The sequence below is a fragment of the Eumetopias jubatus genome, unplaced genomic scaffold (genome assembly GCF_037043125.1).
Source record: "Eumetopias jubatus isolate StellerSeaLion01/CBP00866 unplaced genomic scaffold, mEumJub1_p1.0 scaffold_10, whole genome shotgun sequence".
In the NCBI taxonomy this organism is placed as follows: domain Eukaryota; kingdom Metazoa; phylum Chordata; class Mammalia; order Carnivora; family Otariidae; genus Eumetopias; species Eumetopias jubatus.
In genome coordinates this window covers 62375453-62515626 of record NW_028274816.1, presented here as the reverse complement: position 1 = coordinate 62515626, position 140174 = coordinate 62375453, and the positions used below count along the sequence as shown (strand labels likewise).

The window sequence follows — 140174 nt, the reverse complement described above, 5'->3', positions numbered from 1 at the left end:
CACTGAGTAATGTATAGAACTATCAAATCAGTATATTGTGCACCTGAAAGTAATGTAACATTGTATGTTAATTGTACTTCAATTAAAAAAGAAGGCAGTGCCTGGCTAACTGAGTTGGCAGAGCATGTGATTCTTGATCTAGGGATTCTGAGTTCAAGCCCCATGGTGGGTGTATTGATTAAAAAAAAAAAGATTTTTATTTATAAGTAAAGAGAGAACTTCAAAGATAGTTGAGAAAGATCCCTGTTGCTCAGATAGCCAATATGAAGTTTCTAATAGCTGTCTTAGCTTCAAATTTGTTTTCTTGCCAATAACTATCTTTTGCTGACTCAGATCTCAAAAATATGCAGAGGATGAAGCTGTTGATTATGAAGTAGAATTTTTATGAAAAGTCTAAAATTTTTGGCAAGATGGCGGAGGAGTAGGAGACCTGGATTTCGTCTGGTCTCAGGAATTCAGCTGAATAGGGATCAAACCATTCTGAACACCTACGAACTCAACAGGAGATCGAAGAAAAGAATAGCAACAACTCTCTGAACAGAGAAGCGACTACTTACTGGAAGGTAGGACGTGCGGAGAAGTGAATCCGAGGCGATATTCGGGAGGATAGACGGCGGGGGAGGGGGCCTCCGTCGGCCGCTTCTGGCAAGTGCTAGAGCCGCGGAGCACAAAATCGGACCTTTTAAAAGTCGGCTCCGCGGAGGGACATCACTTCAATGGCAAAGCGGGGGGTTGAGCCCTCGTGGGACAGTGTGGTCTCAGGACCCTTGGGGTCACAGAAAGACCGGGGGTGCCTGAGTGCGGCAGAGCTCCCAGGGATCAGAGCGGGGAAGCCGGCTGCAGAGACGGAGCCGAGGCGCGGGCTCTCAGCTCGGGGTGGCCATAAACTGTGATCCGCGGCCCAGTCGGGCCACTGCTCCTCCAGCAGGGACCCAACAAGCAGCAGAGCCGGGGAGACTCCCCTTCCTCCCCAGGGAGGAGCGGCGCGGGAGCGCACCGCAGGGATCTGCTGGGTTTGGAGACTCCACACGGGGTTGGGTGCCAGAGATAGAAACGCTCGGTCACAGGCCAGGTGAGCGCGGAGTGCGGCCGGAGACCGGGGACACGGGAGTGACTGCTTTTCTCTGGGGGCGCACTGAGGAGCAGGGCCCCAAGTTCTCAGCTCCTCTGGACAGAGATTGGGAGGCCGCCATTTTCACCCTGGTCCTCCAAAGCTGTACCGAGAGCTTGCAGGGAACAAAAGCTCCTGAGAGCAAACCCGAGCAGCTTGCTTAACCCGGACTGACAAGGGCGGGGCAATTCCGCCTCCGGCAAAGACATTTGGGAACCACGGCAACAGGCCCCTCCCCCAGAAGATCAGCACGAACAGCCAGCCAAGACCAAGTTTACCGATCAATGAGAACGGGAGAACTCCAGCGCTAGGGGAATACTGCACATAGAATTCATGGCTTTTTTACCATGATTCATTAGTTTTTCAAACTTAATTTTTTAACTTTTTAATTTTTCTTTTCCCTTCTTCAACCAACATCTTATCAATCCCTTTTAAAAAAAAAGATTTTTTGTTTTTCATTTTTAGAGTCATATTTTATCCCTTCATAGTAGTTACCCTTATTTTGGGCACATATATATGTATAAGTTGTTCTCTCTTTAAAATTTTGAGATACAGTTTCTTCTAACAGATCAAAATATACCCTATATCACTAGTGTATGGCTTTGTTCTAGTCTCCTGCCTGATCACATTCTCTCCATTTTTCTTTTTTAAATCTTCTTTTTTCAAACTTATCAATTCCTTTTATAAAATCTTTTATAATTTTCATCTTTACAGTCATCTTCCATCCCTTCATTGTATCAACCCTTATTTTGTACATATATAAGTCTTTCTTCCTTTAAAATTTTAGGAGGCACTTTCTTCTAACAGACCAAAATACACCCAAAATCTAGTGTGTGGCACTGATCTATGCACTAGCCTGATCATATTTGATCATATTGTTTTTTTGTTTTGTTCTGTTTTTGTTTGTTTTTATCTTTTTATTTTTCTTTTTTTTTCTTTCTTTCCCTTTCTTTTCCCCTGGTTTCAGGTCTTTTCTGATTTGTATAGAGTATATTTGCTGGGGACGTTGTTAACCTGTTAGCATTTTGTTCTTTCATTCATCTATTCTCCTCTGGACAAAATGACAAGACGAAAAAAATCACCTCAGCAAAAAGAACAAGAGGTAGTACCGTCAGCCAGGGACATACTCAATACGGACATTAGTACGATATCGGAACTAGAGCTCAGAATCATGACTTTAAAGATACTAGCTGGGCTTGAAAAAAGCGTGGAAGTTATTAGAGAAACCCTTTCTGAAGAAATAAAAGAACTAAAATCTAACCAAGTCAAAATCAAAAAGGCAATTAATGAGGTGCAATAAAAAATGGGGGCACTAACTGCTAGGATAAATGAGGCAGCAGAGAGAATCAGCGATATAGAAGACCAAATGATGGAAAATAAAAAGGCTGAGAAAAAGAGAGAGAAACAACTACAGGATCACGAGGGCAGAATTCGAGAGATAAGCGATACGATAAGATGAAACATTAGAATAATTGGGATTCCAGAAGAAGAAGAAAGAGAGAGAGGGGCAGAAGGTATATTGGAGCAAATAATAGCAGAGAACTTCCCTAATGTGGGGAAGGAAACAGGCATCAAAATCCAGGAGGCACAGAGAACCCCTCTCAAAATCAATAAAAATAGGTCAACACCCAGACATCTAATAGTAAAACTTACGAGTCTCAGAGACAAAGAGAAAATCCTGAAAGGAGCTCAGGAGAAGAGATATGTAACCTACAATGGTAGAAACATTAGATTGGCAACAGATCTATCCACAGAGACCTGGCAGGCCAGAAAGGACTGGTATGGTATATTCAGAGCACTAAACGAGAAAAATATGCAGCCAAGAATACTATATCCAGCTAGGCTGTCATTGAAAATAGAAGGAGAGATAAAAAGCTTCCAGGACAAACAAAAACTAAAGGAATTTGCAAACACGAAACCAGCCCTACAAGAAATATTCAAAGGGGTCCTCTAAGCAAAGAGAGAGCCTAAAAGCAGCATAGATCAGAAAGGAAACATAGACAATATACAGTAACAGTCACCTTACAGGCAATACAATGGCACTAAATTCATACCTTTCAATAGCTACCCTGAATGTAAATGGGCTAAATGCCCCAATCAAAAGACACAGACTATCAGATTGGATTAAAAAACAAGACCCATCGATATGCTGTCTGCAAGAGACTCATTTTGGACCCAAAGACACCCCCAAATTGAAAGTGAGGGGGTGGAAAACCATTTACCATGCTAATGGACACCAAAAGAAAGCTGGGGTGGCAATCCTTATATCAAATTAGATTTTAAAACAAAGACTGTAATAAGAGATGAAGAAGGACACTATATCATACTTAAAGGGTCTATCCAACAAGATCTAACAATTGTAAATATCTATGCCCCTAACATGGGAGCAGCCAATTATATAAGGCAATTAATAACAAAAGCAAAGAAACACATTGAAACAATACAATAATAGTGGGGGACTTTAACACCCCCCCTGACTGAAATGGACAGATCAACTAAGCAAAAGATCAACAAGGAAATAAAGACTTTAAATGAAACACTAGACCAAATGGACTTCACAGACATATTCAGAACATTCCATCCCAAAGAAACGGAATACACATTCTTCTCTAGTGCCCATGGAACATTCTCCAGAAGTGATCATATCCTAGGTCACAAATCAGGTCTCAACCAGTACCAAAAGATTGGGATTATTCCCTGTATATTTTCAGACCACAATGCTTTGAAACTAGAACTCAGTCACAAGAGGAAAGTTGGAAAGAACTCAAATACATGGAGGCTAAAGAGCATCCTACTAAAGAATGAATGGGTCAACCAGGAAATTAAAGAAGAATTAAAAAAATTCATGGAAACCAATGAAAATGAAAACACAACTGTTCAAAATCTTTGGGATACAGCAAAGGCAGTCCTGAGAGGAAAGTCTATAGCAATACAAGCCTTTCTCAAGAAACAAGAAAGGTCTCAAATACACAACCTAACCCTACACCTAAAGGGGCTGGAGAAAAAATAGCAAATAAAGCCTAAACCCAGCAGAAGAAGAGAAATAATAAAGATCAGAGCAGAAATCAATGAAATAGAAACCAAAAGAACAGTAGAACAGATCAACGAAACTAGGAGCTGGTTCTTTGAAAGAATTAACAAGATTGATAAACCCCTGGCCAGACTGATCAAAAAGAAAAATGACCCACATCAACAAAATCATGAATGAAAGAGGAGAGATCACAACCAACACCAAAGAAATACAAACAATTATAAGAACATATTATGAGCAACTCTAGGCCAGCAAATTAGATAACCTGGAAGAAATGGGTGCATTCCTAGAGATGTATCAACTACCAAAATTGAACCAGGAAGAAATAGAAAACCTGAACAGACCTATAACCACTAAGGAAATTGAAGCAGTCATCAAAAATCTCCCAACAAAAGCCCAGGGCCAGATGGCTTCCCAGGGGAATTCTATCAGACATTTAAAGAAGAATTAATACCTATTCTCCTGAAACTGTTCCAAAAAATAGAAATGGAAGGAAAACTTCCGAACTCATTTTATGAGGCCAGGATTACCTTGATCCCAAAACCAGACAAAGACCCCATCAAAAAGGAGAATTACAGACCAATATCCTTGATGAACATGGATGCAAAAATTCTCACCAAAATACTAGCCAATAGGATCCAACAGTACATTAAAAGGATTATTCACCACGACCAAGTGGGATTTATCCCTGGGCTGCAAGGCTGGTTCAACATCCGCAAATCAATCAACGTGATACAATATTTTAACAAAAGAAAGAACAAGAATCATATGATCCTCTCAATAGATGCAGAAAAAGCATTTGACAAAGTACAGCATCCTTTCTTGATCAAAACTCTTCAGAGTATAGGGATAGAGGGTACATACCTCAATATCATAAAAGCCATCCATGAAAAACATACAGCGAATATCATTCTCAATGGGGAAAAGCTGAGAGCTTTTCCCCTAAGGTCAGGAACGCGGCAGGGATGTCCACTCTCACCACTGCTATTCAACATAGTATTAGAAGTCCTAGCCACAGCAATCAGACAACAAAAAGAAATCAAAGGCATCCAAATCAGCAAAGAGGAAGTCAAACTCTCACTCTTTGCAGATGATATGATACTGTATGTGGAAAACCCAAAAGACTCCACCCCAAAACTGCTAGAACTCATACAGGAATTCAGTAAAGTAGCAGGATATAAAATCAATGCACAGAAATCAGTGGCATTCCTATACACCAACAACAAGACAGAAGAGAGACAAATCAAGGAGTCAATCCCATTTACAATTGCACCCAAAACCGTAAGATACCTAGGAATAAATTTAACCAAAGAGGCAAAGGATCTGTACTCAGAAAACTATAAAATACTCAGGAAAGAAATTGGAGAAGACACAAAGAAATGGAAAAACGTTCCATGCTCATGGATTGGAAGAACAAACATCGTGAAGATGTCAATGCTACCTAGAGCAATCTACACATTCAATGCAATCCCCATCAAAATACCATCCACTTTCTTCAAAAAAATGGAACAAATAATCCTAAAATTTGTATGGAACCAAAAGAGACCCTGAATAGCCAGAGGAATATTGAAAAAGAAAAGCAAAGCTGGCGGCATCACAATTCCAGACTTCCAGCTCTATTACAAAGCTGTCATCATCAAGACAGTATGGTACTGGCTCAAAAACAGACACATAGATCAGTGGAACAGAATAGAGAGCCCAGAAATGGACCCTGAACTCTATGGTCAACTAATCTTTGACAAAGCAGGAAAGAATGTCCAATGGAAAAAAAAGACAGTCTCTTCAACACATGGTGTAAATGGTTGAAAGACCTAAACGTGAGATAGGAGTCCATCAAAATCCTAAAGGAGAACACAGGTAGCAACCTCTTCGACCTCAGCCGCAGCAACTTCTTCCTAGAAACATCGCCAAAGGCAAGGGAAGCCAGGGCAAAAATGAACTATTGGGATTTCATCAAGATAAAAAGCTTTTGCACAGCAAAAGAAACAGTCCACAAAACCAAAAGACAACCGACAGAATGGGAGAAAATATTTGTAAATGACATGTCAGTTAAAGGACTAGTATCCAAAATCTATAAAGAACTTATCAAACTCAACACCCAAAGAACAAATGATCCAATCAAGAAATGGGCAGAAGACATGAACAGACATTTTTCCAGAGAAGACATCCAAATGGCCACAGACACATGAAAAACTGCTCCACATCGCTCGGCATCAGGGAAATACAAATCAAAACCTCCATGAGATACCACCTCACACCAGTCAGAATGGCTAAAATTAACAAGTCAGGAAACGACAGATGTTGGCGGGGATGCAGAGAAAGGGGAACCCTCCTACACTGTTGGTGGGAATGCAAGCTGGTGCAACCACTCTGGAAAACAGTATGGAGGTTCCTCAAACAGTTGAAAATAGAGCTACCATATGATCCAGCAATTGCACTACTGGGTATTTACCACAAAGATACAAATGTAGGGATCCGAAGGGGTATGTGCACCCCAATGTTTATAGCAGCAATGTCCACAATAGCCAAACTGTGGAGAGAGCCAAGATGTCCATCGACAGGAATGGATAAAGAAGAGGTGGTATATATACACAATGGAATATTATGCACCCATCAAAAGGAATGAGATCTTGCCATTTGCAATGACGTGGATGGAACTGGAGGGTATTATGCTGAGTGAAATAAGTCAATCAGAGAAAGACATGTATCATATGACCTCACTGATATGAGGAATTCTTAATCTCAAGAAACTAAGGGTTGCTGGAGTGGTGGGGGGTGGGAGGGATGGGGTGGCTGGGTGATAGACATTGGGGAGGGTATGTGCTATGGTGAGCGCTGTGAATTGTGCAAGACTGTTGAATCACAGATCTGTACTTCTGAAACAAATATTGCAATATATGTTAAGAAAAAAAAAAGAAGAAGATAGCAGGAGGAGAAGAATGAAGGGGAGTAAATCGGAGGGGGAGATGAACCATGAGAGACGATGGACTCTGAAAAACAAACTGAGGGTTCTAGAGGGGAGGAGGGTGGGGGGATGGGTTAGCCTGGTGATGGGTATTAAAGAGGGCACATTCTGCATGGGAGCACTGGGTGTTATGCACAAACAATGAATCATGGAACACTACATCAAAAACTAATGATGTAATGTATGGTGATTAACAATAAAAAAATTTTTTAAAAGTATAAAATTTTTATTCAGACTTTCTGATGCTTTTTTCTGAAATAGATGACTTGGGTTATGTTGCTTGGAAAATCAAACACAGAGATAGATATTTGCATGCAGGAAGCTTACTGGGGGGTGTTCTGAGGAACAATACCTATGTAGGAGTGTAAGAAGCAGAGCTGACAGAGAGAAGTTTGGCCAGAAGCCTGGTGTATCAGATAAATCAGCCTATCACATGCATAGCTATATAGTTGAGAAAGCTTTCCAGAATTGTCCCAAAACTGTCTGACCAACTGTCCTTCAGAAATGAAGGAGAGATAAAACTTTCTTGAGCAAACAAAAGCTGAGGGAATTTATTACAACTTGACCTGCTTTACAAGAATGCAAAAGAGCACTGTTGGTAAGAATGCAAGCTGGTACAGCCACTCTGTAAAACAGTATGGAGTTTCCTCAGGAAGTTAAAAATAGAGCTACCCTAAAACCCAGCAATTGCACTACTAGGGATTTACCCCAAAGATACAGATGTAGTGAAGAGAAGGAGCACATGCACCCCAATGTTCATAGCAGCAATGTCCGCAATAGCCAAACTGTGGAAGGAGCTGAGATGCCCTTCAACAGATGAATGGATAAAGAAGATGTGGTCCAGGGAGTGTAAAAAAAAAAAAGATGGCAGAGGATTAGGGGACCCTATTCCAACTGGTCCCTGAATTGAGCTGAATATCTACCAGACCACTCTGAACACCCGAAATCAGCCTGAGATGTAAGAAGATAGATCTGGATCTTTACAATTAGAATATCACAGGCAGTTGGTTTTGAGGTATCAAGTGGGGAGCTGTGATTCCATGGGCAGATATCAGAAGATAAATGGAAGGGGGTGGGAGTGGATGGGATCCTGCACTGCTGGTGTGAGAAAGCCTCCCGCGCTGGGGATGGAGCACAGACTCAGAGACCAGTAGCGGTGGGGAAAGGACTTTAGGATAGCCCCCCAGACTGAAACCTGGAGCTGCTGGGGCAGGCATGTGAACTGGGGCTGGCTGGCTGTTTTAGAAGCACAAAGGGCAGAGACAGCCCCAACCTGGAGGCGAGAACTGGGAGTGCTGCTGAGGGGCACACAACCCAAGATGCTGCAGTTTTTAGCAGCACAGACAGAAATGGAGATAGCGTGGCCTGGAGAGCTCACTGAAGAACAGACTGCGATCTCTCTGTTCTGAGGCAGAGGGTTGGAAACGTTCTCTTCTGCTCTGACTCTTGGAAGAGACATGGAAGGCCGCCAGGAAAAGCCGTCAGAGAAAAAAAGCCCCCCAGAAAACAGTTTTCACTGAGCCTATTCCCCACCCACAGACAGGGCAACTCTGCCCAAACAAGGTTGCCTGAATAACAGTGCGACAGGCACCTCCCCCTGAAGACAGGATTAGGGTTAGAGACAGGCTGGAAGAACAAGAGGCTGACAACTCTAAGGTCCCTATAAAATAGGTGTATCTTGCTTGGGTTGTGGTCAATAATTTGGACTCTGTATACTCCTACAACCACTCAACAGAATGACTAGGAAGAGGAAACCCCAAAATAGGAAAGACTCAAAGACTGTGACCTCTGCCACAGATTTACTAATGGATACAGATATAACCAAGATGTCATAAATGGACTTCAGGGTAACAGTTATGAAGACGATAGTGAGAATGGAGAAATAGATTAATGGCAACATAGAGTCTCTAAGGGCAGAAATGAAAGCTGAACTGGCAGAACTTAAAAATGCTATCAATGATGGGGCGATTGGGTGATAGACATTGGGAAGGGTATGTGCTATGGTGAGTGCTGTGAATTGTGCAAGACGACTGAATCACAGATTTGTACCTCTGAAACAAATAATACATTATATGTTAAAAAAAGAAAAAGAAGAAGAAGAAAGAAGAAAGAAAGAAGAAGATGATGGTGATGATGATAGCAGGAGGGGAAGAAAGAAGGAGGAGAAATTGGAGGGGGAGACGAACCATGAGAGACGATGGACTCTGAAAAACCAACTGAGGGTTCTAGAGGGGAGGGGGTGGGAGGATGGGTTAGCCTGGTGATGGGTATTAAAGAGGGCACATTCTGCATGGAGCACTGGGTGTTATACGCAATTAATGAATCATAGAACACGGCATCAAAAACTAATGATGTAATGTATGGTGATTAACATAATAAAAAAATAAATTAACTAAAAAAAAAATGCTATCGATGAGATCCAATCTAATCTAGATACTCTAACAGCTACAGTAAACGAGGCAGAAGAACGAATTAGTGATCTAGAAGACCAATTGATAGAAAAGGAAAAAGAGGAGGCCTGGGAGAAACAGCTCAAAATCCATGAAAACAGAATTAGAGAAATAAGTGATGCCATGAAACATTCCAGTGTCAGAATTATTGGGATCCCTGAGGGGTGGAGAGAGACAGAGGACTAGAGGATATATATAAGCAAATCATAGCTAAGACCTTCACTAATCTGGGGAATGAAACAAACATTTGTGTCCTAGAGGCAGAGAGGACCCCTCCCAAGATCAAGGAAAACAGGCCAACACCCCGGCATGTAATAGTAAAACTCACAAATCTTAGAACCAAGAAACCATCTTAAGGGTAGTTAGGGAGAAGAGATTCCTTACATACAGAGGGAAGAATATCAGAACATCAGACCTATCCACAGAGACCTGGCAAGCCAGAAAGGCCTGGCAAGACATATCCAGGGTACTAAACGAGAAGAACATACAGCCATGAATACTTTATCCGGCAAGGCTGTCATTTAGAACGGATGGAGAGATGCAGACCTTCCAAGACCAGCAGAAACTGAAAGAATGTGTGACCATTAAGCCAGCCCTGCAAGAAATATTAAGGGGGGTGGTCTATAAAAGGAGAAAGACCCTAAGAGTGATATACAACAGAAATATACAGAGACAATCTATAGAAACAAGGACTTCACAGGCAACATGATGACAATAAATTCATATCTTTCAATAATCACTCTCAAAAAGAATGGCCCAAATGCTCCCATAAAATGGCACAAGGTTGCAGATTGGATAAAAAGACAGGACCCATCCATATGCTGTCTACAAGAGACTCATTTTGAACCTAAAGATATATCCAGACTGAAAGTGAAGGGATGGAGATCCATCTTTCATGCCAACGGACCTCAAAAGAAAGCTGGGGTAGCAATTCTTATATAACACAAATTAGACTTTAAGCTAAAGACTGTAGTTAGAGACACAGAAGGACACTATATCATTCTTAAAGGGTCTATCCAACAAGATGATCTACAATTGTAAATATCTACGCCTCCAACATGGGAGCAGCCAACTACGTAAGACAACTGTTAACCAAAATAAAGAGTTATATTGATAATAATACGCTAATTGTAGGAGACCTCAACACTCCACTCTCAGCAATAGACAGATCATCTAAGCAGAAAATCAACAAAGAAACAAGAGCTTTGAATGACACACTGGACCAGATGGACCTCATAGATATATGCAGACATTCCACCCTAAAACAAGAGAATACTCATTCTTCTCGAGCACACACAGAACTTTCTCCAGAATAGACCACATTCTGGGTTACAAATCAGGTCTCAACCGATACCAAAAGACAGATTATTCCCTGCATATTCTCAGACCATATATGCTTTAAAACTGGAACTCAATCACAAGAAAAAATTTGGAAGGGCTTCAGACACTTGGAAGCTAAAGACCACTCTGCTCAAGCATGTTTGGGTCAACCAGGAAATCAAAAAAGGATTTAAACAATTCATGGAAACCAATGAGAAGGAAAACACATCGGTCCAAAACCTATGGGATACTGCAAAGGCAGTCCTAAGGAGGAAATACATAGCCATCCAAGCCTCACTCAAAAAAATAGAAAAATCCTGAATTCACCAACTTTAGACCTTAAAGAACTTGAGAAAAAGCTACAAAGGATTCCTAAGTCATGCATTAGAAGAGAAATAATTAAGATTAGAGCAGAGATCAATGAATTAGAAACCAGAAACACAGTAGATCAAATCAATGAAAATAGAAGCTGGTTCTTTGAAAGAACTAATAAGATCAATAAACCACTGGCCAGACTTATCCAAAGGAAAAGAAACAGGACCCAAATTCATAAAATTATGAATGAGAGGGGAGAGATCATGACTAACACCAAGGAAATAGAAACGATTATCAGAAATTATTATCAACAACTATATGCCAATAAATTAAGCAACTGAAAGAAATTGATGCCTTCCTGGAAACCTATAAACTACCAAGACTGAAACAGGAAGAAATTGACAACCTGAATAGGCCAATAACCAGTAACGAGATTGAAGCAGTGATCAAAAACCTCCCAAGAAAACAAGAGTCCGGGGCCTGATGGATTCCATGGGGAATTCTACCAAACATTCAAAGAAGAAATAATACTATTCTACTGAAGCTGTTTCAAAAAATAGAAACAGAAGGAAAGCTTCCAGACTCATTCAATGAGGCCAGCATTACCTTGATGCCCAAACCAGGCAAAGACCCCATCAAAAAGGAGAATTTCAGACCAATATCCCTGATGAATATGGATTCCAAAATCCTCAACAAAATCCTAGCTAATAGGATCCAACAATATATTAAAAGGATCATCCACCACAACCAAGTGGAATTTATCCTTGGGATACAAGGGTGGTTCAACATTCACAAATCAATCAATGTGATAGAACACATTAATAAGAGGAGAGAGAAGAGCCATATGGTCCTTTCATTTGATGCAGAAAAAGCATTTGACAAAATACAGCATCCTTTCCTGATTAAAACTCTTCAGAGTATAGGGATAGAGGGAACATTCCTCAAGTTCTTAAACTCCATCTATGAAAAACCCACAGCGAATATCATCCTCAATGGGGAAAAGAAGAGAGCTTTTCCCTTAAGATCAGGAACACGACAAGGATGCCCACTCTCACCACTATTGTTCAACATAGTAGAAGTCCTAGCAACAGCAATCAGACAACAAAAAGAAATAAAAGGTATTCAAATTGGCAAAGAAGTCAAACTCTCTCTTTGCAGATGACATGATACTCTATGTGGAAAACCCCAAAGACTCCACTCCCAAATTACTAGAACTCATACAGCAATTCAGTAATGTGGCAGGATACAAAAATCAATGCACAGAAATCAGTTGCTTTCTTATACACTAACAATGCCACTGTAGAAAGAGAAATTAAAAAATCGACTCCATTTACAATAGCACCAAAAACCATAAGATACCTCGGAATAAACCTAACCAAAGAGGTAAACGGTCTACACTCTAGGAACTACAGAACACTCATGAAAGAAATTGAAGAAGACACAAAAAGATGGAAAAACATTCCATGCTCATGGATCGGAAGAATAAACATTGTTAAAATGTCTATGCTACCCAGAGCAATCTATACCTTCAACGCCATCCTGATCAAAATTTCCAATGGCATTTTTCAAAGTGCTGGAACAAGCAATCCTAAAATTTGTATGGAATCAGAAAAGACCCCAAATCGCCAAGGAAATGTTGGAAAAGAAAAACAAAGCTGGGGGCATCACGTTGCCTGACTTCAAGCTCTATTACAAAGCTCTGATCACCAACACAGCATGGTACTGGCAAAAAACCAACATATAGACCAATGGAACAGAATAGAGCCCAGATATGGACCCTCAACTCTATGGTCAAATAATCTTTGACAAAGCAGGAAAAAATATGTAATGGAAAAAAGACAGTCTCTTCAATAAATGGTGCTGGGAAAATTGGACAGCCACATGCAGAAGAATGAAACTCGACCATTCTCTAACACCATTCACAAAGATAAACTCAAAATAGATGAAAGACCTCAATGTGAGACAGGAATCCATCAAAATTCTAGAGGAGAATGTGGGCAGTAACCTCTTTGACATCGGCCACAGCAACTTCTTTCAAGATACATCTCCAAAGGCAAGCGAAACAAAAGCAAAAATGAACTCTTGGGACTTCATCAAGATAAAAAGCTTCTGCACAGCAAAGGAAACAGTCCACAAAACAAAGAGGCAACCCACAGAATGGGAGAAGATATTTGCAAATGGCACTACAGACAAAGGGCTGATATTCAAGATCTATAAAGAACTTCTCAAACTCAACACCCAAAAAACAATCAAGTCAAAAAATGGGCAGAAGACATGAACGGACACTTCTCTGAAGAAGACATACAAATGGCTAACAGACACATGAAAAAATGTTCATCATCATTAGCCATCAGGGAAATTCAAATCACAACCACACTGAGATACCACCTTACACCAGTTAGAATGGCAAAAATTAACAAGGCAGGAAATAACAAATGTTGGAGAGGATGTGGAAAAAGGGGAACCCTCTCACACTGTTGGTGGGAATGCAAGTTGGAAGAGCCACTTTGGAAAACAGTGTGGAGGTTCCTCAAAAAATTAAAAATAGAGCTACCCTCAACCTCTTCGACCTCAGCCACAGCAACTTCTTCTTAGAAACATCACCAAAGGCAAGGGAAGCAAGGGCAAAAATGAACTATTGGGATTTCACCAAGATAAAAAGCTTTTGCACAGCAAAGGAAACAGTCAATAAAACGAAAAGACAACCGACAGAATGGGAGAAGATATTTGCCAACGACATATCAGATAAAGGGCTAGTATCCAAAATCTATAAAGAACTTATCAAACTCTACACCCAAAGAACAAATAATCCAATCCAGAAATGGGCAGAAGACATGAACAGACATTTCTGCAAAGAAGACATCCAAATGGCCAACAGACACATGAAAAAGTTCTCAACATCACTCGGCATCAGGGAAATCCAAATCGAAACCACAATGAGATACCACCTCACACTGGTCAGAATGGCTAACATTAACAGGTCAGGAAACGACAGATGTTGGTGAGGATGTGGAAAGGGGAACCCTCCTACACTCTGGGTGGAAATGCAAGCTGGTACAGCCACTCTGGGAAACAACACAAATAGTTCCTCAAAAAGTTACAAATAGAGCTGCCCTACAACCCAGCAATTGCACCACTGGGTATTTACCCCAAAGATAAAAATGTAGTGAAACGAAGGTGCACCTGCATCCCAACATTTATAGCAGCAATGTCCACAATAGCCAAACTATGGAAAAAGCCAAGATGTCCATCATCAGATGAGTGGATAAAGAAGTGGTATATATATACAATGGAATATTATGCAGCCATCAAAAAAATGAAATCTTGCCATTTGCAACTACATGGATAGAACTAGAGAGTGTTATGCTGAGCAAACTAAGTCAATCAGAGAAAGACTTGTATCATATGCTCTCACTAATATGAGGAATTCTTAGGCTCAGGAAACAAACTGAGAGTTGCTGGAGTGGTGGGGGGTGGGAGGGATGGGGTGGCTGGGTGATGGACATTGGGGAGGGTATGTGCTATGGTAAGCGCTGTGAATTGTGTAAGACTGATGAATCACAGACCTGTACCTCTGAAACAAATAATACATTATATGTTAAAGAAAAAAAAAAGATAGTAGGAAGGGAAAAATGAAGGGGGGGATCGGGGGCGGAGACAAACCATGAGAGACTATGGACTCTGAGAAACAAACAGGGTTTTAGAGGGGAGGGCGAGAGGGGGGATTGGTTAGCCCAGTGATGGGTATTAAGGAGGGCACGTACTGCATGGAGCACTGGGTGTTATACGGAAACAATGGATCATGGATCACCACATCAAAAACTAATGTTGTATTGTATGGTAACTAACATAATAAAATTTAAAAAAAAGCTAATGATGTAATGTATGCTAACATAATAAAATTAAAAAAAATAGAGCTACCCTATGACCCAGCAATTGCACTTCTAGGTATTTACCCCAAAGACACAGATGTAGTGAAAAGAAGGGCCATATGCACCCCAATGTTCATAGCAGCAATGTCCACAATAGCCAAACTGTGGAAAGAGCCAAGATGCCCTTCAACAGATGAATGGATAAAAAAGATATGGTTCATATATACAATGAAATATTACTCAGCCATCAGAAAGGATGAACACCACAGCAAAAACTAAAGAATGAAGAGGGGGAAATTGGAGGGGGAGACGAACCATGAGAAATTATGGACTCTGAGAAACAAACTGAGGGTTCTAGAGGGAAGGGAGTGGGGGGATGGGTTAGCCCGGTGATGGGTATTAAGGAAGGCACGTATTGTGATGAGCAGTGGGTGTTATATACAACTAATAAATTATTGAACAGGACATCAAAAACTAATGATATACTGTATGGTGGCTAACTGAACATAATAAAAAGAATGTTAAAAAATGGTTCCTCAAAAATTTAAAAATAGAGCTACCCTATGACCCAGCAATTGCCCTCCTGGGTATTTACCCCAAAGACACAGATGTAGTGAAAAGGGCCATATGCACCCCAATGTTCATAGCAGCAATCTCCACAATAGCCAAACTGGAAAGAGCCGAGATGCCCTTCAAAAGATGAATGGATAAAGAAGACATGGTCCACATATACAATGGAATATTACTCAGCCATCAGAAAGGATGAATACCCAACTTTTACATCCACATGGATGGGACTGGAGGAGATGATGCTAAGTGAAATAACTCAAGCAGAGAAAGTCAATTATCATATGGTTTCACTTACTTGTGGAACATAAGGAATAGCAAGGAGGACATTAGGAGAAGGAAGGGAAAAATGAAGCGGGGGGTTAATCGGAGGGAGAGATGAACCATGACAGACTATGGACTCTGAGAAACAAACAGGGTTTTAGAGGGAAGGTGGGAGGGGGAATTGGTTAGCCCCGTGATGGGTATTAAGGAGGGCATGTACTACATGGAGCACTGGATGTTATACGAAAACAATGGGTCGTGGATCACCACATCAAAAACTAATGATGTGTTGTATGGTGACTAACATAAAAAATTTGAAAAAAATGCAAAATAGAGTTCCTTAATTTGAAACAAAAGGACACCAAACAGCAACATAAAACAAAAGTATAAAACTTACTGGCAAAGGTAAATATGTAGACAGAGAATACTTTACCACTCTAATGGAATTGTGTAAATCACTTGTTTTAGTAAAAGCTAAAAGAAAGTATTAAGAATAATTATAACTATCAACTTTTGTTAATGGATACACAATATAAAAGGATATAAACTGTCACATCAGTATCACAGAGTGTGGGAGGGGAGTAAGAGGGCAGGGTGTTGTATGCAATCAAACTTACCAGAATAATATAGACTACTATAACTATAGGACATTTTATGTAAGCCTGAGGGTAACCATGAAGAAAATACCTATGGAAGACACACAAAGGAAAAAGTGAAGGGAATCAAGGAATATCACTACAGTAATCTAAAAATCACAAAGAAAGACAGCAAGAGAGGAAAAGAGACACAAATGCGCTACAGGACAAACAGAAAGCACAATGACAATACGAAGCCCTTTACCTATCAGTAATTACTTTAAACATAAATGGATTATGCTCCCCAAAGGACTGAGTGGCTGAATGGATTTTTAAAAATAAGATCCAACTATGAATATTGCAGAGCTGCAGGTCCTGGCACCCTCCACGGACTGGCTGGAGTTTCCGTCTTTCCTGTTACCACTGGAGTTGGGGGACTCTGAGCCCACGGTGGTGTATGGGACAGATTATTTGCAGCAAGTGTCAGAGCTCCTCAATCTCACAGAGCCAAGCATCCTAACAGTTACCTAATTTGGAACCTGGGACAGAAGACAGCCTGGAGCCTGGACCACTGCTTTGAGTCTACACAAGAGAAGCTGCTCCATGGCACCAAGAAGTCCTTCAAGGAGCACACCTGTGTCTCCAACATGGATGCTGCACTTGGCTTCGCTTCAGGCTCCCTCTTGTGAAAGCCTCATTTGACTGGCAAAGCAAGGAAATTGCTAAAGAGATGATCAGTGAGATCTGGACCACCTTGAGGTGGCCCTGGGGCAGCAGAGCCCCCACCATTCACTGTCACATCCTTCCAGGTCACCCTGCCTGGAGGGGGCTGGGTGGGGGAACCAGCTCCCACAGGAAGGAGTCTGCCTCTTCCAGCCCTAAGATCACTTAATTTGGTGGCTTTGGGGGTTCCTGTCCTGCCCCACTCTGACCACACAGGGCCTGGGTGGTTTCCTCCCCTACTTCTCCCCGAGGCCCACTCAGTGGCCTCAGCTCCTTTCAGCCCCACCTTTAGGAGCTGCCCCCCGACCCCATGCTCCTCACACTGCTGCTCCCAATACTGCAGTCAACCTTCACTGACCAACTGTGCTCAGCTCTTAGTGGAAGCTTGAGGGCCTCTACAAGCCCTCCTGCTGCCTCCTAGTTTCCCTCGACTCATAGGCGAGTGTGTATGGTGTGTATGCATAGGGGATGCTGGTCTTTGTGTCCTGGGGCACAAGTCTTAGGGGCTGACTGAGCCTCCCTGGCCCAAGCAGAAAAGCAGACAGAGCGGGGGGGGGGGGGGGAAAGATGGAGTTTATTTGTACAGGGAAGAGGGTGGAGAGGGAGAGGGAGGGTTCTGTAGGCCCCTGTGCCGATAAAGAGACCCACATCAGTCAAAAATACAAAATAAAATAAGATCCAACTATATGCTGTGTTTAAGAGTCACTCTATAGATTTAAAGACAAACGTAGGCTGCGAGTGAAGGGATGGAAAAAGATACTCCATCCAAGTGGTAACAGAGAAGAGGTGGCTATATTTTTATCGGATAAAATAGATTTATAATTCAATAACTGTCATAGTGGACAAGGAAATTGATTACATAGTAATAGGGTCAATCTACCAGGAAGATATTACAATTATAAACATATGTGCACCCAACACCAGAGGGCTTAAATATATAAAGCAAACACTGACAGATCTGAGTGAAGAAATATATAGCAACAGAATATCAGTGACTTCAGTATCCCACTTTCAATAATGGATAGAACATCCAGACAGAACATCAGTAAGGAAACAGCAAACTTGCACAACACTATAGACCAAGTGGAGCCAACGTAGAACACTTTGCCCAATGGCAAAAGAACTTCTCCACTGTACACAGAACAGTCTCCATGACGGATCCCATATTATCACAAAGCAAGTATGAAACATTTAGGAAGATTGAAATCCTACCAAGTATCTTTTCTGACCACAGTGGAATAAAACTAGGAATCAATAAGAGAAGGAAAGCTGGAGAATTCACAAATATGGGGAAATTAAACAACACACTCTTGGACAAAAAAGCCAAACAAAAGAGAATTTTCTTAAATATCATGAGACAAATGAAAATAAAAACAGTGGGGATGGGCTAGATGGGGGATGGGCATTAAGGAGGGCACTTCTGATGAGCACTGGGTGTCGGATGTAAGTGATAAATCACTGAATTCTACTCCTGAAACCAATACGGCACTGTATGTTAACTCACTAGAATTTAAATAAAAATTTAGAAAGAAAGAAAATGAAAACACAACATATCAAAATTTATGGGATGCAGCGGGGGCACCTGGGTGGCTCAGCCAGTTAAGCATCTGCCTTCAGCTCAGGTCATGGTCTCAGGGTCCTGGGATCGAGTCCTAAGTCAGGCTCCTTGCTCAGAGGGGAGTCTGCTTCTCCCTCTCCCTGCTGCTCCCCCTGCTTGTGCTCTCTATCTCAAATAAATAAATCTTTTTAAAAAATGTATGGGATGCAGCAAAAGCAGTACTAAGAGGCAAGTTTATAGTGATAAGCATCTACATTAAAAAAATAGAATCAGTAAATAATCTAACTTTACACCTCAAGGAACTATAAAAATTACAACAAACTGAATTCAAATTTATCAAGAGGAAGAAAATAATAAAGATGAGAGCAGATATAAACAAAACAGAGAAGAGAAAAAGAAAAACCAACAATGAGAGTGGGTTTTTTTAAAAGTAAGTAAAATCAGAAATTAAACTGAGGACATTACAACAGATGTCACAGAAATGAAGAGGATCACAAGAAAATAGAAGGAACAATTGCCGAAAAAACTGTATAACCTAGAAAAATTAATAATTTCCTAGAGAACTACAAGACTGACTCCAAAACATCAAAAATTAATGATGTACTGTATGGTGACTAACATAACATAAAAAAAAAAAAAAAGACTGACTCCAAAAGAAAGTTTGAACATATCTATAACAAGAGGATTAAATCAGTAATCAAAGATCTTCTAAAAATGAAAAGCCCAGAACAAGATGGCACAACTGCTGAATTCTTCCAATCATTTAAAAAATGAATACCAACCCTTCTCAAACTCTTCCAAAAAACTGAAGGGGAAGGAACACATCCAAACCCATTTTATGAGGTGAAATTTACCTTGATACCAAAGCCAAGATATGGAAGTAACCTAAGTGTCCGTTGATGGGCAAATGGATAAACAAGATGTGGTACTTATGTACAATGGAATATTATTTGGCCATAAAAAAGCAATTTTGTGGGGTGCCTGGGTGGCTCAGTTGTTAAGCATCTGCCTTTAGCTCAGGTCATGATCCCAGGGTCCTGGGATCGAGCCCCAGCCTGCTTCTCCCTCTCCCACTCCCCCTGTTGTATTCCCTCTCTCGCTGTCTGTCAAATGAATAAATAAAATCTTTTTTAAAAAGCAATTTTGCCATATGCAACAACATGGATGAATCTTGAGGGTATTGTACTAAGTGAAGTAAGTCAAAGACAAAAAGAAATTATATGAACTCATATGTAGAATTTTAAAATAAAAATGAGCTTATACAGAGAACAGATTTAACATATTGGTAGTTGGTAGGTGGGGAGGGGGTCAAAAGGTACAAACTTCTAGTTATAATTACATCATGTGACAGAGGTGTTAGCTAATCCTACCTTGATAATCATACATTGATGTAAATATGTCAAATTAATATGTTGCACACCTTAGACTTGCATTGTTATATGTCAATTTCAAATAAAGATGTAAAAAAATCATGTGTATTTCTTGTAAAAAAAAATTGGCATTTGGTGAATGATTACTGAACAGTATAATCATGGCTATTGTTGAAGCTGACTTCTATAAATTAAGGTTAACAGTCATTTTCAACATTCAAAAGCAGAAATTAGGAGCTACAGAATCCCTAAGGATCAGCCGTAAGAGACCAATAGTAGGAAAACATGAAGCCAAAACATGAGAAGTATGTATCAACCATAGGAAAGAGCCTATTAAAGTAATATCATAAAAAGCAAAAACGGAATTCAGCATGTAGAAGACAACACATGTGGTCACCAGCATCAGGACGGTATGGGCAGCTCTGGTCTCCGGGGGAATTTGCAGTAACCATTGGGGATGTGAATACACGGTGCTCTCTGGTGGTGCCTGTGCAGGAGCAGCACCGTGGGACCACTGGATCAGACTATGAGGCCACTCAAACATGGCATCAGAGATGCACCACAAGAAGACAAGACTTGTATTAGGACCTAAGGATGAGCAAAACCATTTGCCTTGGGTATGGTTATATGTGTCCTGTAGACCAGTAACTTTCACAGGAACATAGATATTAATTAAGACACTGGAGATCCAGCAGATGAACAGGAAGGACCAATGACCTTGGGGGTTCATCCTCTGAGCATCCTCCCTGCTGTCCTGGGGAAGAGAAAGACATACTGAAAGGTGCTCAGGACACCGGTGGAGCACAAGGTGGTGCTGCAAGCCATTTGGTGGATGTAATGGACAAGTGTACACCCAAGAGTGGACAGGGGTTGCCTAAAGACAAAAGCCGCCACTGTGAGTGGAATGGAATCTCAGTGGAGAGAAGAACCAAGAGATTGGCTACAGCCATGTGGGTGAGCATCATGTTGAAGAGCCTCTGCTTGTGTCCATGCCAGACTGGAGGGACCTTACGGGAGAAGAAGTGGACACTGGCAAAGACCCAACACCAATCTGTAAAAACAAGATGGTTTTCAGAGCCTCTTCCCCTGTGGTTCTTAGGGCGTTGTTCTGAAAAGACATGGTGAGGGCTTCAGAGTGGCCTGGAGTGAAGAGTAGGCTGTTAGTCCCAGCATAAGGACTCTTCTTAGTTCTAGGACCTCATAAAGGGATTCTGAGCCTTTTCTTCTCCTGAAAATGGAGATACAGTCATATTCCACAGGATACTCGACCTGGAGAACATGTCATAGACACCAATTGCATATTATTACTTTGTATTTCTATTTACTTTTATGTTCTGTCTCCCCATCAGAATGTAAAGTCCATGAACTTAGGAAGCACGCCTGTCTTGGTCAAAAAATATGGCTGACATATAATGGGTATAAAATAAAGATGTACTTCATGAGTGAATATGTGGAACGAGACAACAAGAATACAGTGTACCATCTTTATAATTCATTGCCATCCTGCCATTATAATGCATTAATAAAGTTAAATGGAAATACAAAAATATACAGATTAGAAGATTCATCTAACTAGGGGCGCCTGGGTGGCTCAGTAATTGAGCGTCTGCCTTCGGCTCAGGTCATGATCCCAGGGTCCTGGGATAGAGCCCCGCATTGGGCTCCCTGCTCGGCGGGAAGCCTGCTTCTCCCTCTCCCTCTCCCCCTGCTTGTGTTCCCTCTCTCACTGTGTCTCTCTCTGTCAAATAATTTTTTTAAAGATTTTATTTAACTAAAATTACAAGAGAATACATATTCACCTTCTGAGGACTCGATATGATATGTTAGAGTGACAGTACACAAAATGCTTTTCAAAAAGTCAGTAGCCATCTGAATACACAACATGTCCCTAAAATGTCTTCAGATATTCTATTTCAGTATAGAAAATATCCCTACTGGCCGAAGAATTCTAGTTATAATAATTCCACAGATTGTAACTTGTTGACAAGTCAGTTCCTGGAGAGTTTTGAAGTGGTCTCCCACTCACCTCAGTCCACACGAAAAAGTAAACGTGACTCAAAACAGCCAATCAAGACAGGTATTAAAGAGGACACTTCTTATGATGAGCCCTGAATTCTATTTCTTGTGATCAATGAATTCTACTCCTGAAACCAGTATTACACTGTGAACTAAAATTTTTTTAAAAACCTATCAAGTTGTACATTCACTATAAGCAGTTTTATTAGTCAATTACACCTCAATAAAGCTAGTAAAACTCTTCTATCATTAAACCATTGCACAAATTGATTTACATCTGAGTTTTTGAGTTCCTACATTTTCTCTGAGTCTTTGATTCTCATTTATAAAATCCAGAACCAATTAAACTAGGTACCTTAGCTCAAAAGCAACCATAGCACATTTGGGTGGTCCATTAAAATAAAGATTGATCTGAGCCCTTATGAGTGAAAAAGAAGGTTCTGTGACATACAAGAGAAAGACGGACCTATTCTGGTAAAAGGTGTGAAGTCTTCCAAAGGCAATAATCCTAATTGTTACTGTAGGATTCAGAAGCCACAGTGAGAAAGGAAAAATAAGTGATATTGAGAAAAACATCTCCGAGTTTCTTGCTCTTTGGGAAAACTGGGTCCATGTTAGGGGACTGTTGTGTAGACAAGACAGGAAACAGCATAGTGATTACCTTGTGACTATCAGCTTTGGACTCACCCAGTACGGGTTTTGTTTTATATTCCCCCAATGATAATTAATGGTGCTGGGACATTAGGACACATCCTTGAGCTCTGAGAACCTGTTCTCTCATTTGTGACATGGGAATGACAGTGGAACCGTGGGTCAGAGGCTTAATCCTTGAGCAGACGAGATTCCATCCTCTGCATCCTGAAAGCTCTTACTGTGGGTTACAATCATCCACTTACAAGCTTAGTCCCACCTGGGGAGCGTCACCACTCTGTGCATCTGTTTTCTCACTGAAAAGGAGAGATGAACCATGAGAGACGATGGACTCTGAGAAACAAACAGGGTTTTAGAGGGGAGGGGTGTGGGGGGATGGGTTAGCCTGGTGATGGGTATTAAGGAGGGCATGTACTGCATGGAGCACAGGGTGTTATACGAAAACAATGGATTGTGGATCACCACATCAAAAACTAATGATGTATTGCATGGTGACTAACATAATAAAATTTTTTAAAAAAGAAAAAAAGAAAAGTAAAGTTTGCTTTAATATGGAACACCACTTAAACCTCATGTGGATATGCACAGCAGATTTCATGTCAATTATTGATCACAATGGCTAGAACAAAGTTCTCATTAAGTGGTGGGAAGAATTATTTTTATGATAGGGGTTGTTGCCTTGTTTTGATTACCTACCACTACCAGGGATACAAGGGAAGAAAAATGACGCGTAAAATGGGAAGAACAGACTAGATGCATTCCAACACTCACACTATTTTGTGACTTGAAAATGAACCAGAGTTCATCTTACTAAAATTTTCTCTCTCCACTTACTGCATCAAGTTAAACAAAGATAGAAGGGCCCTTTTCTACTTATTTAAAGTATAAGCAATACCCCTACTTTCAACACAGATCATCAGATCATCAGAATCATCAGACAGAGTATCAGTGAGGAAGCATTGCCCCCAAAACACACAATAGACCCCCTTGACCTACAGACATCTTGACCATCCGCCCAACAGTGGCGGAGTACACCTGCTTCCATGCACAGAGTATTCACCAGGAAAGATCATAGGTTAGGTCCCAAAACAGTCTTAACAGATTTACAAAGACTGACATCATATCGAGTATCTTTTCTGACCACAATGGCATGAAACTAGTGATCAGTAACAACAGAAAACAGGAAAATTCACAAACATACACAGATTCAACAACACACTCCTGAACAACCCATGGGGCAAAGAAGAAATCAAAGGGAAACCAAGAAATACTTTGAGACAAGCCTAAGGGGAAACACAACACACTAAATGTAGGGGATTCAGCAAAAACCATTCTAAGAGGAATGTTTATAGCGATAAACGCCTACCTTAAGAAAAAAGAAAGATCTGGGCGCCTGGCTGGCTCAGTCGGTGGAGCATGAAACACTTGGTCTCCAGGTTGTAAGTTTGAGCCCCATGTTGGGTGTATTGATTACTTAAAATCTTTTTTTTTTAAGATTTTATTTTATTTATTTGAGAGAGAGTGAGAGAGAGCACAAGCTGGGGGAGAGGTAGAGAGAGAGAGAGAAGCAGACTCCCCGTTGAGCAGGGAGCCTGACGCTGGGCTCGATCCCAGGACCCCCAGATCATGACCTGAGCCGAAGGCAGATGCTTAACTGACTGAGCCACCCAGGCACCCTGATTACTTAAAATCTTTAATAAAAAAAAGAAAAAAGAAAAAGAAGAAGAAACAAAGATCTTAATAAGCCACCTCAGTTTATACCTCAAGGGAAAGAAAAAAAAAAAAAAACCTCAGCCCAAAGTACTTAGAGGGAAGGAAATAACAAATGGCAGGACAGAAATAATGACAATGAAACCAGAAAAACAATGGAAAAGGTTGATGCAACCCAGAGCTGGCTTTTGGAAAAGATTCTCATTTCTCTACTCACCACTGGCAGGAGCGTGAGGCGGGACATCCACAGTCAGGCAGCCAACTGCATTTCCCACTCCTCTCCCATCCATTCCTATAGTCAGCTGAATTCACTTCCCTACAAAGAACCAGAGACGTGTTTTCACTTCATCACACAACCCACGTTCATTCTCCTCCTGGAAGCCCCTCCTCCCATCACCTCCCATGTCTCACACCTTCTCCAGCTCCAGCCCACCCAGCTGCACCTGCTCACAGACGCCTGACCGCCATTCTCCATCATCATATCCCTGTTTGTTTCTTTACTCCTATAGCTTTTCTCTTCCCCCTACACTGAGCTGGGTGAGGAGTCGTCTCCTGATCCACTGGTAGATACTTCAGCCATAGTGTCTGGACACAGGGAGCAAACAGCACCTCCTACTGTTCTGTATCACCTCCAACAACAGCAGGAGGAAATACAGCAAATTTATGCTGGTCTGTCCTTTGAAGTATAATGACCTGCAAATTCCCTGGCACTCCAGGGTGCTGGGTTTTACTGTAGCCTCAACGGATCCCATGGAACCTTCCTTATTGGCAAAAGATCTGACTTGAGTCTCATGCAGTAAGGCCTCCTATGACCCCTCTAAAAACCCCCCTCTGTGCTCCCTAATTCACACCTCCACCCAGCTGTGGCATAGATGCAGCTGCTCAGAGTGAGGCAGGGTTGGCGTGCGTCCTGCCCAATCCATGTTGGTGCCCAACCACATCCCCAAGTTCCTGCTCTCCTGGGTTTTGCCCTGAACAGAAGGAACCACTCACCTGGCTGGTCTTTGCTCCAGAGCTCTGTGCAGGGAAGTGTCAATCACAACGAGCCAGTTACAGGGACAGGGTTCCTGGACCCGATCTCCCCACAGAGATGCCCTTACCATGTCAGCTGTAGTCTTGGTGACCCTCTGCATGGAGAGCCTGGGGCATCTCCAGCGAGGAGCTAATTTAATCCCCAGTGCAAATCACCATCACTCTCTGCAGATGATTAAGGACAGTTGTTGGCAATTAACAAGAAGATTGGGGGGGGTAGCCAAAGAGCTGGCATAAAAAAAGTTTTCTAGCTCCCTGTGGAAAACCATATTCAGAACCAAAGTTGTAATCAGGAGTTAAAGGGACACAGAAAAACACATCAAGAACTCGTTGGGGAACAAGAAGATGTGACCACTCCCCCCACTCATGCTCTCTCTCTCTCTAGCTCTTGCTCTGTCTCTCAAATAAATAAATAAAATCTTTTTTAAAAGGTGGGGGGGCACACGCACCTGGGTGGCTCAGTCAGTTAAGTGTCTGTCTTGGCTCAGGACCCGATCCCAGGTTCCTGGGATGGAGCCCTGCATTGGGCTCCCTGCTCGGGCGGCGGGGGGGGGTCTGCTTCTCTCTCCCTCTGCCCCTCCCCCTCTGCTCTTGCTTGTGCTCTCTCTCTCTCACGTAAATAAATAAAATCTTTAAAAAGAAAAGAAGAAGATGTGACCACTGGGGTACCTAGGTGGCTCAGTCAGTTAAGCTTCCAACTCGATTTCAGCTCAGGTCCTGATCTCCTGGTTGCGAGATGGAGCCCTCCCTCCCTCCACCCTTTCCCTGTGTTAGTCTCGCCACTCTGCAGGGAGCCTGCTTAAGATTCTCTTTCCCTCTCCCTCTTCCTCTCCCCTTCTGCTCTTGCTCATGCTCTCTCGTTATCTCTCAAAAAAAAAAAAAAAGATGTGGCCGCCCACTTACCCATGAGCTGCACCTGGGCACTCAGAGGCTCCTCATCCTCTCTCCTGGCCTTGGAATGTGGATTTGCTTGCCTTTCCCACTCCCAGAGGCTGCTCCAAGGGCATAGCCTTGAGATAGTGATGTGATGAAAAGACCTGCCCGAGCCCAGTTGGCACCTCTTTATAAACTTAGGTTTGCAGGGCAGATTCAGGGATCCGTTCATCTTGCTGCTGCCGAGACAAGCCTCGTATGTAAGTTCCTTTTGCTTATTGAAATTGCCATCTACCAACCTGGAGTGGCCTGCCTCCTTCTTCGGTCCCTTCCTGCCCTCTGTGTGTGGGGGGCCAGCTTCCAGTTACACCAGGAAAGCTCCGTAGAGGGCTCCCTTTACTGTATTTCCAATGGGGTATGTTCCTCAGTGCTTTTTCATCTTTCCAAAATATTGACCATCCTCACCGGGTCAGGACTCTGGTCTTAACATGACTTTAAATTCCATGCTTCTTGCTGTTTATGGCCCTAGGTCTTTTTAGTCTGGAAAATACCCCATTTTGAAAGCATCTTTCCCACCTCAAAATACAGGTATCCCTAATCCCCACATGACTCCAAACAAGATGATAATTTCCCTTCCAAGTCCCCATTCAGCCTGCCTCCTGTGCCTCTCATTGTGTAACCAGACTCCCCTCTTTATTCTGGATCATTTGCACAGGGGTGAAGCATTCCTGAGCCTACACACTTTGCTAAGGGCAAAGCCATATAGGAGAAATAAGTGATAACAAAGGAATTCAGACTTCCAGTGCCCACCACCCACCCTGGTATCCGAAAGCCCACAGTGCCCCCAACCCCTGGGACAACCATACACTCCCCATGGGTTTCCAACAGTCTTTTCACCAAGAAATTATTCTTTTTGCTGTCTTTTGTTTACTATTGACTATGACCTCATCTTTTTTATTCTATTTTTAGGGCTAATTCTTTAACACTATATTTCACCCACAATATTTTATATTAGTTTGAACATTTATAATTTCAAAGAGCACTATTTAACATTTGCTCATTAAAATATAAATTTTAGGGATGCCTGGGTGGCTCAGTCAGTTAAACATCTGCCTTTGGCTCAGGTCATGATCTCAGGGTCCTGGATCCAGCCCCGCATCGGGCTCCCTGCTCAGCAGGGAGTCTGCTTCTCCCTCTCCCCCTGCCGCTCCCCCTGCTCATACTCGTTCTCTCACTCTCTCTCAAACAAATAATAAATAAAATCTTTAAAAAATAAAATACAAATTTTAGGGACCCCTGGCTGACTCAGTCAGAGGAATGTGCAACTCTTGATATTGGGGTCATGAGTTTGAGCCCCACGTTGGATGTAGAGATTACTTAAAAATTTTTTAAAAGTTAAAACACTTTAAAAAAATAAAATACAAATTTTAATGGACATTTTCAAGCACACAAAACTGTAGACAATAGCATCACAACCTCCCCTTACACACACACCCTTCAGGAACACCTTGTCTACTTTAAACGATCATTTACACTGAGCAGATCTAGTTTCATTTATATCTCCCTCATATTTCCTTCCCCTAAAGAACGATAATTATACTCTGGCTAGAAACAGTTGGCTGTTCCTGTTAACAGACATCGCTATGATGATGCATTCATGGGGTGAAAACCTTTATCAGTTAATGCATTCAAAGAGGAATGAACAAGTGGGGAGAGCTCACCATAGGAGTGTCATATCATCGCTTCTTTGTTGCCTTTTGGAATGTCCCAGTCGACCACTTCAAACCTCTTCACTCCAATTGTGCAGGTAAACTAATTAAACATCATCAACTACAAGCATTAAAAGAAGATAATGATTATTTGAGAGCATGAATAAAGCAGAAATGTTTAAAAATGGCACCGTGGTTGATGTGGTTGGATCTCTGTTCTGATTCATAAAATGTTGAATCACCTAATGGATTGTGTGCTTTACTGTTAGGAACATAAGATCTCATAGCCCAGAGGTAAATTTGTATGCCTTAATAAAAAGGACAAACAAATGGGTAATCTGTTACAGTCACTATAACGAGAACAATTTCCACAATAATTGTGGACCTGTGCTTATCTGGGTCAACAGCAATGATTTTGGTTCTGCAGATGTCCTTTTGACTGTGATAACATTTGATGTGGTCAGACCCACCATCTCCCTTAGTTCCCTTTGCTTGCTTTCCACAGAGCTACACTCGTCATATTTTCCTTCTACGGAGCTGATTCCTTACGGAGATAGGATTTGGTGTCAGTTGCAGAGACTTATTACCCAAGACAGGTATTTGAACTTGAAGGTTCTCTCAAGTGCCAAAACTAGAAGAATCTGGAGTTAAGGCCTCTGGTTCCAGTAAAATTGTATGTGGAACCAAGAGAAACCCTGCCCGTCACAGCCACATGAAAATGCTGAGCCCAAGACCTGTCCTTGGATGGTTCAAGGCAGCACATTCTATGGATTGGAAAGTGTGGCATATGGGAGTGGATGGAAGTCAGGGCAGAAACTGTCATGGCCTTTGGGTGGCCAGATGTGAGGACTGAAATGAAATCCCACCAAAACTACCTTGGGGCCGAAGTAAAATGGATCCTTCTAGATCTGGCCACACGAAAATGTCAGAGAATTAAAAAAAAAAAAACTATCAAATAATTTTTTTCTATGGTGGTTGTCAATCAATGATATTCTAATTCCATCATTCCTTCTACATTTATTAGTAGCTACCAGACCCATCTATCTTTGGTTGCTAGCTCTGCCACTCCAGCTGTGTAATCTTGGGCAAACGAAAGGAAAGAAGCCAAGGGTCAGCCTAGAATTTTGCATCCAGTAAGAAAGACCTTCAGAAATTAGGGTGACACCTCCTTCTCTCCTTCTCTCTCTTTCCCCTATTCATCCCTCTCTTGCCATGTCCTTCCCCCTCTCAGGCTCCCAAGCAGTTGGCAGAGCTGCGGAGGCACCCTGGTGGTAGCATGGGAACCCTCTAGATTGCAGGGCAGTGAGGACAGAAGTGGGCAAAACACCTGTATAGTTGTGTGTTTTAGTCACCACACACCCGGGGATGCAAGTGGTGAGGAGGTAGGGGAGCCGTGGGAAGGAATAGTAGAAGCAAACCTGCATTGCAGGAAGGCACTGGAGGAGTGGGGGAAAGTAGGCAGAGAATTCAGGCACTGTGGTTATGAGTGGGATCCTCGAGCATGTAAGTGTTGAGCAAATAGAATGTAATACAGGTTTCTCACTGTTGGAGGAAATATTTATAAGCAGAGAACAGGGAGAAGCGAGAATGAATCCTAGGGGCTGGTTCTGATGGGAGGAATTCAAATATGAATAACTCATATGTGAATAACTCTTTGTTCATTACACACATGCATGTGTGCACATGTATGAAACCTAATTATGAGTTTTTGCTGAGAGGTCCCAGAAGCAAATGCACACTGGTAGCAAAGCACAAAGCTAAAAGCAGGTCTTGGGGGGCGCCTGGGTGGCTCAGTCGGTTAAGCGACTGCCTTCGGCTCAGGTCATGATCTTGGAGTCCTGGGATCGAGTCCCGCATCGGGCTCCCTGCTCGGCAGGGAGTCTGCTTCTCCCTCTGACCCTCTTCCCTCTCGTGCTATCTCTCATTCTCTCTCTCTCAAATAAATAAATAAAATCTTTAAAAAAAAAATTAAAAAAAAATAAAAGCAGGTCTTGGTTTCCAGCAACCAACCTCCATTGAAGGGATCTTATTCTTTGGTGAAGTGGTAGATACGAGGGCTACATCTGGAACAGCACAAGATGAGCCTACAATGATTCCTTTTGTTAAATCATGCAGCTATACAGATCTTCCACTGGCCAATCTGGGACGACATGAACATGAAAACGGATAATGATTGCATCACGGTGCAATCCATTGAACCATACAGGAATTTAGGAATCCTTTGGACATGAATAAAAGAGAATGAATGAATGATTAAATAAATACATGGGGTGAAGGGAAGCCTCTTCCTTCAGTAGAGTCCTACTAATTAGTGTTGAGGGCTGATGTTAGAGAACCATCCTATTGTTGGCTGTTCCAATGGGAGCTGTGATAGCTAAGGCACGTGAGTGTCAGGTGACGAGGAGGAGCACAGTGGGACAATCTCAGGACATCTCCCCACAATGCGCTGAATCGGTTGCAAAGACCAAATGGCACACATAAGATGGAGAGATTTGGCAGAGGCCAACCCGACCAGGCGATCAAGGTGAGCATGAGCACTGTTAGGATGGGTGAACACCGTGCACGCCCTGGTGTGAAGCGCTGGGAAGAGAACAGCAACATTTCCCAGGTCCTCCTACCGAGGAAATGTGAGCCGAGTCTGGTCTTGAGGAAGCCCAGAGAGACCCACGGGGAGGGTCATTCAACAGAACAAAGTGGGGCGAGGATATGAAAGAAAGGGAAAGTCAGCAATAACAGTTTGAGACTGGAGAACAAGGAAGAGACACAGCAACAAAGTGCACATTCCTGGTGGGTAATCCCAACCAGAAAGGAAAAGATGTTTCGGATCCATTGGAAAATTTGAGCATGACCCATGGATAGAGCAGTGGTGGTGTGTCTACACTGATTTTCTAAATCAAAGGACAGTATGTTGTTATTGCAGGAGTGTCTCTGTTGTAGGGAAAACCACACCAGTGAGTTTAGGATAGTGTGCAGGGTGTACCCACATTGCTTTCAAGTGGTTCAGGAAAAAAAAGGTGATAACAGAATAAAATGTACAGAAATTAGTTAATACATCAAATGTAGTAAAGTATTAACTGTTGGGGTATTTGGGTAAGGGATAAAATTATGTATATTTGAAATGATATCAGATGAATAATTGTAAAAATAAAATTAATTCAAAGGCGTTGAATTTCTCAACTTTTAAAATGAGGTTGGATAGTGTTAAATACATCTTTGTTATTGATCACATTTTTTTAAAGATTTTATTTATTTATTTGACAGACAGAGACACAGAGAGAGAGGGAACACAAGCAGGGGGAGTGGAAGAGGCAGAAGCAGGCTTCCCGCTGAGCAGGGAGCCCAATGTGGGGCTCGATCCCAGGACCCTGGAACCATGACCTGAGCCAAAGGCAGACGCTTAACGACTGAGCCACCCAGGCATCCCTATTGATCGCATTTTATTACCTTTTTTCAAATAGACATTTTGTATAATTTAATGGGAAAAACAGTGAGATAAAGATATATTTAGATAAATACTGAAATAACTCACATAGAGCAAATCTGTACCTCAAAAAACCTGAAGGAGGTGCTTCATACTGAAGGAAAATTATACCAGAGGAAAACACACACAAAAGAATTATTATCAGCAGAATTGGCAATCATGTGGATACATGGGTAATCTATACTCTATCATTTCTTATTTTTTCTAAGAGACAACTGGCTCATGACAGCAAAAATAATAGCATTAATTGTGGGTAATAACATACATAGAATAAAAATTTATAAAAACAATATCATAAAACATTATAAGGTATATGGAACTACACTATTATAAAATTCTTACATACTCTGTGAAATGGTCAACAGTAGTTCAAACTAGAATGTAATACCTTGGAAATCCACTTTAAAACAGCTACAACGAGCAATGTCCACAAGAGCCAAACTGTGGAAAGAGCCGAGATGCCCTTCAGCAGACGAATGGATAAAGGAGATGTGGTCCATATGTACAATGGAATATTACTCAGCCATCAGAAAGGATGGATACCCACCATTTGCATCGACATGAATGGAACTAGATAGGATTATGCTAAGTGAAATAAGCAAGCAGAGAAAGACAATTACATATGGTTTCACTTATATGTGGAATATAAGAAATAGTGCAGAGGACCATAGGGGATGGGAGGGAAAACTGAATGGGAAGAAATCATGGGAGACAAACCATGAGAGACTCTGGACTCCAGGAAACAAACTGAGGGTTACAGAAGGGAAGGGGTTGGGGAATGGGGTAACTGGGTGATGAGTATTAAGGAGGGCATGTTTTGTGATGAGCACTGGGTGTTATATGCAACTAATGAATCACTGAACACTACATCAAAAACTAATGGCATATTGTATGTTGGCTAATTGAACATAATAAAAAATAAATAAAATAAAACAACTACAACAACCACTAAAAATAGTTATACCTTAACACCATTAATTTTAAAAATACCAGACTGTCCCAAAAGGAGGCAAAAGGAAAAAGAGAAAAAAGCAGATAGGACAAAGAAAAAAACTGAGTCCCCAATTTCTGTACTTCAATGATAAACTAGAAAATCCGAGTAACAAATTTATAGATGGCAGCTGTAAACCCTCCTTAATATTACTTCATTTATGCAATCAATGAACTTCACTGAGGGTCAGCCATGTAAACAAAACCCACAAGGTATAAAGGCAAAGCAACCCACTGGACAGCATTGATTTTCTGTGTCGGACTACAGCATATTAGAGAAATAGGAGTGAAATGCAGTAATCAAGTCAGGCAGAAAACACCTCTCCATCTACCAGGTTTCTTACCTGCATCTGTGAAACAAAGCCTCTGCACCCCCCCCGGCGTGGTATTTACCTGTATCAATATTAGATTGTGCACGAATGTATGCCAGGTGTTCACCGTGCCCACACTGAGATAAAATTTGCAGAAACACTTTGAATATTCCTGAAGAAAGAAGCTTTGTTTCAGCATCTGCCCTGTTGAGAGGGAAGACATGTTTCCTTAACAGTTTTGTATGTTTGTTTTAAGTTCATAATTGGTGAGTTGACTTTGAGATCTCCCAGGGCAGCCCCAGTATCAGATTTACCCTCTAAGATCACCGCGGAGGTTGTATAAAACACTGGTGCCAAGTAAATGGTCACCGAATAGAGTGATCGCGGTTATCAAAGCTGTCTTCCACACATTTACATCTGATCTCTAACAACTCAAGAGCAGGACCTAGGAGGCCCAGGGTTGTGAAGGATCAGCAGGAAGGGGCTAAAAGCGGGGAAACATAAAGCCAAAATACTAGAGGTCTGTATCAACCACAGATGGAAATCTAAAAAGGCAGCAACATAAAAAGTGACAATGGAATTCAGCACATAAAAGCTGACGAAGGTGGCCACCAGCAACAGGACGGTGTGGGCAGCTCTGGTCTCCAGGTGGTGTCTGTGGGAGCTGTTGGGGGTGTGAATATACCGCACTCTCTGGTGGTGCCTGTGCAGGAGCAGCACCATGGAACCACTGGACCAGACCATGAGGCCAATAAACATAGCATCCACAGCAACCCACAGGATGACCATGTTTGCACTGGGATCCAAGGATGAGCAGAACCACTTCCCTTGGGTGTCAGTACTATTTCCCACTTGCTGTGCATCAGTGATGTTCACGGGAACATAGGTATTCAGGAAGATACTGAACATCCAGCAGATGCAACAGGAGGGATGAATGACCTTGGGGGCTTGTCCTCTGAGCATGGTCCACACCATCCTCCCCGGGATGAGTGTGAGGAACCGATAGGTGCTCAGGATGCAGGTGGAGCACATGGTGGTGTTGCGAGCCACTCTGTGTATATAATATACAAATTTACACCCAAGACTGGACAGGGGCTTCCTCAAAACAAAAGCTGCCTTCATGTAGGGAATCCCGGCAGAGACAAAATCCAAGAGATTGGCTACAGCCATGTGGGTGAGAATCGTGTGGGGAGGCCTCTGCTTGTGTCCGTGCCAGACTGGAGAGACGTTACGGAAGAAGAGGGTGACATTGGCCAGAGCCCCAATGCCCATCTGGAAAAACAGGATGGTTTTCAGAGCCTTTTCCCCCGTGGTTCTTCGGGCATTGTTCTGAAAAGACATGGTGAGGGCTGCAGAGTGGCCTGGAGTGAAGAGCAGAGCAGGCTCTGTCAGTGCCTCGAGAGGACTCTTCCTAATTACAGGACCTCATAAAGGGATTCTGAGCCTTTTCTTCTCCTGGAAAGGGAGACAGTCATATTCCACGGGAGACTTGACCTGGAGAACATGCCACAGACACCAATTTCACATTATTACTTTATACTTCTACTTACTTTTTTAAATTTTATTTTATTTAAATTCAACTAATCAACATGCAGTGTATTATTAGTTTCAGAAGTAGAGGTCAGTGATTCATCAGTTGCGTATAACACCCAGTGCTCATCACATCACGTGCCCTCCTTAATGCCCATCGCCCAGTTACCCCGTCCCCCCACCCACCTCCCCTCCAGCAACCCTCAGTTTGTTTCCTGGAGTTAAGAGTCCCTCATGGTTTGTATTTACTTTTATGTTCTGACTCTTCACCAGAATGTAAACTAACATAAACTTAAGAACCATGCTTGTCTTATGAAAAAATATGATTCATCCTCAAAAAGTGTTAAGTAACATGCACTTAGTAAATAAATAAGTGAAAGGAGGTGGTCACACTGTACCGCTCTTCGAATTTATCATTATTCTGTCACCATAATTCATTAACCTAAGATAATGAAGTAGAAAAATGCAAACTCATGTTCAAATGTATAAGATTATCTAACTCATTAAATTTGCAACAGTCAGCTTTTGAGAATGCTTAATATTATTCATCAGAGTGACTGAATATGATATACCTTCTAAAAAATCAGTAGCCTTCTGATTAAGCAACATGACCCTAAATGACCTCAGAGTGAACACAACGTGAATTTCATGTCAACTGTTGATCGCAGTGGCCAAAACAAAGTTAGTTCCCATATAGTGTTAGAAGTAATAATAGCAGTAGAAACATAATTATGGTACAAAATATTTGTTTCCTTGTTTTGATTACCCATCACTACAATATGAAGTAAAAGGTATTACAATGTCAAATGGGAAAAATGGATCAGGTATGTTCCACCAACCTACTTCTGAGACTTGAAAATTAAATATAATTCATCTCACATTTTTTCTCTTTCTCCTTGATGCTTCACACACACGCAGAGCAACACTCTCTCTCTCTCTCTCTCTCTCTCACACACACACACACACACACTACAAAACAAAGAAAAATGACCCCCCAAATCTCCAGAAGAATACAGAAGCAATTGCATTCTACTGCAGTAGGATTTCAGAAAGGAAAAAAAAAAAAATAGGGTCATTAAATCCTAATATCATTACACCATAGACTGTTTTTCTCTGTGAATATCTCTCTGTATGTGTATGGGTGTGTCAGTGGACCTTATTTATGTCAGCATTTTGAAGTTATAACCTGAATTCTGCACATCAATTTTCTACACGTATTCATACACAAGCGTAAAATCTGTTAGGTCTGAGAAAATAAGCAGACTCTTCTGTACATGGTTGAGGAGGTCAGCGACTCTGCTCATCCAAAATTTGGCTCAGATTAAGAGATCCCCGTCTTTTTTCCCTCATTGTCAAGGACTCTAGGACACAGAGATCTACAGTGACTCTCTCCACTGTGGTCCTACCCAGAGACACTCCCCAACACATGTCCCCAGCCACCAACCCAGCCAGAGCGCAGGCAGGTTTAGTACCTGTCCTCTACAACCTTACTACACAAACCCAGTTCTGAGTTCCTCTCCTGTTGGAGACTACTTGTCTCCTGGTTTTTGCCGTGAGACTGAACATAAGAAAGCACTCACCTGGCTGGTCCTTGCTCCAGAGTTCGGTGCAGGGAAGTGTCAATCAGGATGAGCCACAGTTATAGGGACAGGGTCCCTAGACCTCATCTCCCCACAGAGATGACATTACCATGTCAGCTGTGTCTCAGGAACACTGTCTGCCTGGAGAATCTGGGGCGTCTCTAATGAGAAGCAAATTTTATCCCCATTGCAAGTCTTCACCAGCCTCTTCTGGCAATTAATGGTAATTTTTGGTAATTAATTTAAAGTTCCTGAAAATCTGCTAAACAACAGGCAGAGAGAAGTTTCTATGTTCCCTGTGGAAGAATCTAAGTTCAGAGTCAAAGTTGCCATCTGTGGTGGAATTGAAACTCAATGTATGGACTTCGGAAAACAAACTGAGGGTTTCAGAAGGGACGGGGGTAGGGGGATGGGGTAGCTGGGTGATGGGTATTAAGGAGGGCACGTGTTGTGATGAGCACTGGGTGTTATACACAACTAATGAATTGTTGAACACTACGTCAAAAACTAACGATGTGCTATATGCTGGCTAACTGAGCATAATAAAAATAGTAATAATAATAAATAAAACCATAAATCATCAAAAAAAAAAAAAAAAGAAACTGAATGTTGGGTCAAGGGTTCCAGTTACAGTATTTCCAAATGGGCATTTCCTGTTTCCAGAATCAGGCTGACACCATGATTAGCTCATACTGACCATCTCCATTTGATCTGGAAACTGGTCTCTCCCTTGACTTAAATAACACAATTCCTGTTACTTAGGGCCCCACATCTTCTACATCTGGAGGATATCCCACTTGAAGTTAGTCTATCTTACCTCAGAACCTGTGAGCATCTCTAATGTCCACGTGACTCCCCAAGAGCTCATTATATGCTTCCCAAATCACCCAGAGAGCCCTCCTCCCTTGTCCCTCATCGGTCAACCAGGCTGTCCTTTATTTTCAGAGTTTGCCCTGGGAAGAAGTATTCCTGGATGTACAGAAAAGATTCAAGGGGAAATAAAAATAGCACAGATAGAGGGATAGCGTCAGAATTATTTAAAATCAAGAGAGGGGCCAAAAGCCAAATAGAAAATTGGGCAAAATAATAAAAAGAAAATTCACAAGATAGATGAGATGACCCTGAATCATATGTATGTTATTTATGGCAAGTCTGTCAATACGTTATTCTTCAAGATTGGTTTGGATAGTCTATATTTTTTGCATTTCTGTATTATTTTTAGAGTAAGCTTGCCAATTTCAACAACAGCAACAACAAAGACAACACAAGTGGGATGGATCGTGACTGGGATTTGTCCGCTCCTTAGATCAACCAGGGACATATATGGGGTCAGGGAGTGTATGGAAAATCTCTGTACCTTCCTCTCACTTTTGTGGTAGATGTAAAACTTCTCTGAAAAATAGTTTGTTGCAAGTTTTCAAAATACTCAACAAAAATTAAGTTCTATATAGGGTCAATAAGGCATGAACAATTTCTTATAGAGGCAACAGAAAACCAGACAAAGTTTAATTAAGACAATGAGGTATTTACGTATATTTGAAAAAGAAAACGTTGGATTAAACTGTGTAACATTTGGAAAAGAGAATACTGAAGTTTTTTAAAAGGCTATTGGAGTGGCATATTCTAAAGGGTAAGTACAGATTTGGAAATGTATTTTTTTATTAGACCATGAAACTGATCAACTGCAAATTTGAACAAACTAAAAATGGAAAGTTTGAGTGGGTGCTAAATGTAGTGATAGCAATAAAATCTAGAATCTATAGATGCATTCTACCATCGCTTCTGAGTCAAAATCGTCAAAGGATTGTGGTTCCTTCAAATCCAAGCCCCTGCTTCCCAAGACACTCACTAAGAAAATAAAGTCATGCTTTCTAAAGTGTTCATCCATTTTAATGTATTCCTCTATCACAAGCTAAGATGGGAATTTTAAAGGTGGGGATGGGGGCTTAGGCACAGATGGCACATCCACAGTCATACCACTAGGACTCTAAAGGGACAGGCCTGAAATCACAGCCCCCACCACCATGAATTACAGTTTACAGGACAGGGTGTGCTGGGAGGAGGATGGCCCACTGTGACCAAGGAGAAGGCTTTGTGAGATTTTTGAGGTGTTCCCCCGTCAGGTGAGCACACCCCCGATCCTGTACTCTTCGTTGACCCAGAGAAGATGGGAAATGGTCAGGTGGGGATTTTTCTCTTCCACAGCAGTGAGCAGCGTCTGAATCTCCTCATCAAAAGGAGATTTGCAAAGGCTGGGAAAATAGAAATAAAGGTTTCTTGACTCTACACATGATTGTTCACCTCTCTACATCCCAGTGCCTACTTCTAAGCCATTCTTCCCGAGAAGTGACTGGCAAGATCGTTTTGAGTGTGCAGAGAAAGCACGTATTTTTCCTAGAGGATAGGAATGTGGAGAATAGGGATGTGATCCACTCTGTTCCTCCTCAGCATGTCATCCAGGGGCCTGGCGTATGGAGGGCACCCAAATATTCATTCTACGGATGTCAAATGCATACACTTCACATGCAAATGTGACTTTCAGAACAACGCCGACTGCTGCACTTCCAGGAAAGTGCCCCTGGGTCAGAACTGCTCAGCCCTTTATAGATCCAGCCACCATGTCTGAGCTGATGTTCCTTCTTTATGGACAATGTGAGCAGGAGGTGGTGTTTACCGTAAGGCAGTGGTTCTTGCCTGGGGCAATTCTGCCCCTCCGGGGACATTTGACAAGATCTGGAGATGTTCGTTTTTTTTATTTCAGGGAATGGATGTTATAGCTCTTCTGTTTTAATTTTCAATTAATTTATTATTATTTTATTGAGATATGATTGACATAGAACATTGGATAAGTTTCAGGTATACAACACATTGGTTTGATACATCTCTAAATTGCCAAATGATTGCCAACTTAGCATTAGCTAATACCTCCATCATGTCACATTATTATAGTTTCTTTTTTGTGGTGAGAACAACTGAAATCTTGTCTCTTAGCAACTTTGAAGTTCCCATTTTTGATCATCATGACTGAAGGAAGGTACTATGGGCATGTAATAATATGCAGGGAGAGGCCAGGGATGCTGCTCAGCATCCCGCAATGCTCAGGACAGTCCCCACAGCAAAGGACTCCCAACCCAAATGTCAGTCATGCCAAGACTGGGAAAACCTACCATGGGCTGATTTGACTCTGAGGGAAAGGACATCCACTCACCGGAGCTGCTGCAGGGCACAGTCTGGGTGGTTCAGGGCCTCACACAGCACAACCACCCCATCATGGTCCAAGCTAATCCAGTCCAGATCCAGGCTCTTCAGTGATCTGCAGACAGTGAGAACCGAGGCCAGGGCCTCATAGCAGGTACTGATGAGCTGACACATTTCCAGCCTGCAACAGGGAAACACACACCAGAAGGCACACCACTGTGAGATGCCAAATCCCAAACCCCATCCCAATCACAGGGCACTTTACAGTCTAGTCTAGTGTTTTTCAACCAAGGACACTGTGTCCCCTGGGGGACATGTGGCGATATCTAGAGACATTTGACACACCTGGGGAGTAAAACTGGCATCTCATGGATAGAGAGAAGCCAGGGATGCAGCTGCATATCGTACAATGAGCAGGACGAGACCCCCTTCCCCACCACAGCAAAGAACTAACCAGTCCCAAATGTCAATAGAGCCAAAGTTGAGCAAGCCCTGGCTTCATGGGATAGCATTTTACTTACCACATCGTTCAGGACACACTTGTTCTTAAACTTGCTTCTTTTATGTACCACCAATCCTTGAGGTTTTCCTATTCTTGAAATAGGTACGCCTTCTCATAAAGGCAGTCAGTGGACACTCACCCAAGATGCTCTACTTTACAGTCCGGATGCTTCAGAGCTTCACATAACTGCTCGACACCTGCGTCTTGGATGTCACTGCTCCCTAGTTTCAGGGTCTTCAGCTCTTCATTGCAAACAAGAACAGCAGAGAGGTCCTTACAACAGAGAGAAGTGAGGCAACAACCCACCAACCTGGGGGGAAATACACACCGACAGACACAATCATGAGGTCCCACCTCACAGAGCTTGGCTTGTTTTCATTTATTCATACGAAGGAAGAAGTACCCAAGTACTTCTGAGATGGTGATGGTGATGGTTCCATGACTTCACGGGCCTCCATCTTCCTGCCCAACATGCTGGACTGCAATTCTGCTGCCTGTCTCTGCTCCCCTTGGGGCCTCGGCTCCCGTTCTCACTGATTGCAACACTCCTGCCCAAATATCAGTGGGGTTACCCCTTCACCTCCTCCGAATCTCTAAACAAATGTCACCTTTGGTGAGGACCTCCCTGAATATTTTATATAGTCTTATGTCCCTAGTCTGTGCCCTACCTCTGAGCTCCCCACAGTACTTACCACCTGCTAACATATGTGTACATATTTTCATGAGTCTGACATATACATATATGTGTGTATGCGTCTCTGTGAGTCTCAAACAGGAATGATTTTTGTCGCTCCTCCCCACCCCAGGGGACATCAAACAATGCCTGTAATTTTGGTTTGCCACACTGGGAGAGAGGGTACTATTGACATCTAGTGGGTACGAGCCAGAGATGGTGTTAAACACCCTACAAAGCACAGGACAGCCGCTCCCCACAACAAAGAATGATCAAAGCCAAAATGTCATTAGTGCTAAGATCAAGAAACCATGATATATACACATATACTTGCAACCCACACTCGTGTGTGTATGAGTGTGGGCGTGTGACACTCCATAAAATCGACAACCATGGAAACAGAGATACTGGAGCATTTCATTTACCAATTCATCTTATTTACAGTGCCCAGGAGAAACCGTGAATGATATCTATGCTATATGCCTTCTGCCATCATTTACTGAGCACTTGTTTTGGGCAAGCCATTGGTAAGAGTACTTTACATATGTTATTCCCTCTGGTCACCTCGATTCTTTGATGTGGGAAATGTAATTATCTTCATGTCACACTGGAGGAGAGGTGAGGCACCTCACAATTCACCCAGCTAGCCAGGGCACTTGGGACTCCATTTCTGGTCTTCTGGGGGCCAGAGACCCTACTCCAGAGTAGCGTGTCCTACCAAGTCCTGTCAAGCTCTTTGGTCAAGCTCACACACGTCAGTGCCACTGGACACTCCCACAAGTATCAGGCAGGGTCAACGTTCAGCCTTGCTTTCTTTCAGCAGACCCCATGATTTTACCCCTTCCCATTTCCTTCCCAGGATGCTGATATCCAAAAAAAAGAACTCTGTCATTCACGTAAATCATAGCCAGATATACCACAACTGCTCAATATTGCAGTTTGGATGCTTCAGTGCCTCACAAAGAGGTGCCACTCCATTATCTTCCAGGAAATTTGACCCCCAGATCAAGAAGGGACAGGAATTTGTTGCACAGAAGGACTTGGGAGATGTAGTCACAGGCCACAGAGGTGAGGCAACAGCACATCAGCCTGTAAAGACATACACACACACTCAACTGGTCAACCCACTCAAGCTCTTCTGGTAATATTTTCATGAAGCCACATGCAAAATTTGCAAGTCATTCCTCATATTCCATTGTCATCTGAGAAAAGTAAGAGGATTAGAACATGTAGCAGCTGCAGAAACACAGAAGCAAAAATGTGGAATATGGAATAGGGCTTCTCAAATTCCAGTTCTCAGATTCCAGTTCCAAGTCAGATCGCCATCAGCTGGGTAACATTAGCCAAAGTCATCCCTTCTCCATGACATGGCATACTTATTATTTGGTGGAATGTGCTGGATGACGTCCTACTTAACATGATTTTTCTTTTAAAATGTTATTGAAAAATTAGTTTTGTGGTTCTGAGTTCTTGTATAACCACTGTTGGAAAGTTGGAAAATAGTGGAAGGCATAAGATACAAGTCACAACCTGGTAGCTCACAGCTGAACGTGACCCCTGGATGTAATGAATTTAGGTGACCTTATGTTGAACATCTTTTAAAAAAAAATTAGCAGTCAACATTTGAGAACCAAGAGATTTCACATGGAATTCCACACTTCTACCTCCCACAGGCAAGCCAGCTACCTGGAATTCCACGGCAGATGGTCACATGGTGGAAAGGAGCAGAAACTCTCCTGTGGGAGAGGCAGGTGCTTCCTAACTCACCAGCACCCCCACCCAGCCCCTCTCACTCCAGCTGCTTACCTGGGCTTCAGGGGGCCCCTGAGCGTGACCTCTGGCAGGAAAAAAGCATAAGTTCCTGATAAGCAAACACAGCTCACCTGTGATGGGTTTTCCTTCTGGTCTTCTCGTTTTGAGATCAGAAAATGGACACATCATTCATACTTTTTTCAATGAAATAACCATTTTCCAGCATTTTGAAAATTCACTAATACTTTAATGGTTGCATAATATAAGATCCAGTGGCTTCACTACTCTATGCACTCCCTGAATATCTCCACTTGTATTCTTTACAGTTTCTGCCAATTTAAGTTATACTGAATTACTGCCTTGCACCCAAAAAATTTTTTTTGAAGTCCTGAGGCTTCCTTTTAGGATTTTTCATTTCGCTTTGACTTATTTGCTAACTTTGAAAAAAACTCACCAAATTAATACTTCGCATCATAGTATAAACTTGTCCATTTTGCAGAATCCTGGCCAAGTGAAATATATTTCAAAATTTTGTGCATTTGTTGTAAAGGGTATCATTTTGTTGAACATTTTTGCTTTTAAAATTACTAGTGACATTCCTCCATGTTCAGTAGTCTTCCATTTAAAAAATTTTTTTATTGAAGTACAATATAGTGATTCAACAATTCCATCCATTACTCAGTGCTCATCATGGTTAGTGTGCTCTTGATCCCCATCACCTATTTCATGATGTCACCCATCCTGCCACCCACCTCCCCTCTGGCAACCCCCAGTGTGTTCTCTGTATTTAGAGTCTGGTTTTTTGTCTCTTTTTTTCCTTCTTTGTTTGTTTACTTTGTTTCTTAAATTCCACGTATTTTTAAGGAATAAAGATTCAAGTGCAAAAACAAATAAACAAAAAACCTCATTAAGTGATATATCTTGAAGAACTCTTTAGAAAAATACAGCCCATTTTAATTACCAGTCATTGAGTACATGTTAATTCTATTCATTGTGTAATACCAGTCAGTTATTTAATAGCCAAATCTTTCCACCTTCCAATGTGTCATTTCTTTCATACCCTTGAAGATTTTTCATTCTAATCTTCACAGATCAAAGCTTTTCTTTCTTTCTTTCTTTCATAGTTTGGTTTCGATGTTTAATGTTCTGGGAACATATTTTACTGTTGATTTTTCTTATACAGTCTAGAATGTCATCTCAGTGATAGTACTCCTTCCCTCTACTGCCTTAGATGCCACTGTGTGTGCATGTGTGCAATGCATATGTCTATATGCACACATACATGCACACAACAAAGTTGTGTGTCTGGACTACACATGCATGCACACAGATTTGGTATTCTTGCACCTGTCCCCACTTTAAGGCACAAGAGCAGGGCGCCTGGGTGGCTCAGGTGGTAAAGCAACTGCCTTCAGCTCGGGTCATGATCCTGGAGTCCAGGGATCGAGTCCCACGTCGGGATCCCTGCTCAGCGGAGAGTTTGCTTCTGCCTCTGACCCTCCCCCCTCTCATGCTCTCTCTCTCTCTCATTCTCTCTCTCAAATAAATAAATAAAATCTTTAAGGCACAAGAGCAGTCTGCCTGATTTAACACGAAGTTGCCCATGTGGCCTCACTGGACAAACAGAGAATCCACTCTACCGCTGCCCTAGTCAACCGCCTGAAGCAGAGGATGCAGTTCACTCTGTATGTTTGCAGCAGGAGAGAAATGGCAGCTCTGGAGAATCCCAGTAATAACCTAGAACGTATGAACCCTGTTCCTAAAAGGAATTAGATGAATGCCTTGTCTCAATAGTCCCCAGCACCCAGTATATCAAAGGCATGGGTCCTTCACGATAACCAGGATTTACTGGGCTCTCAAGTAGACGAGATGCACCTAAGGGCAGGTCTCGCACTCCTGAACTCAACCTCATGGCACCTCTATAGAGGAGGTGTTTGAGTTGGCTGTTTTTCTGACAGGGCAACAAAGGCAGGGAACAAAGGTCTGACTACAGAGTCTGTGTTCTACAGGCTCCCTCAGTGAGCATTTGGTCACCTTGACTATCAAGGGGTGCATGTGCACACTTTCACAGTCTCCCCAGAGCCCACTTGCCCAGACAGACTTACAACAGTGTCTCCAGCACACAATCTGGGTTCTTCAGGGCATCACACAGTATCAGCATGCCTTCGTTCCTCAGGGGGTTTTCTACCAGGGAGAGAAGCTTCAGCTTCTTATTGCAGACAAGGACAGAGGCAATGTCTTCACAAGCTTCTGTTGTGACGTCACACATTCCCAATCTGCACGTGAGACATATGTGGGACATGACCACAGGCTTCGAGCTGCTCATGCAAAATTGGCCATGAACCACATCCCAGCCTCTAGTCTCACACCAGCAGATCCGCCATCTACATTCCAGATTTTAAAAGCACAAGTGTAATTACATGACTTTATTTATTAATCCCTTATTGCTTTCCACCAAAGCTAGGGGAAAAATCTGAGCCAGTGGTTTCCAATAGGGAAAGATTTTTCACCTCAAGGGGACATTTGTCAGTGTCTGGAGATATTGTTGTTTGTCACAATAGGGAGAGGGGTGCTATTGGCATCTAGTAGAGGGAGACCAGAGATGCTACTCAACATCCTACATTGTTGTGGACAGCCCCCAACAGCAAAGAACGATCTGAAGCTCAAAAAGCCTGATTATCTGATTGTCTGTCAATAGTTCTGAGGCTGTAAAACCCTGGTCTGAGCCTTAATGCAGTTTAAGCGAATATCTCATAGGGGCTCCTGGCTGGCTAGTTGGTGGAGAGTGTGACTCTTGATCTCAGGGTTGTGAGTCCAAGCCCCACACTGGGTGTAGAGATGACTTAAAAATAAAAAATCTGGAATCAATTCAATTTACAATAGCACCAAAAAACCATAAGATACCTAGGAATAAACCTGACCAAAGAGGTAAAGGATCTATATCTAGAAACTACAGAACACTTATAAAAGAAATGGGGGAAGACACAAAGTTGAAAAAACATTCCATGCTCATGGATTGGAAGAATAAACATTGTTAAAATGTCTATGCTTCCCAGAACAATCTACTTTCAATGCAATCCCTATGAAAATGCCATTGACATTTTTCACAGAGCTGGAACAAACAATCCTAAAATTTGTATGGAACCAGAAAAGACCCCGAATCGCCAGGGGAATGTTGAAAAAGAAAACCGAAGCTGGGGGCATCACAATGCCTGACTTCAAGCTATATGACAAAGCTGTGATCACAAAACATCATTGTGTTTTGGCAGAAGACACAAAAACAGACCCATAGATCAATGAAACAGAATAGAGACCCCAGAAATGGACCCTCAACTCTATGGTCAACTAATCTTTGACAAAACAGGAAAGAATATCCAATGGGAAAAAGACAGTCTCTTCAATATATGGTGCTGGGGAAATTGGACAGCTGTTCACAGAAGAATGAAACTGGACCATTCTCTTACACCATACAAAAAGATAAACTCAAAATGGATGAAAGACCTCAATGTGAGACAGGAATCCATCAAAATCCCAGAGGAAAACATAGGCAGTAACTTTTCAACATTGGCCACAGCAACTTCAAGACATATCTCTAAAGGCAAGGGAAACAAAAGCAAAAATGAATTTTTGGGACTTTGTCAAGATAAAAAGCTTCTGCACAGCAAAGGAAACAGTCAACAAAATTAAGAGGCAACCCATTGAATGGGAGAAGATATTTGCAAATGACATTTCAGATAAAGGGCTGGTATCCAAGTTATATAAAGAACTTCTCAAACTCAACACCCAAAAAACAAATAACAAAGTCAAAAAATGGGCAGAAGACATGAAAAGACACTTCTATGAAGAAGACATACAAATGGCTAACAGACACATGAAAAAATGTTCATCATCATTAGCCATCAGGGAAATTCAAATCAAAACCACATTGCGATACCACCTTACACCAGTTAGAATGGCAAAAACAGACAGGGAAAGAAACAACAGATGTTGGAGAGGTTGTGGAGAAAGGGGAACCCTCTTACACTGTTGGTGGGAATGCAAGTTGGTACAGCCACTTTGGAAAACAGTGTGGAGGTTCCTCAAAAATTTGAAAATAGAGCAACCCTATGACCCAGCAATTGCACTCCTGGGTATTTACTCCAAAGACACAGATGTAGTGGAAAGAAGGGCCATATGTAACCCAATGTTCATAGCAGCAATGTCCGCAATAGCCAAATTGGAAAGAGCCACGATGCCCTTCAACAGATGAATGGATAAAGAAGATGTGGTCCATATATACAATGGAATATTACTCAACCATCAGAAAGGATGAATACCCAACTTTTGCATCAACATGGATGGGACTGGAGGAGATGATGCTGAGTGAAATAAGTCAAGCAGGGAAAGTCAATCATCATATGGTTTCACTTATTTGTGGAACATAAGGAATAGCAAGGAGGACATTAGGAGAAGGAAGGGAAAAATGAAGGGGGGGATATCGGAGGGAGAGATGAACCATGAGAGACTATGGACTCTGAGAAATAAACAGGGTTCTAGAGGGGAGGGGGATGGGGGGATGGGCTAGCCCGGTGATGGGTATTAAGGAGGGCACGTACTGCATGGAGCACTGGGTATTATATGAAAACAATGGGTCATGGATCACTACATCAAAAACTAATGATGTATTGTATGGTGACTAACATAACATAATAAAATGAAAAAAAAAAAAAAAAAAGAACTTCTCAAACTCAACACCCAAAAAACAAAGAATCCAATCAAGGAATGGGCAGAAGACATGAACAGACACTTCTCCAAAGAAGATATACAAATGGCTAACAGACACATGAAAAAATGCTTAACATCACTTGCCATCAGGGAAATTCAAATCAAAACCACAATAAGATACCACATTACACCAGTTAGAATGGCTAAAATTAACAAGACAGGGAACAACAAATGTTGGCAAGGATATGGAGAAAGGGGAACCCTCTTACGCTGTTGGTGGGAACGCAAGCTGGTGCAGCCACTCTGGAAAGCACTATGGTGGTTTCTCAAGATGTTAAAAATAGAGCTACCCTATGACCCAGCAAATGCACTACTGGGTATTTACCCCAAAGATACAGATGTAATAACAGGAGGGGCACATGCACCCTGCTATTCATAGCAGCAACGTCCACAATAACCAAACTGTGGAAGGAGCCAAGATGCCCTTCAACAGATAAATGGATAAAGAAGATGTGGTCCATATATACAATGGAATTTTACTCAGCCATCAGAAAGGATGAACACCTACCATTTGCATCAACATGGATGGAACTGGAGGGGATGATGCTAAGTGAAATAAGTCAAGCAGAGAAAGACAATTATCATATGGTTTCACTCATATGTGGAACATAAGCAGTAACATGGAGGAGTAAAGGGGAAGGGAGGGAAAAATGAAGTGGGGGAGAATCAGAGAGGGAGACAAACCATGAGAGTCTCTGGACCCTGGGAAACAAACTGAGAGCTGTGGAAAGGGAGGTGGGTGGGGGGATGGGGTAACTGGGTGATGGGTGTTGAGGGGGGCATGTGTTGTGATGAACACTGGGTGTTATACGCAACTAATGAATCATTAAACACTACATCAAAAACAAATGATGTATGGGGCGCCTGGGTGGCTCAGTGGTTAAGTGTCTGCCTTTGGCTCAGGTCATGATCCCAGGCTCCTGGGGTCGAGCCCCACATCAGGCTCCCTGCTCCACAGGAAGTCTGTTTCTCCCTCTCCCACTCCCCCTGCTTGTGTCCCCTCTCTTGCTGTGTCTCTGTCAAATAAATAAATAAAATCTTTTTTAAAAAATGATGTACTATACAGTGGCGAACTGAACATAATAAAATAAATAAATAAATAATAAAAATAAAAAATCTTTAAAAAAACACCAGAGCATCTTGGAGGCTAGAGCAGGTTTCTCAATCTCAGCACTACTGACATGTTGAACTGGAAAGTTCTTTGATGTGGGAGCCATCCTGTGTGTTGTGGGATGTTGAGCAGCATCCCTGGCCTCCACCCGCTAGATAAGCCTGTAACATCCTCCCAAGGCAATGATGACCATCAAAAATGTCTCCGGACACTGACGTTCCCTGAGGGAAAAAACTGCCCTCTGTTGAGAACTAATGATCTGAGAAGAACCTGATTTGGGGCACCTCTCACCCCCAAAACAAAACTGAAGTCAAGCATACGGATGGTCTGTTCCAAAGAGGCAAAGTTTCCAGCAATAAACATCTACACTGACCCCTGGTTTTCTAGATCTGTTGCCCAGTTCTTATGGTAAAGTAGAATATTAAAACCTTATGCAAACGACATAATACGAAATAGAGCAAAATACTAGGGAATTCTGTAAGTTCCCCCTGAGTAGAGAGAGCTAGAGTAGAGGAAACAAATGTCATGATGTGGAAACAGCTCAGATGAGGAACAGGATCTATAGAAAGCTTGTGTGTTCGAACAACTCTTATGCATGGCTTGTGCCTCTGTCTCCTGAAGAATCTTGACTGAGTTACAATTAACAAAGTGTATATGAATCCATTAATTATATTTGCAACTGTTATAGCAAAGGAGAGATGCTGAACTAGGAGAGAGAAGAGCATATTCTCCAGGTGGGTTTAATGATTTGGTTTTGTTGATTGCTACCTCTATGACTTCCCCCTTTTGCTTTCTGCTGAAATATGGATTGAGGCTGCCTAGAAACCACCCAACCATGGGAGGAGCATCCCAGATAATTTTCAAGAGGAAGAAATGATTTGGGGCAAATGGCTTCCCTTCTGACCTCCATGTAGTCACCTACCAGATTCACAAGAGCACACTTGTGATCATTAATATGATTTCTCATTTTAAGATGAGGATGAATATCTTCAGGGGGGAAAAAATGGAGTTCTGGTTTTGGCATGGTTGACGTTGAGGGTAGAACCAAGAAGAGGCAGGTCAGGTGTCCACAGGAAGTGAGGGAGAAGAAAAAGAAGAAAGAGAAGGAAAAGAAAAAGAAGAAAAAGAAAGGAAAGCTGGAACAAACTTTCTGAGAGGTCTGGAGATGCTGAGGTGAAAAGTTTTCAATGTAGGAGACAAATGTTGATGGGGGAAGGAAATGGGCATATTCAAACTGTGAATTCCGTGCTGGACAAGAAGCATCCCCACGCACAGACAACCTGAGACTTACGTCAGCTCTTCTATGCTGTACACTGGGTGTTTCAGCATCTCACACAGCTGCCTGACATCCGTGCAGGAGAGGCCTGTGCCATGCAGGTTCAGGTATTTCGGATGAGGGTTGTGAAGAATGGCCTTATGCAAGTAGGGGCCACTTCCAAGGTGAGAAGCAAAATTATATCTACAAAAGTTGGGGAAAAGGTGGACTCACACCATGGAGTCCAAGCACAAAGTAAGAACCACCCAACCTCTCCTGCCTGCCACACTTAGGTTCACAACACCGTTAGACACCTGGTTACTCCCACCTATATATTCTCTCTCTCTGGGATTTTCAGACAATGGACAAGCGCAGAAACCCAGCCGCTGGGTCCTCTCCTGTCTCTCCTAGTCCTTGCACATCTGCATACCACCACACACACTAACAGGGAGGCAAGCCAGACTGATCCCATATTAAATCCTAAGCACCATCAGGATGAGGACACTATGCTTATGTCTCTTTGCATCTGCAGCTCTAGCATGGAGCCTAACATAAAAGGGAGATGCAGTATTTGAATTCATGCACGAGACTGCACTCCCCAAAGAAAGGATCCATTTGTTTAAAAACTATGGTTTTTTTTTTTCCTAAAGGACACAATAATAATAACAACAGAAGACCATCTCTGCCATTGTTGAAGAACCAGTTTCCAGGGTTATAGAAAACTGGACTCTAATTTTTGCTTTTCTCCTGGATAATTTTGCAAGGTTGGGCAAATACAGATTAACTTCTTAGTTTCTTCATGAAACAAATAGTATCATGATGGTTACAAAATTAAAATTTAGGGGCGCCCGGGTGGCTCAGTCGGTTAAGCATCTGCCTTGGGCTCAGGTCATGATTCTGGAGTCCTGGGATCGAGCCCTGCAGCGGGCTCCCTGCAGCCGGAAATCTGCTTCTCCCCCGGCTCATGCTCTCTCCCCAGATCGTTCTCTCTCTCTCTCTCTCTCTCTCAAATAAACAAATAAAATCTTAAAAAAAAAATACAATACCATTGACCATATTCCCCATGTTGCTTCCCTTATTCCTTTGACTTCACTAGAAACCTGTATAATGAGCTTGCTAATCTTTTTTTTAAAGATTTTATTTATTCAAGAGTGAGTGAGAGAGAGAACACAAGCAGGGGGAGTGGCAGGCAGAGGGAGAAGCAGGCTCCCCCCTGAGCAGGCAGCGCAACATGGGACTTGATCCCAGGACCCCAGGGAACATGACGTGAGCTGAAGGCAGATGCTTAACCAACTGAGCCACCCAGGCGCCCTAGCTTGCTAATCTTTCTTTAAAGTTTTAGGTCCAAACCCTATAAAAATCTAAGTTTATCTTGATGACATTAAGACAAATGGTTTCAAGTTTTTACCTCCTTACTAGGGCAGAAGTAAGCAATTCTGATAGTTTTCCTGAACTTAAACACAACTCCCAAAAGCTATTTACTTTAGTAATCATTTGTCAGTTCTACAATTGAAAGGGTCCCAGTAAGTGCCAGGAAAATTAAGTTAAACAAACTCCACGCAGGGATCCATTACCATTGAAATTGGTAAACTAGGAGGGATAAAGAAGAATCTGAAATACTACCAAAGGATTTTTTTTTAAGAAATGACTTACAACTGAACAAGAATGAAAATGGTATCAATCTCTGTATCTGCAAGTAAAATGAGTCAGGCAGAGAAAGACAAATACTGTGTGTTTCCACTTTTATGTGGAATCTAAAAACTAACTCCTAGATACAGAGAACAGATTGGTGGTTGTCAGAGGGGTGAAGGGGGTCAAAACATATGAACGTCCAGTTATAAGATAAATAAGTCCTGGGAATATAACGTACAGCATGGTGACTACAGTTGATAATACTGTCATGTATATTTGAAAGCGGCAAGAGAGTAGATCTTCAAATTCTCTTAAAGTTTTTTTTTTAAGATTTTATTTATTTATTTGACAAAGAGAGACACAGCGAGAGAGGGAACACAAGCAGGGGGCGTGGGAGAGGGAGAAGCAGGCTTCCCGCCGAGCAGGGAGCCTGATGTGGGGCTCGATCCCAGGACCCTGGGATCATGACCTGAGCCGAAGGCAGACGCTTAGCGACTGAGCCACCCAGGCGTCCCCAAGTTTTTTTTTTTTTTTAAGATTTTATTTATTTATCTGAGAGAGAGAACACACGAGCGAGCATAAGCCGGGTGAGGGTCAGAGGGAGAAGCAGGCTCTCTGTTGAGCAGGGAACCCGATGCAGGCCTCAATCCCAGGACTCCAGGATCATGACCTGAGCCAAAGGCAGAGGCTTAACGGTCTGAGCCACCCAGGCACCTCTCTTAAAGTTCTAAAGAAAAAAAATGTGTCACTCTGTGAAGTGAAGCACCAGATCACTTCACAGTGTATACATTTATCAAATCATCATGTCATACACCTAAAACTAGTATGGTATTATATGTAAATTATACCTCCATAAAACTAGGGAGAAAATCTCTACTCTACAAAGCTGGATTTGAGAAATAAACCAATAGACTCAAAGAAATAAGGAAAAAGCATCTCCAATATTCAATGTGCATTCTCATCATTAAAGGGTACCATTAAAAGGGAGAGGATGTTAGCCTCAAATTTACTCCAAGTTTGGACTCATAGAGTCTCTTGGAAAAGCCACTGGACACAATGACGTAGAGAGAACAATGAACTCAGCTGGACAGAACAAGACACAGAAGCATGAATAAGCTAAGAAATCAGTGAAGTGGTCCAAAGTAGCCACACACTCTTCAGTAACAATTTGGTGTTTTGTGATACCTACATGAGAGGTAGCATTGCTGTAAGATGGGAGGTGGGTAAGTAACAGAAGAAAGGCCCACACTCTAAAGGCATTCCCGGAGAAAGATACAGATACTTATCGACACAAGATCTTCTGCTTTAAAGGATGATCCTTAAACCACCACAAACTACCCATGCCCTCTCTTCATCCAGCAAATCCTGACCTTCCAACCGTGGGCCAAGGTGTGTGGAGGGTATAGCTGTGAATGGGATGGTCCAGGACCAGACACTCACAGAACTTGGCATCCCATACTCAAGAGAGATGCAAGACAAAGGGGAAGACACAATTTCATGACAAGAGCCACAGGATGCAGTTATGGAGTGACTGGGGTGGGGGCTGCTCAGTCTGGGGGAGTGGAAGTCAGAGAAAGCATTTGGAAGCCCTTGCCAAGTGGAAGTCTAGAGAAAGACTGTCCAGAAATGAGGAGAGCCAGAACAAAGTTTCCAAAGCAGAAATGAGCTTGGTCAAGGGCTTGAAAGAGAGTTACTGTCCTCGGGCCACAGCCTGATGTGGAGAATAAATGAGGGAGAAGGAAGGGATCAGACCATATAGCCATGCTCTTCTCTTCACGCCCAGTGGAAATTTTTTTCCTAGTTATGGGAAATCAAATTTCCCAGAAGAAAACAAAAGTTCAATGACCCACATTTTACTCTGTGTGGGGTCTTTATCAGTTCATTTCTCAGTCAGTTTCCTTATCTGAAATAAAGAACCCATTTTCATAATACAGGGATCCATTCATTCACTCAACAGATATTTAATGAGCCCCTACCAAGTTCTGTGTTTTGCTAGCTGGTGGAGATATGAGGACAAAGAGGTATCACCTCTCCCACCATGGTGGTGTACTCAACACAGAAACACTGTCCCCAAACCTTCCCTGGCTTCAGTGACCTGCTAGGACCCAAAAGACTTGGCATATAGTTGCGCTCATGGCTATGACTGATTACAGTGCAAAGACAGAAAGCAAAATCAGCAAAGGAAAAAGGCACAAGGGCAAAATCCAGAGGAAACTAGGTGCAAGCTTCCAAGGGTCTTTGCCAATGGAGTCGCCATTGGACGTGCTAAATTCCCCCAGCAACACACCGTGACAATGCACGTGAAAAGTCATCTACCAGGGATGCTTTTTGGAGACTCAGCACCCAGGGTGTTTATCGGAATGGTCACAGAGGCACCCACTGCCCAGCATGAGACAAAATCTCAGACTCACAGAAGGAAAGCAAGTCTTCAGCATAAACCACATTGTTTACACAGTATGGGAACAGCGAGCCTTTCTTATCAATTAGGGTGGTGGGAATTCTCCCCAAAACCCAAGTTCCAACATGCCAGCCAAAGGCCAACCTAGCAAGCAGTCCTTTCTAAGGACAACAGTCTCAGACCTACTATATTAGCTCTTCTGCACAAAGACAGCAACCAATAATTAGATGTGTGATAACTATGACCAAAAAAAAGACATATAAAAAGTGTTTTGGGAGCATAGAAAATCTTCCATGAAGAAGTGAGCTCTGGGGCACCTGAGTGGCCCAGTAGGTTAAGTGGCCAACTCTTGATTTCGGCTCAGGTCATAATCCCAGGGTCCTGGGATCGAGCCCCACTTTTGGGCTCCCTGCTCAGCAGGGAGTCTGCTAGAGATTCTCCCTCCCTCAGCCCCTCCCCCCCCCACTCTCTCAAATAAGGAAATAAATCTTTAAAAAAAAAGAAGTGAGCATTGAGCTGAAGGAGGAGTTACATTTAAGCTGAAAGAGATAAACTTCTGGGGGTGAAGAGAAGAGCATGACCCAGGCAAACCCAGATATCCAAAGTACCAGGGAGTAGCTGTGTGCTCCTCTGGGCTTCTGTGTGTGATCTGTATTAAGGTGACAGTGAGACCGTTTGAGGATTAAAAGGAAACAATACAGATAAGGAATGTGCCTAAAGCGGCCGCCTCTGTGCTAAAGAGCTGTTTTATAAATGCTGCCTTGTCTCTATGTCTATTCTTATTATTTTTCTCCTTCATGAACTTAGGGCTATTTTCCCATTGGTCCCTTCGTTACCTGGGAAACATCTATTCACCCATCAACATCCCAGCAAGTGTCACCAAATTCTCTCTGTGGCTCTGCAACCACTACATTTAAAACATCTGTTAGAGTCGGGCACCTGAGTGGCTCAGTTGTTAAGCATCTGCCTTCGGCTCAGGTCATGGTCCCAGGGTCCTGGGATCGAGCCCCGCATCGGGCTCCCTACTCCACGGGAAGCCTGCTTCTCCCTCTCCCACTCCCCCTGCTTGTGTTCCCTCTCTCGGGGTGTCTCTCTGTCAAATAAATAAATAAAATCTTTAAATAAATAAATAAATAAAACATCTGTTAGAGGAAAACCCCAAATGTACCCCCAAACCAAAACACACATGGTCATGTAATCCAAACGTAAGACTGATGTCCCTGAAATGCATACTCTGCTTTAAAAACTTACACTTTCTTCGTGTCAACGTGAACTTGTAGCTTTCTACTAACAGTCTACATGCAAGCGAGCTGGCGCCCTGAGAAGGGGAGTGCTCTCTGGCGCAGAAAACCAAGCACTTCCCCATTAGTGCTTAGAAACTGACCTGTGGTGACTGGGGACTGAGCCCCTTGACCATGTTTGGTTCTGAAGTCCCCCCCATTTGCCAACAGTTTGCTTCTTGCTCAATAAAACATTGGTATCAGGGAAAGTGTTCCAAAACTTTTCTTGAGACAGTGGATTGTAGCTCTGTGCTTACACATTGGCCTTTCCAAAAAAGCCAGAGTAGAAAGAATGAAACTCAGTTACTTAAAGAACGGTTAACATCCGACTTACATGAACTTTTGGAGTTTACAAACAGGCTGAGCCAGAGCCTTACAGAGAATCGCCAGGGAGGCTTCACTGAAATTACAGTTGTCCAAATCTAACGCCTGGAAGTTCTTGTTGGTGGTGAACACAGAGCAAAGGTCTCACCAAAAGGAGAGCTTCTTACTGAGAGTACGGGGAGAACGAAGACTGTGACTCTCCAGTGGCTCAAAGCAGCTCAACACGTTCACAAAACAAGCAGGACGCCATTTTCAGGGCCCCTCAAAGCTGACCCATGGACACCTGTGCCTGAACAAGGAGAGGGCAGTCAGGTACACTGAGTCAATATGGCCTAGTGGTTAAGGAAATGGGCCCGGATGCCAGAGCAATTGGGATCAAACCCCATCTGAACCACTTACTAGCTATGTGACTCTGGACAAGCTACTCAACCGTATTCAGTCTACACTTCTTCCTCCGTTAGGTGACAATGCTTAGTTGTGGTGTAAATGAAGGTTGGTATTTGGTGATCCACCAGCAAAATGGAGAACTATATCCAAAAATAAGAACATACAGGTATAAAATAAAGTCTTGGGGATGTAATGTATAGCCTGGTGACTGTAGCTAATAATACTGTATTACATATCTGAAAGTTGCTAAGAGAGCAGATCTTAAAAGTTCTTATCATGGGGCACCTGGCTGACTCAGTCAGAAGAGCATGTAACTCTTGATCTTGGGGTCATGAGTTCAAGCCCCACGTGGGGTATAGAGTTTACTTAAAATAAAAAAAAAAATTCTCATCACAAGAAAAAAAATTGTGTAACTATGTGTGGTGACGGCTGTTAACTAGACATATCGTGGTGATCATTTTGCAACATATACAAATACTGAATCATGATGTTGTGCTGAAACTCGTATAATGCTATGTGTCAATTATACCTCAATTTAAAAGACTAAAAACCAAAAGTGTAACCATGAAAGGTGATATATATATTTTTTGGAGGAGTAAAAATAATCTATTAATAGATTATTAGAACTGAAGTGTGAGTTGGTAATCTGAACCAGCTGGTGAAAAGATACAGGTTAGACCAGCAAAGAGGAGAAGAGAAGCCCAAGGAAACCACTCACAAGCTTCCAAGAGTCCCTTCCTGATGGATATGCTCAAATGCTGTGGGGGTGGGGGGGAAGCATAGTCATGGCAACAATAAAACCTGCTTACCTTTCAACCTCATATTGGCCCCACCAAGTAGGTAAAGTGTCACGCATCTTTATACAGATAGAAAAACTTAAGAACTTACTGTTCATGGTGACACAGCTAGCAAATGGCAGAGCCAGAACTCAAAGCAGTCTCTCTGGTTAAAAAAGCTGGGGCGCCTGGGTGGCTCAGTCGTTAAGCGTCTGCCTTCAGCTCAGGTCATGGTCCCAGGGTCCTGGGATCGAGCCCCGCATCGGGCTCCCTGCTCAGCAGGAAGCCTGCATCCCTTTCTCCCACTCCCCCGCTTGTGTTCCTGCTCTTGCTAACTCTCTCTCTGTCAAATAAATAAATAAAATCTTAAAAAAAAAAAGCCATGGTTTTTTGTTTTTTTGTTTTTTTTTTTTAAGTATAAGGCTCCATGAAGGATCCACTGGGACCTGAAACAAGCAACAAGTATGGCGTGTGTGGCATGGGGGGTGGGAGAAATTATAGATGGACTCACTTTGTGCTGGATCCAGAGTCATCTGAGAAGACATCTTCTAGACACAGGTGAAGTTTCTGCAAATTTGGGCAATGTTTTAGGCAGAATGCAGATATCACCAAGTCTTCTGTGTTACCAATATAAATACTAACTTCCTCAAAGAAATCCATCACTTGTACTACAAATTCTTTTTCATGGGTCTCAAACAAACTGCTGAACAATTCCTGGAAATTCACCACCTCCTGATCAGAGTTATGCTGACTTAAACTTTTAAGGCATTGGGTTATTTCCTGCTTTATCTCTTTGGCCAGGAGAAAACCAAAGGATGTCTCCAGCATGTTGGTTATTTTTTCAGTTGAAAATGCAAACAAGAATGTTATCATCTGGAACAAGTGGCCTTGGACCTGACTCGTGCTTGCTGCCACAAGCTGGGTCACACTTCCAATGGCTGGGTTAGGACTGTCCTTGGATTCTTTGAGCAGATATAACATGGAGGCACAAAACTGTTGGAGGCACACATGTATGACGGTAAAGCATTCGCCATTCCTTTGAAGGAGTCTCATGCCCATCCACAGCAAGGCATCGGACTCAGATACCCCATTCCTCCTGAGGTCCCCATGGCAAAACACAAACATGCGAGTCCATATTCCCTCTGCAGCCAAGGAACACAGGCCTTTCAGTCGGGCTCTGCTCTGCTTCGGTGGACGGCTCTCATTTCTTGATTTGAATACACTAATAAAAAAGGATGCGTACAAAGAAGTGGTGCTTTCAGACACAATCTCAAGGTCTTCTCCTCTCTCCAGCTGCCATTTCATACAAGTACAGACCAGCCAGTATACAAGGGGATTATGACAGAAGAGAAACAGCGGCATATCGCCCCTCACAAAACTGAAGGCTTTCAAGGCTTTACTCCTCTCGCGGAAGAAATGGTAGAAATACAGCTTCCTTTCATGTTCAGAGAATCCTGAGAGGGTTATGTATTTCGGACACTGCAATAAGAAATAATTTTTTCTCATGCCCACTGTTCCCAATGCAATAAGCAGAGAAGACTCTGGAAGCATTTTTTTCTGCAGCAAACTGCTCAGGATAATCTGCATTGGCTGTCGCTGTCTCTGGTCATCGCACAACTGAGTCATTTGCTCCAAGTCAGATTTCAGTTCCTCAAAGCTATCCATGATGAACAGAATCCTCTCCAGCTGAGAGAAGATGTCCTCATCTGGCTCTGAAGACTGAGGCCAGTCCCTGGAGATAAGCTCCACTAAGCTGGTCTTGGTCATAGTGTTCATTTCACAGCCATTGAGGAAGAAGATAAATGTGAAACTGTCCTTCCAGAGGTTCCCCTCTGCCCATTTCAGCATCACTTTTCTCAAAAGTGTTGTTTTTCCGATTCCCTCTGGACCTTGCAAGACCACAGTGGGTGAAGGCTCTCCTGCTGGTGCTATATGCAGCATGCAGCTTTTCATACTTACACTTTGTGATTTCTTTGTAGAAATCATTGGGAACCAGAAGGCAGGTTTCCTTTTCCCATAGGAGATGGAATTTTTCCTTCATGTGATTTCTTTATGGGTTGGGTTTCTCTGAGTTCGCAGGGAGAAAATACCAGACAATTAAAAAGTGCACCCGTTGACACTCAGAATGACCCTTAGAGATTTACTTGTGCACATATGTAAAGACTACTGCATGTCCACGGATGACCAGTCTCGTTAACTTAGTTTTTGTTAGGACCATAATTTATCTAAAATCATGTCCATGGAAGCACTTGACCAAAACTGGAAGCCTGTCTCAGAGTTATAGGCTACATAGTGTGAATTCCATTCCAAACCAGAAGGGGGGTGGTCTCATCTCCCCAGTAAAAAATCCACAAGCACTATATCATTTACTGAGTGTCTGCCAGGAACCAGGGTTGAGAATGTCCCTACCGATACCATGTCTTCCATGTCAATAACCCATCAAGACTCATTCTACTCCCACTTTACCTAAAAAGTGTTGGGAGAATGTTTCACTTGATTGATTTGCACTAGTGAATAAATATCAGGGTCAGGTGTCTGTCCCACATCTGTCTGACTTGAAACCATAAGCTATTTCTGTTCCACCATGCTGACCGCAGGTTAATTTCAGAAACCGACCCCTGAACCATAATGCATTCAACCTGCCCTTGTGATGTACCTTCCATGTTCAAGGCAAGCCATTACGGGAGGTCAACAAAATTACAAAAGGATCATATGACAAGGATCATACCTTGCACCGGAGAAATATATGCCACACTAGGTGAGGAATTTCTGCATGCCTTCCAAGCAAAGGGCACTAATGGTTTTGTTCAAGGATGTATGACTAGAAAACATTCTTGGGATGTACCAATGGTCCTTCCTCTCTCTGGGGCAAAGGAAGATTTGTTTCTAAAAACAGGTCTTTCTTCCCCCTCTGGAGAAATTCAGAGATGTCTCTCACTCTCTGGAGACATGCTAGGGTAAAAAGCTAGTATCTGTCTCTGGAGGGCAGCGGACAGGGCTGTCAGCAGCCATCACCTAAGATCAGGATCTCTGACTCTCTAGGTTCCTATGACCCAGATCTGCCTGAGCGCACCTCCATAGACCCCTGCTGAGAGATTCAAGGGTTAAGAGGAATGGACATGAGCATGAGTCTCATGTTCCTGTTGTGGGTGAGCAATGAACCTTCTAAATCCATCTGGGCACATTATGTCCTTTCAGACCAAACTTATGGACATGTGGCAAGCTGACCTAACAGTGGCTTGCTGCTTAGGAACTGCCTAAAAATGGGGAGACACCCCTTAGATGAGCAGGACACTACCCATCCACAGTTCATCACTAGCCCATGTATGCTCAGAGTTGGCGTGCAATTCCTCCATGACCTCCAAGTCTCCCTCAACCCACAACACATTCTCAGTTGATGGAGGATGACCACTAACTCAATAACATCACCTTCATTCTTATAAGCTCCCAGCAGACCAACCTTCCTCCATAGGTCACTGCCCCTTCACCCTACACTTACTTCTGATCTCCTCCTGAGCCTTTGTCCAGAGGTCACGCCGAATGATCTGTAGAAATAGGTTCAGGGTCACCTCCCATGCCCGCTTTCCTGGGTAATCCTTGTCCAACAACTTCGCTAGATCTTCTCTTGAAGCCTTCTTTAACTCAGTCCACGGGATTGGCTTGAGGTCAAGTTGCAGAGGCTCTTGTTTGAGGAGCACCTTAAATTTCCAGAACTCTTCCTTTCTGGGCTCTTCCAGGTACCACAGCAAGCCAAAGTCCGAAAAAAGGGATTCAGTCAACTTGTCCTGGGATTGTGAGTTTGGAAATCTCCAGAGGGAAAAAATCTTCAAAAACAAGGAATAAGTAGTACCTGAGGGAGAATGACGTGATTACAGAGATAAATCTCAGCAGTTGGTAGTGGCTTAGAATTATTGATATCCTGCATTTCCTGCTTAAAACATATCTGGCCAGCTTCACTTCATCCTTCCTCTTTTTCCACATAGCCGTACACATGAATTCAGTGCTAGCAACTAAAAATGTAGTTTACACTAAACCAGTTGGCAGGGAGAAGTGTAATTACCTAAAACCATAATAAAGCATTGAAGTTTATCACTGGGCCATGGAAGAAGGAGTTAGAATAGTTCTGTCCCAGGGCCCACCACTGTGTGTATCTCTGGGGATGCTTCTGAGAAAAGCTGACTGTTGACTTGGTGTCATTGTGGGAGCTTCCAACTAAAATTCAAAAGACCATGTTTACTGAACATTCCTTAAAGGAGAACAGTTTCTGACCTGGCTTCACTAAGTTATGAAGACTTTAAAATTACAAAAACCTGGGGCGCCTGGGTGGCTCAGTGGGTTAAGCATTTGCCTTCAGCTCAGGTCATGATCCCAGGGTCCTGAAATCGAGTCCTGCATCGGGCTCCCTGCTGAGTGGGGAGTCTGCTTCTCCCTCTGCCCCTCCCCCCCGCTCATGCTCACTTGAGCTCTCTCAAATAAATAAATAAAATCTTTTAAAAATATATCAAAAACCTAAAGCTATGTCTTTGGGGCATGAATGTTTTGCTGAATCCCTGCAAGATAGGAAACAGGGGTGCGCCTGGGTGGCTCAGTCGTTAAGCATCTGCCTTCAGCTCAGGTCATGATCCCGGGGTTCTGGGATCGAGCCCTGCATCGGGCTCCCGGCTCGGCGGGAAGCCTGCTTCTCCCTCTCCCACTCTGCCTGCTTGTGTTCCCTCTCTCGCTGTCTCTTTCTGTTAAATAAATAAATAAAATCTTCAAAAAAAAAAAAAGATAAGAAACAGGGAGCTGTGACTAATAGGGAAAAAAATCCAAATTTCAAAACAAGAGCAGGAAAAGATGAATCCCAAGGCACTCCAGCTTATATACTGTGCTCCTGGACAGAAAGAAGAAACTCTGGACAGCCATCTCAATGATGGGCAAGGAAGTACATTTCAAACAGCACTCAGCACAAAGAGAAAGGATGAAATGTTTAGATACTGTTAATAACTCTAGAAATCCCAACATCCATCTTATTGAAGTTCCAAAGAAAAGAAACAAAAACAAAAAGAACAGAGGGAACAGCAAGAAAGAAAGAATTCATGGAAGAAATCTCTGAAAATTTCACCACTATTTTCATATTTATTTTTAGGGGTTGTGTTTTATAATTTTAAAATATGTATTCCAAACAAGATAGCTCGGTGTCATATGATTATTTTCGGTGAATGGAGCAATAAATTCTTTTCTATCTGGTCTCCCTTTGGTTGTCCTTATATTTGTGAGATTCACCCATGTAGACATAAGTGGTTCATTTGGATTGTTTGTATAGTAGTCCCCCGTCAGTATTCCACTGTTTATTAATGCTGCAGTTGGCTGGCATTTATATGTTTTTCTGGGGTTTTTTAGTAACATAAATGCTGCTTCTACGAACAAACTTTCACGTGCACCTTGGTGCAAATAAGCACACATTTCTCTCGGTTTGTAATTTTAGGTCACAGCATATACGGACCATCATGTTTACAGCATAATGCCCAACAATTTCCCTTTGTAAATATAATAATTTACATTACCACTAGCATCCTATGAGAGTTTCTTTGCTGTACAATCCTGCCCATACTTAGTAGAGTCTAACCCAATTTCAATAATGGAAAAAATGAACAGACACTAAACTCACCGATGATCTTATTCTAGAAGATGAAAGTAAAGAGTGGGGAGAAAACATTAAAGCATATTTGGGTTTTCCTCTTATTTGGAGGGGTATGCTTTCTTACTGTAGTACAAAGGACAAAAAAGATGTTTTATTTATGTATTAAAATTTTTAAATTTTACATCATACGTCAATGGCTAGAGCAGTATTATTCTCAACAGCCAAGAGGTGGAAACAACCCAAATTTTCATCCATGAAAAAAACCCAAATGTTCCATAACGAATAAATGGATAAACAAAATGTGCTATATACATGCCATGGAATATTATTCAGCCATAAAAAGGAATTTTGACGCATGCTACAGAATGGATGAGCTTTGGAAACATCATGCTCAGTGAAACGAGACAGACACAAAAGGACAAATATCTTGTGGTTCAACTTATGTTAGACCCCGAGAGTCTCAAATTCATAGGGACAGCAGGTGGAATAGAGAGGTCCTGGGGTGGAGGCATATAAACTAAGTGGGTGTGGTCTCAGTTGCAGGGATGAGAAAGTTCTGGAGATGGATGGTGGTGATGGTTGCACAACAATGTGAATGAACTTAATACCGTGAAACTGTGCCCTTAAAAAATGGTTAAGATAGTCAATTTTGTGGATATTTTACCACAATTTTAAAAGGAAACCCTCATGTGTCCTAAATCTTTTCTCTAAACATTCCTTTCTCCTTCCTTTTCTAGCTGAAACCGTCCCCTTGAAGATACAGTGTTCCCTGAAGCCCTTTCAAATACTGGCTGCTTAGGTAGCCCCAGGACAGCCTCACAGACACTCCCTAACACCTCGCAGACCTAATCAGGCAGACTTTAGGCTCCACCACCCATTTTCTTTGGTTGTGGCCACCACAGTCCCTGGCACAACCTGCCATGTTCCTCACAAAATTACACCACCTAGCTCACTCCCACTCTGATATGATGTCCATACAAAGCAAATGTCACCAACAAAGTTACTTACATGTCATTTAACATACGGTCAGGAGTCCTAGAACTTCTGGATAGTAAAAGATTAGTTCAAAGCCAATCAACCGAATTACCATAGCAACGGGTCTCAGACTTAAGTCTCCGATTTGCCTGCTGCTTGCCTTTCCTCTTTCATAATTTCCCCATTGCCAAAATTCTGTTTTTCATTTGTCTCCCCTGGTTACGTGCATTTTCACAATCAGAACCAATAGACCAACCGAGTCTGAGAAACAGCTCTTGGGCTTCTGGTGTGTTCACCCTTTCTCCTTTATTCTATGATACACGAGTTCCTCTAATTCTCCATGTCCCCGATTACATTTGAGGAAAACAGGCAGCCTGTTTCAGGTGGAAGACTCTGTTCTCTTACCTAATTTAGAGTTGGGATACACAGAGGATACACAATCTGCAAGTCTCAATGCTTTTCATGTTAATACATCCTTGTGGAATCGAAGGGGCAGGATTTGATCATTTCTGGTTCCCCTCTCCCTTGTTCTTTACGCATGCCAAACCGACAGTCAGTGTTGAAAGAGAAAAATGAAGAAGAAAGGTCAGTGAGAAGACTTCCTCACCCAGTCTGGCCCCTGGTCCTCCCGGCTGGTCCCCATCAAACAACAGCTGTGGAAACTAACACTAAAAGGCTGTGCTTGACCTTTGATTGGCCAGAGAATCTCTCCCTTCCCATTGGCTGGCATGACTCTTGATTGACTAAACTCCGGAGGTGATGTGAAACCACTTAGGCATGTTCTCTGCACCTCAGGTGTGAGTGATCTTCCTTCAGGGACTGCTGAGAGCTACCAACTGATGGGTATTCCCATGATGCTACCAGCTGCATCTTCCTGTATGATAGAACCACTTGGGCTTCTGTGGGCGGTCTTCTCCCTCTACCAATGAGGGATAACATGGAAACTGGTGACGGGAACCACTCTGCTCATGATCTGGATATCTGACTTCTGCCATCAAAGATACCATAAACCTCCCAAGGGAAGCTGTCTTGGGCAATTTCTCAAACTTCCATAGAGCACCTAGAATGGAGCATTTATATAGGAGGAAATTGATGAGTATTTTCAAATAACTCGCTCTGGATGCAAAAGGCAGAAGTTAGATTTTACAAATGTCTTTTTTTATTATGATAAGAACACATCTGTAGCCTTAGCAAAGTCTTCAGTGTGCACTACAGTGTTGTTAACTGCAGACACAATATTGTAATGGCACATCTCTAGAACTCATTCATCTTGCATAACCAAGTTTATACCCATTGAACGATCACGCCATATTTCCCCCTGCCCCCAGCCCTTGGCCACCACCATTCTATTCTGCTTCTGCGAGCTTGACTATTTGAGATACTCCATTCAAGTGGAGTCATGCAGTGTTTGTCCTTCTGTGGCGGGTTTATGCATAATGTCCTCCAGATGCAGCCATATTGTTGCACACGGCAGGATGGCCTTTTTTAAGGCTGAGTAATATTCCAGCACAGGTGTCTACTGATGCCCCTTTATCCTCATCACTAAATCTTGTGCAAGTTCTGCCTCATCTTTATTCTAATCACCATCGGTGCTATTAGCTGTCATAATTGTCCCCACTGTCTCTAACATTAATTGGATGCTATTAATGTAGGGGCCCTATAGCTAAGGGCATTTCATGCAACATCTGATTTTCTTCAGCCCTCTGAAATAAGTAGTATTATTACTCCCCTTCTCAAAGATACCTGAGGACATCAGGGTGGAGGCTAGAGGTGAGACCATTCCTGCTTTGTCAGCCCAAATTTCACCCTTTCCACTGCGGTGCCTCTCAGGCGGCCTTGACCCCAGTGGGGCTTAAAGAAGTCTGTGTCGGATCAGTGTGCAGGTACACCTTAGTTTTGTCTGCTGAGACTGAGCCAAGAGACTCAGTGGATCTTTTCCCTCCACGATATTGATTATTGGTTAACCCAGACACCCTCCACCAAAATGTTGACCTCATGCTGACTTTCTAAACCATTCTTAGCTGGGTCACAGCTCACATTAGAGCACTGAGTCGTCTTGATTTTCTTTCTTTCTTTCTTTCTTTGCGTGTGCCATTCCCTGGTAGCTACCACAGGATCTGACACAGAAGGTTAAAAGTGGTTAAGCACTTGACCTGCCACACTCAGTCACCTAGGCTCTATTCCAAGCTATCTTTGTGGCCACGGGCAAGTGTCTTAACTTCACTGTATTTCCCCCACCTCCATAAAAATGGAGATGGTGATGATGATGAAGGTAATGAAGGTGATGATGGTGATAAAAATGGTGATGATGGTGATGATGAAGATGATGGAGGGGATTATGCTAAGTGAAATAAGTCAAGCAGAGAAAAACAATTATCATATGGTTTCACTCATATGTGGAACATAAGCAATAGCACAGAGGACCAGCGGAGAAGGGAGGGAAAACTGAAGATTGTGAAATCAGAGGGGGAGACAAACCATGAGAGACTCTGGACTCTGGGAAACAAACTGAGGGTTACGGAAGGGAGGGGGGAATGGGGTGACTGGGTGTTGGGATGAGCACTGGGCGGGACACGCAACTAACGAATCATTGAACACTACATCAAAAACTTATGATGTGGGCGCCTGGGTGGCTCAGTTGGTTAAGCGTCTGCCTTCGGCTCAGGTCATGATCCTGGGGTCCTGGGATCGAGTCCCGCATCGGGCTCCCGGCTCAGCGGAGAGCCTGCTTCTCCCTCTCCCTCTGCCTACCACTCTGCCTACTTGTGCTCTCTATCTGTCGAATAAATAAATAAAATCTTTAAAAAAAAACTTATGATGTACTATATGCTGGCTAAATGAACATAATAAAAAATCAAATATACTACTCCTAATTACAGAAATTTGTTGTTGTGGGGCACCTGGGTGGCTCAGTTGGTTAAGCGTCTGCCTTCAGCCTAGGTCATGATTCCAGGGTCCTGAGATCGAGCCCCAAGTTAGGCTCCCTGCTCAACGGGTAGCCTGCTTCTCCCTCTGCCACTCCACTCCTGTCTCTCTCTCACTCACCCTCAAATAAATAAATAAATCTTTTTAAAAAAATTTGTTGTTGTTTATGGATCCTGACATAGCACGTATATTTTCATGCTATTTTTGACTTTCCAAAATTCTAAAACCCATGTATTTTGTAATAGACTGAAATGATATTCCACTGTGACCATTTTTTTTTGTTTGATATTTTATTTATACATTTCGTATTTTCTTTTGTTTGCTTATCTCAGGTTTGGAAACTTTTGCAAAGGAACAATTATTATTTATATGGGGAGAAAAATGAGGCATTAAAATAAAGAATAAAGCTCAATGGCAATAAGCGCTTTACAGAACCCTGAGATTCAACCCAGAGTAAAATGATAGGGTCTCGGTTCTCCTGGGGTTCAGGCTGGCATTCAGGAACCTGTTGCTGTATCCTCCAGTGACCCTATACTATGTTCCATTTGTGTCAACCCTGAATCTATTTTTCAAAGCTCTCCTTCTTTTTCTTCACGTGAAATGTAATCTCTACACCCGAGACATGTACCACAAATAATTTGCATGTACTCTTTTTTTTTTAAGATTTTATTTATTTGTCAGAGAGACACAGCGAGAGAGGAAACACAAGCAGAGGGAGGAGCAGGCTTCCCGCGGAGCAGGGAGCCCGATGCGGGGCTGGATCCCAGGACCCTGGGATCATGACCCGAGCCGAAGGCAGACGCTTAATGACTGAGCCACCCAGGTGCCCCAATTTGCATGTACTCTTAATATTTCCCTTTTACCATGCCTTACCAAAACTCAGAGGAATTTCCCATGCTTCTATGTATGATTCAAAAAGCAATTTTTCTTAATACTGCATTATATACTTGAAAGTTGCTAAGAGAGGAAATCTTATATGTTCTCAACACCAAAAAGAAATGATAATTATGTGACGGGAGGGAGGTGTCAGCTAACACTGTGGCGGTTATCATGTTGCAAAATATAATGTATTAAATCAACACGTGGTACACTTTACACTTACACAACCTTACATGTCCTTTATATCTCAATAAAGCTGGGAAGAAATAGAAAGTCATTTTCTATAGACCATTGTGATGTAATTTTTTTCCAGAATGTTTTTTATTTAAATTCAATTAATTAACACATAGTGTATTATTAGTTTCAGAGGTAGAATTTAGTAGGTAGAATTTCATCAGTTGCATACAACACCCACTGCTCATCACATCACGTGCCCTCCTTAATGTCCATCCCCCAGTTACCCCATCCCCCCATCCCCAACCCTCCAGCAACCCTCAGTTTGTTTCCTATGATTAAACCTCTTATGTTTTGTCTCCCTCTCTGATTTCATCTTGCTTTATTTTTCCCTCCCTTCCCCTATGATCCTCTGTCTTGTTTCTTAAATTCTACGTGAGTGAAATCATATGATAATTATCTTTCTCTGATTGACTTATTTTCTTTAGCATAAAACTCTCTAGTTCTAACCACGTCATTGCAAATGGCAAGATTCCGGGTTTTTTGATGGCTGAATAATATTCCGTTGTGTGTATGAACCACATCTTTATCCATTCGTCTGTTGATGGACATCTTGGCTCTTTCCACAGTTTGGCTGTTGTGGACATTGCTGCTATGAACTTTGGGGTGCGGGTGCCCCTTCTTTTCACTACATCTGTAGCTTTGGGGTAAATACCCAGTAGTGCAATTGCTGGGTCGTAGAGTAGCTCTATTTTTAACGTCTTGAGGAACCTCCATACCGTTTTCCAGAGTGGCTGCACCAGCTTGCATTCCCACCAACAGTGTGGGAGGGTTCCCCTTTCTCCACATCCTCACAACATCTGTCATTTCCTGACTTCTTAATTTTAGCCATTCTGACTGGTGTAAGGTGGTATCTCATTGAGGTTTTGATTTGTATTTCCCTGATGCCCAGTGATGTCGAGCACTTTTTCATGAGTCTGTTGGCCATTTGTATGTCTTCTTTGGAGAGATACCTGTTCATTATGACGTAATTTTTGTTTTGGATGGCCTCCAGGGGATGAGAGATTTTTGTCTGGATGATAAAAATCCAGGGGTGGGGGGAAGAAACATGAAAAAGAGACCAAATTGACTTTAAAATTTAAATTTAATCATTGAAAGATTAAGTGAGTAAATCAAGTATAAATGATTAGATCACAGTGCCAGCCATTAACTTAGGTTGTCCTTCATTCCACTGCGGTGATGTGTCAGACACTCTGTGATTTAATGTCAGCAACAAAGGCGAGGGTGTTGGCTTTCCAGAGCAGCTATCTCAATAAGGAACATGAACAACAAAGCTCTGCAGAGCCCGATTCTAGGAAGGTTCACAAACTGTGCAGGCAGCACAAGGTGGAGGAATGGCTGTCATGGGACCAAAGGAAAGGTTCTGCTAGGAAGGAACAATCAGGCGGCCATGCCTTCATCGGAGTTTCGCCAGATCAAACATGCTTAAATATTTCCAGGCAGAAGGAAGGGTGGGTCATTATGTGCCTGTGAATTTAAACTGCGGTGACTTTAAATAGTCTTGGGAAGAGCGGATAGTCAAGATGTCCCAAGGCACCAGGAGACATGAACTTCTGCTAAACGGAGCAGTCCTGGTATCAGATGAGTCCTGGACCTCTGGAGGGTGTTTCAGAAAGTAGGATGGAGGCGGGAAGCCTCCGTCAGAACAGGAAAGCACAAGGGGGCCACCTGGGGGACGGGTGTGAGCTGACCGGAATCAGGTTTTTATAACTACTTCATTTATCAGAGGTGGTTAGAAGTGCAAGAGCTGTGACTCACAAAGCAAATCTTGGCTGGGCTTTTCATATATGGAGAATCAAGGACAAAATAAGTAGGAAAATATCTAACAAAAACCAAACTTCAACTTTCACTGGGAAAATATATGTATTTTATATTTATATTTCTGAGCTGTCGTTATGACTCTTTCATCTTCATGAATTTCAAAAATATTTTAAAGATTTTATTTATTTATTTGTGAGAGACAGAGAGCACAAGTGGGGGGAGGGACAGAGGGAGAAGCAGGCTCCCCGCGGAGCAGGGAGCCCGATGTGGGGCTCGATCCCAGGACCTGGAGATCATGACCTGAGCCGAAGGCAGACGCTTAACCGACGGAGCCACCCAGGCGCCCCTCAAAAATATTTTAAATGATTTTTTTACACACTTACATTTTTTACTTTAAATGTGCAGCAAAGTCAGATGACAATAAGGGATGTTCTTCTAGTCATTCATTGGCTGTAATACCAGGGGAGGACTCGATCTCATACAAGGGGATAATGTACGGCTGAATTCCATTTCACCCTACTGTGGACCATAGTAGAATGTGATTACTTAGCAAATACATTATTCCTCAATCAGCTTGGACCTGCATTACCTCGGGACCAGAAGTTTGGGTAAAGGGGAAGGTAAGAGAGCCACTGCTAATGTTGAAATAAGAAAATGATCTCCAAAGGAGCAGCCTCACCAGGTGCCATGTGGGGCCCCTGTGGTGGACACTCCCATTCATAGCCCAGAATCCAACTCCTGAAGACACTCAGACATCCCCACAGGGGAAATAAATTCTCTACAAATGCCACAAGCCCACTCGTGGCTGGTTCTCACGTCCACCTCCCAGTGGCATCCCGACGTGAACCTGGCAGCATCCAGGGTACAGAGCGCAAAACTGAGCTCTCGGCATGCTTTTTTGGAATCTGGTTGATACGCCCACACGGCACACTGCTCGGGTCACCCGAAATGATGAGGGGAGTGTTGTCTGTGCCCCATGCAGGCTCCTATCCACTGTGGAGAGAAGTACTTTCACAAATGGGCAGACCCCGCGGCCCACGTAGCCCCTTTTCACTTAACCTGCTTTATTCTATGCCTTTCTCTACTTGATAAAACTTTCCCACAGAAATCTTTCCCGACTCTGGAACTGGGACTGAATTAACGGCTCGCCTTAACACGGACCCTGCTTCACGATAGTTAACTACTTAGTAAATGTTTTAGAACAAAGGAAGGAAGCAACACCAGATACACGAGACAGAATCACTTTTGAACTATTGGGACTTTGGGGTTCCCTTGGTGCTGCCCAATCCCCATTTCCCAAACCAACCACTCGACCACAAACTAGAATTACAGAGATTTCTTTTTTTCCCTACAGGTCTAAGAAAAAAAAAAAAAAAACACCATTATGTCAAGTGTCTTGTGAGAAAATGAAGAGCAGACACAGAGGCCTTGCCCCTGTCTACACGGGATGCCCTTCAGGCTGGCGCCCAGGAGGGACAACAGTGATGAAGCTCACGTTTAGAACTCGGGGAGGTGGGAAAGCACGGGTGGGAAATGTCCGCCGGCCCCGCGCCTCTGCTTGGGATGACATGGGGTAAGGATCTCCAGCAAGTGCCAACAAGGGATCGATGAAATGAACGATATTGAACATAATCACTTAGGCACCATCTAAAGCCCTCGCACCCCCTGCTGTGCCCAGGTTTCAATCCAAGATCCCCAGTGAGTCCTCTGATACCACAAGGAACAGGTTTGGCCCATGTTTGAAAAGAAATGTCTCCTCGTGTCTTATCTCCTCTCATCTATGTTGCGATGGAAGGAAAACACTAATACGTGAAACACCTTTAATCTTTGATTCTGTAACTCACATAAAACAGGACCTCCAGTGGCCGACTCATCATCAGGGATCAGTTTTGGGCCTTGCTTTCCGACCTTGTAAGCAAGGGTTCTCACGTCTGTGGAGAAACACTTTTGAAGAAGAGACTGTCTAGTAAGTGGGATTTTAGGAGAGCCTTCTCAGTAGGCTTAACCAATTTTCTGGCTCAAAATGGGGGGTTTCACTGTCATGATCAAAATTATTTGAAATTGGCCTCATTTGTGTACAAAGATCAATAACGATGACACATTTTTTTTAAAAAATTGTAACCCTGCTTCCAATTCTTATCACCAGCGGAGGGAATATTCCACATCTAATCTAGAATGATTTTATGGCAACATTGTGAAAAATAACACCTTCGAGATACAATTACTTCTCTAACTTGTGAGAAAAGTCCCACTAACGGGCAGCGTGAAATCCGATTCTGACTGGATTAGGGAGGCTGTGGGATTCGGGAGGCTGTGGGCGGGGAAGCATCCCTAATAAAATCCCCTCCCAGGGGATCTCGCTTCAGAACTGCTGGGGAAGACCTGGGGCCAGAGCGGGGCTGAGGTGAGTCCAACCTCACAGGTTTCCTTTGTATTTCTCAAATGTCTACCAAGACCTGCAAATACAGAGAATAAACGGGTGGTTGCGGGGGGGGGGGGCAGGGGGATGGGCAAAACCCGTGAAGTGGGGCGGGAGGTGCAGGCCTCCAGTGATGGAGAGAGTCTCGGGGGGGAAAGGCACAGCCCGCGGAACATAGTCGGTGGGACAGCACAGAACCTCTCAGCACTTCGCCTGGAGCCGGAGGATGGATGGTGTCCTTCATGCCAACCAGCATTTTGAGTATCAGAAGCTGCGGGCCATGAGTCCTGTCTGCACGTACACAGTACCTTCATGACTCCACGGACGTGACCGCAAATCACCACGCATGCCCAGGTGAAAGTGGCCCAAGGCCTGATCTCCGTCTGGCTCTCGCAGAGTCCCCTCTGCCCACCTTTCCCCACACAGCGGCCATGGCCGAACGCTTTAAAGAAAGAAGTGGATGTCCTGTGTGCCTGACTCACCTGGAGACACCCATGTACCTGCAATGTGGCTTCGTCTGCTGCCTCCGCTGCATCGATTCGCTGCAGAAGGAGCCCCGAGGGGAGGGTTTCTTGTGCCCCTCCTGCTCCGTGGTCTCTCAGAAGAAGGACCTCAGGCTCGGTACCCATCTTGGGAGGCTGGTTTCGAGGATCAAGGAGTTGGAGCCCCAGCTGACAGCCGTTCTGCAGATGAACCCGAAGATGCGCAAGTTCCAAGGTACGGCCTGCCCCCAACCCCTGAAGAGCCCTGGAAAACATAACTTGCCTACAACTCTCCATACACAAGGGCATGATCTGAAATGTTTATCTTTGCAAGCCACAGCTGTTCTTACCTGGAAGTATAGATTAGAACCATCTGTAAGAAAATAAGCTTCTGTCCCTGACCTGCACCTAAGAGAAATCATGCCTGACTCTCTCACAACTCCGAGTTAGGGTGAGTTCTCCCAGTTCCCCAGCACTTCTCACCAGCTCAAGCCAGGATGCCAAGCGGGCCCTCCCAGGCTCCCTGGAGCGGGGTCGAGTCCTTGCTCCTTCTGGCTCTGTCCCGGCTCTCCTATGATGGGTCCTGAGGACCGGTGTGGCCCTTGGCGTGAATGGGGTGTGAGCAGAGTGATGTGGTGGGCACTATGGTCCCCAGTGTCTTTGTGAAGGACACAAAGGGGTGGCTTTGTGTTCTGAGTGTACTCTAGCTCCATGCAACTCGAATTTGGGATGGCGAGCCCTGTCCCAGAAACATGACGAGTCCTGTCAAGTCCCCTGTGATGGTGAGACGGTCTGAGCATCTTCCAAACAGCTGTATGTCAGGGCGCCAAGTGAAACAGTTGGTCTTTGGTCCAGAGGGTTTGTTTCCGAGGCTGTGTTGCCTCCATCCGCATGGTCCCCTTAGGATAAGCCTGATCAGGGGCTGCAGGTGCAGGCGGCACACACAGTCCCCATGGGATGGAATCTCCCCACCCCTCTGAGCCCTGCCCTGCGTCTAAGTTGCTGCCAGACCCCAGCACACCCCCACGCCTGTCCACGGAGCCCCTTCCTCTGCCTGGGCTGTCCAGAGTTCACCCAGCTCCTCTCAGGACCCCCAGCCTTACTTCTTTGTGTGTTTGCAACCCCAGGAATCAAAGGTCCAGGATGTGTTTGCCTGTTAACGGCAGTAAACGAAGAAGGTAATTGGCAAGAAGACGTGAAAAACTTCCATATTTAATGTTCTAAGATTAAGTTGCCATCATTCACATATTCATTTGGTGCCTGTACATCAATGGAATATGTGGTTTGCATAATAATTTTGAGAACAAACAACGGTCATAGTGTCTTCAGGTTATGATCTGTGCCAAAGGAAGAAGCATCTTTAATCAAATAGAGAACTTAACGTGAAGAGAACACCCCTAGTAGGGGTGGGAGGGACTAGTTCGGATTAGAATCATTCTCTCTCCACATTCGACCACATCAGGGGCCAGGGAAATTCTGATCAGGAAGGAAGCACAGGGTGAAGAAGGGGGGGCGGGCGAGACATTGGGGCCTTTGCAGCAGACGTGCCGAGTGCCGTCAAGCACGTGTGTTTGCTGATTGGCTTGTTTTCCCTCCACAGTGGAGGTGACCCTGGATGTTGACACCGCCAACCACTACCTCATCGTTTCTGAGGACCTGAGGAGTGTCTGCTGTGGGTATTCCAAACAGAACCGGAGAGCCCGAGCCGAGAGATTCAACTATGCCCTGTGTGTCCTGGGCTCCCCTCGGTTCCCCTCTGGCCGCCACTACTGGGAGGTGGACGTGGGGACGAGCAAGGAATGGGATGTGGGTGTTTGCAGAGACTCTGCCAATCGACAAGGGCCAATTCTACTATCCGCAGAACTTGGCTTCTGGACGGTGGGCTTGAGAAAAGGAGATCTCTTCCAAGCCAGCACCATGCCTGTGACTGTTCTCTCGGTGAGCCCCCGGTTACACCGACTAGGGATTTTCCTGGACATGAATTTTGGCACCATTTCCTTTTATCACATTAGCGATGGATCCCATATTTTCACCTTCACTGAAATTCCTGCCGTGGAGACACTGCGTCCATTTTTTGCTCTTTCGGATCCCATCACGGATGGTCAAGGCTTCCTGAGAATCTGTCCTGTGATGAATCCAGCTCCAGTGGCCTCTGATACAGAACAAAGTTTCTAGAGAATCCCTGTGTGCTCAGAGCCGCAGCTGGGACCTTTCCTGCCTGGTACGTGGACGGCACAGCGGGCAGCAGAAAAACACAGAACAGTTGGCGAACATGAACACTAATTACATAAGGGAGAAGTGCCTTTCAAACAAAGTATCACCACAGTCATTCTCTTTGGGACTTCAACATTTCTGTTCCAGTGAACGGGTTCTGGATTTTCAGATCAATTTCCAAATGCATTTATTTTCCGCAGTATTAACTTAGTGTGTGATGGAGATTATAAACTAAATAAAAACGTGGATGTGACCTAACAGATTAATTGATTTTCTAGGTACTATGTAAGCAAAACCTATGGGAACAGTAAGTATGTGTGTGTACGTATTCAGTTTCCCTCAACGGCTGAAATGCACACATTCCTTTCAGGTGCACACCATTTGGAATATAGGAAGAAGGCAGGCAGGGCAATCAGGGGGTGGCTTCCACTGATGGGGGATTGCAGCCTGGCACCCTCTAGCTGCCCCGGCCCCTCGTCAATGTGCCATGGCCTGCAGGCCGTGGGGTAAAGGGAGTGAGCTGGTGGTTGTCAACTCAGGGCGGTTCTCTAGTGGCTGGTGGGTGTGTCATTGCAGGGGGTACTGTGTGTGCCACCCCGGCAGGGGTAAAATGCATGGGACCCAGCCCTTTCCAATACAGGATCATGCTTAACTTCTGTATGTGGTCAATCCGTCCAATCATGGAGACGTCCGTGAGAACCTTACTAGGTAACAGGAGCACTTCTGCCACGGTGGGTCATCCCCTCCGGAGAGTAAACGCTTGCAGGTCCCCAAGCAGAAGAGACTGCCTCAGTGCAGTTCTCAGAGGGGGCTCCCAGGGTGCTGCGGATGAGGAGGACCAGCCAGAAACACTGACCGTCAAGTCCCGCGGGCATTCAAGGGATTGGGAGGCAGATTATGACACTGTCGTCGAGTTGTGTGTGCTTGAAAACGTCCATAAAATACGCATCGTAAGGAGCAATCGTTAAATGGAGCCCTCTGAAATTACAAATACGCAAACTAGAATACATGAGTGATGAAAAAGAATTAGCCCTAAAAGCAGAATGACAACAGAGAAATAATAGGAAGCGAAGGATGGCAAAGGCAGTGCCCATGGGGAGTGTGTGGCTATCTCAGGGGCAGGGGCGTGACAGGCCTGCTGACAGGCCTGCAGACACCAAGACAAGGAGCTGCAGGGAGCTAACTGTTCTTAGTCAGGTAGTCAATACACTCGGCTCACGGGTCATGTGGTGTCTGCCTTATCTACTTCCTGCTACCTTTGTAGATGGACGCTGCCACAGACAATACGAAAACAAGGGGCCGTGTTCCAATAAAACTTTGTTTACAAAAAGCAGCAGGCGGCCAGGCCCTGGCTTGCCCACCTGTGCCAGGGCATCATGCACTGACTGCCGGCTGGTTCACAGCCCAGCGCAGGGTGTGTGCACACCGAAAGCGCGGAAGGGGCGTGCGGTCCAACGCACAGGGCGGCGCGGTCCGGGGCCCGGGGCCCAAGCGGAAGGAGAGGATTCTGCAAGGAGGGGCAGACCGAGTTCTTGAGGGAAGGTGAGGCAGAGGCTGGCTGAGACAGGTGCGGAGACGGAACACGCGCGAAAGGCTGGAGCAGTGGGCCGCGTGAGCACACGCACTGAGGTGCTGAGGAGCAGGGGGGCGCTGGAGGCACAGCACAGGACCTCCGTCTCCAGTGCCACGGGCCGGTCACAGAGCCAGGCGCTCCCCTAGACAAGCCCTGGGCCATCCTGTCTCCTCCGGCCCTCAGCCCCTGCAGGCACACCCACTGGGACCCCCACAAGCACCCACAACGGCCACCGGAGCCGCTCGGCGGAGAGCCCAGAGAACCACTGAGGCGGGCACAGACAAATGGCTGCACTCGTTCAGCATTCAGGTCGGGATGGGTCACAAGCGCAGGCGATCAGGACTGATGGGGGGGCTCTACTGAGAAGTGGTGGCTGGCATGTTCTGGACAGACGAACGAGTGGCGGGGCACAAGGTTTTTGGAGCTCAGCTGTACTCACGCCGAAGGACGAACAAGGAGCTAATCCCGAAAACCCCCTAAGTTGTGCAGCCGCGTGTGTGACTGCACTGCTGCTGGGCTTGGCTGTGCTTCTCGTGTGTGACGAGGACGGACACGCAGACCATCACAGCCTTCCAGGAGAGCACGATGGGGCGCCGTGCTGCCTCAGCCCCCGTGTGCGGCCCCCCGGCCCCCGCAACGGCGCCGTGTCCTCCAGGGTCAGCCCAAGAAACACTCCGGGCCAGCTTCTGGCGCCCCCAGGCACGCCCTTCCCTGGATGGGGAGGCTGCCGCCCTCCGCGCCCCCGCCCCCCCCCCCGGCACGTGCAGGAGGGAGCCCGTCAGCCTGCCCTCACCCCCCCACCGGAGAGCAGGGCCAGAACTCCCACCGCCCTTCACCTGAGCTCACTCCTGCTCTGCCACCTGTCTCGGTTCCCCCTCCCCATGGCTGTTCAGGGCTCACAAGCCACCCTCTCAAGTGGGCCACCTCCTTGGGGAGACACGCTCAGCCCTCATCACCGTGGGAGAGGGATCCAGCGGAAGCGGGTCAGTGGAGGAAGAACACAGGCCCAGCAAATGGGTGGCACCGGGGGGCCTGGGCTCCAGCAGAAGTGGACTCCGGTTTCTCAGGACTGCTGGCCACACGGGGGATGTGTGTGCGGTGGGGGTCACGTCCAGTGGGACACAGCATGGCAGTGCCGTCAAGGGCTCACCAACAGCTTACCGAACCCTGGACGACCCCTGACCCCCATCCAACAACCCCATCAGCTCTCCAGCCCTAAGTGGGCTGCAATGCCCCCCCCACCCCCCGCCCCGGAACAGAAAGGCTTCTGAGAAGAGGCAACCAGGTTGGAGCCCTGGGTCCCCCAGATGAGGGGTCCTATGAATCATGGATGGGAGCGTGGGGGGAGCCACACCCGTGAGAATTGCCATTTATTCCCGAAGTCGCCAAAATTATCACCAAGGATTCACCAAGGGATGTGCATGGGGACAAGGAGGCTCAAACACTGACTGAGGGGCCAGTTGGGAGGGAAGGGAATGGGTGGGGGGACCCCCAGCTGTCCCTCCCCTTCCTAATGCCACAGGAAAGGGGTCCTCCTCTGGCCAGCACCCCTCCCCATCCCCCGTGTCCAGTTTCTCTCCAGGGAGGTGGGGTGGGGGACATGGAAGAGGGTGTAGTGTGAGTGGGCCCCAGGAGGGAGAGGGTGCTGGGGTGGGGGCGGGGGGGTCCCCCGCTTCACATGCACTCACAACACTGGTCTCCCAGGGAGCAGAAATGGGGGAAGCCAGGCCAGGCCAAATCCCCCTCCCTCCTGGATTATAGAAGGAAGGGGTTAGTGTTGGGGGCCGGGGGGCCTGGGGGCATCATGGGGGGCAGGCCAGGGCCCCCACCAAGCGGAGAGATGTATGTTGGTGGTGCTCCAGGGACCGGGGGCACGGGGCTGAGCCGGAGCTGGTTCAGCGTGAGCGTCGCAGGGGGTGCAGGCTGGAAGGGGTTGGTGATGGAGGGACCGGTTGTCGGGGCTCCTACAGGAGAGAAAGGAGAGGAGACACGCAGAGCAGAGTCAGGGGTCTGCCTGGGGAGGAGGTCAGCAGGAAGGACCAGCCTGGGAGGCCCACACTCACCGCTTGGCAGGAAGGGGTTGGAGGCCTTGGCTCCTGGCGGCGTGGGGCCCGGCCGGCTCACGAGCGAGTCCAGGTCGACAAGAGCTGCGTTAGGCCCCAGGAATGACTCTGGTGTCTTCCGTGTGGGCGGTGGCGGTGTTGGAGCGACTGCGGGTGGGGGGCTCCCCACAGCCTCAGCCAGAGAGCCCCCGACCCCACTCATGTCAAACGCCCCAGGACTGCGGGCAGGCACCTCTCCAGCGAGCAGCTCCAGCTCCCCTAGAAGGAACCAGAGAAGGGGTCAGGGCAAGATGGACAGTGGGGGCCTCAGACAGGGAGGCCGTGGTACTGAGAGGCAGAGCCCTGGGAGGGACACGTGTCCAAGGAACAGCAGCAGACGACCTCCGGGGCAGAGTGCTGGGGAGAACCACCAAGGGACAAGAGTACTTGAGAGGTGCTCACAGAGCCCCACAAAACCCCACCGGTCCCATGGTCCCAAGCAGAAACTTCACGGTGGACAGACAACGGCAGGCACCAAGGAGCCCAGCAGCCTGGACGATGTTTGGCAGCTTGACCTGATTTCCTTAAAGAGAGTAGGAATCCTATCTGGCGTCGGGAAATGCACCAACTGGTGCGGAGAGAGAAGAGGCCCCGAGGAACGCCAACTGCAGGCTGCACAGTAACCAAGGTGGGCCTGGGGGGGCGGGAGGGGACCGCTGGTGCCCCACCAGTCCCACGTGCTCCTGCGGGCCCGCGTCACTCAAAGATGAACAAGGAAAGGGAACGAAGGCACCACCACTGCTGTGGGAAGAGAGGCTCCCGTGCCCTCCGGACAGCTCGCAGGACGGGTCTCCCACCGAGGACAGAGCCAGCCTGGACTCTGGCCAGGAGAAGAGAACGCAGGAGCCAGGACACCCGTGGATGGGACGCCTGGTGGGAAAGATGCGCTGGGCCCCGAGGCACCCGTGGGCAGGCCGGGGAGGGGACACTCGCCAGAGGCCCCTTGCGGTCAACACACTGCTGGGAACGCAGGTACAGCCGGCCGGGCCCTCAGAAACACGCAGAGACACATTCCAGGGGGCAGAGAACTCAGAGATCAGTATACGGGGAAGCCCCAGAAAGAAAACTCTCTGCACTCTTCTTACAACTTCTCTCTTAAGTATAAAATTACTCGAAACAAAGTTAAAGCTTTCTTTTCCAAGATAAACCACAAGCTTCAATAAGACTGCGGCCCATGGGGAGCTGCAATCCACCCTGCTTAACCCCTCACTCAGAAGCCTGCCTGCCAAGGAGCCTGCGGGCGGGGGCGGGGGCGGGGGCACAGGCGGGCAGGGGGCACGGCGGGGGCGGGGCGGCTCACCTGTGCTGCTCCCGGAGGTTGGCAGGGCCGTGCGCAGTCGGTCAAAATCAGAGAACTCATCAGGCTCCGCGTCAAACCCCACTGCTGTAGGGGCCCAGGATGTCGGCTCAGCTGGTCAAGGGGACCAGCCTCCCACTCCCCCTACCCCCCAGCACCCGAGAGCAGACACCTCACGCTCACCTGCACACACACAGACACACACACACACACTCTCTCTCTCAGGCCCCCGCAGCCCGACCCCAGAGCCCACCCCGTACCTGCAGTGCCATTGGTGCTGGGCTTGGCAGGTGACCCTCCCCAGGGGTCTGAGAAGGCCGGGGCTGGAGCCCAGGGATCAGAGGCAGGGGGTCCGCCAACTGGGGCCCCACCTGGGTGAGTAAGGAGGCATGTGAGAGGCTGGTGGTTGGAGGATTTGTCACCTACAAATGTAGGCCCAGTCCCTCCCAGAAGCCCCCCGGCCCCGGACATCCTGGGATGCAGCTGGACATCCCAGAGGCTTCAGGTGGGCGCAGCCCCAGCCAGCCCTTCCCGCCTGGTGCCCACGATCTACCCATGGTGCACCGCTGCTGGGCCTTTGCCCACCTGTCCCTTCCTGGCAAAGCCCTCCTCAGCCTTGAGGCCTCTGGAAAACCCCCAAGAAGCTCCCCAGCTGGGCAAGGAGCCTTGGGTGCGTGCTTCACCTAGGTGTGCCCAACCCCCACCCCCAAGCCCCCAGAGCTCCTAGAAGTCCCCATGGGGTATGTGGCCCCTTCCCAGCCTACCTGTGCCCAGCCTCACCAGACACCCCACCCTGACTCCACCCTAGCAGCCTCTCCACAGCCCGACACACCCCTGCTGCCCTTCCCACCGTCCTTCAAGGCTCCCTCACCCACCCCCCTCTCGGCTGTCTTATCTGACGCCCCAGCTGCCCGTCACCCGCTTGACTGTGTGTCCCTGTCCCCAGGTGTGCCCCGCACTGCACACTGGATGTGGAGGCTGGAGCAGGCAGGCAGCCAGCACTCACCATCAGAGCTCCCCCACGGGTCAGGCGTGGGCCCCTCTCCAGCTGCAGGGGCCTGGGTCCCACCCCAAGGGTCAACCGGGGGCCCCGCAGGGGCAGCAGGCCTCCAAGGGTCCCCAGAGGCTGGTGTAGGGGCTGGACCACCCCAGGGATCAGCAGCTGGAGGGACAGGGGCACCCCCCCAAGGGTCCGAGGTGTGGGCGCTCATGGGTGCTGGGCCGCCCCAGGGGTCCGAGGCTGGCGGTGGAGCCGGGGCCGTGAAAACATCAGCAAGATCCATGAGGGATGACTACAGGAGACAAGGGAGAGAAAGAGTATGAGGTCCGAGCAGGCCAGGCCAGGCCAGGGGACCGGGAAGAGAAACCGGCGGAGAGACGGCCCCAGAACAAGAGAGAGGAGAGACCCACCGCCAGAGAGGGACAGCCAGGGGCCATGAGACAGGAGGCAGCCTCCCCACCTCCCATCCCCACCCCGCCCCCGCTGTGTGCGCCTCCCCCGCCACCCCAGCCCAACCCAGCCCAGCACCAAATCCAAGAGCCCCACTTGGTCCTGCCCCCATCCCTCCATCCACTCCCCAGTTCCCACCAGGAACAAGAACAGAGGCCAAAGCCCAAAGCCGCCCCTCCCAGCCCTGCCTGTGCACTTCCCACGCACTCCGGGAGGTCTGCCCTGGGTCGCCCACCCTGAGTCTCAAGTCATTACAGGCCACCCTGAACGGTCCTGGCTGAGGCCCAGCACCCGTGCCACATCACCGCACGCTCCGGGCCTCCAGTGCTTCACGTGAGCAACATACACGCATGTGCACATAGCCTCCCCTTGTCCTGGGGGTGAACCCAGCCAACCAGAGCCCCTGGTGTCTCTGGATGCAAAGGCACCACATCTCCCATCCCCACAGGACAAAAGCAGCAGGTGCTGGGACCGACACTCTGAGCCATCAGGCATCAGGGAGACCCTTTGGCCGAGGCTGGCGTGAGCAGGCTTTTCCACCAAGAGCCCTGCTGTGGCTGATCAGCCAGCCCGAGCTATCTGCCCCATGCCCATCAGGAGGGTGTCTACACCCTCTGATCAGAGCTAGCCCCATGACCCAGCCCCCTGTGGAGGCCAACCGCACTATGAAGACGCTCAGGACACACAGCGCCCGGTGTGAGGCCACAAGAGAGGCCAGCTTGGATGCCCCAGCCACGTGAGTGACCGTGGCCCAGGCACGAGGAGGAAACCCGTCTACCCTCAGACCCAAGAAAAGGGTTGAAGCGGCAGAAACTGAAACACCACCAAACATCATCTGTCTCCACCGGGGGGGACTGGAGGCCCAGAAGGCTGGGGATCAGACTGGTCTGGCTCACCCACCGACCCTCAGAGTCCAGGGTGTGGACAGACACCGAGGAGGTGCCTCAGACAACGTGAGCGTGCAGGAGCTCTACGCCATCCCCTTCTCGCACAATCAGGCTGCTCATTGACAAGGACTGACCAGCAGCAGCGGAGTCTCCCACGGCAGGGACAGACGGAGGTCACACCTAGAGCGCTCTGTGCTCCAGGCACTAACCAAGTGCCTTCCAGTCTCCAGGTCTCCACGCATGTCCATGAAAAGAGTTACCTGCGGCGGCCGCCGCCTGGCGCCCCACCCAAGGCCCAGGAGTGCATGGAAGGCGGGGCGGCCTGCCCGTGCTCACCTCCTCCTGGCCACCGGTCTCCCTCCTGCTCTCCTCTATGGCCATCTGCAGCCTCAGGTCGTCCCCACGGCGGATCCGCTCTTCCTGTTTAGATCACGGAAGCAGGCGGCAAGGGAGGGTCAGAATGTGAGCAGCAGGACTGCCCCCCGCCCAACTGCACGGCCCCCAACGACCCTCTCCCACCCAGACAAAAGTGACAAAATTAAAATGGGATGTGGACAATGTGTGGGGAGGGGGAACGGGGAAGAACGTGCGGTCTAGGGGATGGGGATGCAGGGGTGGTGTGCGGGAGATGGGTCTGGCCCGGCACATGGCTCCGACAGACTTGGGAAGCATGGGGCCCTGGGGAGGACGGGCCCTCCCGCCAGATGCCTGAGTCTGTGGTATCTGCTGTGCTGGGTGGAGGTGACCAAGCCTTGGGCTGTGCCGAAGGGTGAGGGAAGGGCTCCCTCGCCACCCGGAGCAGCTACAAGGCATCTGCTTCACGTGCTGAGACAGCACCCGTCTGAGATCTGTCTGACGCGGGTCTCCCAGCTGGAAATGCTTTGGCGGAATGTGTGTAAACTAGGGAGGGGGCTGGCGGGGAGCCAAGGAGGGGCAAGGAAGCGGGGACCTGAGGAGGGTCTGAGGGGAACCCTACGGAGGGTAGGGAGGCTGCTCTGACCTTGTCGTGCTCCTCTCGGCTCAAACTAAGGGCCAGCTGGAGCTGGACGTCATCCTCGGGGCCGCAGGACGGGGGCTGGGGGAGAGAGAGTGTGAAGGGGCCGGGGCGGGACACAAGATGGGGGAGAGAGAAGAGGAAAGACACACACACACACAGAGCAACGGAGGGGAGCCAGGGACGGAAAGAGCCACAGACGGGTCACAGACAGAAGGGAGAGACAAGCACCCGCGCAGAAGAGACAAGAATTCGCAGGACGCGGTCGGAGGGCGGGCGGACAGAGCGGAGCGGCGGACAGACCAGAGGCGGGGCGGCGGGGACGACCGAGCAGCAGCCCTCAGGAGCTGCGGGGTGAAGGATGGAGATGGGATGGCAGAACCAAAGGCAAACCCCGGCCCCCCCGCCGGCCCCCCGCCGGCCCCCCGCCGGCCCGCCCGGCACCTGGTCGGCCTCCTCCTTGCTCATGGCCAGGGCCAGCTGCAGCTGCAGCTCCTCCTCCCCGCTGCTCTGTGGCCACGCCTGCTCTGCCTCCGGGGGCGGCCCAGAGCCCACCGCTGCTGAGGAGGCTGCCGTGGGGAAAATCAGCTGAGACCCCGGTGGAGAAGGGGAAGGGGGCCCTGCAGCCCAGACAGCGGGCTTCCACTGGGGGTAGGGGTGGACTGTGAGGCGGGTCTATCCCATCCCCCAGAAGCCCTGCTGGCCCGAGAGCAAAAGCCCGCCAGGAGAGAGGGAAGTCTGGGAGCCTCGGAGCCCACGACCCAGATTCCCACACTGCACGCCTGGGGCCTGGCCCAGAGCCTGGGGGCGGGGGGGGGGGACACACAGGTCCTTCATCCTGGCTCCCACAAAGCTCCCAGCACGTCCAGTGGCCTGCATTTCCAGGGCTGCTGGAGAACTGTACAGCAGGACCAGCTGGGCGTTCGGGGAACAACTGCGCCTGCAGCCTCAGCCCCCAACCTCTTCCTGGGTGTGGCTGACACAAGGGGTGAGGGGCAGCAGTGAAGGAAGGGAGGAACAGAGAATGGGAAGGGGGATGACCATCTGGAAGGAGGGACGGACAGGGCGCAGGGGCCTAATGTAGGCAGAGGACCAGCTGAGCTGGGGGGGAAGCGCCCGCCTGCTCATCCCAGCTGGCCTGCTCTGGTACTGCTGTGCACGGCCCCCCTCAGAGAGCCGTCCCTAACCTCCGACCCTAGGCAGCCCCCTCCAAGTCCCACGCTCTTGGTCTTAGGCATTGAGTGCCCTCAGGCAGGACCGTGGGCGAACCCATCTGGCAGCTCCAGGGCCCAGGCTGCGGGTAGGGGCACCCCCGGGCCCTTAGGTGGCTCCTGGTCATTTGTGGGTGAATAGAACAGTTCTAGGCTCTCGGGTCCTACAGTGAGGGGGACAGGACAGGGAAGGACCGTCACGGGAGGGGAGAGCCTGAATTTGGAACTCCAGCCCACCTGGCCGCGCAGGAGAGGGAGCGAGAGGGCTCGGCGGCTGGGCATGGGGCACCCAGCAAGGAGGCCACCAGGGGCTTGGAGAAGAAGGGGCAGGGTAGGCCGGGAGGGACCTCCTGGGGGCGGCGGCCTCACCAGTGGCAGTCTGCGCCAGCTTCTCCTTGGTCTTGAGCGCGTGGGCGCGCTCCTCCCGTAGCCGGTCCTCGTCACGCAGCAGGGCCACCAGCTGTTTGGCCTTCTCACGCACGTTCACACCCTGGTCCTTGCCGTCACGGTCCACGTACTGGAAGTCCTTCAGCGTCTGCACGGCGTACATGTTCTCCTTGCACTGCTGTGACACGCGCTCCGAGCCGGTCTTGATGAGGTACTCCATCAGCGTCATGGCCTTCAGGGCAGGGGGCACACTGGTCACGCACGCGGCCGCTGGGATCCCAGTCCCAGCACCGACCCACACGTCACCAGCAGGTGGATAAACAAGCGTGGCCCACTGCCACGGCGGACCCTACACAGCCGTGAGAAAGAGCAGAGCACAGCCGCGAGCTGCCCCCGCCGGGATGACCCCGAAGACACAGTGCTGCGTGAAAGCAGCCAGACTCCAAAGGGCGCGCGGCGCGCGCCTGTGCTCACATGGAACGTCCTCGACAGGCCCATCCAGAGGAAGGGGGTTCACGGCCGCCAGGAGCTGGGGGACCCTTAACGGACATGGGGTTTGTGTTCAGGGTGACAAAAAACGCTCTGGACGTAGGTGGCAGTGAAAGCTGCACCGCCTGGGAACACGCTCGATGCCCTGGCACAGCACGCTTCCCAGGGGTGACTTGTGTGGCACGGCGTCTACACGTGTCTGGTAAAAAGATGGCAACGGGAAGGGCAGGTGCAGTCCCTGCAGCCTCACCTGGACTTCCCACAGGGGTGCAGACCCCACTCTACTTCTCTAAGAGGAAAACCCAAAGCAGCATAGCCACAAAGACACGCTTGTTTATCGCCCAGAGCAGCCCAGGACAGGGGCCCGCGCACCGCTTTCTCTACCGTCCGTGAGTCTGGAAAGCATCACCACTTCCTGCCTAAGACTTCACAACTCAGGATGATGAGGAAGTGACTCCCTCCCCCAAATCGGTGGGAGGAAGGGAGGTGCCAAGCTGCAGGGCGTGCCCAGGCCCTGCTCTCTGCAGGGACACACGTGTGCTGCGAACAGCGGGACATCCCGTGACAGCTGCGGCATCATAGGGCAGGAGGACACATGCTCCTCCCGACACAACAAAGTTAAATGGGAGCAAAAACCGCCAGTCCTCAGAGTGTGCAGGGGGCCCGGGACACACGGAGCCCCTGACAGCCCCCCAGAGCACAGCCGAACAACAGAGGGAGGCCCCGGCCATTGGGGTTGAGCTGGCTCAGCAGCTGTGAGATGTGCCGGGGACCCTGCTGTGGGTCATGAGTAACTCTCCACCGTCCACGGGAGCCGGACCTGGACCTGGCCGGCTGCCCGAAGGTGTGTGAACAGTAATCAGAGCTTAGTCTTTAACCAGCCCTCGAGGTGTTTAGGCATCACAGCAGAAAGCAAGCAGCAGACCGCGCCGGGCATGGAGGGCAGGCAGGTTCGGCGCACCTTGGGCCAGCTGTGCTGGGACCACCACGGCTGCACACACGACACACGACACAAGCCTCCCAGCAGGTCAGTCAGGCTACGTGACACAAACAGATGGTTTCGCCTCCATCCAGGATGGGACTCGCACCCAACAAACTGGAAGAACCCATTTCCAGGGCTCTTGAGAGCTTGGCAGTGAGTGCAGTTAGAGAGATAGGGAACCCGGAAATAACCCAAACACCCGTCAAGGGTCAAACACACACGGAGGATGCACAGCATGCTCATAGGATGGAAGCAGCACACACAGCAAGGTAACTAAAGAAACCTCCCAGATGCAGCAGACACAGAGGACCATGTGCATGAGCCCATGGAAAGTTCTACAACCAGCCTGGCAGACAGGAGACAGGGCAGGATGCTTCTGGGGGAGGGGTGTGCTAAGCAAGCCTGGGAGGGACGGGGACACCCTCCATCTCCATCTGGGTGCTGGCCTCACAGGTGTGTGCACGCGTGAGAGCTGCCAGGTCGCACACTCACGATGGGTGCCGCATTGGCAAACGTGAACATTTTCTCAAAAGCGAGCAACAGGACAACCCAACAGTCCCTCTTAATTTTCGAAACCGCTTGCTCATGGATGGTGGACGAATCAGCATACAACCATCTAAAACGGGGACCAGCAAACTTCTTCTGAAGGGCCCAGGTGATCAATAACCCAGCTTTTCGGGCCACAAGGCCCCCGTGCTGACCCCTCAGCTCTGTGCAGCAGAGGGGAGGCAGCTGCAGACGCATGGGCCTGGCCGCACCCACAGGCTTTACAAACACGGGCGGCAGGCCAGATTCGACCCATGGGCCGAATCTGGTTTAAGAAATAAAACTTGAGGGGATGCCTGGGTGGCTCAGTCGGTTAAGTGTCTGCCTTCGGCTCAGGTCATGATCCCAGGGTCCTGGGATTAGGAAGCCTGCTTCTCCCTCCCCCACTCCCCCTGCGTGTGTTCCCTCTCTCACTGTCTCTCTCTCTCTGTCAAATAAATAAATAAAATCTTTAAAAAGAAAAGAAAAGAAAAGAAAATCTGAGACCCTGATTCCTCAGAGCAGAGAGGTGACAGCCGAGTCAGAAGAACGGGCTCCGGGACTCCTTTCCCCCTGCCCCCTGGGCAGCCCCGAGGCTCCTCATGCCTCTATGTCCCCACCTAAAAAGTGGGGACAGGAAAGTCCTTCTCGGGATTCTGTGCCCACAGCAGCGTGTCTCCAGCTGCAGTCAGGGCCCCTCAGGACTCACCTCCCCTCGCATACGGTCCATGAGCCCCACAAGGCTTCTCCTCCCTTTGCCTCCACACGAAGGCTCACCTAGACCCTTCACCCTTTCCCTGATTCTCAGCGAGACAAACGTCACCCAGTCCTTCACAACAAACAGCAACATAACTGACCCAGCACAGAGTCCACGGGAATGAGAACCCAACCCGGGTTTGTCAGGATGGGCGTGAAAACAAGCCAGAGCATTTCCAGGCCCAAGGGAAATGAGGGAGCCACCGTGCCGCTGAGGGACGGAGGGCCCGGCCGGCACAGGCCCCAGCTGGAGTCCACGGGGCCAGGAGCTTCATCTGCCACGGCCACACATAGAGCAGGCCCTCCGCCAACGTTCACTGAAGCAACGGCAACAAGAGGACTCGCCAACACTGCTAAACCTCGCTCCAGCTCACACGGAAGGAGGTCCACAGGCTGGTCTGAGCCTGACTGCCAGGAGTGGGACCTGGCCATCTGCCCCAGCCTGTGTCCACTGCCACTTCTTGACCCAAGGGGAGGATACCAGGACCCAGGCCAGAAAATGGAAAAACCGCTGAGTGTTGCCCAAAGACACGTTCCCCTTGACCACAGCCTGTGGTCTTGTCTGTTCTTCGGATGAGGACGCGTGCATACGTCACTAGGGGCCAGCAAAAGGATTCCTGTGGAGAGCATTCTGTCCACGTTTCTCCAAATGACATCTGCATGTGCCCCTTGACCCAGAAATTCCAGTTCTAGAGAATAGCAAACATACAAGGCTACTCACGGCAGTCTTGTTAACAAAAGCAAAACACCACAGACCACTTAAAAATTCAGCACCAGGTAACTAGCAGTTGTTAAAAAAGATAAAGAAGGAAGGACAGAAAGAAGGACGGAAGGAACGAAGGAAGGAAGGCAGGAGATGACAAATCTATATTTTGACGAGAAATGATCTCTAAGATATAGACCCATTTTCCTTCTTAAAACTCGGCGGTAGTTTACATACGATAAAATGCACCAGTTTTCACTTGCAGCTCTAAGTTCTGACAATCGCCTATAACAACATAACCAGTGCTGACGCAGAACAGCGCCACGCCTCCCAGAATTCCCTAGTGCCTGTGGACGTCCACACACACCTGAAGGAGAACACAAACGCTGGGGACACCAGCTGCCTCTGAGAGGAAACTGGGCTCCGGGCACACAGAGGGTTGAACACTGGGCACCCGCTTCGGCCTTCTGTGTGGACGAGTCTCGTGAATGTGCCGTTTTCAAAAAGAATTTGGAGTCCTTAGACTCAACATTCTCAAACCCTCATGTCTGTTACCTTCATTAAATGAGAAGAGGGACAAACGGAGAGAGACTGCACATAAAGACCTAGAACTCCAGCTCCTCCGCAACACGGGGAAGGTGGGCCTGGTGGCACCTCCACCTGAGCCCTGCGCGCACCCACGCAGTCGTGTGCACGTGAGGGCCCGCTGCAGGCCCGGGCACTGACCTTGTAGACGTGCCTCCAGTTCTTGCCATGGTCATTGAGCCGCTTCCAGATCATGCTCATGATCTCGGAGAAGGCGACGACATTGTAGGTGAGGTCAGCGATCTCAGACATTAGGGAGCTGGACGGGCCCCAGGGGTCGTTGCTCGTGGCTTCTCGGACCTTGATCTCGGCCTCTGAGTAGTTGTGGACTATGTTCTTCATCTGGCGCCGCAGCGACGAGGTCGACATGGTGTCAGGTGGTGGTGAGGGTGCTGGGCCCCCCGGGGTGTGGCGAGATGGAGTGACTCGAGGAAGACAACAGCGGCAGGAGCTGGTGGGTCACCGCATCTGAGAAGGAAAGGCCCTTTGGAAATACAAAGGGGACCTGGGGCTGCCCAGCCTGAACCCACACCCTCGTGGGGTTCCCCACGGCCCCTGGGGCCTAGAAGGCTCTGGTCCTCATTAACCCCATCTTAGACACCCAGTCCATCTTTCAGTTCCTCAAATATGGCCAGCTCCTTCCTGCTTGGGGGCCCAGCTCAGTGAGGCAGGAAGGCAGAGTGTGCAGTGAGGGATCACAGGCTGGCAGCACCTCAGTGCAGCATGTCCTAGCCTGTTGCCCTGGGTGGGCCAGGAACTCCTGCACCTCAGTTTTCCCCCCTAAAAAGTGGGGTTTCGTTCTGTAGCCCAGGGAGCTGAGAGAACCCAGTGCGTGGGAAGTGCACTATGAACATGGGCGGTCATGAGATGGGCACCCTGCTCATCCACTCCCTCACCACCCAGAGCACGCCCACTCACCCTGAGAACTCTGTTTAAGCTTCCCAGATTTTACACACCCAAACACCGTGGTCATTGTTCCCGAGGGGCCCCATGGGTAGACTAAGGCATCCTTGTGATTATATACTCGTCTGTCTTGACTCTGTGGCTAAGGCCAACCCACAAGCCCCATGGGGACAGAAAGCATGTCTGTACGGACATGAATTTTCCCGTAAGAGCAGCTGCCCCAGAAGAGCCATTCAATAAACTGCTGGAAAGAAGGAAAGGAGAGAAGGCAGGAAAGACCTCTGGAGCAGGAGTGGACCAAGCAGAATCTGAGGCAGAAACAAGGGCACACAGGGAGACCATAAAGGGAACAGAGAGGCAGGCAGGAGGTGGGCAATGCCAGGGGGACAAGGCGTCCCAAGGGTGGAGGAGCTGGAGACTCAGGGAAGGAGAGATAAGGGCGAGCACAGCCGCTGCCGGGGTCCCAGCCGCATGCCAGGTGCTCGCTGACCAAGAGATGCCCATTATCTCATCCAACACCACCAGCAGCATTCTAACTGATGGGAAGGCAGGGGCTCATGGAAGCTGGACAATTCAGCCAAGGTCACGCACCAAGCACGGTAGCACAGACTCCACTTGTGGCTGCCTGGACGCCAAAATTTCACTTTTTAAACTAACCTGTGCTGAGAAGAAGGTGATGGGAAGAAACAAAAGGACGGGAACCAGGCAGACGGTGATGCTCCCAGCAAGCAGCGACACGGCCCTTACCCTGTGCCAGGCATTCTTCCCCAAGCTTTACACACAGTGACTCAATTAATCCTCCCAACTCCACGATTCACAGCACCTCACAGCAGAGGAAACTGAGGCACAGCAGGAGTCACTCCCCGGGCCTGGCTCCAGAGCCAACTCCAACCACCACATTCCACATCCACGCCAACGAGCCCTCCCACAACCTACCTAAGTCCTGGGACAGGCAGCTGGCCCCAGCTCTGAACTTAGGCTGGAGAGCCAGGCACTTGAAGGTACACGTGAACAGCCAGAAAGACACGGTCAGGGGGCCGAGCAGGCCAGCCAGACACACTGAGATGAAGAGCTGATGGGACCGACACAGAGGACACAGAGGGACGGGAACGAGACACATGACGGGAGAGAGAGGGGCAGAGACCCGGGCGGAGGAGCTACCCAGAGACACGGTGAGCAGAAGTCACAGGAGACAGAGACAGAAACTCAGTAGGCAGTAAGGCAGACGACCAAGAGCAAAGACTGAGACCCTGAACGAACAGACAACCTGACGCTACAAATTTGCAGAAGAAAAACTAAGAATACAGAACACGTGAAACCTGGACCCAAATCCTGGCCAGGAGCTACCAACAGGGCAACCTCCTTGAGATTCAGTTTGCAAGACTCTGACCTGAAGAAAAGAATTCCTACCTGGCAGGCTTGCTGATTAAATAAGACGGGTACATAAAGTGCTTGGCGCCCTGCCCACAGATAGTAGCTCAATAATGCCGCCCGCCCCTTATCATCAGAGGCAAAGAGCATTTTTCCCAAAGGGTGGTATCAGAAGATGCCCTGCTTTAACGCTGTGGAACTGTACGAAAACACGTTAGAAAAAAGTCAATAGGGCATCCAAGCTAAAATTTCTGGGATTGCTCAGAACGAGACCAAATTTTTCAAAATAAACGAATTCCAACACAAGTACTAGGTTAAACAGAGGACAACGACAGGGCAAAATTCTCCGAGGGGTGTTCAAAGGACTGACAGAACACACTTGGTGTGGAACGGGAAATCTGGGAGCAATCATGGAATCCGGAGCTCCCAGCAGTTGACTGCAGGGCCAGACGGCGCCGGGCACTTCACCAGGACCACCTCCATAAACACGCACGGCCCTGACTTGAGAAGTCACCCGAGGAATACCACAGGCCGGCAAGCAGTGGACCTGACTGCAGAGCCGGACTCCGGACCACCGCACCAGAGACCCAAAACCCTGCGGGAGGGGGCATGTCCCAGACCAACCAAGGCACGCACGCGCGCGGGGGGGCCCGGGCTCGCGGGGACGACAATGAATGAGAAACGGGGGGGGAGGGGGGCGGGGAGCGGTGCCCAGCGTCCCCGGGAACTGCAGACACGGGAGCCCGAGGGGAGAGAGAGGAAGAGGGGCACGGCCATCACCCCGACCACCCCGCGCCGACACCGGACGCAGGCAGGCGCCCGGACCCCGGCAGACACCGACGCCGGCAGCACCGAGGCCCGGGCGCAGGCCGGCGGGCGCCCAATGCCGGCCGGACGCACACGCACACAAAGGCCGCGGGGCTGAGCCGGGGGACCACACGCGACGGACGCCCGAGCGCCCCGGCCCGCCGCGCCCCCGGCCCGCGCTCACCTCGGCCCCTCACGCCGGGCTCCGGGGGGTCATGGCGGGCAGACCCCTGCCCCAGCTCGGCCTCGGTGTCGCGGGGCGCGCGCCTGGCCGCGGGCGGCGGACGCGAAGGCGCACTCGGGCGCACGCGCGGACGCACGGATGGGCCGCACGCCGACGGCCCCGCCGCCCCGGCGCCCGGGGGGGGCGCAGAGAGCCCGGCGGGGGAGGGGAGCCGCCGAGCGGACGGGAAGCAACCGGAGGCGGCGACGGACCGGAAGCGGAAGTGGCGGCGCGCCCCGCCCTCCGCGCCGCACCCGGCGACCCTCCCACAGCGAGCCTGCGTAGTCGCCGCTTCCGCAGCCCCGCCCGCCCACCCCGCAGCCTCACTTCCGGCGCGCGGGCACGACGGCCGGGCGCCGCCGCGAGGTCCCCAGGAGCAAGCACGGGACGGTGCAGGCCTGAGGGGCGGGCCGGCGAGCGCGGCCGAGGGAAGCGGGGGAGAGACCGCGTGGCCGCCCGCCCGAGCGGCGCTCGAGGTTCCCCCTCCTCCCGGGGTGGGGGGAACGGCCGCCCGCCCCCTCCCGCGCCGTGCGGGCCCGTCGGGCGCGGCGGCCTCCGCGCAGCCACGCCCCCGCCCGAGCCGCGCAGACGGCCACGCTGGCGGGGTGTGCCCCGGAGGGCGGGCCAAGGGCGTCCGGGCCAGAGGTCAAAGGCGGTGGGGCCACGGGGGACCGGAGTGGGGCGGGGCTTACACACACCGGACACAGAGCAGCTCCGTAAAGTAAAATACAACAAAATGTTTAATGAGCAAATTCGTCTTAGCAAATATGAAACTGCCACAGAGAGGAGAGGGACGGGGCCGCGGGGCTGGGGCGCAGGTCAGGGAGACTAAAGAGAAGAGAGTCAACTACGTAAGAAACCGGGGAGGGCACCGGGGGGAGGACCGGAGGCCAGGAGGACGGGAGCTGCGGTCCCGGAAAGGGAGAAGGCAGGGCACCGGGGCGGACAACAAAATTCAAAATAGTTTGGCCATAAAATATAAACACACTATGTTTCTACGGTGGGGAAAGGGAGGGGGAGGGTATAAGGGAGGAGAGGCGAGGCTGTCCTGGGGAGGGGCTATGGGGTCCTACCCCGCCCTGCTGTGCACCCCCTCCCCACCCCGACGCCTTCCCTCTGTGTCTGTGGGTGCATGTGTCTGTGTGGGCCTGTGCGCGCACTTCCCCATTGCCCTCCCCACCCCAACCCCCACCCCACCCCAATTGCTGCCATTCCAGTTGCTGCCGGCTGTCATTCGGCTGTCACTCCTCTGCCCATCTTCTTCAGAGGGGGAAAAGAGGGGGGGCGGGAGGGGGGTAAGCCCCCAGCCCGCCCTGCCCCCACCCTCCCCCTCCACCTCTACCAGAAGTCCCGGCGGTGGTAGGAGTCGGGGTCACAGTATTTTGTGACAACCACTCTGTTGGCGAACTTGCGACCCGTCAGGCCCTGCATGGCTTTCTGGCAGTCAAACACAGAGGTGAACTCCACGAAGATCTGCAGGAGTAAGAGACAGTTTGTGAAGGCAAGGTGGCCTCAGCCTCCGAGGATAAACTGGCTCAGCCAAGCCACCAATCAGCATCTGCCCAAAACCCAGAAATCTGCAGAAAGGGGAGGGAGGGAGAGGGCCTTGCTGCAGGTCTGGGAGCATTTACCCAAATGTCCTCCAGAACCCCAGGATCAAAGAACAAGAGTGCACAGAGCAGAGCCATGTGGAGGCGTGGGAGAGAGAGTGGAGCCAAGAACCACACGGGACCGCAGCAAGCTCCCCAAGTAAAGAGGAGCACCTGTGTTCAGTGGTCTCCCCTATACCACACACCCTGCTGGGCATTCCCCAAGGGCCAGGTTCTCCCCAGAAGACAGACAAAAGAAATTAGGATTCAAACCCGGACTGACTCAAAACAAAACAACCCTGACCTAGACAAGTTTCTCCTCGTTTGAACCACCAGTTTATGGGGGGGGCCGGGGGTGTGATACCAACCTAATTCACAACATGGGAATTCTTTAAGACAGATGCCCTGTTGCTTCAACAAAATGGCTTGCAAAAAAAAGCAGTACGTGCAACTGTTAAGTTCTAAGAAAGTTCTAAATAAATTGCAAGAATCCTTTTTTGTTTTTTGTTTTTTTAAGGATTTTATTTATTTATTCGAGAGAGAGAATGAGATAGAGAGCATGAGAGGGGGGAGGGTCAGAAGGAGAAGCAGACTCCCCACCGAGCAGGGAGCCTGATGTGGGACTCGATCCCGGGACTCCAGGATCATGACCTGAGCCGAAGGCAGTCGCTTAATCAACTGAGCTACCCAGGCGCCCAAGAATCCTTTTTTGGATACTTAAACCAAGTATAAAAAGACATGTGGGACAGGGAAATCTGAACACAAATTTAAGTTAATCCTAAGGATAATTTTGTTAATGTAATAATGGTACTGTAGTTTTATTACGATTGTTTAGAAGTTATCTGTTAAAAGTTTAGAGCAGTAGTTCTCAACCAGGACAAATGTGTCCCCAAGCAACATTTTGCCATGTCTGGAGATGTTTTTGGCTGTCCAGAGGAGGGGGTGTAATGCTACCGTGCAGGAGGAGCCCCCATCTACTGGGTGGAGGCCAGGAATGGGGTTACACATCCAAAAGTGCACGGCACAGACCTCAAAGCAAGACTTAGCTACCAGGCACCAAATATTTGTAGCTCAATTAGAGAAATATACTTGAATATTGCAGGTAAAATATAGAAGATATGCTTTCAATTATTTCAGGAAAAAGTTGGGAAGCTAAACATAGAAATTAAGAATGACAAACTATGGGGGTGCCTGGGTGGCTCAGTCGTTAGGTGTCTGCCTTCAGCTCAGGTCATGATCCCAGGATCCTGGGATCGAGCCCCGTATTGGGCTCCCTGCTCCGCAGGAAGCCTGCTTCTCCCTCTCCCACTCCCCCTGCTTGTGTTCCCTCTCTCACTGTGTCTCTAACAAATAAAATCTTTAAAAAAAAAAAAAAAGAATGACAAGCTATGGATAATTTGAAGCTGGGTGACGGGGCACTAGAATACATACATTCCACAACAGACCTGAAGTGACCTACTGCAGAATGTCACAATACTTGTACTTTCATGTATGTTTGAAAAGAATGACCAAGTTTAAAAACTAAGATGATCCCAGACACCAGGCAGGTCTTCCCATTCATCCTTCCCACAAATACTGACTCGGCCCCTCAGGAGCCAGGCTCCGCCCCAATGCCCATGACGGCACTGAGTGAGACTGACATGCCAGGAGCGGGTGCTTCCACCACACCACACCAGTGAGGACTGGGCAGGAGAACAGGGGGTAGGGAAAAAGGAAATGCTGCCCATCCCCACCACCACCACCCCCAGCCCTGTCCCTTGGCCCCCGATACTCATTCCACTGCTCCCTGGGCAAGCTCATCCAGCTGACACCAAAACGGGGATCAGTATGTTCATGACGCCTAAGTTTCTATCAGACCTCATGCCTGGAACACAGCTCTGCTGAGGTGTCTCAGGACCTCAAAGTGCCTGCCAACACTGTTCCCCAACACCGACCCCCCACCCTGAAACCTGCTCCTCTCCCTTGCTTCTCAGCTGCCATTTCTACCCAATCACCAAAGCCAGGAGTCTGAGCAGCTTACTTGACTCCTCTTCCCCCTCCAGCACACCCCAGTCAACCACCAGGATCTGGGTGTTTACAGGTCATGTGTCTCTCAAATCCACGGACTTCGCTCCATCCTCCTGCTGCTACTTTCAATCAGGTCACCATCTTCCAACCAGCTGACCACAAGCTGTTAGGTTCTCAAAGCTCCAGAGATAGTACCACCATCACTTCTGCCTGCTCCACATTCCCGGCCTGCAGAACGCAGCTCTGCAGGGCTGGAGTAATAACTACCTGCTCTATAACCCCCGACCACGCTTACCTCATTAGGAGGAACTCTATGTGCCAGGTAACAGACCACATTCCAGACCTTTCAAAAGGCTTCCTTCTCACTCCACGGAACACCCAACATTCTTCTAGGACCCACAGAGGCCAACAAGATCTGCCGTACTGGGCCCCAGCTCCCAACCTCAGACCTCATCTCCCACTGCTCTCTGCTTAGGCTACACGAGCTTTGTCACTGTCCCCAAACACCAGGGGGATTTACGCTCAATGGGCTCCCTGCTCAGGACCCTACCTACCTGCCTGCTGGAATAACCTGGTGTCACTTGGGTCTACTTAATGCCACCTCTTGACCTTCCTAAGAACAGCATCCAGAGCAATTCTACTCCCTTCCCAGCTGCTACCTGAGATAGCACACATGTTGTCTTTGACAAGGCTGGCCCCAGGACTTGCCCTGCTTAAAGGCTTGAATCACTGAGTGGTTAGATCAACCTAAGTCACCCCCCCTTCCCTGTGTCCCAAGGAGGGTTCGAAGTGCTGACGCCTGGCAGTGCCACAAGTGACATGACTCAGTGGGGCTGGAAGATCAGACAAGAATTGGAAATCTGACCATGTGGCCTGAATCGCCTGAGGAAGGGCCCAGAGAGCTGCCGTAGAGTTTGGGGTTGCACAGGTAAGCTTAGTGAGTACCTGGCAGGCAGCAGATACAAGTGGGTTTGCTGCTGTTGTGACTGTTTTTAGCACTTTTCTCCCCACTGCACAGACAAAACCAAACCACTTGCGTAAGGTCACATGACAGAGCCAAGCTGTGAAGCACAGTTGCAGGGCCACACTCCGAGGGAGGGGGGAGGTGGCCCACACCCATCTAGGTCACAGCAGTGGTGTACACGCATGTGTTGGGGGGAGGGGTGCATGCACACACGCACACCTTTCCGCAGCCGGGCACCTCAACGCCGTCCACAGGCCGGGGGATCTCGATGGACTTGACAAGCCCATACTTGCTGCACTCATCCCGCACATCCTCCACAATCTCCTCATACTCCTCATCGTCCAGGAGCTCCTCGGGCAGCACCATGTTCATGAGGCACAGGACCTCAGTCGGGTGGCCACCCATCTGCACCTGGGAGCTCATGAGGCCCGGCACTTGCAGGGTCACGGGGGTCTGGTTGATGGTGCTCTGTGGGGAAAAGGGGGGGGGGCGTCACGGCTAGGGCCACACAGCACCCCCAGAGGCCTACCCAGAAAAAAACACACCCTGCCCCTGAAGGCCCAGGTGTCCACTCTCAGCACAGCCCAGGAAAGCCAGGGCCAGAGCTTACAGGGACCTACTCCCAGCCCCACCCAGCCCCACGCCACCCCCAGGTGTCCCTCTAGCCAATGGAAGATGACGTGCCGGGGGGCTCACCAGCGTGGCATTCTTGGCTCCCACACTTGCCCTCTGGACGAGCAGTTTCTTATCCCCCAACTGCATCCCATTCAGCCCTGCGATGGCCTGTGTATGGAGGATTGGGGGGGAGGGCGCAGCGAAGAGGTGCGGGTCAGGAGCCAGGAGACTGACACCTCCCCCCAAGCCCCAATACCCCAGAGCCGGGCATTGGTGGGGGAGAGCTTGGAAAGAGCTGGAACCGAGGGAAAGGGGCCAAGTCCCCCACACAGGACCCTGCTGCAGGCTGGCCTCCTCCCACCCCTCCCGAGGTGGGGGGGGGAGACTTCAGTGAGGACACAGCAGGGTGAGAGGCAAGGGTGGATGCAGCAGTGCCAGGGACCCAGGGCTCACCTGATCTGTAACGTTGATGTCCACGTACTCACAGAAGGCGTAGCCCTTGGAGAGCCCTGTGGCACTGTCCTTGACCAGGTTGAAGGCCTTGAGAGGCCCGAACGATGTCAGCAGCTCTTTTACCTGCGGCAAGGCCGCAACTCCGTCAGGGCTGGTTTGGGCAAAGACTGGGAGGGGAGAAGCCAGGAGGAGGCAAGGGGTCTACCTGGTCATCATTCAGGTAATTGGGTAAGCCCCCGATGAACAGCTTGTGGGCAGAGTCCGGGACTACGGTGGACACAACTCCTGGGGAGAAAGGGGAGCAGACAGGCTTTGGTTTCCAGCACAAGGTCTTTACCCGGACCCTGGGGTGAGGGCACAGGGACAGGCCCATTACGCCTGCCACAGAAACAACAGGCTGACAATTGGCCATCCACCCACCCACTCTAGCCACGGAGGCCCAGCAACCACTGTCCCCCAAGCCCGCCCGAGACTCGGAGACTCACACTGGCAGCTTTCTGAACACACCGTTAACAGACAGCAGCGTGGCACAGCAGCAAAGGTCCCCCGCTTAGGGGCCACAAAGACACAAGCTCACACCCAAACCTGCCAACCACAGCAGGTGATGTTGGCTCTCGCCCTACTCGTGAGGTATCAGGATGACACACCTACCCCCTCCCTCCACCAGACCACAACTCCAAGCCCTTTCTTACCACCTGATATTTACATCAGATCTCCCGTTGAGACTCTTGGCCCTTTTCTCTGTGGTCCTGTATTTTTTCCAACTACAAAAGCTCAGCAACTCCCCCTCTGTCCTATTGTGTGTGAAATCGGAGAGGCCTGCTGCTCCAGGTCCGTGAGGGCAAAGACGGGCTCAGTTCACTCAGCACCCTGACCGCAGAGGCCAGCAGGGATGTCACAGGGGACTCATGTCCGCTGAGTGGGTTTAATGACCACTAGGTGTCTAACCACTCAACTCTGGATTCAGAGGTAAGTGCCTGCCAGGGGGCTCAGCCCGTTGGTCCCACTCACTTCAAAAGTGTGCCATTCAATTCCTGGAGGCTTCCTGTGAGCTGTGAGCTACCCAGAGCCCCAGCTCGCTGCTGGGGCTCAATGTTAAGAGAAACACCACCCACCCAGCCTGATCAGTTCCAGACTTTCCAAGGTCGGAGCCCACTACCAATGGCAGCATGGCCTGGCCCGCCTCTGCAGTCCATACCAAGTGGCCCCTCCCCACCTCCTCCTGACCTAGGGAGGGCAGGTGAGATAGGAAATGGGAGAAAGCATCAGACACAGAGTCACTGGACCCGAAGAAGGGTGCACCCTCCTCTCCTACCACCACCCCAGCTACTTCAACAACCAGAGCTGAGCCCCATCAGGGTGGGGCCATGGGGGTGTGCATGGAGATCCAACATGTCCAAAAAAGGATAAGCAGAGGCCACAAGCCAGGCACTACAGGTAAACTTAAATCTACTGCCTCAGTGCTCTCCAAACCCCTATCCATAGTAAGACAAGATAAACTAAGGCAGAAAAAGGAAGATCTACCCTGGATTCACACAGGCAGAAAGACAGATCTCTAGAATCCCTATCTCACCTGTGACTCCACAGGTGGTTCTCGGCAAGCTAAGGGACCATCACTCTGACTGATGGCAGACGAAGACAGGGGCAGAGCTTAGTCACCCCAGTAGGGGAGTAGCAGAGCCAGATGAACCTCAGCCAGCGGGCCGAGGCTGAGCCGTGCTGTGCCGTGCATCCCAGGAAAGTACATAGTGCTGAGGGCACCAGGGTCGGGATCCCTGGGTTCAAGTCTGGGGTGCAGCACCAAGTGAGGCTCCCCTGGGCCTCAGTGTTCTCATCTATGAAACAAGAACAGTCACACCTACAACAGAAGAGAACAACCCAGAAAAAATATGCACCTAAAATGGGGCCTGAGGCCAGGGCCACAGTGACTGCAGACCCTGGGTGCACGATGATTCTGAAGCAGGGGACAACAAACCATACAAGGTCACACAAACAGAAAGGGGTGATACAATCAGTCCCAGTGCCCAAACATCAACCCCCTGGGCAACCTCCTCTCCCAACACAATGAGCAGGCTCCTCCCTGACCATGCATCTACTGCCTCAGAAGGGCCACCTGGCACACACCCCTCATCCTCAATTCCAAGGCCTCACCTCGTCTCTGAAGGCCATGCTGGACCCCCAACAGCTGAGCAATCTTTTCTTGTACCTGGAACACCACTTCCTCCTACCATGCACTCACCCCTGGGCCTGGCCGAGAACTCTGCTGAGGGAGAGGGTGCATGGAGGTGAGGCCCCACTAAGCAGGTGCCTGCTGAGGAAGACTGGGACTCAGCCCTGCCCTGAGCAGGGAGCCTGGCATGGCAGTGGGCGGGTGCTCAGGGCTAGCTGAATTCACACACTGAATGGCTATTCTGCTTTCCTGCCTCCAAAACAGCTCTGGCTCTCATTCCTCCCCCACCCCCCTTTCCCTCGTCTTAAAAGGAGGGCCAGGATCCCACCATCAGTGCTCAATAGCTAGGCCTGACTTCAATGAGAATGAATTTAAGGTCTCACAACTCCAGGTGATGCGTGTTTAGTTTTAGGTCAACGCGCTTCCAACAAGGTCAGGAAGTCGCCTTCCAGGTTCCTGAATTGTTCTTCGTCCAACCAAGAATGTCTGAATTTTATCACATGCTTTTCCCCTTTAACCTCCTTATTTAACAAAACTTTTTTTTTTTTAATGGAAAACGAAGATCGAAACCTTTTACTCTGGAGTTAGAAAAAAACCAACCGGAGAACGCTTAACCTGCAGGCAGAATCCCACTTCCTGCCGCTTCCCGCCACACTCCCAGAACTGAGCACGCCCACCCAGGCACTGGTACTGCAGACCCTCATCCCTCTCTGGGTGGGCAAAGCCCAGAGTGAGAAAAGCGGTAAGTGATCTTTCAGCGGCTTCATGACACCAACAGCCACCTCTAGAAAGGCGCCCATGACTCCAGGAAGACTCCAAAGCAGCGGTCCCTGGATCTATGAGGTCTCCGTTCCCAGGGAGACCACTAATCGTGCCCTTGCCTTGCTTTCCTCCCGAGTGAAATGGGATCCCAGGATCCACAACGGTGGCTGTCAAACTGCTCACTAAAGGGCTGAGTGGCAAACGTCCTTTGTGGCCCACAGGGTCTCCGTCACTCAAATTGGCCACCGCTGCACAAAACAGACTATAGACAATCAGTGGGCTAGAGTCTGTACTAATTAATCTTTATTTAAAAAGGGGGCAGGGGGCGCCTGGCTGGCTCATTTGGTGGAGAATGCGCCTCTTTCTCAAGTACATGAGTTCAAGCCCCACGCTAGACATGGAGCCTACTTAGGAAAAAAAAAGGCAGTAAACCACATTTGGCCCCCCGGCCCCCTAGCTGTTCCTCGCTGACCTTGTACTACAGGCGGTCATAAAAATTAACTTGATGCACAGAGCCCACTTGGGAAAGTGCCTGACATAATAAGCTTCGGCAAGTGGGTAGGCTCCTTACATTACTAGTAACGACTTAAAGCACACGAAGTTTACTTAGCAAAGGGGTGCCTGGGTGGCCTAGTCAGTTAGGTGCCCGACTCTTGGTTTTGGCTCAGTTCGTGATCTTGCAGTCATGGGACTAAGCCGGCATCAGACTGCTCCAGGCTTTCTCCCCCCCCAGCCCCCTTCTCCTGCACTCTAAAAAAGTCTTGGGGCGCCTGGGTGGCTCAGTTGTTGAGCAACTACCTTCAGCTCAGATCATGATCTCAGGGTCCTGGGATCGAGCCTCATGTCGGGCTCCCTGCTTGGCAGGAAGCCTGCTTCTCCCTCTCCCTCTCCCACTCCCCCTGCTTCTGTCCCCTCTCTCGCTGTCTCTATTACATAAATAAAAATTTTAACAAGAATAAATAAAACAAAATAAACAAAATCTTTAAAGAGTTTACTTTGCACAAAACAAAGTTCCGTGGCTTCACCTGGGACATGGTCCCACAGATGCGTGCCCACGTAGAAAATCATCAGGCTATGTGCTTAGAGCACGTCAGTATGTAGGACACCTCAGGCATTGAAAGAATTCAAGAGACCCACCGAACCTACCCAATTATTACGGTGGAAAACACTGGAGACAAGCCAGGGAACCAGCCCCCAGGTCCTGAGGTGCCACTCGCTCTGGGACTCCCAAGTCCCCTGCTTTGCCAAGAGTGGACTCGGTTTCTAAAAGGTATCCTCAGGGCAAAGCCTCAGCCCGTGGAATCCCACCTTTTACTACTTCCTCCCCCCATGCCCAGAGCACCAGGGCTCACCCACCTTTCCTGGCAGAATTCGAGGGCCTGAGACCCAGGACCCCTGGCTCCGCTACAGCACAGGCTCCTCCTCCAAGCCCATTTTGCTCCCTGCACTGCAACAGGGCCTCACAGAGATGTAAATCCTCACCTACACTCACCACAGGACACGGCAACCAGCCTGCAAGTCGACTCAGGCCTGCTGTTTCCGTAAAGCCCGCAAAGGTTTTTAGAGACTATTGCACAACACAGGAGTAGTACATGAAATGGGAAAGTCAACATCCGTAAACAACAAGGCCATACCCATTCACTTAGGTATCACAAAGCTGTGTGCAGGCTGTCACGTCACAACAGAACTGTGACCCAACCGGTATGGTATCATCCACAAAGCCAAAGATATTTACTACCTGACCCTTCGCAGGAAAAGCTCGCCGACCCCAGGGCAGCTATGCTCTCCACTGACCCAGAATACCACTGAACATAGCTGTGGGGAATGGCCCAAAGCACAAAAGTCAAGAGAAACACCAAGACCAAAAAACGAGGGAATATCCAGCTGCCATCCCCACATGGGTAGCCTGACTGCCTGTGCTCACACTGACCACCAAGGTCCCAGAACAAGAATGACAGCCAGGCTGCAAGCCCTTCACCTCCCTCAACACATCCCACAGTTGAGGGAGTGCAAACTCAAGCGGGGAGAACGCCCAGTTCCAAAGGTTTGGGGGAATGAACGAGAAGCACTCACACCATTCCCCAAGTATCTCCAGCTAAGCTGGAGACAGAAGGGAGGAACTAGGCCCCCACTCACCAGGCACATAGACAGAGGGATTCTCTGACATGCCAGGCAGTGGCTGGTAGTCATGAGGCCTGCGAATCTTCAGCGACTGGCCCTGGAAGATGATGCCATCAAAGGCCATGGCCTGGGTGGTCTCATCCACTGAGCGGAACTGAAAAAGAAGGAGGTGGTGAGGCTCAGGGAGCCCAGCGGACAACGGCCTGCAGAAGGGCCCTAGGCAAACAAGGGCTGCTGCAGAGGTGCTGCCGCCAAGAGGAATGCACGATTTCCTGACCCCACCATGCACCCGGCTCACCTCCAAGAAGGCAAAGTTCTTGTCTTGGTTAATCTGCACAGCCAAGACGGGGTTGCCAGGGGCCTGGGTCAGTCCCCCAAGGCGCATCTGGGCGTTGAAGAAGTCCATCATGGCCTCCTGCAGAGGGAATAGGAGACAGGGGGGGGCGGGGGAAGGGAGGTGGAGAGAGGAGGGGAGGGTGAGAGAGGGAGACACAGAGGGGTTTGGGGGTAAGGGGAAGGGAGGGCATAGGGATGGGTGGAAGAAGGGAGGAACAGTGGAAGAGGGACGGAGGCACAGAGATCAATAGTAGGAACGAAGGCAGGAGAAAAGGAAAGAAACAGGGAGGAAAGAAGGCAGTAGCAAGAGACAGCCAGAGGCCAGGAGTGTGGGGAGGGCCACGGGGGCCCCAACCAGAGGAGAAACATCGTCCAAGAAAAATGCATGGAAACAGCAACAACAGGAAAAGAAGAAAGAGCATCAAATAGAAAACAAGGAGATAGAACACGAGAAAAAAAAGCATCCAATGGCAACAAGAGAAAAGCGGTAGGAAAGCAGCAAAGAAAAAGCAAGCAAGAATAGAGAGCACCAAGTCAGAGAGAAAGAGGAGCAAAGGTACAGGGAGGGTGGAGGGAAGGAGGGTGGGGTGAGGGAGGGTGGGCGGGAGGGGAGGAGAAAAGAGTGATGTGGCGGGATCTGGCCCTGGAGTCCGGGGGCTGCTTTATCAAACGTAGCAAAGTGCAGGTTGAGAAAGTCAGAATGGACCTTACTTGCCTTCGACGACGGTAGCAAACTTTTTGTTGCTACGAGGGATCTCAGCCCCACAATATTTCACTTTAAAGAGAAATGGAAACAACTCTTTGATCTCGGGATTCTCGGGGTGCCACGGGAAGGGGTTGGGGAGAGGGGAGGGGAGAGGAGCGGTGGGGAAGGTTGGGGAGGTCAGGGCCATCAAAAACAAAAGAGCAGCGACCACGGGAGGGACGTGGGGAGAGGATGGGGAACAGGTGGCAGAGAACCAGAGGTGTGTCAAAGACATCTGAGGGGAGCGTGCGTCTGTGTGTATCTGTGTGTGAGTGTGTCAGCGTGCGCGCGCGTGAGAGTCTCCCTCTCTGTCTCTCTCGATACGGACTCGTGGATTTTCGTAGGTTCGTTATGTGTGTGCTTGATCCCTGGGTTGTTGGAGGAGGTTGGGAGAGGGGAGACGGGAGAGGGGAAGAGGAGGGAGGGAGAGGGCCACCCCCAGCCCGGCCCCTGGCTGGCTCAACTCCATCGGTCCGTCTGGGAGGGGGCCGGGGGGCCTTGCAGGAGCAGAGTCTGACCCGTGCAGGTTGGGGAAGGGAAGGGAGGGAAGGGGAGGAATGGGTGGGGGGAACTGGGGAGAGGGTAGGGGCAGGGAAAAGGCAGGGGGCGGGCAGTACCTCAGTGATGCCAAAGGGGATGTTGCCCACGTAGAGGCGCCGGGCCTGTCTGGTCATCTGGCTCCCGACCACGGGCACCGGCGTCGGGGTCACAGCCAGGCCGTCAGGGGTCATGGTGGGGAGAAGGGCGGTGGCTGGAATCTGACCCGCAGCTTCAAGAAGGGCAGCAGAATTAGACCGCAACAGGGCAATCCTCTACACCCCCCACCCAGTTCAGGGATCACCCACTGCACACCCGGAGAGCCACGGGAGGGCAGCTTCCCATGGACCAGCCCGATGGAGGTTCAACCCCACTCCGCCAAGGAGTCTCGCAGAATCTCCTCTGTGGTGATCGAAAAGGCAGAAACCAAGAAGCCCAGGACACAAACCTTATCCTGCCACCCCACACCACCCCCTGCCCCCGCCACATCAGAGTCTGCTCCCTCCACCACCCAGCACGCTCAGATCGTTAGCTAATGAAGCAGCAGCTGAAACCTACCTTGCATGGCCTTGTACTGCATGGGGGTGATGTGCTCAAAGCCAGGTGGTGGTACGTCCCAGTATTTACGGACCTTCTTCTTCTTCTCGTGGCGGGGGGAACGACTGGGGGGAGGGAAGGGGAGAGCAGGGCAGGACGACCTCAGTCTGACCAAAGGTGGGCCTGCGAGCACCCCAGGCTCCCCTCAGCTCCCCACCAGGAGTGCAGCGCTCTCCAGGAGGGAGAGGATCTGGGTCAGGGCCGCACCCAGGCCTGGGGGAGGGTGCTGTTTTCAAGGCAAGTGGACTCTCTTCCCCAGTGCTTGGGCTAGGGCTGGACGAGGGCAGGGCAGGGTGCACGGGGGCGGGGGGGAGGGGGGGCAAAGGAAGTGGACATCAGGGTGGAAGGGGCAGGAAGAGAAGCTCACATCAATCCACCGTGCTCCTCTTTAGCGCCTCTGGTCAAAGGTTTGCTGGGGGGTGGGAGGGAAAGGTATGGGGAAGGGTGACTGGGGACCCTTGTCTTCCCCACACGCCACACCTCCCCAAGGGCACAGAGCCCCAGGGCTGGGGGCAAGCCCCCTCGGCCCTGCCATTCCCCCCAAACCCCCTACCCCAGGAAAGAGGAACTGAGGAAGGCAGAAAAGGCCACACAGACCACTTTCTACTTGGAGAAACTGAGATGAAAGGAGACAGGAAGACTTCAACCTACCCCGCCCTTCCTCACCTAAGGGGACAGAAAACGGAGAGGGCAGTCTACAGAGGAAAGAAGCATTAAAAGACCAGAAAGCAGTCAGGAATAGGAGATCCTGCCCCACTTCAAAAACCCCCTCTTCCCAGGAGGCAAAGCACAGGCCCCAAAAGACAATCCCATAGAGAACCACAGACAACGGAGAAAACAAGAAACCAGTCCTAAGAAACAGGGACTTGGAACGGGCCTCACGAAAGAAGAAACAGAGTCGAGTACCCTGACTCCAGACTCAACTCCAAGATAAACAACGTACTACCCCCGCCAACCCACCAGAAACTAAAAAAAAGTCCAGGAACAGGGTTAAAAAAAAAAAAAAAAAAAAAAAACTGAACTCTAGACAAGGAGCAGACCCCCGCCCCCCAGATACACAGAGAGAAGCACACAAGATCTGAGTGCACCGATACCCCGTTCCCACCTGTGCCCAGCCGGGGCTCCCCAAGCCCTGGTACCTTCGTCGTCGCCTGTCCCGGGAGGCGCTCCGCTGGTCCCGGTTGCGCCGGTCCCGACTCCGGCTCCGGCGCTTGCGGTCCCGGCTTCGAGAGCGGCTGTGGCTGCGCTTCCGGTGCCGGTTCTCCTTGTCTCGCTCTGGGCCAGGGCGAGGGGAAGAAGAATGAGCTGAGGGAGGACACGGCCCAGCCCACCCACTGTGGTAGCCATGCCCCGAGCCCCAGGGAGACCACCCCCAAGGGAAAGGGACTCAGTGGAGGAGGGGAGAGAACAGGCTTCCTGGGTCCACAGGCGAGTCCAGGGGACCCTGGGGGACCGAGGGGACGGGTGCCGGTTACCTGAGGGGACAGGGCCTGGAAATGCCCCCGGGGTGTAAGATACCTGAGGATGCTCAGGAGGAGCTGGGGAGCCAGAGAAGACAGAGGAGGCTGGCTCCTGGTCCCCCTCGAGGGCTGAGGGGCCTGACCCCAGGGTCGTCCCTGAGAGGGGCAGGGCTAGAGGCTGGGGAATCAAGAGACCCAATGATGTTTTCCTGAATGAAGGAAACTGGCGACCCCTCAGGAAAGACCTCCTCAACCAGCTGGTACCCACAGCCCCACCATCAGGCCCCAGGGTCAGGTGCCAGGCAGGATCTGATATCCCCAGGAAGCCAGGACACCCAACAGTCCCTGCCCAACCAGGTGAAGAATGCAAGATGTCCTCCTCTAGGGAGGTGCCCCTTTCTGAATGTGGGCTGAAAGAGGGAGATACCTGGCCCTGCCTCAGGAGATAGGGGAGGAGCGTGCCCTGCCCACTACCCCTCGCAGGTTGGTATCCCAAACCACCCCATCCTGCCCACACTCCCTCAAAGCTAGTGACTGGGGTCCAGCCCTCAGTTGGGTCCCTCAACCCCCTCAATGGCCTTGGGGGTGGCGACTAGGAACGCAGCACAGCCTTGCCTGTAAAACCAGAAACCTCTGCTCAACAGACCTCTCGCCCTGGGAAGGAGGGGCAGACCAAACCACCAGCACCATGTCAAAGCGCATTTCCTTAGTCTTTAGTTCAAAACACCCCCCAACTCCTCCACTACCCCGTGTCTATGGACAGAAACAGGAAGAAGCAATTACGACAGGGTGTTAAAGTGAACTTCAGCCTCATGGGTTCTACTTTATCTCATGTTTTCTAGAACTTTAACCATGAACTTTCCGTAAATAAATCTCAATTCCAGAACCACTAAAACTCAAAAAACACGCACCTCAGAAAGAGAAAAAAGAGGAAATACAAGAATGCTCCTAAAACCCACCTGTACTCAGTAGCCCCACTTGCCCTCAGTCCTTACTGTGCAGAAAAAACACTTCTACCCGCTCCAATAACAGAGAGAGAAACAGAGACACAAGAGGTCACGTAACTTGCCCACGGCAAAAACAAAAAGATGGTGAAAACTGAAAGTGCACCCTGTAATGTTAACAAGTACAGTTAGGCACTTTGGCACACTCCTTAACTTAGGACAAGCAGAACACTTAAGGGTCTGTCTAAAACCACTAGTTAACAATGTTATTAACTCTACCAACCAAAAAAAACAGAAAATAAATCAGGGACTTGACGCAACGTGAAGTAGTAAGCAAACAGACAAGCATGGCGTTGGACAGAGCGCAGCTGTGGCCTGGAGCTTTGGTCCTCTGGCTCCATACTTGTGAGATGAGCAGGCGGTGAGCCAAGAACCTTCCCTGAGGCTAAGGCTCTGAAACAGACAAGCAAGCAGAGGGACCAACACAGAGGAGCAGACCTGCTGGGTGCCTGCCACCAGATGAGGAAATTAATCCTCTGGAGACACACGTGCCCTAGCCATAGGCTGAACCTCAGAGACCACCCCCAGAGAAAACACAGGCACGGCAACACGTGGACAGAGCTCCCAGCCTCCCAACACACACAGATTCCCGGACAAATAAAAACAGAAAAGGAACTTCAGTTGCTCAAAATGCTGTGGCCGCATTGTGGGACAGCTCCACCAACCCAGAAGTTCAGGCCAGGGCTGAGGGCCGGGCCTCCCAGTGTCAGGAAGAGCCAGACAACTTCTCTGCAAGCGCCTTGAGGAGCTCCGTCAGCCCCACCTGGCAGCCCGGCCCAGTGGAACCTGGCCTCGCACCAGCCAGACTCAGGGAGCGTTTCGCTCTTCTGCTTACTAACGGTGCGCAATCACGCAAAAACAGCCAAACCTCCCCTGAAACAAAGCTCCCACGTATCCCAAGTGTGTGAGGACGGGGAAGAACACCAGCTGAACGAAGACGTGCCTCTCCACGCGGTAGTGGGCACCACACTACGGATAATTTAAAAAAAAAAAAAAAAAAGATGTATCGATTAGACACTTAGTGCGTACCAAGGCCCACGCCACGCGAACTCCCTATGTGTTACCCTGTGTGATTTCAGCTCTGCCTCTTACCGGCTGAAATCTAGACAAGTATTAAAATTTCCTGAGCCGGCTTCCTCCTCTGCAAAAGCAAGAAAATCATTTCAGCCTCACATGGCTCTTACGAGGATCCCCTTAGAAAAACCGCAAAGAGCTCAGCAAAGCGCCCGGCACTCGGCGAACACTAGTCTCATCGATCACTACGGTCCTCCTCAATTCCACAAACGCGGTGGCACAACAAGAATCCCTCTACGAACGGAAGACACGGACGCCGACATCCTACAAACGCAACGAAGCAGGTGTTTGAACCGAGGAACGCCGGCCGCGCGGGCACTCAGGAGGAGGCCTCTTCCCCGCCGGGGCCGCTCTCCGTCCGCCGCCTGTCCTCCCGCCGACACGCCGCAGCCCCCACGCCCCTCGGCCCCAGCTTGGGGGGAACGCGCTTCCCGCGGCCCCGAGCCTCGGCTTCCTCCTGCCTGCGCAGTGCCGAGGCCGCGTCCACGCGCCCCGACGCCGGGACCGGACGAGCAGCCAACACTCCACGCTGCGGGCGTCGGGCTGCCACGACTCCCGCGTCACAAGAACGCACGCGTGTCCTCTCCCACGAGGGACACCGCGGCACGCTCGCTGCCCCGGGCCGGGCCCCCCCCCCCCGACTGGCGCCCACGTGAAGGGGGCTCGCAACCGCCATTTTGGAACAAAGGGGGCGTGGAGACCCGGGCCGCGGGCCCGGCCGGAAGCGGAAGTGCCGGGACAGCGGGAAAGAAAACCAGCATTGCGGGACCTGATACACAAAAACCCTCCTTTCAGATTATTTAAAAAGCAGTTAAAAAAAAAAAAAAAGGAGGTGGGGAGCCCGCGAGGGAACACCCAGCCATCCCGCGAGTCCGCGCCGCCTCCGCCGCGGACCACGTGGGGCGCAGAACGAAGCGCGCCGCGCATGCGTCCGGGACCCGCGCCCGCCGCCCCCTCCCCTCCCCTCCCGCGCGCGGCGGCACGCCGGGTGGTCACGTGAGCGAGGCGCGCGCCGCGGAGCGGTGGGGGGGGCGCCGCGCGGCCCTGAAAGGAGGGGGAAGAGAGGGGGAAAATGGCGGGGGACACGGAGGGAGGCCAAGAGCCGCCCCGCCCGCCGCCCCGCGCCCCCGGCGCCCTCACCTTGCTTATTCTCGTTGAGCTGCCGCTCGAACTCGTCGAAGTCCGACATGCTGAGGCGGCCGCGTAAGGGCCCTGTGCAGCTCTGGCCTCGCCTTGCCGCCCGCCCGCTCCGGCCGCTTCGGCTACTTCCGCCGCTCGCTTCGGCTACTTCCGGCCGCCGCCGGCGCTCCGCCACCTCCTACCTAATCAAGCCCCGGCCGCCCGCCCCGCCCCGGCTCCGCCCCTCTCCCCGCCCTCCCGCCCGCGAGGCGCCCCTCCCCCCCAGAGCCTAGCTCCAAATAGCGTCCGCTATTTCCCGGCCGTAGAAGGAATCGGGAGCGGCGGCTTCGGCTGCTTCCGAAAACACCCGAAGCGAGAATTTCACCGGCTTCCCAAGCAATCGTAACTTTTCGGAAACTAGCTCCTCAACGTTCGGGTGTTTCCGTAGGTCCGCGCGTTCCTCTACGCCCAGCCCCCCCAAGGGTTCGGCTTCTTCCGACAATTCAAACCGCCCCAGTCTTTGGCTGCTCCCGCAGATTCTGCCCGCTCTTCGCCGCCGGCCCTATCCAAGCAATCGGCTACTTCAGACAATCCTAACCGTCCCGGACTTCTGCGCTTTCTGAAGGTTTCCAGCCCTGGCTCTCGGCACCAGCCAGAGGATTAAACCCGATGCCAAGCTTCGGCTCTTTCCGGACAGTGCACTCACTCCTCCCCCGCCCGAGAACTTCGGCTCCTTCCGCCACCGCTTCGGGAAGGCCTCACTCACGGGGACAGCTTCGGCTTTTTCCGTCGGCGCTTCGGCTCCTTCCGGCTTCGGGAACCGAAAAGGGAGGGAGGACAGAGACGAGGTGGGTCAGGAGAAGGGATACAGAGAAAGGGCGGGGTCCCGGCTCTCTGCACCTGGCTCTCCGGGTGGGGAGAGCGGAGGGAAAAAAGGGCCGATCTCGCGGAGGGCCTAAGAAGGTTGCGCGAGACAAAAGCAGGCAGCGGGGTGAAGGGTGCGCGCGGCCGCTGCGGAGGTTGCCAGCGCGGCTTTGTGCGCCTGCGCAGAGTGGAAGAGAAAGGGGGGGCGAGATCTGCTTCTGCGCCTGCGTAGAGGTCGGTCTGAGGCGAGGTTTCTCGCCGTGCGGGAGGCGAGCGCGTTCCAGAGGCCCCAGCACGCGTGCGCGAGACTTTCCCTTACTCTGGGAAAGGTAGTGAATTGCGGACCGTTAAGCACATCCGCCTTCTCCTGGTTGCTGTAGCAACCGCGTAAGCGCGCTCGCTCCCCTCCCGCAGCGCAGGCACAGCAGGCGACGTAGAGGGCACTTCCGGAAGACCAGTAATCCGGCAGCACCGCCTCCTAGCGGGCGGGCGTGGAAGCCTCCGCCCGGACGTGTCCCTTCCCCCCCCCTTGGCGGTCGCTTCCGCTCGCGGTCATCGAGTCCCGTCTCCTGCCGCCCCGCCTGTAGTCGAGCTAGCCCCGCGGGCAGTGTTAACGCCTCTCTCCCGGAGCTCTCTGCCCCTCCGAGTTGCCTGGGGCACAACTGCTTCTCCCCCCGCCCCTGCCGCCGGGGGTGCTAATTACACCCTGTCTCCCCAAGCTCCGGCTCCCTGCCTGACCGCCCGCGCCGTGGAGCTCCCCGGTGCCCCCGTCACTGTCTCCGCGGCAACGGACATCCCCTCCAAGAAGAAGCCGGGCCTAGTTTATCCCAAATTTTATCGTCTCTCTTTAATTTAAATTCTCTGAATAATTTTTTCTCGTCCGAAGCTCCTGGCAGAGTGGGCCAGCCTGTCCTCGGGGCTGGGGGTAGAGACGGGGTATGTACAGTGCCTGGCCCCGCAGAGAGTCTCGCAGTGTCCCCAGGAGGGAGGGCCGGTGAGGGCAGAACGGTGCAGCTCGCGTGGGAGGGGTGCCAGTATTTGGGAAAGGGCAGAAACCGACCCCTGGGCGGTAGCTCTTGGGAGCCTGGCTATGTGGACGCCCCTCCCCAGGGAATGCGGAGGAAGGGGAGGGTGCTGGGGCCGTGAGAGGCAAGGAGGGGACCAGATCTACATACAAGGGACCCGGGGTGGGAGTGGGGATCTGCAGGAGCCGGAGAGGCACACGCAGAAACACCCCAGGCCCTCTGGAGGGGCACACCACTCATGCACACGCTCGCTCGGTGCCAGGAGGGGCACAGGAGGGGGGGAAGTGGGGGCCGACGGGCGCGTCCTGGGCCAGGTGGGCAGGATCACCGCTTGAAGCGGTAGGTGATGGGAAGCAGCAGCTTGCTCTTCTTGAGGGCCTGCACCTTCTTGAGGGTCTCGTCGTCCAGGGCCAGGAAGCAGCGGCGCGAGTACTCGAGCAGACGCTCCTTAGAGGGGTCGAACTCGCCCACCTCCGCCAGCTTCTCCGGGGCCACGATGAGCAGCTCCGCGATGGGCGTGGTCAGCGCCACCGTGTTGCGATCTACTCGGTGGTGCTCAAAGGCCCGAGACATGCTCTTCAACTTCTGGAAGGTGCCCAGGATCTTCTTGTAGCGGCAGAGGACGCCGTCTGCATCCTTCACTGCAGGGCCAGGGCGGGGCAGAGAGAGAGACACGAAGAACAGAGATGGACACGGGAGGCAGGGATGCGGCAAGGACAGGCAGGGAGCCCCATACAAGAAAAGCCAGGAGAACGACATGGAAACCCAGAGGACAGGTGGGTGAGGAGTCAAGAGGTGGTGGGAGACATGGACACAGAGTGAGACAAACGGAAAAATCAGAGAAGGCTGGCCCAGAGAGGAGGGGGGAGTTCCCAGCCCAGCTGAGCCTCACCCACTCCCCTTGTTACTGATGAGGAGCCTGAGGCTCGTGACAGACCCCAGAGGGCAAGGCTGCTGAGGGTGGACTGCAAAACTAAGACCACACATGGAGGCTGGGACAGACAACCAGGCTAGGGGAGAAGGGAGGGCCTCCTCGAAGGTCACAGCAAGACCCCAGCCCAGACCCCTTGAGCTCCCACCCCCTGCGTGTGCCTTGCTCACCCCGCTGCCTCTCCCGTGCCTTGGGCTTCCCAAAGCGCCTCCGGCCAGCACCTCCCTTCTGCTTCTGCCTCTTCCTCTCCATGGTACTGCCTTCTTCAGACGCTCCGCTGACCGAGGAGGCCGCTGACTCAGGGTCTGAGGCCTCGCCCCCAGCCCCACCCCGGCCATCCCCCTCAATCCGCCTGGGCCCAGGCTTCACCCGGCAGTGGTCCTCTGGAGAGACGGAGAGAAAGAGAGACCCGTACACGTGAACTTCCAGAACAGGAGGGAGGAGGAGGCAAGAGGCTGGCTGTAAGGACAGACACCACATCACACAGGTCCCCAGGAAAGGGGGGCCTCCACCAGGGCTGGAGCCCCCAAGGAGACCAACAGAAAATGTGGTGTAGATGTTGTAGTCCTCACCAAGATGGCTGAATACACACTGCACCTGGTTGGATGTGGGGGCAGAGATCACAGGTGGGGCACGGGTTCATGCTCTTCTGACTTCTAAACTTTATGGCAAGAGATCCGGGGGGGAAGGGCTGAGAGGAGCAAGACACGAGCAGACACCTAAGAGAGTCTGGGACTACAGGCTCCCCCGGCGGAGGAGAGAGTTTCTGGGGACTCAGCGGGACCTCCAGGAGAGGAGACTCTAAAAATCCGGGAAGCAAGCAAGGCCTTGGTTGGGGTGGGGGACTCAGACCCTGAGGGAAATCCCAGGCTCTGGGTCTAGTGGGCTGGGAAAGTCAGGCGCCCGCCTTCACCTGGACAGAAGGTGCGCTGGGGGGAAGTCCACTGTTGGGATTCTCACTAAGAAAGCCCAGAAGACCCCGGGCCAAACCATCCTAGGTAGGTTCCCGTCAGCACGCGAAGACAATGGGAGGTCCCAGCAACCCAGGCCACAGGCAGTTCCAGAGCAGAGGGGTCCCCAATAACACAGATGTTGAAGAAACACACCCCTTGCCCAAGCTGTCAGGTGAATCACAGGGGATTACAGGGTCCTGGGGAGGAGCCAGCCCGGGGCTGAACACCATGTGGAGGGAAGCAGAAGTTGGACTCCCCAAAACCGGGTGTAAAGATTTGGAAAAGGAAAGCCCTGACTATCCCTGGCAGGGGATGGCCACAGGATTCTGCCCATCAGCAGTGGCAGGAGTCAAGCAGGAAGGAAGCTGAGCTTGGGGTCCTGCAGACGGCCTCAGGAGCAGGGAGAGAGCCGCACTGGGCCACCAAAGGGTGAGAGTAGGTGGGAAGCGTCCCGTAGCCCGGAGAAGGGCCAGAGCTATGTCAGGGCCCAGGAGTGAGACGAGGGAGTAGCCCCTCAGGCACCTCACCTGCATCTATGCGGGCAGAGGAGATAAACTTGTCTAGCTGACACCGTAAGAAGTCCCTCTCCTCCTCCAGGTCCTCGATGCGCTTCTGCAACCATGAGTTTCTCTCCAGGGCCATGTGCAGCTGGGCCCTGACACCATTCATCAGGGCCACAGTCGGGGATGCGGCCTCCGGAGGCTCTAGGGACACCAGGAAGCTTTGGTCACACCCCAGGCCCCAAGGGCCCTGCACCCCAGCTGACTGGGGTCCCTCCGAGCCTTCCCCCCAGCTCACCCTCGAAGTTCCCCCGAGAGGGGCTCAGACTGTAAAAGATCTGTGGGTCTAGGTGGGGCGTCTCATCGAAGGGGATGGAGATCTCGAAGGCCTCATCGTCTTTCTTCACTGGAGGGGAGAGGCCAGGGGTCACCCCAGGCCAGGCCCCAGGCACCTCGGACCAGCCCCCCACCACAGCAGCCCTGGGGAGGAAATGGCAGGGACGGGCAGGGCAGTGGTGGGACCAAGGGTGGGGCAGGGTCCCCGCTTCCTCACGTGTCCTCCTTCGGCTGTTTCGGTCATTCATGGCGCGGCCTCCAGCGGACCCAGGTAGCTTAGCGCCTCAGCGGCACTGGACAGAAAGGGCAGCCACAGATGGAGGGACCCCCCCCAGGAGAGGTGGGACCCAACTCTTTAGTGCTGGGGGTGGGGGGATGATGCTGAGGGCCGGGACTCCCGGATCTGAGGGAGGACACCTGGGGTTTCAAAGTCCTGGGCGCCTAGGAAACGAGGGCGCTGGGGGCCCAGACCCTGAGCTACTGAGAGCAGGAGGAGCGCGTTCCCCGCGGGGGACAGAGCCGAAACATCCTGGCCTGGATGGGGCGGACCCTCATCACGGGTCACCTCGGGGCCAAAAGAAGGGAGAGGTGCAGGGGGGAGGGGACCGTGCCCCAACTTCCAGGCGTAGGGTGGGGGTCCAGCCCACGCGCAGCCCCTCCCCCGCACTCGTGTGGGCGAGCAGGGCCCCTCCCCCGTGGGGGAGGGGGCGCGTGCGCAGTGCGGGGGGAAGGTCACGCGTGGGGATGCGCCCCCCCCCGCCCCCGCCCTTTGTCCCCCGGGTGGGAGGGGGAGCGATGTGGGCCAGGGGTCCCAGCGGGAGACTCACTAGGCCGCGGGTGCAGATGCGGCCACCACCCCCCGCCCACAGGTTCCCGGGGTCGGAAGGGCCAGAGCCCCGCGCTCACCCACCCGCGCGCGGAATCCGGCCAGGGGACCGACAGCGGCGGCGCCCATGCCCGGCGCCGGGGAGTGTCTGCAAAGTATCGCGGGGAGTGGAGGGAAGCGCCCGCCCGCTTCGGGCGGGCTGGGCGGTAGAGGTGGCGAGTCTCGGGCGGGGTGCCGGGCCGGTGGGAGCGGGCAGGGACGCCGGTACTTCCCGGTCCGCCGGTCGGTGCGCTCCTCCGGGACCCTCCGGCCCCAGGTGAGACCCGCCGTTTGCGGCAGAGGCGCGGGCTGCACTTGCGCGACGGCCCCTTGCCGCACTACCCCTCCCTCCGCGAAGCCCGGGCAGGGAATGTCGAGAAACTCCCAATTCCTGGACAGCAGGCGGCTCCGGGGTCCCCGGGGTGGGTGGCGACGCACCGAGTCGGGCCCGGGAGAGAGGAGACAGCCAGGGAAGTTGAAGCACAGGGAGAATCTTTTTCAACGGTACCCCAGGAACTGGCCCCACGGACCCCCGCAACCCGCTCCTTCATCTCCCACAGTATGCGCATCACCAGCACAACCAGACCGCACGCACGGTTCCTAGGACCATGGGATGGTGGAGGGGTTAGAGTTACCCTCCCTGAAAATAGGGGCCTGGAACACCAGCACCACTCCTGTGGCAGCTAGCTTGGGAGGAGCTTTCAGACCCAATCTTGGCCGCTCCTTCTCCCCCAACCCCGCCTCAGTTTACTCACCTGTAAAGTGGGGAAGTTATGGTCCCGTTTAGGTTCCTTGTGAGGATGTACTGATATGGTGCAGGCAAAACGCTCAGGCCAGCGTCTGGCCATAGTCTAGGCTCAAGATCAGGGCGCTGGCGGTGGTATTTGAGGTCAGACAGTGGGAGGCTCTTTCCCTCTCTGGGGAGTGGACATGGCTAATTTGTTCTTCCACCCAAAAAGAGGTCAGAAGAAGAAATGGGGCCCAGCACAGTGCCTGGCACAAAACAAACGCGCAAGGAAAATTCATTAAGAAGGCAGATGTTTATTCAGCTTCCGGCTCGGCTCCCTGCCTCTCCTCCCAGTCACCAGTTGCTATTGGGATTTTTGCCAGCCCTGCGAGAGTAGGGTTTTAACCTTGCAGAAGTAAAATTTAAATGTCTGCACCGCTTAGAAAACTGTGTCCACCCTCCTCTACCTGCTTCACATTACAGACAAACTGCAGGCTGGGTCAAAACGTCCGCCCTAGATTGGTGTTTTGCAAACTACAGGTTCATGGGCAGGGAATTCAATATAATAGAACAGAATTGGCAGGGGGAAGAAAAAGTGGACTGCACGTGGCAGAGATTCAGTATTGTTAAAGTTTTGTTTCACATATATTTTGTGTAATGTATACTGGGTTGCCAAATAAAATGTTTCTCGTACAATAGATCCTGTCTTTAAAAGGGGGGTGGGGTGGAGTGTGTTTAAAAACACTCTGCCTAGATGATGCACCTTGTGAGGAGCCACGCTAGGATTGACCCCAGTGCACCCCAGTGCAGAAGGCCAACCTTCCCATCCCATGCCAGGCAAGCCATGAATTTTGCACTGGTATGACCCATGCAAGGTGCTCAGCGCAACACCTGGCCATAGTCTAAGCTCAAGATCAGGGCGCTGTTCCTGTTATTTGAGGTCAGACAGTGGGAAGCTCTTTCCCTCTCTGGGGAGAAGAAATGGCTGATTTGTTCTTCTGCCCAAAAAGAGGTGGGCCAGGCACTTGCTGAATCTCCCTGTTGGGCAGCAGGCTGGCCAAGCCGCTGTCCCCAAAAACAAATCTCAAGTGCTCAAAATGGGAAAGGTGTTTATTGGGTGTCCAGTCTCAGGCCCTATCTGGGGGCTGGGAGGCAGGTCCGGGGCCCCGTCCCCCAGCATCAACATGGAGGCCTCGGGAAGCTGGTGCAGATTCTTGATGGCTCCCAACCCCATTTTTCAGGCTGGAGAACTTCCACCCATAGCACTCTCCCCCACACCTCCAGTCAGGGCTCAGCCGGAGGCTGGAGGGCTCCACTCTGTGAATGTTAAGGCCTTGTCTCCATCTTATTTCCAAAACACGAAGGCTACTCATGAGCTCCTCCTTCAGGTAGGGCTTGGCCTTTGCAGGAGGTGTGTCTGTGTCCAGGGCTGCAACCCAGCCTTCGGCACTGGCCAGGTGTCTGAGGGCGACAGGAGTCCAGGCTCCCCCCAGAACCCCATGGTACCTGGGGTACCCTGCAGCCTGGCTCATGGATGCTTCCACCGAGTATGCTTTTGCAGCGTGTTCTGCTCCATAAATCGGCGTGGGCAGTGGGGGCACTGAAATGGGCGCTCTCCAGAGTGGACCCGGCTGTGCTGGGCCAGCTCACCCGCCTCACGGAAGCGGCGAGGGCAGAGCGGACAGCCATGGGGTCGCCCACCGCCAGCCCGGTGGATGGAGTGGTGCCGAGCCAGGTGGCTGGCCCGCTTGAATGCCTTCCCACAGGTGTCACACTCGAAGGGCTTCACCTCTGAGTGGGTGATGCTGTGCCGCTGCAGGTAGGACATGTACTCGAAGACCCGGGAGCACACAGGGCAGCTGTAGCACTTTTTCTGAGCTGATGCCCCATCTGCCCCAGGCTCTCTCTGAGACTCCTGGTCCACCAGCACGGTGTATGGGATGCCCTGGGTGTCAATAAGCAGGTAGTGGTTGGGCCTCGGAGACGAGGAAGTCTGGGGAGGTCCTGTGGAGGAGGAAGGTCCGGGTTCTGGAGACCTGCCTGTCCGAGAGGGCCGGGCCTCCATGGCCTCTGCGGAGGGCAGCACCAGCATCCGGAGGGGTGGCTGAGGCCTGGTGGATGGGAGAAAGGATGAGGTTAGGTAAAGGAGGGAAGCTGGCCGCACGAGCTCTGTTCTTTATCCTCCGTGTACGCTGCCCACAACCTGTGCATCCCCCAGCCTCCGTCCCTGGACTCTATGGCCTTCTCTAAAGCTTCTAGGGTCCTTCTCCCTGCCCCCCGTTCCATCACCCACTGTAAGCACAGGCGCACCGGGACCCCGCTCTATCCTCCTTTGCACCCTCCTCAGGTGCCTGGGCTCCCCTTTACTCTTGGCCACCCGCAGGGCCTCGCCAGGCCCCACCCCCTAGACCTGCAGGTCTTTCTCTCGGCTCTCCACGCCCCTGACCCAGGTCTGGGTGTCGCCCCATCCTATCACAACACCCAGAAGCCTTCCATGTTCGCCCGAGCCTTCTCCAACGGGCTGCCACGTTAAGACCCGCAGGTCCTGACCCGCCACCCAACAACCTCCCTGAACAGCCCTGCGCCCCTCTCCTAGCCCGGCTACCTCTAGGTTCTCTCTCGTCCACGCCCATCCAGTTCACCCTCCCCAAGTTTTTTCTGGGTCCTAGCGCTCTCGAGGGCGCCGGCCCCGCGAGTTCTGGGCGGTGCCCTCCTGGGCCCCCATAGCGGCCCCTCCCCGCCCAGCGCACAGGTACCCGCTCCCGGCCCCGCCCCTTCTCGCGGCCCGCTCCCCGCTTGCTCCCGCCTCCCGGCCCCCGTACCCGGTGCAGCAGCCTCTCGGGTCCGGGCGACTCCGGAACGGCCCCGGGCTACCCCCGTGGTCGCGGGTGGTGGCGGGACGAGCGCCTCTGGGTGTCCCCCGGGAGCCGGTGGCACCGGTAACAAGAGAGCGGACCGGGGCGCGGAGAAGAGGGTCCGGGGAGGAAGGTGGGGGCGGGGCGCCTGGGCCTTCGGGAAACGGATCCGGCCAGAAACACACGCCGAGAAGAAGGTTCCCAGGTGCTCACGGTCCTGGCTGCCCCCTCCCAACCCGCTGCCCACCCCCCAACACACACACACACACACACACACACACACACACACACACACGCAAATCAAAGCCCTAAAGTGGAGTGCGGAATGTTTATTGAGTAAGGGGTGAGGGCTGTGGGTGGAAAGGGGGAGATAACAGAAATGAGCCAGACCGCGCCGTGCTCTTTTGTCAAATCTTCCGCGCACACAACCGTTCACCACTTCGGAGCCGAAGACCAAGGCCCAGAGACGTTGTCTCCTGCAAAGGCTCGCGCAGCACAGCCGGGCCGGAACCCAGCTCCGAGACTGGCTCCCAGGCCCAGGGAGGGGCAACGGCTTGGTCTACATCACACAGCTAGAAGGAAGGTAAGGAAGGGCTGGTGTTTCTCCCTTTGGGCGGATGGAGAAACGGAGGCCCCGGGTAAGGCAGGGAGCGCGTGTGGGAGTGACGCTGTGTGGCTCGCGAGGCCCCGAGGGTCTGGAACTCAGTGCAGGCGCACGTGTTGCGCCAGCTCCGCGGCGTCCTGGAAGCGACGTGGGCAGAGCGGGCAGGTGTGCGGCGGGCCTGCGCGCGCGCGGTGCGTGGCGCGGTGCCGCGACAGGTGGCTGGAGCGCTTGAAGGCCTTGCCGCAGGCGCCGCACGTGAAGGGCTTGAGGTCCGAGTGCGACACGCGGTGGCTCTGCAGCCGCAGAGGGCTGGCAAAGACGCGAGCGCACTCCGGGCAGCTGTAGCCCTTGCGCGGCCCGGGTTCTCCCGGCGCTGCCTCGCGCTGGGGCGGGCCCCGGGGCTCCTCCTCCAGCTGCACCGTGTATGTGTAGGGCACCCCGTTGGCGTCGATGAGCAGGTGGCGGCCCAGCCGCGGGGGCCGGGGGCCTGCCGCCGAGGATGGAGTGGAGGAAGGGCCTTCCGTCTTGGGGAAAGGGGGAGCCTTGGGGGGCGGTGGGTCCATGGCCTCTGGGGAGGAGGACCGAGGGTGGGGTGGCCGAGGCGGCAGCAGCAGCATCTGGGGTGTCAGCTGCGAGCAGTGGAGGGGGGAGAAATTAAAATCGCGACTTCCTGGGGGAGAGTGTCCCCATTACCACTGCTCGTTAGGCTCTCTGTACCACTGACCCACCTCTCCTGCAAAAACGAAACCGCCTCTGGGCCAGGCGGCGCTGCTCCCGGGACACCCCCTGCCTGCCTTTCCTCCCGCGGCTCCCTCTCAGACCCCAGGCCAGGCGGAAGGTCCCTATCCTGCCCCTTTCCTATCCCGCAGCTCCCCCACTGCCTGCCAATCGGCAAGTCTGTTTCCTCCCTCTACAGCTTGTTCCTAACAGGTCGCTCGCTTCCTCGTCTTCCTAGGTCCAGCTCCGGTGGCATCGTCTCCCCCGGGGCCAGCACAGCAGCCTCGTTCCCTGGGAGGCCTCCCCATCTCTGCACACATCGTGGCCTCGCTCGGATTCCCTTCTGGGTACACCTCAGAACGCCAGTTTTCATTCTGGGCTCCTCTATTCCGACCCTGCACTCAACACCTCCAAGTCTCACCCTCCCCCCTCGCCTAGCGGACCCATTGTCTGGATTTCACGCAGACAGCCCTAGGACGCCTCAGCTGCCTGCTTCTACGCACCCTACACCCGGGGCCCTGCTACCACCTAAATGCCCCCCAGGGGTGCCCCTGTTCCCCCGCGCCTAGACTCAAGTCACCGACATCCTTCTTTCTTCTGTCTGTGCCCCTCAGGGGCCTCGTCCCGCTCCCCGTTCGCCGCACCGGGGCCCCCGGAGCCCCCTCCCCTCCCCTCTGTGTGCATCTGGCACCTCTGTTTCTCCATCCCTCCAGCCAGCTCCAGTGTGCCGCCTCCTTCTGTGACCCCAGTGCCCGGGGTCCCCCCGTCCCCCTTCCCGCTGCACCCTCAGGGCCCCTCTCTCCCTCCGGCCCGCCCCCCGCCCGGCTCCCACCGTGCCGGGCCCCACCCCCACCCCACCCCACCCCCGCAGCGCCCGCCCCTCCCCCAGCCCAGCCCGGCCTCGCGCCGTCCCGGAGCCAGGCTCCTCCCTCCGTCCCGGCCCCCGTACCCGATGCGGCGGCCTCTCGGGACCGGAGGAGCGGGCCGAGGTCCCGGGCGGCCCGGGCTTCCCCTCGCGAGTGCCGGCAGCGGCGGGACCGAGGCTTCCGGGAGCTCCGGGCCGGCGGCGCCGGGGACGCGGGCGCGGGGGGCGCGGGCGCGGGGGCGCGAGGGGCGGCGGCGTCTCTGGAAAAGGGCACCGTCCGGAAACGCTCACGCCGCAACGAAGGTTCCGCTGTCCCGGAGCGCGCCGCTCCCACGGTCCGCTTCCATTGAGCCCCGGCGGTGCGGGCGGAGGGCGCGGGCGCCGGCTGCACGGTGAAAGCCCTGCCCCCGCTCCCGCTCCCCTCCACTCCCGACAGGAGCTGTTCGGGCGCCGCGACACACATCCATTAATAAACGGGCTAGGCGGTCTGTTTGCCGGATGCTCCTCAAGGAAGGGGCGCACCTAGGTTTGTCCAGTTGAGGCTGGACCCGCCCGCCTCCTCCCCCGCTCGGCAGTGCAGAAGGCGGGAGCAGGGATGGTTCTGTCGGTCGGGCACACGGGGAAACCAAGGCCCACAGAAGGCCAGGCGTCACCCGTCACAGAGATGGGGCGCTGTGACGTTCCCCACTGGACGGACGGGGAGACCGAGGCCCACGGAAGGCCAGACATTGCTGGATGCGGAGGTGGGGAAGGGTGGGTCTTCGCGTCGGGCTGATGGGAAGTTGAGGCCAGACGAGGCGCGGCGGCCGCGTCTTGATGGTGCCCGGCACAGAGCGCGGTGCACAGGGGGAAACCAAGGCAGTGCTCGGTGCAAGTGGGTTCACCCACAGGCCGCGCCTGGAGCTTCGTGCGGGGCCGCGCCAGGTGGCTGGAGCGCTTGAAGGCCGGGCTGCAGATGTGACTCGCAGCGACGCGGCAGCTACCGGGGGACACGCACTTGGGGCGCCCGCTGCGCCTCTCGCAGCCACGCCCGGAACAGTCAAAGAGCAGGGAATGGCGTGGCGGGGAGCGCGCCGCACAGGACCGGCCGGAGAGGGGGCGGCAGCAGCTTGGGGGTGGGGGGAGGTGGGGGAGGTGGGGGCGGCGGGAGCGCAGAGCGGAGGGAGAGAAAGGGCGTTATTGTGGCGCGCAGCCCCAGGCCCCGGGGGAGGTGGGGGGCGGCCAGAGCTGCATCCCAATGAGCTACCAGAAATAACTGTCTGCGGTGACCAGCCCAGTGTGGCTACTGCGGCCTGAGGACCTGAATTTTAAATGCATTTCTCTTAAGGTAAATCTAAATGCCTGTGGTTTTGGGACAGCTCCCACCACCCTCAACCTGGAGGCCGCAGGCCAGAAAGGACTCAGAGTTGTATCTGGTTGGGACCGTATGCTACGTTTCAGTGTTTTACTGGGCAACATTTAAGAAGCCAGACAATACACAAATTCAAAATCCCATACACAGCTGGAAAACAATTTCTAGATGTGGCAATAAGCTGGAGCTGAGAAAGCATTCTTCCGAAAACCTTCCAGAAACCTCCATAATATCTGTGGAATTGGTCTAAAATTAAAGATCCTCTAGAATTGTGCTGCCCAAAACAGCCACATGTGGCTCCTGGGTTCTTGACATGTGTCTGGTCTGAACTGAGATATGCAAGACGCCCCACAGATTCTGAAGACTTAGTTTTACAAGAAAAGAGTAACGACTCTTTCATGAATGACTTTTATATTGATTACATTTTGAAATGGTAATGCTTTGGATATACTGGGTTAAGTAAGGCATCTTATTAAAATTGATGTCACCTGGTTCTTTTTTTTTTTTTTTTTTTTAGTTTGGCTCACATTCTGTTGCTGAGACAGCATTGATATTCCAAGTGTCCCCCAGGGCAACACAGATTCTGGTCCACACAACTACCCAATGAGTCTCCCCAGATCCCTTTCTTGAGTTTCAGAACCATATAACTACCTGCATCCATGAGAGCCGCATTGCTTAGTGTATTGCATCCTCAGAGCAGACCTGCGAGGTAGGGGTCATGAAGATCCCTTTTATGGTTGAGTTAACTGAAGCTGGGAGAGATCATGTGATTGGCCTGAGGTCACACCTCCTCAGGACAGCACCAGCTTCAGCCAGAGCTGGTGACCACCTCACACATCCTCCCCAACCTGCCCCTGGCAACCACTATGCAAACCACGGTCCACCCCCTGCTTACAGGGACAGCCTCCCACCCCCACTCTCTGCCTCCTCCAGTACTCTCTCTTTATGGCGATACTGCAGCGATGTATTTTTTTTAAACGCACGGAATCATGTCATGCCCGGACTTAAAACCCTCCGCACTGCACTTAGAATAAAGCCCAGAAACCCATCGAGCACAGTGCTGCCCCCCAACCTCTCCCATCCTCCAGGGCCTCTGTTTGCTTTTCCCTCTCTCTGGAGTATTGCCTTTAGCCCCTCAGCAGGATGGACTGCAGGATGGACCCACTCAGGTCTCCGCTCGGACAGTATTTCATCACTGAAGCTTTGCTGACTGTGTCTGAGGTCAAGCAGGTGACACCCCACTCTGCCTCCTCATTCTGTTCTCTCTCTTTCAACATCCCATAGGGCAGTCCAGGTGGTCTGGCTTATTTAGCAATTTACTCTCCTCCTGTCTGCCTTTCCCACTCCACAAAGGCTGAGAGTTCTATCTTGGTTGACATTGTATCTCAGAACCTAGCCAAGGTCTTGGCGGGGGGTAGGGGCTCCATTCAATTTTGGTTGAATAAATGAGTGAATGAATGAATGAATGAATGAATGTTTTCAATCACCCCATCCAAAAGTGAAGCATTCTCTACCCCCCCCCCATAAAAACCCCTGCTTCTCTCCTGGGACATGATCATGATGAAGCCCCCACATTCACTCGAGTCCAGAACCTTGGATGTCCCCATTCTGCCCCGCCCCCCCTTCCTCAGCTCCCCAGAGCCAGACAGCACCCCTCACCTCACACAGCACCTCGCAGGCCCTGACCAGACCTTGAACTTACACAGCTCTAGGTGCAAAGGCTCCTGTGTTTTCCGGCTATGTGTCTCCTGTATGCCCTGCTCACCAGCTCTCGAAGAATCCTCCCCTGGCTCAGCCTGGAACGCCAGGCCTCTCACCGTCCGCCCCAGCCACCCTGACCAGTCGGCCACATGTCAGATTTTGGATCACTGTGCCTCTGCTCACACTGGCCGTCTGGTATCCCCACCCCGTGGCCCTCAGCAATCTCTCCAGCTTCATCTGTGACCGATTACTCACGTCCCCCCGCCTTCAGTCCACACAGCCTCTCAGTAATCCAGTGAGGCAGGCACTCCACTGAGCCTCAGGAAGGGCAAGAGGCTTGCATCTGCTCCCCAGCCCAAGTGGCAGGGACAGTGTCAAAACCAGGGCCCCCCGCTCCAGCATCCTCACTTCCCTCCACAGCCTGCAGCCCGAGCCCTGCCTCCGTCAGGAACTGCTCCTGGAGCACGCTCCTCTCAACGCCCACCGTTCACTCCACACGACCTCGCATTCCCAGTCAACAAGCCCTTCTCCCCTCTGGGGAACAAAGTGATTGCCAAGGCTGTGTGTCTGGGTCCATCTGGGTCTTACTAATCCACCCACCAGGCTTCCTGCCCTCCTCTCTGCACCCCATCCCAGGTCTCCCCGAACCTCCCTCGCAGGGGTTCTCAAGCCCCCCTGCCCTTGGGGCCACTCGGTCCCACACCCCAAGGCCCTCGTGTGGTCCAAGCCCTCACTGCTCCATTGGGCAGGATCCTAGCAATGCCACACCGCCTGCTCCCACTCACTCCTCCAGCCCTTGGCTCAGCCATCCCACCCTCTTCGGTAAGTGGATGCATCAATGAGTTCCTGAGGGCTCCAAGTTCCCAAGCAGAGGGAGGTGTGCCTAAGAAAGCTCTCGCCAAGAACTCACATCCACAAAGGAAACGTTCCCACATAGTTTGGGTTTCATCTCCACCCCAACTTAAGGAGAATCAAAACTCACATTGGTTAGAGCCTGTCGCAGAAGACCCGTGAGTTGGGAAAAATAGGTAAGGAAGCAGTATGTGCTGCCTTTGGACGGCACCGCACACTTGTAGCTCACCTACAGTACTCAGGTATGGTTCCATCCCACTTACAGATTGGAACTGAGTTACAGAATGGCACAGCCGTCCATCCCAGGCTATGAAGAGCAGCTGGGGCAGTCAGGGATCCAACAAGAGCTCCCACCTCTCACCCCTGACCAGAGTTGGCTGGGGAACCCCAAGCCATTCCCTCTTCCGGACCAGGGAAAGGGAGGGTCCAGTCACATAGCAAGGAAAACCAGGGCGTCTGCCATCTGTACCAAAAACAGGAGATTCTATGGAGTCACCGTGGCCTCTCCGCCCTCCAGCAAGTTCCCTTCAGCCTGCACGTGCTGGGTCAGGCGCTGAGCATCCTTCGGACTCCAGGGCAGAGCCGGCGGGCCGGGGCCACCCAGCCGGGCCAGTGCACGGACGAAGCGAGGCCTCACTTGCAGCGCTTGCAGGCTCCACGCGCTCCGAGTGGGCGATGCCGTGGCTCCCGGGTGCGCGCGGCTCTTGCGGGCCGGGATCACTGGGGGCCAGCGGGGGGTTGAGGTGGGGGGGGCCTGGGCTCCTCTTGCAGGCCCGGCTCACTGGGGGACAGTAAAGCCCCCCGGGGAGGGGGGTGCTGGGCTCCTCTTGCGGGCCCGGATCACTGGGAGCTCCCGGATCACTGGAGGCCCGTGAAGCCCCGAGAGGGAGGGAAAGCTGGGCTCCTCTTGCGGACCCGCCGGGGATGGGGGGGGGGGGGCGACTGGGCTCCAGCCCGCGGGCCTCCTCCCTGCGCATGTGCACCCCGGCCACCGGGAAGGATCCGCGGCCGCCAGGGGTGTGCAGGGGCAGGCGGGGCAGCCGAGGGGCCGGGACCTGGACGGGGACCTAGGCGGGAAGGGCCGGAGCAGACCTACCTCGGGGCGCCACCGGGAGCCCAGCGCCGTGCGGTCACCTCCACGGGCCGCCCCCTGCCCGGCCCCGACGCCACTGTGGCCGGACGCCGCCCCGGAAACCCGCCCCGACGGGAAACGAACACCCCCGAACAACGGTTCCGGCGTCGCAGGGGACAAACTGCAACCGAATTCAGAGGGGCTGGCCATTTCTCTGTGGCCGCACAGCAAAGCCAGAGGGCCGGACGATTCCCGCCCTGCAACAGCAGAGGAAACCCCAGCCTTGACACTTAATACATCACAAGGCAGGAAGACAGAGTGCCGGTGGTGAAACCGAGGCCAGAGACAGGTGGTGAGTGGCGCAGGGCCAGGTACCGTGCCGCCAGTCCCTCCGTGGGCTGCAGTCCTGGAGGCAACTGATCCCCGGATTCGAGCACAGCTGAACCCTTGGCCTCCATCTCCACAGCCGGCCAGGAGGCCCCTCCCTGAGGAATCCAGCGGGATCTGTTGGGCCAGCTCCGGGAGAGGTCGGCAGCAGCAGCCCACCCCAGGGCGGGTCAGCCAGCGGGGGCTGGGGCTGCTGGAAGGCGTGGAGGTCTTTCTGCAGGGGCCGCACACTCGGGGCCAGAATCCCAAATGTGAGACCCATGCTGGCTGAGGGAGAGCGTGCTCACACAGCTCTGCAGGCTCATGCACAAGCCCGGTGGGAGTCGGCCCATCTCCCTCTGCATCAACCTGAGCTGCTTCCTACAGCCACAGTAGGACATATGCAGAGCACCCCACCACAGCCAGTAAGTAAGTGACCACTGGAGCACAGGGGCCCAAGTGAGGACAGAACAGGTGACCGACTTGACCTGGTTTGGGATGCGTCCCACGACTTTCCCAGTTTTAAAATGCAGAGGAAGAAACAAAGAAGAACAAGGCAAGGAGCTAGATGCCTTAGCAGGTTTGGCAAATCACTGCCATCTGGTGCTGACAGGGAGGAGAGAATTCGTTCCTGGGTTACACAGGGAGGACTGAAGCCAGAGAGTGAACTCCCCAGTCATAAATCCCACCCGGTGCAGAGTTAAAACCCAAGGTCCCTGCCTCCTGGGGGAGGCTCAAGGGGAGAAGAGCATTAATCCCCTTAGGAGGTGAGGGCATCTTTTTCATTACTTCCTCCCGATTTCCCCGCCACCCGGAGGCCTGCAGTGCATCTCGAGGCTGGAGATCGTTCAGTGTGGGATACAACAGCCCAGAAACGGATGCTGCCTGTCCACATGCCAGAGCCAAGCTCTACGTTGGAGAGCTGGGGAAACATTCCCAGCACACTGTTCGCTAAACACATCAGCTTTGTGTCCATATCAGCAAGAGACTCAGTTTGCCCTAATGTGCCAGAGTGTGCTGAGGAACACCTACAGGAAGCCCGGGGGATTGGCTGGTGGAGGCCAAGACTGCTGGATTGCTTGAAGGCCTTGCCACAAGACTCACAGATGCCATGCTGGACATCCAAGTGGGGCAGGCCATGACCCTTGAGACAGAAAGCATTCTTGAAGACCTGCAGGCGCTTAGGACAGCTGTAAGCCAGGGGGGACGGAGCTCCCTTGTCTTGCAGGCTGTCATCAGGCTTCTCCACTCCCATCGTGGGTCTGTAGGTGTATGGTATGTCCCTCTGGGCATTGAGCAGGTGCTGGCCTCGACCCAGGGCAGGAAATGAGCCTGGAGGCCCAAAAAGAGGAGGAGGGGCAGACTCAGGAGAAGGGTATTCGCTGGGGATAGGAGAAGCCTCTGCTGATGGAAACAAAGCCACGGGCACCCTCGAATCCAGACGAGCAGCTAACGGAGGAAAACCTGCCTTAAGTGAAAGCAGGGGGAGCCGTGGTGACCAAAGGCCCTCCCTGCACCCCCCAATCTCAGCATACCCATGTCATCCTCCACTCTCTCCTCCTTAAACACCCCCCCCCCCCGGTCTGCACAAGGGGCAGGGGCGGCTTCCATGGCCCGCGCCACACGCTGCACTTGCTGACTTTACCGCGGCTCCACGCTCCCAGGGCTCACACGGGCCTCTAGCATCTATCAACCCATTCCTCCTGGTGTGCACTGGGGTCCTCTTACACTCCCCGGAATCCCCACCACCCCCGCGCTTTCCTTTACGATGCTGGCCTCCGTCTCGTCCTCCAAACGACCCGCGGGGAGGATGCACTCCTCCCTCCCTCCTGGGGCTCCCCGCGCTCCAAACGAGCGTCTGCACGCCCCCGAGGTGCCTCCGCTCTGACGACCGGCGTCCCACCCCCGCCCTCCGTCCCCACGGCCGCGCCGGTGTCTGCCCTGTCCGTGTCCCCGACGGTCGTCCGACCCTCGCTCCCTCCCATCCCCCTGGACGCCCACCGGAGCCTCGCCCCAGACTCTCTGCAGAGCCCTCCCTCTCGGCGCAGGGTCCTGACGCTTCCGGACCCCCACTCCGGGCACAGCCTACTGTCCGTGCGGGCCTCGATCTCCTGGGAGCCCTAACGGGGCCAGCCACTCCGACCGGAAAGGAAGGGGGGGGGGTGTTCGCATGAAAGGCTTCCGGGCAGAAACACACGCCATCAATGGAATGGTTCCAAGAGACTTTTGTTCCACTGAGCTCTCACTCCTTCACTCCTTCATCAAATAGTTGTTAAACGTCTCCTTCGTGGCATCTTCCGGGAATAAAAGCGTGAGAAAACCAGACCGAAGTAGTCTGTGCCTTCCTTCCCTTCAGAGGTGACAAATATTTTTATCGGACGCCTGCTGCAGCAAGGAGCTCTCCTGGGCCTCGTGGGGGCGACAAAGACCAAAATATTGAACTGTCACTCACCCCCCCCCCCCACCTAAGCACCTGGGGGGGGCGGGGGCGGTGTATGACCATCAGGAGACCCAAAGCATCACTAAAGAATCTTAATCTCACTGAAGACAGGGATTTCGAAGGAGAAGGTCCTTTAGTGTCTCAAACTCAGCCCTACCGTTTTTCAGACAAGTGAAGCCCAGAGAGGTTCAGTGAAATGTTGGTCATACAGCAGGTGGACACCAGAGCCAGGATGGCAACCAGAGCTGGGACTCGACAATGTCTCATCCCATTATGTTCATTTTAGGGAAACTGTTCTGTGGCCCCTGAGAGTTACAAGGGGTGAAACTAGAAAGACTGAAAATGAGAGAGCTGCCTCGGGGAAAGAGCCGCCTGAGTGCGACGCAGACGGGTGGATCCTCCGGCGGAGAGTGGTCGGTCTGGCTGGCCAACTACACGCTGGTTGAGCGTGCTGCCGAGGAAAAACCAGAAGGCTGAAGCCAGCCTCCATGCTGTCTGTCTGGAAGGATTAAGCATTCCATCAGGATTTTGTAGCAAACTTCAGATTTTAATGAAGCAGCTTAGAAATGACAGGATCCCAGTATAGTCTCTGAACACTCAGACCCCAAGTCTCTCCAGGGGAATCTGAGAAGCGTTGTGTGACACCATTCTCACTTGGTGACTCAGTTTCCCCATCTGTCGTATAGAGGCCACCATTCTTCGGGGTTTTTTTATATAAGATGTTAATTACACAAAGTAACAGATCAGTGAATTTTTACATATATACACAGCAACATAATCAGCACCCTAGAGAGCTCCCCCGAATGCTTCCTGTCGGTCATTAACGCCGAGAAAGGGTAACCACTTTTTCTGATTTCAACTCCCAAAGACTACTTTGGCTTGTTTTTAAACCTCATATAAATATAGTTATATTTTTTTTAAGTACTTTTTCATGCCTGACTTCTTTCACTCAACATATGTCAGCCATGCTGTTGTTTTCAACAGTTCACTTTTTTTTTTTTCCCATTGCTGTGTAGGTTGTGTTGTAGGGCTATCCCACAATTTCCTTCTCTTTTCTTTCTAACTGCCGACGGACATTTGTTTTGAGTTTTGGTCTATTATGAACAAGGCTACTAGGAATATTCTCATACATGTCATTTGGTGGATATAAGGACACACTTCTTATGAGTGTGTATCTGGGAATGGAAGTGCTGGGACCTGGAGTACATGTCCGCTTAGCCTTAGTGTGTATTAATGGTTTTCTAAGTGGCTGCAGCAATATGCATACCTGTCAGCAGTGTATGCAGGTTCCAGCCGCTTCACACCCTCCCCAACACTTGATCCTGAAAGTCTTTATACTCTCAGCCTAGTGGGTGGGAAGTGTATCTCATTTCAGACCTTCCTGATGCCCAATGATGCTGAGCACATCTGCCTGTGTTCGCCAGCCACTTTAATAGCTTCTGTTCTGAAACATTTGGCCCATTTTTAAGCGGAGGGATCTCTCTCGATGGCCAGGGAGGAGGCTTGGCAGGCTGAAGAAACCAAGGTCTGGAAAAGCCGAACAACATGCTCATGTTACACAACATTCCCAGTCTACTGGGCTGCCATCATAGAACACCAGATCTGGGGTGAGAGAAACGTACTTCTAACCGTTCGGGGGGCTGGGAAGGCTATGGTCAAGATGCCGGCAGATTCAGTGTCCGAATTCACAGACAGCACCTTCTCTCCTCACATGGAAGGGGCGAGGTCGTCTCTGGAGTCTCTTTTATAAGAGCACTAAACCCATTCATGAAGCCTCCACCCTCATGACCTAATCAATTCCCAAAGGCCCCATCTCCTAATACAACACACTGAGGATTAGGTTTCAACACATGAATGTGGGGAGGGGGGAGACATAAACATTCAGTCTGTGCAAACAGCAAATCAGGCACACACACAGTCTTCATCCTAGCACCTGAGTCTCTGATAGCGAATATGGTCAGACACTGCCCCATCTACATCCCCCAACTTAACGCACTTACCAAGAATCTAGGAAGCAGCTGTGGTACAAAGGGCAAGAAAAAGAAGCTGGATGGATGAGGTGGGTGCTTATAGAGATCATGCGTAGTTCAAGTCCAAGTGGAAGGTGCTGCAGGACCTGAAGGAAAAGGCTGTTGGGTGAACCCAAAGACACACCAGAGCTTGACGAGGATGCAGGGAAAACTGGAACCCTCAGACACTGCTGGTGGGAATAAAAAAATGGCGTGTTTCCTCAAAACGTTAAAGATGAAAATTTACCATGTGACCCAGCAATTCCATTTGCAGGTAGATACTCAACAAAACCTTAGGCATGAATGTTCAGAGCAGCATTATTCGTAAGAGCGAAAACGTGGAAAGAAACTAAATGTCCACCAGTGTTTGGGAAGTGGATAAATCCTATGTGGTGTATCCATTCCACGCACTATTACTCAGCCAGGACCGAACAAGCCTGGAGAACTACTTGTCCTTCAGAGTGACAACGCATAACGCATAATGCACGCAGCCAGGGTCACTGGCTGGAGACATCAACAGGTCCTAGCCCCAGGCACTTGGACTATAAGCTGCACCGCCTTGGGAGGGTTTTGAGCTAGGCAAGGATTCTACCATGTGAGGGCTTTGGGATTCCTCTGAAACTAGTGGCCTGAGGTCGGCAAGCGAGAAGCCTGGGGGGAACCTGGAGGTCGGCAGGAATCAGAGAATGCTTTCTGGAAGAAAGCTTCAGAAAGGCCTGTGTTGGCGGGCTGGTGGAAGCCGAGGGACGAGGGAGAGGCCTGGTGCTGAAATGCAAGCATGAGAAAGAAGGAGGTCCGAGCAAGCGGTGCTGCACATCGAGATGGCAAGAGCGATGCACAGGGAACCCTAAGGTCGTGCTCCATGGGCCGACTGAAATGCCCTGGAGAATCTCAGCGCTGCAGAGAGGAATTCACCCCGGAGAATATCACCAGCAGGAGCCCGCGCGCGGTCCGGGGTCCGTGCAAAGGCATTATTCCGCTCGGCGCCTTCACACCTGCTTTTATTCAATCACCTTGCGAGGTAACGCACAACCATTCCCGTTTTGCAGGAAAGAAGACTGAGGCTCAGAGACGGAGTTCACTGCTCAAGGGCACGCGGGCACCGATAAAGGACCAACATCCCTGCGGCCGAGAGTCGGTCGGGTCGCAGCTTTACGGCCGCCTTCGGGGGCCGAGCCCCTTCCCTACACCCACTTTCTTCCGCCCCGCCCACCACGGCCCTTCCAGCCTCGGCCGGCCTCTCTATGGTCTTCCCCGGCCGCCCTTGTGCACACACGCTTCCTCTCGTTTCCCTCCCAGCCTGGCTGCTCTATCCGCCGCCACCCTCTCTGTGGTTCCCAACCCCACCCGACCCCCGCCGCTCACACGGTGCCGGCTCTGTCTCGGAGTAACTCAATCCCGGCCTTCGGCCTCTCGCGCCCGTCCGAGCCGAGCTGGGGCGGCCTCTCCTGTCCGGCTGGGCGGAAGTGGCGGCCACCGCGAGAGCGCTCGTAGAGAAAGCCCGGGAAGGAGGGACCGCGACTTCCGGGGAGAGACCCTGGAAAGACGGTGCGCCGTGCAGGCCCTCCGGGAGAAGGCTCCGGCCGGAAACGCGAGGCCCGGAGAGGAAGGGTCCGCTTTCCGCTGGGGCCCCCTCCCCCCAGAGGACCTGGGATCCCGGAAAGATCACGGCGTCCAGAGGAGGTTCCTGCCTTGGGTTTCATTGTTGTTCCCCCAGCGCTGGACATAGACCAAGAAATCGGGAAATGCCCACCTCGGGACAGAGACCGGGGAAAACGAGGCCGAGAATGGGGAGGGAGCGCGGCCAGGACTCGGGGATGTGGGGCCACTTACCCCATGACGCCCAGTTTGCAGAAGCTCAGTGGGTTGGTTTTTTTTTTTTTTTCCTCTTAAAATAGGCGAGGTCGCAGGTCACTGGAGGGCTCCTCAGGGAGGCCTGCAGGGCCTTCGCAGTCGGCCCCTGTCAATCAAATACTATAGGGGTGGCGTGGTCATTGTCACCTGTTAAGTTTTGTAATTGGTGGGGGTTTGTTTTCTCATAATAAATGTGCACGTGCGTACCTTATTTCGTGTTTCAGATTTTGTGTTCCTGGTTGTGTAAGTCGCACCCCACAGGATCTGGATCTGCCCCCTGCTCTCGCACTCGATGAGCTCTCAGCAAACACTAGTTATTATTTTCGGTGTTTTTTTCATTTGCAGACCCTGCAACAGGAAGGTGTGAGGATGATCTATTCTTTGAGGATTCCTATTGGCTTAGGACTCCAGACAACCATAATTACCAGCTACTTGTTCATTCACATACTTATGTATTGACTCGTTAATGTAATACATGTTTACTGAATACCTGTCACATCCCAGACACTGGTGTGGGTGCTGGAGATGCACGGGGGAATGATAATAGCCATGGTCTCTACCTTTATTTATTAGAATTTTATTTATTTATCTGAGAGAGCACAAGCAGGGCAGAGGGAGAGGGAGAAGCAAGCCCCCAGCAGAGCAAGGAGCCCAATGCGGGGCTCGATCCCAGAACCCTGGGATCATGACCTGAGCCAAAGGCAGATGCTTAACTGACTGAGCCACCCAGGTGCCCCTAAAAATCAGATTTTAAAAATCATCCACAGGCTCAAGGGGCACCTGCCTGGCTCAGTGGGAAGAGCATGTAACTCTTCATCTCGGGGTCATGAGTTCAAGCCCCACAGTGGGTGTAGAGATTACCTAAATAAATAAAAAACAATAAAAAAATATTATCTAGAGGCTCCCTCAACCCCATGTTTTATTATGGAAATTTACAACCATAGAGAAAAGTTGGAAGAATTGCATAGTGAACATCCATATACCTACCTTACAGACTTATGTTTAAATGTCATCTACAGTTTGACCCTAAAAGATCATTTTCAGCTAATTCTTTTTTTTAGCAGCTTCACTGAGATATAATGCACCATATAATTTACCCATTTAACCGATGATTCAATGGTTTTTAGTATATTTACAGATATGTGCAGCCATCAGCACAATTTTAGAACATTTTAATCACCTCAAAAATAAACCTTGTACTCTCTAGCTATCACTCCTCTATTCCCTCAACCCCACTCCACCCATCCTCTGGCCCTTAAGGAACCACGAATCTACTTTCTTTTTTTTTTTTTTTTAAGATTTTATTTATTTATTCATCAGGGAGAGAGAGAGAGCACAAGCAGGGGGAGCGGCAGACAGAGGGAGAAGCAGGCTCCCCAGTGAGCAAGGAGCCCGATGCGGGACTCAATCTCAGGACCCTGGGATCATGACCTGAGCCGAAAGATGATGCTTAACCGACTGAGCCACTCAGGCGTCCCTCTACTTTCTGTCTCTGTAAATTGCCCTGTTCTGGATAGCTTGTATGAATGGAATAATAAAATATGTGGGGTTTGTGTCTGGCTTCTCTCACTGAGCATAATGTTTTCAAGATTCATTCATGTTGTAGCATGTATCAGCACTTCATTCCTTTTTGTGGAATAAAAAATAATTATCTTATGGATAATATATATCCATATATATCCACATACTATATATATTACTTTTTTTTTTTTTTTACCCAGTCATGAATTGATGGACATTTGGGTTGTTTCCACCTTTGGCTATTATGAATAATGGTGTTATAAGCATTTGTTTACAAATTTTTGTGTGGACAAATATTTTCATTTCTTTGGGTACATCCCTAGGAGTGGAATTGCTGGGTCATATGGTAACCCTAACAGCCAATTCGCTTAAAAAGCAGGGGATCCAGCCGAGCAAGGAGAAGCGATGTGCTCACAGGAGGGACAGAAGGAAGCAAGACTAGACCCCACATCTTCTGATTCCAAGCCCAGGACTCTTTCTGCCATTTTATAGTGGCTCCACATAGCCAGACTTCTAGCATCAGATCATGCAATAGAGTACTACATGCAATTAATGTAGTACCAGGCCATGAAGGACTCAGGCAAACAGGGGAAAAGGCAAGGAACCCACAGCTATTGAGCACCAGTTGGTTCCAGGAATTACGCTAGACCTGTAGCGTTTTCCATCTGTGGTGTTCGCAATACAATCCCACCAAGCAGCATGGTGCTGCCCACTTTGTGCATGACAACTGGATACTGAGAAAGCACGTCTTGCCCAAAGTTGCATAGCAAGTGGATAGATGGCTCTGAACCCAGTTTTGTCTGACTTGAAAGTTTATGGTCACTCCACTGAACTATGGTCTCCTCTACAAATAGTTGTCTCTAGCTCTGATACCCAAATTCTTCTATATCTCCATTAATTTAGCTACTCATCCATTCATTAATTTGTTCGTTCACCCACCAAACATTCACTGAGTCCTTCTGAGGATGCAGAGATGAAACAGACCCAGCCCACAAGAAAGAAGAACAGAGGATGAGCTCTGTGCTAGATGCAGTATCATGAATTATCTCATTTAATAGAAGGAATCTCAATGAAAAACCATGTCACACCCATCAGATTGGCAAAGATTTAGGTTTGGCTATCAAATATTAACAAAGACTTTAAGCAACAGGAGCTCCCATTCATTGCTGGTGGAAGTGTAAGTCAGTAGTAATTATAGCTAATACACAGTCCCTACATTACACTTTACAGATAATGGCTCATTTAATCATCATAGCACCTAACATTTAACCCTGTTAAGTAAGTACTATTATTTTTGCTTTACAAATGAGAAAACAGAGGGCTACCTTTCTCATTAGACACAGCAGGTACATAGAGTGCCTAGGGCTCATGACACTTTTAGGAGCCCACGAAAAATATTTTAATTTTGAAACCGGAAGAAAAAAGAATGTAATCCAGCCTAGCTTATGTTCATCTTTATACCAACGGTCATAAAATATAATTTTAAATATGTTTTTTGAAATGAAGGGGCCCACGAAGGCAGAAATGCCAGGGTCCATGAACGCACTGGAGACACTGAGTGGTTAAATAATTTACTCAAGAGAGGCGTGTGGGTTGCTCAGTCTGTTGAGCATCCAACTCTGAATTTTGGCTCAGGTCACGATCTCAGGGTAGTGTCATCAAGCCCTGCATCAGACTCAGTGCTGAACGTGGAGTCTGCTAAAGTTTCTCTCTCTCCTTCTCCCTCTGCCCCTCCCCCTACTCTCTAAAATAAATAAATAAATCTTTTAAAAAATAATTTACCCAAGAGCCCCCAGATAGTAAGTGGTGGAGTTATTAGAAAAGCAACTGAATAATAAAGATGGGAGTTGAAGATGTTAATAAACTTTGATCCAGCAATTCAACTTCCAGTGATATAATATAGAAAAAGCTCTCTTTGGGGTTCAAGGAGACCTGAGCAAGACTACTCATGGCAGTATTGTTTGTAATAACAAAAATTTGGAATCAACCCAATGTCCAAGAATAGGAGAATGAAAACATGTAATGGGACATTATCATCCGTGGGATATCACACCAGCATTGACATCAGCAGTAACTAGACTACATGTATTGATGTATACAAATATAAAAAGGGGAGCAGAAAAAAGTTAGAGAACATTAGACTGAACTTATATCATTTATTAGAAAAATTTTTGAGTTGATTTATTTTTTAATAATCTCTACACCCAATGTGGGACTTGGACTCACAAGCCCAAGATCAGATGTTACATGGTCTTCTGACTGAGCCAACCAGGCACTCCTAATTTATTAGACAAAAATTATTTTTTTAAAGATTTTATTTATTTACTTGAGAGGGAGAGCATGAGCAGGGGGAAAGGGCAGAGGGAGAGGGAGAAGCTGACTCCCCGTTGAGCAGGGAGAACAACGCAGGGCTTGATCCCAAGACCCTGGAACATGACTGGAACCGAAGGCAGACACTTAAGTGATTGAGCCACCCAGGCGCCCTATTAGAAAAAATTTAAAGCACACAGAACAATATCATATTTCGTATGTGTAGGAAAATAAGGAAGACATGCCTGGGAATGATAAACAGAAAATGCAAAATCTAACCTCAGGGGAGGGCGGGAGAACGGGGGAGGAGTACACAACTTAGATTGTATCTGTAATGTGTATTTTAAGTTTATTACTGAGTATGGGCAGTTTATATTACTGAATACTTACTTATATACTTTATAATAAAATAAATGCAAATAAAAAGCTCCGTATGTGTATCAGTTAAGATAGAATAGCTTACGCCCGTAGTAGGAACCACCACAATGGCTCAGTGGCTTAACAAAATAAAACGTTTTTTTGTATGCTACATAAATGCTACATCTCAGGAGGTCCAGCACCAGGCTCTGTTCACTGTAGACGCTCTGGAACTCGGGCTGATGGCAACCAACCGATGCCAAGCACAGATGGGCAGGGGGGATCCTGGCGAAGGACCCGCAGGCTCTCGCTGAGAGCTGAAGGTGATGCACCTGCTGTCTCTGACAGTCCACTGGCCAAGGAAACCCACCGGGGCCACAACTAAATTCAAAGGAAAGTGCAATGTTATCATGTCCCCTAGAAGGGGGAGAAACAGCGCATTTAGGAACGATGGTAGTGTTCAAGCATCACCTACCCTGCCGTCCCAAGAAAACCTAAGGGTGTTCAAAGGTGTCCCATATCTCTTTTCTCATCGGGTTTTCACAACACCTCTCCAGTTTTATAGAGAAGACTATGTGTACGTGGCCCAGAGCGGTGTGGCGACTTCTCCACGGTCGCCATGTGCGCTTCCAGACGTCGCACCGACCTGTGGGTGTTTGCAAACTCCCAGGGCCCTCGGGGTCGCTGACAGGTGCTCAGAAGGGACGCGGCACTCCCCTCGGGCGGGCGGGGCGCGGCCTTCGCAGAGCCACGCCCCTGCCCGCCAGTGTGCGCCTGCGCGGCGCCTCTGACGACGGCCCGAGCCCCGCCCCCTCCCACAGCGACCACGGGCCTGGGGGCGGGGCCTGGGCACAAGATGGCCGCCGCGCGCCCGGAGACCCCGAGTCCGAGCTCAGCGGCCCCGGAGCCGCGATCCCCGGAGACGCCGGACCTGGTGCGGGCGGGGAAGGGGCCTCGGCCGGGGACTCGAGGCGGGAGGAGGTCTCAGGGCGGGGGGCGGGGCCGAGGCGGGGTCTATGAGGGCTGGGCGGGGGAGGTATTTAGGGCTCCGGGTCTGGAGGCGGTGCTTCTCGGGGTGCGCGAGGGGCGTGGCCTAAGGAGGAGCCTATGAGAATGGAGGGCGGGGCCCGGGCGGGGCGGGGCCAGAGGAGGGGGTTGGGTGGAACATCTGGGCGGGGGATGAGTCCAGGGAGAGGTCTCGGAGATTGAGTTTGTGTAATTAGGGGGCGGGATCTTCCGAGGGGCGGGGCCTCAGAAATTCTGGGGCTATTGGACTTGGGTGGAAGGTTGGGAAGGTGACCCTGAAAGACAAGTGCGGGTACTTATGGTCGGGGCACCCACGTTGGAGTGGGGTAATGATTCTGCAAGAGTCCGAGTGACGTGTCTCGAATGCCTAAGGGAGGATTTTGGGGGGCGGAATGACTGCTCCAGGTGACTTCGGAGCTTTCCCCACTCAGGACTGGAGGGTAACAAACATTTCCTGAGCTCCTACTTAGGCTCAGTAGATAGAGAGGTGAACAAAACAGATGAGGACTGTATTCTCTTCGAGCTCAGTCTAGAGGAGAGAGACAATAAAGGATATTTATTGTGTTCATGCTATAAAGGAAATAAAGAGTGAGCTGATAGGGTGGGGGTGAAGGGGAGCTAAATTTAGATGAGAGAGGTCGGCTGTGTGCCAGCTTATATTTACACTGGGGTCGGAGACCAGCCGGAGCCAGATCATGATGGGTATTATGATGATGGCTTTGGATTTTAAATGCAGTTGAAGCCATGAGAGGGTTTTGAGTGGGAAAATGACGGTCTCATTTCCATTTTCAAAAGGTCATTCACGCTTCTTTGGGGAGGTAGCAGACAGAAACAGGGGTTCTGCTCAGGAGGCTTTTTTAGTTGTCAGGCCAAGAAATAATTGGCTTTTAACTGGGGTAGAGGAGAGAAGTGGCTGGATCCGTGATGTGGTTGGAACAGGCGTGGAAGTCTTGATAGGGATACTGCAGAATCCTGGAGGCTGGAGAGCAGGATCTGGAAATTGAAGGGCCCAGTATGCTACAAAGGAGATGGATGCTTTAATAAGTGGAGGCGTGTTGGGAGGCCCTGAGGAAGGGTCCACAGGCTCCTGGTTTTTTCTCCACCCCCCCCCCGCCCAGGTCCTGGTGCCAGATGATGGCCGCCCCGCCACACCCCCGAGTGACCTCATCGAGATCCAGGTGGTGAAGGTGACAGACACCACGCTGGTGCCCGAGCCCCCGGAGCCAGGTTCCCTCCACTGTGCCTTGTGCCCAGCTGCCTTCCGGCTGGTCTCTGAGCTGCTGTTCCACGAACATGGCCACCTGGCGGGGGCAGAGGGCGGCGGGCAGGGTGGGGACCCCAGCCGGTGTCATGTGTGTGGCCACAGCTGTCCGGGCCCCGCCAGCCTCCGCGCGCACTACAGCCTGCACACGGGGGAGCGGCCCTACCGCTGCCCACTCTGCCCCCGGGCCTTCAAGGCCCTGGCACCTCTGCTGCGGCACCAGCACCGACACGGGGTGGAGCCAGGGACCTCTCAGAGGCCTCCGGAGGCGGCAGCGGCTCGAGAACAGAGGCCCGCGGTGCCCCAGGAGAGGTCGGAGGTGGTGATGGCGGCAGCAGCAGCGGGCGCGGCGGTGGGGAAGCCTTTCGCCTGCAGGTTCTGCGCCAAGCCCTTCCGCCGCTCCTCAGACATGCGCGACCACGAGCGGGTGCACACGGGCGAGCGGCCCTACCACTGCGGCATCTGCGGCAAGGGCTTCACGCAGTCCTCGGTGCTGAGTGGCCACGCGCGCATCCACACCGGGGAGCGCCCCTTCCGCTGCGCCCTGTGCGATCGCACTTTCAACAACTCCTCTAACTTCCGCAAGCACCAGCGCACCCACTTCCACGGGCCAGGGCCGGGGGACTCTGGCAGCCAGCTGGCCTCAGGGCCCGAGGGGCTAGGGAGTGGGTGTGGGCCAGGAAACAGTCTGGAAGAAGGGCAAGGGGAGGTGGCCAAGGTGAAGGTGGAGGTCGACCAGTAGGCTGGGAGAGCAGGGCCGTGGGAGCATTAACACGGGACGGGGAGTAGGAGGCAGATCGCAGGGGAGGGGGTGGGTGGGAAAAGGAGGCAGGAGAGGGGAGATTGGGGGAGAGGTGACAAGAGCTAACAGATGGCCATGAGCAGCTAGTGCGGAAGAACACAGAACCAGTTTTGGGACACCCACAAACCCATACAGCACCTCCATGAGACCCAGAAAGGCACAGACACCACCCTGTGGATGCTCAGTTAAATGTGAGGAACATGGGCTGGATTTCACTGCCCAATCTGCCTGCTCGTTGGGATGTCCTCATGCAAGACACAGCTTGTCCCAACAGAGCCTGGGCACGACAGAGGGGGAGCCAGGGTTGAATGGAAGGGGCAGAACCAGGGTCTGCCCTGGTGTCTCTGGACTAGCCCTTCATCTACAGAACCGTGGACTATCTTGGGGCCTAGGGCGGGCCAGGATGGAATCTTTTCCTACCTCACTGGATTGCACTGAACCTGGGATGCCTACCCACCCTCAGGCAGAAGACACCCACCAGGTCCTCCATAAAGAGACTCTGGGATCCCATCACCTTGAAGCCAGAGGGTCCCCACGTCCTAGCCAAGAGCTCTCAAGCCTCAAGGATGTAAGCCTGACCATAAAGATCTTGACTCCAAGAGCTGCTCCCTGCTCCCATGGTGGTCCCTCCTTAACCCACCGACTCTGAAGCAACAAAAAAATCCGGACAGCAAACAGCCACCTAATATCCCTCTCATAAGGCTTTAGATTCAGAGCCCATGGCCCCCAGGGCTACAAAGTAGTCTCAGGTTTCTCTTGATTTCCTCCACTCCCAATTTGAAGCAAAAGCTTAATGCCTGACCCAAGGCTACCCCAAGGAAGGGCTGGGAGATGGCAGCATGGTGGGCTGGCCTGTGTGCAGTGGGTGTGGGAAGAACTGAGTCACTCTGGTGGGAGCGTGAGGAGGGCTGGGGAGCTGGAGGAGGGAACCTCCAGTTCTATTAAAGGACTTTCTGAAGGGTTTCTCTATGTCAGTCTTGTGTTTCAGGGGGTGGGGGTAGAGGACCCACACAGTGGTCTTGCCATGAGCAGTTAATTGCAGCACACCTCTCTCCAAAACTTTCCTCATCTTTAGATCTCTGTTCAGTGATGCTGTGTTTCACCTGTGGCAGTGGAAGTCAGGGAAGTTTGGCAAAAGGAAGGGACTCCCGTGATCAGTATGCCTGTCAAGGAGGGAGAGCCCTAGACTGGCACACCTTCCTGTTCACCCAACCCCTCCCACGAGATATCCCTTAGGTCAGAACACCAGCAGAACTCACTCTGTTTCCTCCAAAGAAATGCCTGTGTTTCTATCATTGGCATCACCACCCAAGCTACAAACCTGGGTGGGTTCCTGAAGCCTTCATCCCTCGTGCACTCATCTAATCCCTATCCTCCCTCCTCCCTTTCCTGCTGTTGAGCCAGTTAAGTATCTCTGAAATCTGAACACTTTTCATCATTACTACTCTTGTGGGCCAAGCCAACAGTGGCCCCGCATTTGGATAACTACCCAGCAGCACCCACCGTCTCCAGTCTCCATACTACAGCCTCATGGACCCACTGCTCCTTGTGGCTTTGAGAAAGGATCACAAGCATAAATGCCTATAGGAGCAGGGTGGCTGTGTAAATAAATGAAGGAGGTGGCTGGATGCAAGGTGGAAAGCA

At 50.3% G+C, this 140174-nt stretch overlaps 9 protein-coding genes, 2 long non-coding RNA genes and 1 pseudogene across 19 annotated transcripts; 3 read left to right on the top strand and 9 right to left on the bottom strand.

The window, feature by feature from the left end:
- Positions 1-20338: 20338 nt before the first annotated feature.
- LOC114202170 (vomeronasal type-1 receptor 4-like) lies at positions 20339-21241 on the bottom strand (annotated as a pseudogene).
- Positions 21242-33326: 12085 nt separating this feature from the next.
- LOC114202146 (vomeronasal type-1 receptor 4-like) lies at positions 33327-34235 on the bottom strand. Its single transcript, XM_028095191.1, has one exon. The coding sequence runs from the start codon at positions 34233-34235 to the stop codon at positions 33327-33329; it is 909 nt and encodes a 302-aa protein (XP_027950992.1).
- A 3888-nt stretch (positions 34236-38123) lies between these two features.
- On the bottom strand, positions 38124-71305 carry NLRP9 (NLR family pyrin domain containing 9). The gene is given in 12 exon segments (XM_088027027.1): positions 38124-38256; positions 39213-39383; positions 39844-40014; positions 41295-41371; positions 41373-41466; positions 44235-44405; positions 49296-49463; positions 54904-55059; positions 56568-57980; positions 57982-58123; positions 59556-59841; positions 71285-71305. Coding segments are annotated over 12 exon segments (3003 nt in total).
- Positions 71304-76323, top strand: LOC114203056 (ret finger protein-like 4A). The gene is made up of 4 exons (XM_088027026.1): positions 71304-71589; positions 72955-73521; positions 74972-75110; positions 76035-76323. The coding sequence occupies exons 1-4, from the start codon at positions 71304-71306 to the stop codon at positions 76321-76323; spliced, it is 1281 nt and encodes a 426-aa protein (XP_087883152.1).
- A 173-nt stretch (positions 76324-76496) lies between these two features.
- EPN1 (epsin 1) lies at positions 76497-91020 on the bottom strand. Of its 3 annotated transcripts, none has more exons than XM_088027914.1 (11): positions 90775-91020; positions 87651-87993; positions 83452-83701; positions 82316-82440; positions 81878-81952; positions 81214-81297; positions 79547-79832; positions 78801-78911; positions 78544-78627; positions 77205-77462; positions 76497-77105 (listed from the first exon to the last, which is right to left on the bottom strand). In XM_088027914.1, the coding sequence occupies exons 2-11, from the start codon at positions 87876-87878 to the stop codon at positions 76897-76899; spliced, it is 1710 nt and encodes a 569-aa protein (XP_087884040.1). In that variant the 5' UTR covers positions 87879-87993; positions 90775-91020; the 3' UTR covers positions 76497-76896. The 3 variants fall into 3 exon arrangements, with proteins under 3 accessions (XP_087884040.1, XP_027952256.1, XP_087884041.1); XM_028096455.2 differs by having other exon boundaries at positions 87651-87977; XM_088027915.1 differs by lacking the exon at positions 87651-87993.
- Positions 91021-91530: 510 nt separating this feature from the next.
- U2AF2 (U2 small nuclear RNA auxiliary factor 2) lies at positions 91531-108585 on the bottom strand. Of its 2 annotated transcripts, none has more exons than XM_028096450.2 (12): positions 108388-108585; positions 104849-104984; positions 104077-104121; positions 103671-103774; positions 103193-103344; positions 101793-101909; positions 101510-101648; positions 96647-96726; positions 96442-96564; positions 96058-96156; positions 95593-95841; positions 91531-92286 (listed from the first exon to the last, which is right to left on the bottom strand). In XM_028096450.2, exons 1-12 carry the CDS (start codon positions 108434-108436, stop codon positions 92152-92154), a joined length of 1428 nt encoding a protein of 475 aa, XP_027952251.1. In that variant the 5' UTR covers positions 108437-108585; the 3' UTR covers positions 91531-92151. The 2 variants fall into 2 exon arrangements, with proteins under 2 accessions (XP_027952251.1, XP_027952252.1); XM_028096451.2 differs by having other exon boundaries at positions 96070-96156; positions 108388-108583.
- Positions 108586-108635: 50 nt separating this feature from the next.
- On the top strand, positions 108636-110081 carry LOC114203055 (uncharacterized). Its single transcript, XR_003607911.2, has 2 exons — positions 108636-109214; positions 109645-110081. It is a non-coding gene; the product is annotated as an uncharacterized LOC114203055 (long non-coding RNA).
- CCDC106 (coiled-coil domain containing 106) lies at positions 110063-113991 on the bottom strand. 3 transcript variants are annotated; one of them, XM_028096400.2, is made up of 6 exons: positions 113886-113991; positions 113193-113268; positions 112938-113045; positions 112667-112843; positions 111357-111569; positions 110063-110896 (listed from the first exon to the last, which is right to left on the bottom strand). In XM_028096400.2, the coding sequence occupies exons 2-6, from the start codon at positions 113221-113223 to the stop codon at positions 110580-110582; spliced, it is 846 nt and encodes a 281-aa protein (XP_027952201.1). In that variant the 5' UTR covers positions 113224-113268; positions 113886-113991; the 3' UTR covers positions 110063-110579. The 3 variants fall into 3 exon arrangements, with proteins under 3 accessions (XP_027952201.1, XP_087884043.1, XP_087884042.1); XM_088027917.1 differs by having other exon boundaries at positions 112938-113268; positions 113882-113991; XM_088027916.1 differs by having other exon boundaries at positions 112938-113268.
- A 561-nt stretch (positions 113992-114552) lies between these two features.
- On the bottom strand, positions 114553-117549 carry ZNF581 (zinc finger protein 581). The gene is made up of 2 exons (XM_028096457.2): positions 117390-117549; positions 114553-116678 (listed from the first exon to the last, which is right to left on the bottom strand). Exon 2 carries the CDS (start codon positions 116657-116659, stop codon positions 116096-116098), a length of 564 nt encoding a protein of 187 aa, XP_027952258.1. The 5' UTR covers positions 116660-116678; positions 117390-117549; the 3' UTR covers positions 114553-116095.
- Positions 117550-117736: 187 nt separating this feature from the next.
- ZNF580 (zinc finger protein 580) lies at positions 117737-119776 on the bottom strand. Of its 2 annotated transcripts, none has more exons than XM_028097218.2 (2): positions 119693-119776; positions 117737-118655 (listed from the first exon to the last, which is right to left on the bottom strand). In XM_028097218.2, exon 2 carries the CDS (start codon positions 118641-118643, stop codon positions 118125-118127), a length of 519 nt encoding a protein of 172 aa, XP_027953019.1. In that variant the 5' UTR covers positions 118644-118655; positions 119693-119776; the 3' UTR covers positions 117737-118124. The 2 variants fall into 2 exon arrangements, with proteins under 2 accessions (XP_027953019.1, XP_087884039.1); XM_088027913.1 differs by lacking the exon at positions 119693-119776 and adding an exon at positions 119435-119520.
- Positions 119777-127916: 8140 nt separating this feature from the next.
- On the bottom strand, positions 127917-130971 carry LOC114202090 (uncharacterized). Of its 3 annotated transcripts, none has more exons than XR_003607751.2 (3): positions 130765-130971; positions 129391-129590; positions 127917-128917 (listed from the first exon to the last, which is right to left on the bottom strand). It is a non-coding gene; the product is annotated as an uncharacterized LOC114202090 (long non-coding RNA). The 3 variants fall into 3 exon arrangements; XR_003607749.2 differs by having other exon boundaries at positions 129391-129587; XR_003607750.2 differs by having other exon boundaries at positions 129391-129506.
- A 5314-nt stretch (positions 130972-136285) lies between these two features.
- ZNF784 (zinc finger protein 784) lies at positions 136286-138527 on the top strand. The gene is made up of 2 exons (XM_028095011.2): positions 136286-136375; positions 137586-138527. The coding sequence occupies exons 1-2, from the start codon at positions 136298-136300 to the stop codon at positions 138468-138470; spliced, it is 963 nt and encodes a 320-aa protein (XP_027950812.2). The 5' UTR covers positions 136286-136297; the 3' UTR covers positions 138471-138527.
- Positions 138528-140174: the final 1647 nt, after the last annotated feature.

Bases quoted from the DNA above. Each gene is read 5' to 3' on its own strand.
- LOC114202146 (XM_028095191.1), bottom strand. From the start codon at position 34,235: ATGTCTTTTCAGAACAATGCCCGAAGAACCACGGGGGAAAAGGCTCTG.
- LOC114203056 (XM_088027026.1), top strand. From the start codon at position 71,304: ATGGCCGAACGCTTTAAAGAAAGAAGTGGATGTCCTGTGTGCCTGACT. The intron at 73,522-74,971 runs GTTTCTAGAGAA...GCTGGTTCACAG, and splicing joins GGCCTCTGATACAGAACAAA to CCCAGCGCAGGGTGTGTGCA. The intron at 75,111-76,034 runs GTGAGGCAGAGG...ATGGCTGTTCAG, and splicing joins GACCGAGTTCTTGAGGGAAG to GGCTCACAAGCCACCCTCTC.
- EPN1 (XM_088027914.1), bottom strand. From the start codon at position 87,878: ATGTCGACCTCGTCGCTGCGGCGCCAGATGAAGAACATAGTCCACAAC. The intron at 81,953-82,315 runs GTGCCGGGCGGG...TCTCTCCCCCAG, and splicing joins GCAAGGAGGAGGCCGACCAG to CCCCCGTCCTGCGGCCCCGA. The intron at 78,912-79,546 runs GTGAGTGCTGGC...TTACTCACCCAG, and splicing joins CCCGTGGGGGAGCTCTGATG to GTGGGGCCCCAGTTGGCGGA.
- U2AF2 (XM_028096450.2), bottom strand. From the start codon at position 108,436: ATGTCGGACTTCGACGAGTTCGAGCGGCAGCTCAACGAGAATAAGCAA. The intron at 96,727-101,509 runs GTGAGTGGGGGC...CTTTCTCCCCAG, and splicing joins TCCCTCTGTCTATGTGCCTG to GAGTTGTGTCCACCGTAGTC. The intron at 96,157-96,441 runs GTGAGCCCTGGG...CTCCATACACAG, and splicing joins ACATCAACGTTACAGATCAG to GCCATCGCAGGGCTGAATGG.
- CCDC106 (XM_088027917.1), bottom strand. From the start codon at position 113,223: ATGAATGACCGAAACAGCCGAAGGAGGACACGTGAGGAAGCGGGGACC. The intron at 111,570-112,666 runs GTGAGGTGCCTG...CCGTCTCTCCAG, and splicing joins CTCTGCCCGCATAGATGCAG to AGGACCACTGCCGGGTGAAG. The intron at 110,897-111,356 runs GTGAGCAAGGCA...CTGGCCCTGCAG, and splicing joins GGCACGGGAGAGGCAGCGGG to TGAAGGATGCAGACGGCGTC.
- ZNF581 (XM_028096457.2), bottom strand. From the start codon at position 116,659: ATGCTGGTGCTGCCCTCCGCAGAGGCCATGGAGGCCCGGCCCTCTCGG.
- ZNF580 (XM_028097218.2), bottom strand. From the start codon at position 118,643: ATGCTGCTGCTGCCGCCTCGGCCACCCCACCCTCGGTCCTCCTCCCCA.
- ZNF784 (XM_028095011.2), top strand. From the start codon at position 136,298: ATGGCCGCCGCGCGCCCGGAGACCCCGAGTCCGAGCTCAGCGGCCCCG. The intron at 136,376-137,585 runs GTGCGGGCGGGG...CCCCCCGCCCAG, and splicing joins CCCCGGAGACGCCGGACCTG to GTCCTGGTGCCAGATGATGG.